Raw genomic sequence first — 103,825 nt, 5'->3', positions numbered from 1 at the left:
GAGTAATGGGAGCAGAGAAAATGAGGGGGTTGATGGAGATGGCAGTGGTGAAGGGGAAGAAGAAGGAGTAAATGGTGGAGAAGCAGGTTTTGGTTAGTTTTGTTTAATATTTGTTTTCAGGAACTATATCAGGTTTGTAAACTAACAAATGTAGTGAGAATATACAGCTGAAATTTAAAAAACTGCATAAATGATTCATCATTTAAATAATTACATGGGCACCCTTCTTATCATCTGTCTTTTTCTCATTATCACAGTTTTCTTTAGCAGTATTCGCATGTCTGAACTAGCCTTGCCAACATGGTGGAGTTTTTTCTGCAGCCTGTACCAAATGTATAAAGATTGTACAATCAAACCTGTCTACGAAGACCATCCTTGGCAGAGCCAAAATATGGTCTTTATTGGAAGTTTGTTTTTATTAACAGGTTAAAATACAGTCACTTTAATGTTAAAAAGATAAACAAAATATGTTGTCCCTGAAAGGTAGTCTCTGTTCAGAGGTGGACTTTAACACAGGTTTAACTGTATGTAATCATGACATTTAGGATGAATTTGATATTTGGCAAACATGCTTTTGTCAGCAGATGATGATGGGGTAGATGATAGGAGAAAAGATGAGATGGCAGGAGAAGAGAGTAATGGAAGCAGAGAAAATGAGGGGGTTGATGGAGATGGCAGTGGTGAAGGGGAAGAAGAAGGAGTAAATGGTGGAGAAGCAGGTTTTGGTTAGTTTTGTTTAATGTTTGTTTTCAGGAACTATATCAGGTTTGTAAACTAACAAATGTAGTGAGAATATATGGCTGAAATTTAAAAAACTGCATACATGATTCATCATTTAAATAATTACATGGGCATCCTTCTTATCATCTGTCTTTTTCTCATTATCACAGTTTTCTTTAGCAGTATTCACATGTCTGAACTAGCCTTGCCAACATGGTGGAGTTTTTTCTTCAGCCTGTACCAAATGTCTAAAGATTGTACAATCAAACCTGTCTACGAAGACCATCCTTGGGAGAGCCAAAATATGGTCTTTATTGGAAGTTTGTTTTTATTAACAGGTTAAAATACAGTCACTTTAATGTTAAAAAGATAAACAAAATATGTTGTCCCTGAAAGGTAGTCTCTGTTCAGAGGTGGACTTTAACACAAGTTTAACTGTATGTAATCATGACATTTAGGATGAATTTGATATTTGGCAAACATGCTTTTGTCAGTAGATGATGATGGGGTAGATGATAGGAGAAAAGATGAGATGGCAGGAGAAGAGAGTTATGGGAGCAGAGAAAATGAGGGGGTTGATGGAGATGGCAGTGGTGAAGGGGAAGAAGAAGGAGTAAATGGTGGAGAAGCAGGTTTTGGTTAGTTTTGTTTAATTTTTGTTTTCAGGAACTGCATCAGGTTTGTAAACTAACAAATGTAGTGAGAATATACAGCTGAAATTTAAAAAACTGCATACATGATTCATCATTTAAATAATTACATGGGCATCCTTCTTATCATCTGTCTTTTTCTCATTATCACAGTTTTCTTTAGCAGTATTCACATGTCTGAACTAGCCTTGCCAACATGGAGGGTTTTTTTCTTCAGCCTGTACCAAATGTATAAAGATTGTACAATCAAACCTGTCTACGAAGACCACCCTTGGGAGAGCCAAAATATGGTCTTTATTGGGAGTCGGTTTTTATTCACAGGTTAAAATACAGTCACATTAATGATAAAATGGTAAACAAAATATGTGGTCTCTGAAAGGTGGTCTCTGTTCAGAGGTGGTCTTAAACACAGGTTTAACTGTATGTAATCATGAATTTAGGATGAATTTGATATTTGGCAAATATGCTTTTGTCAGTAGATGATGATGGGGTAGATGATGGGAGGAAAGATGAGACGGCAGGAGAAGAGGGTAATCGGGGCAGAGGAAATGGAAGCAAGGGAGAAAAAAGAAAACGTAATGAATTTGGTAAGTTTTGTGAAAAGTGTTGATGAGGGTGTAGCAGAAGCCAGTGAGGGGGAAAGTGCAGAAAATGGTGCCGATACTGGAGATTAAGTTTTGTTAAAAGGTTTTGCATCATTACATAATTACGTATACTTTTTCTTTTCATCTGTCTGTCAAGCAGTATTAGTGTATCTTAACTAACCTTGCCAACATGATTGAGATTTTTATGCAGCCTTTACCAAATGCAAATAGTGTATGTATCCACAAAATTAAGTATGAATTTGAATTTTTGCATACTTACTTTTTGTCCTGTTAAAAGCTATTTCTGCGATTGTTCTTTACTATAATTGGATTGTAAACACCCATATATCAAGTTTGATATTAAATATTGTTTTACCAAATTCTGCTTTTCAGAACCTGCTTCATTGTTTGAAGATTTGCAAGATCAACCACCTAAGCGCAAAAAACTCATAAAAGGTCAAAGGCTGAATGTTGGAAGTGAATCCCTGACGAAAGAAGAGTTTTAAAGTTTAGACGGAGAGAGATGGATATGTGATTCCGTAACATTTACACATTTACATTTTGAAGAATATCATTGTCTTATTGATAATAACTCTCATATTACATAAATGATTTTCCTGATTACACTACCCACCCCACACGAAATATTTTTTTCTTTTTTTTTAACCTTAAATCTTCCATAAATATTTATCAACATGCAAAATTATACCCTCCACACACCTCACCCCTCCACCCAGTCAATCCCTACATTATCAACATGTGAAGTTCTATATCTTCACCTGATTATACACACTGCCCTACTGCCCCTATCCCACCCTTCCCCTTTAAAAGAATTTTTTATGTTCCTTTTTCAAAACTATTTCTAAACCTTCCATGAAGATGCACTCCCCCCACCACTACCACCAACATTTCAGATTTCTTACTTGATTGTTCTTTCATAAGGACATCTGTTCAGTTTAGTTCAAATGTATTGAAATTATTTGCTTAAGAAATAATACATCTCATTCAGTGATTTGTTGTTGAATAAATCATTGTTTGGAGTTCAGATGCGAAGGAATTATGTCACGAGGGCGCTGCCCAAGTTATATAATAATACACATCTGAATGACAAACAATGATTTATTCAAGTGCAAATCACTAAATGAGATATTTTATTTCAATTCTAACACATTAGGCCACACCAAATTGATAAGTTGTTCATCGGATTTTTTTCTGAAAAATTTGAGGCGGCGAGCGAAAAAGTAATTTAAATATTTTTTTTGGTTTTTGAGAAAATCAGAAGCGAGCGAAGAGCGAAGAAATATATTTGTCTTCATTTGGCTCTCGACTGACTAATAAAAACCTTAAAATAGAATGTATAGCCCTTTTAAATTAAAAAGTAAGTCCCCAGGGATTGAGAAAATCTAACCCGAAGATGCACAACAACGCGAACTCGTGAAAAAAGGTAATAACATTGTCATACAGTACACTGTAATCAAATATTGAATCGAATATTTACTGAGCTATGAAAATGTAGCATTCTTAGCTGCCTTTACAAAGTTTTTGATACATCAAATATCTATATGAGTGTTGCTAGATTTATTAAAGCTTCTGATTTGAAACTTAGAACAGTTATTTAGTGTCAAAGTCTACACCAGTAGAAACACTACTCTTAAGTCTGAATCTAGACAGAGTTACGCCCCTTTTTAACATAGAATATTTTTAATTAAGTTTTATATAATGACCAACAGCTCTGTACTTTAATAGCTTCTGACTGTTATGCCCTTTTTACTGGCAAAGCTCTGATTTAGAAAAGTCGAGCATGATGTCTTATGTACAGCTCTTTTTTAAAACTTCAAACTTTCATAACATATTAATTTTGTTGAAACAAAGTCTCAAGTAAAGTCTGAAATGGAGATTAACGTGCATTAACATTAGTCTACTAAATGATTGGAAAATTTGAAAATCAAAACTGTCCTGAAAACAACTCGTAATGTAAATTCCTAACCCCACCAACATTCGTATGCAAATGCTGATCATTTGGCGAGAAAAAAAAACAGAAAACAGTTAAGTGACATGCATCAATAAGTATTTACCCTTATTAAAATAATGCAGATTGATGTTATCAAACAAATTAGTATGTTTTTCTTCATCTAGTTTCAATGAAATAAATCGATTTTTTGTAGAACATTTGAAGAAAATGGCGTAACTGCATAAAGGGGAAATAACTTTAATGCAACTAAATATAAGTATTAGGATTTATTATAGACGATGTGTGCGTAGTATGTATTTATTTTGATTAAAATCCATTTGAGAACAATCTGGGACTGGAAGTATAAGCATTTATACACTTTTACGTCCGTAAAAAGTAGCGCACCAAAAAATTTTGGATTGATTTTTTTTCAATGGGGCGAGCGCAAACCAAAAACAAAAAAAAATATTTTTTTTGTGTGTTTCTGAAAATATACGAGCGGCAAATCCTATGAACAACTTTTTAATTTGGTGAGGCCTTACCAAGGATTTTTAAGTACATCCTTGATGACATTCATTGAAAATTTTCCCGTTTTCAATCGGTTTCTTTTCCAGCGTACTGTTATGCCATTTGATGCCATAACATAATAATTGTGATGTCAGAACAGTGATCTGTTGTATAATAATTCACTGTTTTCTGCCTTTTTGCTTAATATGAAAATGAATCGGATTGTGTTAGAATTTTTAGTAACATCCTTAACTTTTGGCCAGATATATATTTCTTTGCCATTCCTTTCCACAAACGCAGTTTAAGTCATTATTTAAGACTTTGTTAAAGTTTCGTAAAGTTATGATCTTGATAAGACGGCCCCATATTTGCTGTCATTGCTTTTGTTTTACAAGCAAAAATAAAATTGTCTTGCACTGTAAACAGGGCTATTTCACATGATAACAGTTGATCATTACAGAGCAAAGTGTGTTTTGTCACACATTGCATGTAGTAAATTTAGTGATCAAATATTTTGGCAGTTCACTTAGAGAACAAAATTACAACATTTGTACCCTATTCTAGCCTGCCAACATTATTCATCCTTGTAGCATAATGGTGAATGCGGTCTTGATTATCAAGACAGATGTCAGTTCAAATCTGACCAAGGATTACCTTTTCGAAGTAGTTTGGCTTTTTTTATCTCACTTGAACAATGCTCAGGGTGTGCTATTATGGTCACGCTGTGGCCCTAAACAGATTATGAAATGATTCTTGTGTGACCTTCTACAAATGTTTTTCAGTTTTCAGCTATCATACTTAAAAAATCCTTTTCTCTAGAGATTTGATATTTGGCATGACATTTAAAGGTTTGATTGTCTACCAAACTATTGCCTGTGTGTGTGATATGTACTCACTATAGACTTTTGTATGAGAAACTTTGGAAATCAATAATACCTAGAACCTTGACATTTTGGATGTGATATCTGATTTGTAGTTTCTACTGTAATTGATTGTTCAAGTTATTGCACTATGTTCAAAAGTGTGTGTGACTTGTATACAATTTAGGCTAACCTAGAAAAAAAACCTAACTCTGTACTTATACATACACACTTGAAGCCTTGTACACAGGTGAGCGCTTTAGGCTTAATGACCGTCTTGTTTGAGTTAATGCCTTTTTACTCAATGAACACACATGAAGCTTTGTTTTAGATGTTGTATATAATCAAACATTGTGTGATTATAAGCCAATAAATGCACAAAATTATGAAACTGCAAATACAGTTTTTGTGACATGAATGATTATGCCTTCAGTCTGAATACATGTTATTACCAAGATTAAAACCTGAAAAAGACCTGTCTCAGTTAGCCTTGTTCTTGTAATAAAGTTTTTGTCTTGCCTTCTATGTCAAAGATGTAATTATTCTGATGAAAGTATTTGAATATGTGCGGCTAATGGGCAGGAAATTTACTTTCATTGAAACATGTCTTTATTCAGACTGGCTTCATGATGTTGTCAATGAATTTTTTTTTCACAAAATTTAATGTGCTCTTTATCTATCATAAGGGTGTACAATAGTTATGAAATTGTTCCTTTTAGGTTATCAATGCCTATCTCCATATACTAATGCAGCAAACAAACATGAAGGAGAACACAGAAAAAATCTTTGTTATGAGTTCATATATTCCAGTGTTGTGGGAAAGAGGTGACTTTTCCTGTATTTTCAAACAGGTAACTGTTTCAGATTCTAACATTCTGTTACTGTTTTAAGGTACAAAATAGGAATACCTGAGCTGATGGTACCTGCTTGGGCAATAATGAAGCTCTGACTTGTTAATGTGTAAACTGTTACCAGAGAACCAGATAATCCTATCTGCACATACAACCAGTGATACAATCCTTTATTGTTGCATTCTGTATTCAAAATATGCTAGTAAAATTAAATTAGAATAATTCTTCTCCTTATTTTCACAATGTTGTAAGCCCAGAGATTTAGTATCCTTAGGTATGTCTCTATGACCTCTGCATGGTGGTAAATTTATGACCTTGTAGAACTAAGTTAACATAAGATATATTATCAAAATAATGAAGTTTTATTCTTCTCTCTCACCTGCTTTTATTTCAGTTTAGTTTTAGAAAGTGTTCTGGGCTAATTATATCTAAATAAATTTTGTCTCCACATAACTTGATAATTTAACATTATATAAGGAACTCTGAAAAATTTGAAATTCATTTTGCCTTTTTTTCTGAAGTTACCAGTTTGCAAGTTAAAAAGTGCAAACATCAATTTTATTGCTTCCTAAGATCTTAAGTTTACCTGCATATGTTAATGTTCACATTAGGATATTGTGTAATTGGAAGTGTTTTACCTACTATATTTCTGAAAATATATTTTTGTTTTAATTTGTCCCCTTCTTAGTAACATTAAAAAGTATGTATGAACTTTACTATTCCATTTTACCATGCAAGACATTTTTTTCATTTTTATACTTTGAATAAGCAGTTCATGTAAACTAAGTGATTTCATTGTGTTAGTTATTTTTAATGTCACTTATTTTACATTTGAAGCATTACATGCTGTTGAACAAATTATTATTGGAGTTGGTATACCAACTTGAATGTAGATTTCTTAATTTTGATTAAATCTTCAACAATAGAAATATCAGTCTGCAATAGTATTTGAATAATGAATGTGTGTCACTAAATTTCTACATAAACCTGTATGCGTTTTTATCTTCAGATTAAGTTGTCCGACTTTAAATACGTGCTCATTCCATGGAATGTTAATAATAACCATTGGATATTAGTAGCAGCAGACATTAAAGGAAGGACGTTAAGTGTGTTGGACTCGTTGGGAAATGGGAATCTCAGAAGATACATGGAATTTTGGAAGTATGAGCTCTTATAATTTATACATACATTTTATCCAGTGACTAATATATAGGATAATATAGAAGAACTCTTTACTTCTACCATTACATTATAGCACGCTTAAAGCCTTCTACACAGGTGAGCACTTAAGGGTCAATTACCTTCTTGTTTTATTAAAATAAGAAAGTTATTTGTTTTCACTGAATTTTCGTAAGGATGATCATGTTCCTTTCCTTTATAGTGTACACTTTTTAACCAGTCATAATGAATCTTGGAAGTAAGGTTTATTTGATTAATTTCTTCCTATTAATTTTTGGAAAGAATGTAGTGATAGTTGATTTACAGGTAATTGAGCTGATGCTATATCTGAAATATATTTATATAATCTACTAAAACTACATGTTACATTATTTTTCTTATAGTGATTTCCTGAGAGAGAGGAATGATCTTGAGCTTTCTTTTGGTTGGGGACCTGGTGATCTAACATCTACATTGCAGGAAGGCAAGGTATCATGTACTGGCTTGTTCTCATGATCCAACAACGTATTATTTTAATAAAATCGGAATAAGGTAATAAAGACATATTCCACCCTCATTGACTAATTTTAAGGGAAGAACAAATCGTAACTAATAAAGAAATAGGCAGGTGAGTTCGAAAAAAAATCAAATCGCAAACTTCTTTAAAAAGTCGTGATTTCGTTGTATCACTATTACGAGTATAAATAAAAAGATTGAAATTCTCGCCAACCGCTGTTTAAAACATAACATCCTTTCTTTTTTGGAAGCTGATCACATCATTTATATACTTAGAACTTGAATGAAATATATTTAACCTCAACCATTTTAGAGACGGTCACTGGTCTACAGTATGAATAAATTTCAAGCTCGAAGCATGTATTTTCATTTGGTTTAAACATTTTGCTTACAATTCCCTGAAAATTTAACATAGCTACTGACACGAAAATAAAATGCATGTAAAAACGCGGTCAGTAGCAAAGAAGCATCATTGAAGGCACGTGCAATTTCCCCCCAAAATAATTGAAAAACGTAGAAGATGGCCCGATATTACGAAATATAACACAAAAAACAACGTACTGAATTTGCTGTTAACAGTCATGGATTACACGATATTTTAGTACATTTAATCGCGTTTTCGTTAAGGCTGGCTTTTACAACTTACTCAACGTGCAACCAAAAATTTGGACAATTTTGTCGGGTCAGTGTAGGAAAATGTATAGAAGATCTATGTCGAGCTAGCTATTTTCTACGGAAATACGGTTTGGAAAAAAAAATCATATTGAGCCCAAAGGGGATTTTATTCTAAAACTTGCACGTATATGTCCCGACGCCGACAAGGCTTTCATTGCTATCTAACTTTACTGTTTGGGGATTTAAATGAGTGGAGTGATCCTGCTCCCTTGCATTTTCATTTTATTGTACATTCACAGATGTTTGATAAAATGGGACAGTACACAAAGAGATGAATTTTGTTACGGATTATTTCAAAACTTCCTATTTTTGATAACATCGTTGAAAATATTGACTGGATAAATTCGAGGGATCAGAGCGAAACTAGTCTAAGTGTATTAGAAATAGAAGCAAACAGACTAGTTCGCTCTAAACCCTCGAAAAAAGAATGTCAGCAAACTTTGGCCCAAAATTTATAGCCGTTACTCAAACTCACACTTGACTCAAACTTGGGTAAGTACCATACACGTAGACTCAAGCGAATGGAGTTCGAAAGTTTATATTCATAAATTCCACTTAATTTAAACTTTCGGAAGGACAGCTCGGGAATTTGCTGTTTTTACTACTTTTTATGATGAAAAACGAAAAGCGTTTGTCACGCTTTTACTCAAGGTAAACTGTCTCGTTATAAATATCTATATTTTGAAGTCATTATTCACTACTTCAGCTATAGCACTATTGGTTACGACGATGGAAAATGTCTTTATTGTCGCGGAAGTTCCGAGTTTGATTCCCGACGCGGTCGTCTTTTCTTGATTTGGAATTTTTTAAATATTTTAGAAACAAAAATTCTTATTTAATGTTTATGATATGACCAAAACTTTATTTGAAAGAAGATTTTTTTAGCCCAAATTGGAGGCATGCTGCTTAAAAGCATTGTAAACGCCCGTGCATGGCGGGAAATGAAAAAATCAGTTTTTTTAGACATCTACTCAAGTGCGAAATACAGAAAATAACGGTGGCATGATGACATCTAGATTGACATCATTCTTTCGGTGACCATCAACGCTCTCAATGAAATTTAAAGCATGATCAAGACAGCAATTCCTGTTTTTTCATCTGAGGATACTTAGATAAATTTGAAAAGAGATTGCTTGTGCAGTTTGTGAAAACAATTCGTTGTGGACACGTTATTAGCATTTTGGCGGGAAAGAATCACGTGCATTCCATGACGGATATTGGTCTGCGGAAGGGATTCCAGTCTCTTTTGGGGTCCAAAAACATCAAAAGCGGGAACTAACATTTCCCGTCCCTTTCTGATACGAGAATAAAATTGTTATTCATTCAAAAACTCTCCAATTAAATTCGCAGGCGCTGCCACCGAAAACGTGATGGATGCCGCCATTATTCGATGTCACCGCACAAAATTCATCAATATATGTATGTTGATATAAAAATAGCCCAGATCTCATGTTTTACAACATGAATTACAGAAAAAATTAAAATCCTTAAAATGAATGTTATCTCCGTTGTGCTTATCATCCCAAACAGTGCTAAAAGTAAAGCGTTTAATAAATTTATCAATAGGTGTCACCCCCGGGATAGAAGTACTCCGGGTCGTTGTATCCTAGAAGTAGTTCTTTGAAATTTTGAAGTTCCCAATTTAACGCTATCCTACTTTGACATGTTATATTCCCAAAAGTATTTATTGATACTGTGTACATTTTTTGTCATTCTGATGTCTTTAACAGTTGTTTTTGTGTGTTTTTAGGATACATTTCTGTGCGGAAGGATTAAAAAACTACCCAGAGGTGGCCCCTGACGATGTCAGTGGAAATTTTTTAAAAACTTCATAAAAATTGGTGAAAGCACCCTTGTAATCTAGGCAATTTAAAATGGGGCGTCCCCTTTTAAAAACATCTTTGGCAAATAATAGAAAAACCGGTCCCCTTCGAGGGGATTTTTTCAAGGATCTTCTGAAAATTTCAGAATTTTTTTTTCTTGAGATTTAGTATTCTCAAAACTTAAATTAAATAAAGAAAAACGATGTCAATCTTTCCCCCCACTTCATTAGTAGTGGGATTAAATCGGTCCCTTTTTTCAAAATTTGTTTTTTTAAGAAATTTACTTATTTTTTGTTCTTTTCAAAATAATAACTAAATTAAAAACCTTTATCATTAAAATTTGTACCCAAATTTGTTTTAAAATTTTAAAATTTTTTCAAAAGGAACAAATTTTGTAATTTCCTTTTTTTCTTTTCAAAATTGGGTTTCACCAATTTTTTTTCCCCAAAGTAGGTCTAATTTTAATGTTTTTTTCAAAAAATTTTTCTTTTGGGGGGAAATTTTTTGTGTAACTTTTCTCCAAAAAAATGACCAATTTTTTGGGAAAAATTTGGAAAAAAATTTGTAACTTTATAGGCAAATTCAAAAGGGGGAAATTTCCCAGCAACCAAGGGTTTCAGAAAAATTCAAACATAGATAACAAAAAAACCCAGTGGAAAAAGGATTTTCCAATTTGTAAAAAAATTTTTAATTTTTTAAAATTTTAAAAAAATTCAGTATTTAATTTTCTTTAAAAATTTGAGTAAATTTGTCTCCTTTTTATTTTCAGTCTTCTATATAGTGCAAAAATGAAAAAGCGGGGAATTTAAAAAGGGAAAAAATAAAAGAAGAACATATTTTTCACTTTTTTTAAAAAAAAAAATAAAATTTAAATTCTTAATTTTTAAAAAAAAAATTTCTATTTCGCTAGCGTCTCTTTTCCGAAGAATTTAAAGTTATAAGGGAAACAGTTAAAAAGGGCCCGAAAAGAGTGGATAAATTTATTGTGGAAGCTTACTTTTTGGCCCGGAGGGTTTTATAAAGGGGCATAGTGGGTTTTCGAAACAAGTGGGAGAACTGATTGTTTGGGGCCGGGGATCTCAAACCGGCCCACGGGGTTTTTACACTGATTTAAACCCGCAGCGGGCTCTCATATAAAAAAGAAATTGCGTGAATGTTCGTTCCCTTGCTATAAACGCAAACTATTTTACACGAAATATTTTTTTCTCATTTCAGTCAACCCAAAAGTGCTCCGGGCATTTGGGGCATTAAAGGACTTGCAACCGGTGTCCCGATGCATTTTGGGCATTATTAGTTAAAATTTTTCTTTACACTGCCCAAATTTGGGTTGTATTACACGGGGAATTTACGGGGGGTGTTCAGTTGATAAAATAGTTTTTGTTGTTGTTTTTTGGTTTTATTTTATTTTTTCTTTTTTTTTTCATTTAAAAATTTTCCGACTTTCAGTTTTTCACCCCCCGATCGGGGCCGTTTCAATACTTCTGTTAATGGGATGTTTATTCTGTTTTGCTTTTCAGATTTACAACGAGGTCTGTTTTTTTAAAAATATTTTAAAGGGGCTGATTTCCTGGGTCGGCCTCGGCTTTCTTAATATGTATTTCCGGTACCGATGGGAAAAACAACTTTACGGGATTTGTATTTTAGTTTGCTCGATTCATTCACTTTATTCTTTAGATAGGACTTTTCCTGTTGGACTTTTATCATGTTTTTTCTGTAATGTTGTTTTTTCACATAGCATTTATGTGTTTCAACTTCTTTAAATGTGCATTTCAGATGACTTTGTTGTCTGTGCTGAAAGAGGTTGTCTGGTAAAGTTATTTTAATATTCTTTTCAACTGTTTCATTACTATTGTAGAAAATTATTCAGTTGGCAGTGTTTTAATGACGGACTTCCTGTAAAGATTCCTGAACCAGTTGATATCAGAAGTGATAAAGAATTATAATGGTACCAATCTGTGGAATATTAATGTCCACTTTTTTCTATAAGGTGTTCCTGATCACACTTAAAACTTACACACAGACACTCCATCTGTTTCTCAAAAAAGCCGACAAAAAACAAACCGGTTCACAATTCTTTCCTTTTTTGGTCATTTGCAGGCGATGAATTCCAGATGTTCATAAGGAAATTTTTAATCGTACAAACCAGTCAGCAGCTACCCATAAACCAGACCAACCTATTAAGGATCGAGCTGCAGAAGCCTGTTGATTCCCCGTGAACACCGCATATGACGGCTAGTTTTCGGTAAGCGATTTACATGTTTCCAAGTCCAACCGGTGTCATTGCCCTCTGGTCCTAATTCTTTAGTCAGAACTGAGCCTAAAATGTCCCCCCCCCCATTAACTGCTTGACAGTGTTCAGGGGTACCCTGAGCTGTGTCCTGGCGCCAGTTGGAGATTCTTGACCTTTCCGCACTTGCCTGCTTCCAAGATGGCGCTCTCGGCTTTGCATTTGGCGTTTCAAGGCTTGTTCGCTAGCGAAGAAATAATCATTTTTAGAATAGGCTGTGATGTATTGATCTGTTTTACTTATACTTGCCAGTATTGGTCATAAATATAATCACATATTGGTCTTTGCTTGTGGGTTTTGGTGCTTTCAAATCATTAAAATAAAATTTCTTTTTCCTTCGGCAATTGTAGTGGGTAAATTAATCATTTTTAGCTCACCTGTCACAAAGTGACAAGGTGACTTTTGTGATCGCGCGGTGTCCCGTCGTCCCGTCTCCGTTCCGTGGCGTCCTAAACTTTTTCTTGTTACCACTCCTAGAGGTCACATTTTTCATGGTCTTTTGAAAATTGGTCAGAATGTTCAGCCTTTGATGATATCTATGAGGGTCAGTTCGAAACTGGGTCACGTGCCACCAAAACAGGTCAGTATTCTAAAAATAGAAAACCCTTGTGACCCCTCCTCTAGAGGCCATATATTCACAAGATCTTCATGTACAATTGCTCAGAATGTTCACCTTGATGATATTTCTAGGTCAAGTTCGACGAAACTGGGTCAACGTGGGGTCAAAAACTAGGTCAGTAGGTCTAAAATAGAAAAACCAGTGTGACCTCTCTAGCAGGGCCATATTTTCATGAGATCTTCATGAGTATTGGTCCAGAATGTTTATTTGATGATCTCTAGTCAAGTTCGAAACTGGGTCACGTAGGGGTCAAAAACTAGGTCTTAGTCTACAATAGAAAAACCTGTGACCTCACAGAGGCCATATGTCTCAATGCATCTTTCATGAATTGGCAGAATTTTCATCTTGTAATATCTAGTCATGTTCGAAAACTGGGTCACGTGGGGTTAAAAACTAGGTCAGTAGGTCTAAAGAAAATAGAACACCTTGTGGACCTCTCTAGACCTATTTTTCATGAAGATCTTCATGATATTGGTCAGAATGTTTATATCTTATAATGAATTCTAGTCAAGTTCGAAACTGGGTGGGTCACGTAGGTCAAAAACTAGGTCATTAGGTCTAAACAATTATAAAAACCTTGTGACCACTCTCTAGAGGCCATATTTCTCATGCAGCTTCATGAACTTGGTGAAGAATGTTCAGCTTGATGAGATCTAGGTCAAGTTCGAACTGGGTCACGTGGGGTTACAACTAGGTCATAGATTCTTCAACAGGCACGACAGGTGCTATACAATACCCCACCCACAATGCAACCAATACAATCAAATTCAAGTATACAAAACATGACATATCCTCAACCATATACTTCTGCTATAATATCTCATTCGGGTAGGGTAACCAAGGAAACCGTATGGGACTTATTATTTTTTGCACAAATATTGTCGATACGGGCACCTGAAGCAATTGTAAGAATACATAAGAAACAGTATAGTACAAATGCTTTAAATTTATTGCTGAAGATCAGCCTTTGTAAATCAAATGTCCGTGTCAGTAACATCTACAGACGTTGTCAACGCAATGCCACTCATTGTTGCAGTTGAGAAAATTCGCACAATCACTTTTTGTGGTACATGTGTTTGCTGTGGAGTAAAATAATATTTTATATTACAGTAACATAGAGATAATAAATTTTACTTAAGGCAAAAAGCTACTAGTAGTATGCATGGTTACTCTTGACACGTGGGACGAAATGCTATTGAATTTTGGAACGTACAATTCTGCGTGGATGAACACTTTAACGTGCTTTTGTATAGAAAGAAGAAATAACAATTACAACAAATTTTCTTTTGCATTGAAACATTTCATTTTTTCTTCAAATGTAAGTGCCATGGCGTATATCGTTGGTTAAGTCGACAATTCTGTTATTACATGCGGAGGCTACTGATCGCCTGCAAATCTTGAAAAAAAAAATCATCACTGAAATTTACCATGTAGATTTAAAATGCAAATTTCTATTTCTGTATGACGCTATTAGCTATAAATTTAATCGCATTTAAATATTTCCTTTTTTCTTCTCAAAAATGCATGAATAAAATTTGAAGTGTATGGCACAATATCCATTTAAAGTACATGTACACCGCTCACGCATCACATTTTGACATAACCGCCGATATACGCAGAAATACATAATTGAAATTTATCATTTTACTGTTTGAAAGTGCATTTAAAATTCTTTATGACGTCATCTCATGTCGATTTTTACTACAAGACACTTTATACAGGGAAAAGTAAGCAAATAATTATCGTACCAGAAAAGATAAGCAATGTCGATCTCAATTTGCAGTTTCTAAAAATCTTTTAACTTGGCACTCTTGCATAAAATGCAGTTCTAGCATAAAACTGCGGTTTTTGTCACTTTTCGGGGGTGTTTTAACAGGAGAGAAAACGTGTGCTCGCGCTCGCGTGCTATTATAACACCTTTTTATATATGCACGTTCCTTGGCAAAGCGTAAACGTTATTTGGCCCAAAATGGATAATTCAAAACGAAATGACGTCAACGTAAAAGAATAACTTGGACATTCCCGCGCATTTCTTGGAAATTCGATGACGTTGAATGATATTGTATTCATTTATCAGTTTTTACGCGATTTATGCTAGAATAGCGTTAGCGCATGTTCATTTCGTGTTATAACATTTGCAGAATCATTCGGGATATTTCGGTGCCCTCGCCCAAACGCGCTCGGGCACCAACCAACCCCTCGGGATTCTGCAGATGTTAAAACAAGAAAAAACATGCGTTATCCCTACATTCGTAATTGCACGAGGAAATAAAAAAAATACTGATGTCTCTATGACACAACCAGTTAATTGGACGACCTGTAAAGGAACTAATTTGAATTAGAATATACTAAATATTGTGTTTCCTTAGATGACTGTGTGATCCAAAAGCAGAGCATTCGGAACTATTAATATTCGATTAGCTACGACTTTACGGTAGAACATGGAATGTTCAGGTAGATTGTTGATACATAGGCTGTTCGTGTATCAACTGCGTTTTAATTAAACAGACCAGAGTGCCACACTTTATTCTTTATCTTTGAAGTTTTTGCTTTTTTTGTCACACTGACTTATTGGATCAAACGTTCTAATATCCATGCTGGATTGCCAGTTAAACAAAGAAGAAGATCAAGCTCTGTATATTCTTCGAAAAACGTTTGACGCGCTGACTGGTAAGAGAGCATTATGACGTCTAATTGTCGCATGACATCCGGTTCATTACTATTCGGATAATTTAAGCCGTGCATAATTTCAAGTTATCAAAACATTTAAATGAGCATGTAAGAATGAAAACAATCAATGCCTTCTTGTGGTTTATCGACTTATTTACCACAGTTCGTAATTCTGGCTCCAATTCCACGAAAAAAGTAATTACTTAATTAAGTCTGTTATTTTAGAATATTTGCTTAAGTTATTGTTAGTAAGTGTTGTTTTTTCTATAACAATGAATCTATAGCTAAATTGTACTATGGTTAGCGGTATTTGTCTGGAGTACATGTACTTATTTCAGTCACGCAGATATGATATTTCTATTTAAGCACAAGATAAGGAGCTAAGTATATTTCTCATTTCTATATTTCGTATTCTGTAAAATTCAGAATTGCATTTTGATCTATGAAATAATCATATACAGTTCTGATATTAGATGAAAAAGCCACCATTGAAGACGCAAAAAGGGCAAACACATGCATCTGAAATAACAGGCATTGCTAAGCAATAACTTAAGTTTTGTTTTCGTGAAATTGGGGCCAGATATTTTAAATGGATCTGAACACTGTACCGTGATAAATCAGGCGATCAATCAGTCGAAGGCCTTGATTATGTGTTAAACAAACGGCAGCTGTTGGAATAGCAAACGTCCGACAAAAAGTTAAGGATGTTAATAAGAAGCAAATAATTTCATTAGTCAAAATCAAGTTAACAGAAAACAAATGTTTAATTAAAGAGTACATAATAAATGTATGATACGTTGATCCTGACTAAAGAATTTATTTTGAATGGGATATGCTTACTGTAATAAGCTTAGCTTTTAAAATTAAATGCAGTTAATTGAAATGTGAGCTTGAAGTTTAACTGGAACGAAATATTGTCTTTGAGTGGTTTGGCCTAGGTGTTGCTGTTTAACATGTACATTTGAACTTAAAAGAACAGATGTCCTTAAGAGAACACAGGTAAGATATCTTGAACATGGCTGGGGGCAAGGTTTGTGCAGTCACAACTTAACATGTTGAAGGTTTGAACATTTAAAAAAAAGGAATGGAAATATATATATGTATAATTATATAGATATATGTATATATTTATTTTTTTATGGGGTGGGGGTGCAGGGGAACGGGAGAGGAAACAAAATTTCACATGTTGATTATAAATATTGATTGAAAATTAAAAATGAAAAAAAAAAAAAAAAAAAGGGTAAAAGGGTGAAGTTGGGGTGGGGGGGCAGAGGATGCATGATCAGTGGTGGGCATGACTGGGTGGAGAAGTGAGGTGGGGGAATGGTACAACTTTGAAGGTTTGAAAAAAATCTAAAATAAGAAATGAAAAAAAAAAATTTTTTTTTTTTGGGGGGGGGGGGGGGGGGGGGGGTTAGGAGGGGGAGGGGGTGTGACCAAGGCAAGTGGGTGACCAGGTGTGGGTGCGCAACTTCACGTGTTTATAATGAATGTTCACAGAAAAGAATGAAAGAAATTTACTGAAATTCTGCCAAATGGTAAGTTTGTTATGTACAAATATATGGATTGTTAGACAATTAAGGGCAATAACTCTGAAGTTACAAAAGAAATCCGTACAAAATTGTCTGTGCACAATCACATTATAGTGCTCTAAATTCTGTTAAAGTTTCATAGTTCTAGGTCAAATATATCAAAAGTTATGATGCAGAAATTGCCATATCTATAGATCTATAGTATCCTATATAGTTAACACTAGAAACTACTAAGGGCCATAACTCTGGTGTTACTTGGACAATCTGTCTGAAACTTGATGGTCCCCATAACCTCATAGTGGTGAACATGTATATGAAGTTTGTTTGAAAAAATCTAATTTTTTTTTTTTTTTTTTTGGGACGGGGGGAGGGGATAGGGGGGAGGTGTGTGATCAAGGTAAGAGGGTGACCTGGTGTGGGTACACAACTTCACATGTTTACAATAAATGTTCATGGAAAAGAATGAAAGAAATTTAATGAAATTCTACCAAATGGTAATTTTGTTATGTACAAATATGTGGATTTTTTTACAATTAAAGGGCAATAACTCTGAATTTACAAATAAATCCAAATAAAATTGTGTGTACACAACCAAATTATGGTGATCTAAATTCTAATTAAGTTTCATAGTTGTAGATCAAATATATCAAAAGTTATGATGCAGAAATTGCCATATTTATAGTACCCTATATAGTTAACATTAAAAACTTCTAAGGGCCATAACTCTGGTGTTACTTGGGCAATCTGACTGAAACTCGACGGGCCGCAAGAACTCATAGTGGTGAACATGTATATGAAATTTTAAATAAATATTCCCAACCATTTCCTAGATATGGCTCCGGACGGACGGACGGACGGACGGAAAGACGGAAGGACGGACGGACGGAAAGACGGACGGAAGGACGGAAGTTCTAACGAAACGGTCTTTATGTGACTCCCCCATTGTTCTCTCTATTGTTCTAACAGTCACATAAAAAGAAAAATAGTCACATAAACAGAACGGAATGAATGACATCAAAGAGAAAGTACCGTTATGCAGTCACTTAACCATCATTTCGCGGGCACGGACGGACGGACGGACGGACAACGCCAAAACTATATCCCTCCGACTTTCGTCGGAGGATAATAAGGAGTGCTTATGGTGGCCGTGTATATTTATTTGGAATGAGTTTGTATACAGTGTTTCACGTACACACCTTTCAATAATAGGTTGTGCCTCATTATGTATTATAATACAAAGGTCAACCATCGGGGTCAAGTTGCGACTACTGTAGCACCTAATGTTTTCTTCGGCAAGATATTGTTGTTGTTTTTGTTTTTTAATCGAGAAATAAAACTTATCTGGAACTTTTTTGTGGCGCGTAATCCAAAAGTCATGACATCGTTTCTCTTTACGGGCGTTAATTTCCCGCGCTTTGTTTAAATACTCTTCTATTAGAAAGAAAGCTTTAATTTATCAAACACGATATGCATTTACCATTGGTTGTAGATGCAGATGGGAATTCCCGGCTCTCGGGTAAGGGACTCGTTACCGCCAAAACAGTTACCCTCGAACCGGATAGATTCTACTCCTATCTGAATCTACAACCAGTGACAGATTATTATAATCTGCATGAAGCTTTGTGGAAGGAAACGCTTCGGACAATAGATATAATTGAGCCGCGCCATGAGAAAACCAACATAGTGGCTTTGCGACCAGCATGGATCCAGACCAGCCTGCGCATCCGCGCAGTCTGGTCACGATCCATGCTTTTAGCTAACGGTTTCTCTAATTGCTATAGGCTTTGAAAGCAAACAGCATGGATCCTGACCGCGGATGCGCAGGCTTGTCTGGATCCATGCTGGTCGCAAAGCCATTATGTTGGTTTTCTCATGGCACGGCTCAATTATCTGGACGGTAACTACATAACGTTCCTCGGTCGGAACAAAGAAATATATTTGAATAAAACCATATAATACGAATATTTGGAAGTTTTAAAGTAGATCAGAAAAAAACTCATGATATTATTTGTGCTTACGACTGCACGTGCAAACATTGTTGGCACATTCCTTCAGATAACCTCGCGAACAGTTGGTACTTGTACACTGGTTCTGGGTGCTAGTGGTGGTGCAGTTCTCAGCATGGGTATAAGCAACTGAAAACAATGTCAATGCAATAAGTAAATTTTAACGATTTTAATACCGTTGTGGGATAAAAGATGAGAAAATAACTAATAGAAGCGGTATTTATGACACCTAGGGTTAGTTTTGTTGTAAAAAGTATAAAAAAAACGAAAGGAAAAGAAAAGAGATGTTAAGTTGATATTAGTTCTTCTAAATAAAACTTCTTTTTCAAGTTAGATAGATGTCAACAACATCTCCCATATGTCAATTATTACCAACAATAATTCACTTACCAAGTGCCGCTGCAAAGACAAGCAACGTAGATCTCATTTTCAATGTTTTATATACGACTGTCACGATGTAAATGATTTTTTTTTGGAACGTCTGGCCAATTATATAGATATATATCATATATTTTTGCATGTCAGTGCAACAAAGCAGCAAGTGCTACTTCATGTCAATTCAGTTACCCGCCTTTTGAGCTGAGGTATATTATTCTTATCTCAAACCGTATATTTCCTAAATGTGTCATAATCGTGAAACGCGATAGTAGTGCAAGACACACTTTTCATTAAAGGTTATCTCACATATCATATATATAGATGATTTTACAAAGCCATTGAAAATTCTATAGCAGTGCATATTTTTCTACATAAACTAACCATCTAAGTAGGCTTTTTTTCGGTTAGTCTCAAATTTTTTATCTTACAACAAAGTTTGATGCGCAGAGTGTTTGCTGGGCTCTTGAGTTAAGGCTTGTCTACATTATTCAATAAAACTTGCACAAGACATAAATCACACTGGCAGCAACTTGTATAGTGTAGACAGTACATTGTGTCCCCTATTAGTGTCTTTTTGAGTGGCAGCATCCAGATAATTTTCGGCTACAATTAAAATCCTGTAGCGTTTAGAACTCATCCTTTTTTTCTTGGATGGTAGTGCTGTCAAATGCTCTGATAAAGGGTTTTTGATGAGGAGCACCTGCCCAGTATGGTATTTTGCTTACATTTTTTTCATTATATGTGTATTGAGATCTAATAAAATCATCATTGTATACTGGGCTTTGATAATTTAAGAAATAAACATGGCAGTGTGGACAGCAGAAAAAAATGATGTTTTAATTGAATGACATGCTCAAAAGCCAAGTTTATACAATTCAATAATAAAATTATATCTAGTACTCCAATGGAAGAGTAACATCAGCAAGTTCGGTGTCCTCAAAAAGTATTTTCACATTATCAATGATGTTTCTCACAAGGTCACATATTAACAAAATATGACCGTTTTATCATATTTCCTAAAATAATATCTTTTAAGTAGCTTTGTTCTTCATCTGGATATGTATCACTTCAACTAGAGTTTTTCTCAATCAATGTTGTCACTATTGATTCATTTTTAAATGTCCAAATATTTGATCTTTATAAACACTCTGTATCATTTCGGTCATCTTTTTTATTTACCTGTCATGATTTCTCTCCATTTAATATTAATGTGTGTTCCAAGTTCAAGAAATATTGCAAAGCACTAATGGCTTGTAAAGAGAAAAAATATTTAGTGATTTATGGGCCCTACAAGATTTTCTTGCAGTATGTAGACGGGGCTTTACTTATTACCATATTGACAGCCAAGCCATATGCTTTTCCCTTGGCTCGTATTCATCAACACTATAAAGTTTAAAACTTTTAAGCGCAAGATTCTCCATCTGGTCTGTCTGTATTATACCTGTACATATTGTGATGAAAATTTGCATAAACGTGCATTAGGCAACTCCGAACTGTAAAGAAAGTCGGATATTTTCAAAATAAGCAAATTGAATATTTGGATTTCTTGAGTTAAGGTCAACTGAAAAAATGAGGAGTCATAGTACAATATCCAACAAACAACGCCTTTTAATGTAGACTTAGTAATATGCAAATCGCTCAAAGAAAATGTATGTTACTGAGATGGAATAGGCTCCAATTCACAGATACTGTTTCAGATATTTTGGACATTATTTTGTTTTTGAAAATACAAGTTTGAGTCCATTTGTTGTTGTATTCTCTAGCGAACTTGCAAGGTATCATAATTTGCAGAAGCAGCATGCTGTAATTTTAATGGGCCATAATTTTACACAGAGAATTTCCTTATAGGCAGTGGCTAGAGAACCGGAATCGGTTCCCTAGACTGCGAACTTATTCGTCCGGAACCGGTTCTCTAAGCAAAATACCGTGCATAGGCTAGGGAACCGGAATTTTATTTCTATGCATAATGCTGCCGAAATCCACTTTGTTTCATGGTAAGTGTCGTGCATATTATTATCTTAATTAATTTTACCATGTCCTTGCATTTAACTGCGTTTACTGTCTCCAAAAGTGCACTCGCCGCATACCGTGTCTGCCGTATTGAAACATATTTATAAACTAGTACGAATGAATGCGTGAAAACTACTTCGCAGTTTTTAAATGTTATTAAATTTTGCTTTAAACTTTATTTTAATTATTCAAGTATAAATATTTGTTTGTATTTGCGTCATTACATGTTTATAGATGAACAAATTAATTTAATTGCCCTTAAAATGTCATACAGATTCTTTGACCACTTTAAATACTGGTTTGTAACACCTCGGCATTTCACGTTCAAAGATATGTAATCAATACTAATTAACAGAAATTACTTAATTTGTTTTAATCGTTTCTTTTATTGTCTTACACATTTTAAGTTTGAATTTCAAGTTTATTTCGGCTCCAGTGTCGACGATTTCGCATTCATTCGTACTAGTTTATTTTATCATTCCAATATGGCGGACAGTATGCGGCGAGTACACTTCTGGAGACACAGTAAACACAAATAAATAAAAGGGCATAGCTTGCTGAAATAGTAAAATTAATTAACTTATTAAGATAAGAACATGCACAGTATGATACTTACCACAAGAAACAAAGTGAATTTCACCAGTTTTATATATAGAAATAAAATTCCGGTTCCCTAGCCTATGCACGGTACCTTGGCTAGAGAACCGGTTCCGGACGAATAAGTTCGCTGTCTAGGGAACCGATTCCGGTTCTCTAGCTACTGCCTTCCTTATAAATACATGTACATTTTAACCATATTGAAATGATGACGTTTTTTTTTTCACTCAGTATATTATCAAGATAGTGGACCCGTGAACATATTCACCAATTTCCGTGTGATTACCTATTTTTGTTACGCAATTCGACATTCTTCGGCAGAGAGAAGATAAAAGCGCACGTGACTTACCGTAAAACCGGGAAATGCCGAAATTACATACAGGGAATACGTAATTTGCGGACTTTGTTGTCATTACCGGCCCATTACATTAACCCTTATACTAAAATGAAAAGTCCTACTCTTTCATTGAGAAGGCTCAGCGCGTACATGGTAAAACCTGAAGACTGCCGAAACTGCGTACGGAGAATAGGAAATTTATCAATTGTCATTATATGTGACGCACCATGACATTTTGGGTCCAAATTCGGCGTTACGTCATTTGAGAAAACATCGATTAAAGTTACGTCACAAAAAATGATGGACGTTACCACGTGTTCGCGGCAATTAATGCATTTCTTGTTTTCAATAATACTCTACCTTGCCACAAGAAAAAAAATGAAGTGACATTTATAAACATTTCCGTGTTTTGCAATTGCGTTTCTTTAAAAAATTTAAATGATTGATAATTTATCGCCCTTTGAATCGACGCGCCATTTGTAAACATCGAAGGTCGCGGAGAAAATGAAACTACCGAAACAATTATTTGATGATTTATTTCGATTGTATAAAGGATGACAGTTAGCGAATCTCAAGGTAAGTAAGTATTTAAGCGATATGTAGTGTTAAAAATATTATTTGAGTTTATATCGACGTTTTGTCCAATATCTTTTCCAAAAATAGCCCAGATTTGACACTAATGACAGATTCGAGGTAGATTTCGCGCAGTTCACATTTTATTTACAAGTGTCAATATATTGTAGACTATATTTTATATACTAAATATGCCATGAATTCAACTTTTTTTAAATCGGGTTTGACTCTTATTCAGTAGAATCTGTATGCAAGACAATTACAAGAAGTATTCGGTAGAATCAGTATGCAAAACAGTTACATGAAGACCTTGTGATTCTGGTGCCAGACAAAATTACAACAGTCAGTCATAATGTTTAGTTACATATTAAAGTTAAAGCACTGACCATTTTATAAATATAGCCATGCCATGAAAGTGACTGATTAGGTATAGTTGAAACACATCTATTGTCAGCTTCAACCACTAATTTCTTACATGTATGTCAAATCAGGCCATACATAAAACTTCTACAAGGCATAAATATTGTTTTTACTTGGAAAGAGACAGTTTTTTCCAAAGCTTTTCATGATAAATTTGCATACTGTTCACTTGGCCATTATTGTACTGTTCTTGGCAAGTGACTAAAAAACACTTTGTAAAATAAATAAACATTAGATACATTGTGTTTTGAAAGCCTTACCAGGAATTCAAACCTATTACTCTTTTTATATAAGTCTTTGTGCTAAATATATACTGAGCTAACTGCCCAGGACATTTTTATAGATCTGCATTTCAGCCTTTTTGAGTATTTTTTTTTTCATTTTACAGATCAACCACTGAGGATTGTTTGGCTTGATGCAGTGACCTTAAACATGTTAAATGATTTTCCAGGAAGGTCTATACACAACAAGCTGAATTTTATGGGGGTTTGTAAATTTCTTCATACATTTTTACAGTTACTATACTGCTATTCTAAGAAAGATAAAGACATTAAAGTAGCATAAACATAAATGATCTATTTCATCCATAACATTTTAAGAGAAATGATTTTGATTATAGACCAATTCAAAAATATGTGTAATATATTAAGAAGTGAATAAGTAATGAAATACAATAATTGAATATATCATGTATGTATTTTTTCATATTTTCAAAACTATTTCTACAGTATTTGTGTTTACATTAAGTTTGATTGCATGAATTGTATGTCTAGTCTGTAGGAATCTTAGCTAGTTTATGTATTCTTGAAAAGCTACTTTTTCTGCATGAATACTGTAAGATTCTTGGATGAGTTTATACTTATCAAATCTGCTTTCATTCAGCTTTTAACAAAAAGACTCTCTTAAGCTTAAAAAAGTGCTTTACAGTCTTATATTGTAACATTATACTAATCCTATTAAAATGAAGTTCTAATGTTGATGAATTTTTGTTTTGCAGTGATGAAAGAACTATCAATATTTAAATGGGAATGAAACAGAAGGATTTAATATGTTCTACTGATCATCCAGCTGAAATCATGCCTGTGGAATAGAGTGCATGTCACAAAAACTGATATGAGCAAATAACTCCATATTGCACAAATAAGGTCATGTTTCCTGCCCTCATGGCCTGAAAAAGTTAAAGATTCTAGTTCAAATTACAAATGTGTTTCAAGAAAATGTAAAACTTAGTCAACTGTGAGAAATATTGGGTTAAAGTAGTGTTCTGATGTCATGACAGCTGTGAAGTTGTTTGAGAAGCACTATCCTAATTGTTCTAACAATACAGAATTTAACTTATAAATTTTCCAAAACTGCATGCATGAAATACTAAGACATGTCTATTGAATGAATCCTAGTTGTTTCAAAACTACAACATGTGTGACATTAAAGCACAACCTTTGGAGGAAACATTTTTACAATAAAAACTGCCTTGCCAGTGTGAGTGTAGGAAGGATTTTTCCAGAAACGGCAGAAAACTACCAGTATAGCAGAAAATATTTGTTACTGGCTGAATATAATATATTTTATTTCAAGAATTAATCATGTTAATCTATGGTTATAATTGTGTTAAAAGATATTTTTACATGACATGACCTTTGCAGAAATAGCTAATTTGTTTGCAAAACATTGTGAGTTGCCATGGTAACACAAATTTGACTTAAATTTAGATTTGTTTGATTATGTAAACATCATGTGTCTTGTTTATATTCTGCTAATCAGACTATGTTCTGCAAGAAAATATCTTTTATGTGTAACCATCAACAAAACATGTTATAACACAAATCTGCCATAAAATGGCAGAGCTGTAATGCAGGTAGGCATATCAGGAAAATATGTAGTTCTCAAAGACAAGTTATATTACATAAAATGATGTTTGTTTTTTATAAATGATAATAATTGACCATTTGTGGTGTAAAACAAATGTATACTGAACAGATGCTAAATGAATGTTCTGATTCTTTCTGGAAAATTTACAAAAAAATCTATTATTTTAAGAAAATAGTGCATTGTTGCCATGGTAACATTAATTTAACTTTTATCATCATATGTAAACAACATCTTTCTTGTTTATATGTTATATATGTTAAGCTGTATTATGTTAGTGAATATATTTTCATATGTAATAATTGCATCAACAAAGCACTATGTTATTACACAAGCCTGCCTTAAAATGGCAATAATTGTAACTGAGAGAGGTGTATCTGCAAATTATGTATTTCTCAAACCATATTACATTAATTTTCATGGAATGAGGTCTACTCTCTTACTTTTAAATAAGAAAACAGACAGCTTTTGATGTAAATATATGGAAAAACACTTCCAATATATATTCAATATATTACAAAGAAATTGCCAAAAATGTTAGTATTTTTGTAAGAAAATACCACATTGTTGCCATGGTAATGTTAGTATTTTTGTAAGAAAATACCACATCGTTGCCATGGTAATGATTCACTGATCAGTATATCTAAGTCTTTTAAAATTTTAGCAAACTCACAGTTGATAATAACAGTCTAATTATTATATTTTCTTGCCTGATTTTCTTTCTTACTGTTTAATAGATAAGGTGTCTATAATAATAAGATTAATGTCCTAGTTTTTTGGGATGTTGTCTAATTTGATATCAAATAAATAATTCTGTATCTTGTTCAAAAGAATGTCATAAAACAGTTGTCTGTAAACTGTTTGCACACTAGAAAAAGTAAATTGTGTATTTATTTCACATTCTATGTAATCTGTTGCTAGATTCACCAAGAGACTGTTTAACAAGAGGTTAACCAACAGTGTTGCTATAGAAACGATTTTTAGAACATAAATATTTTTATACTACATGAAAGAAAGAGACAAAAAGAAACACATTCCATTAATTGCATGTTGCTTTTGTTATTTTATCATGTATTTAATCTTGATATTATTTAAATATGGTGTCATTATTAAGATATACTGTCTCAATTTTGATACAGTTAGACAAAAACATGGTGTCCGAAAAGTGGTAATATCTTCATGACAACGACTGATTTTTGTTCTCAAATTGAAGATTTTTACTCAGAACGTGTCAGTCTGTCAGATTAGCCCAAAACCCCATTTTTGATCAAAATTGCATTTGGACCCAAAATCTCATGCTCTGTCACATTATGTCAGTTACCTTAAACTGTTGTTACCTACTGAACAGCTTTTGGCATTTGCATTTCTGATCTAAATACGAAAACGTACAGACTACATGATCTAAAATTATGGTATTTTGCAGTACAATACTATGGAGTCCCTAAGGTGACATCGAGATTTTAGGTATTATAATATTTTCTATTTCGTAATTGCGAAATACTATTTCTTTGTTATGAATTACGAAATCTTATTTCATAAAAAAGGACCGTTTGCTAAAGGTGAAATACCAGGCCTTTTTTCATCATTTTGAGAATGCCGTGCCATCACCAGTGGAGTTGGGAAAATGCACTCGGAAAATTGTCAGAATTGGGAAAATTTGCAAATAACCAAAATCTATGTAAAAATATTTTTGTGTAAAATATTAATGGATTGAAATTCAGTACTTGCTAAACTGTTGTTTTTATAACTAAAATATACATACAAATTAGCAAAACTATTTCAAAACAGCTAACACCCTAGAAGGTAACACTCATTTGGAAATTTTAAATTCAGAATAGGGAAAAAACATACTTTTTTGCTTTGGGATTACCTCCTTTTACGGGAGGTAGATTTATAGGAGAAGAAAACCGTGAGTAGTTTCAATGAACTTAAAAAGACGACTTGCTTTAATGAGATGTGTCACAATACGAATAATAAAGTATATCGTGTAACGTAGCACTTGGTCTGTGTACCTGAAGTTTGTCGCGAACACAACACATTACGACAGTTCTAACATTTTTATTTACTACGAAGAGCAATGCACAGTTAGTTATAAATGTTCAGTCTAATTTCACAAATATAATCAATTTCTGATAGATTTTTAAAACAGTTCTGTTAACAACTCTATTAACACAAGTTCTTAATTATCAATGTACTTCAGACTAGCTTTTAACATTCAGCTCATGAGAGCGGGACGACATGTCCCTTAGCCCGCCACTTGGGCAGCCTCTCCCTGATCACAGAGTATATTGAGTTTATAAAGTGTTATACAGGAAAACACAACAGACACATTATTTCACATCCTGTCTACCTGGTAATTAAACTTGGATATTAACGAATGTTTTTTAACCCGAAGCTACTGCAAAGTTTACAAGTTTCGTCTGACTTTTGAAATGTACAGTTAAAATCTTAATTATCCGAAAGAAATACCAAAATATAAAATTATAAACCTAGGTATTACATTACAATCGTAACATCTTTTTATTATTTTTATTTTCCTTTGTTACAGGTTATAGAGACAGTCTGTTTTAGAGATTTCGAGACTGGACAAACTTAAAATGGAAAACAAAAATTACCATAGTCTAGGGGCTAGTGAAGCCTTCGATATGCAGACACTTGTTAAAGTGTTATGAATCTCACAGCAAACATGCAATTTATCGCACTGTTTATAAAGTATGATGTTACTAACACTTAAACGTATACGCGGGTTTGCACGTGCATATTCGATAGCAGACAAAACTCCTTTGATAGCCTTCCAGTTCCGGAGCTACAGTTTACTTAGACCGTAACATACAAGCTGTAATCATTATGGCAACTACAACTTGCTACCTTTACACTATGAGTACAATATGAGAAAGCTATTTTACCACGAACACGTGTACTTTTGAACGTTATAAATGAAGGCATCAAAAAGAGGTACATGTAATATCAATTGATTCAACAACAAGCAATAAAATAATGGAAAACATATTACAGGCAACATCGTTAAATTTGAAAATGATATAATTTACAAAACACAAAAGAAGAGATGAAAGAGAAAATCCACTTTACAAGCCAAATTTGTAGATAATCAAAGGGAGGGAACTTATAAAGGCAACAGTAGTGATTTTGAGTCGAGAGCTAGATCCTCCGTTACACAGATCGGAGACACATGAACAAGTCACATCGCCATCATTGTCTTTCTCACACCCGGAATGATATGTATCGGAGCAGTACCTTTCAAAATATAAATCTCCATCTGTAAAATAAAAGATACGTAGCATTTTAGAGGAGGGCAATCACATTTAAGAAACACGTTATGAACATTTTTTCATTGTAATATATTCTGTATGGGATTTATTTAATAAACAACAAGACCAATAACATAAAATAAGATCCTTGTTAGAAATACAAGTTTAATTATTTTTATGTTGGGGTTCTCAAAAACAGGATTTTCTTTCGATTTCAATATAATTTAAAGTCTTACACTTTCATTTGATGTATATTGGGATATTTCAACAATCTTAACCAAAAGGCAAGTTTTAAAACAGTCTGTATCTTCAAAATTTATTGAATATACCGATCAATGATGTTAGATAAAGGGAGGTATGTATAATTTTAATTTTAAACACTTGTATTTCTAGTGAAATAGCTGTTAACGTAACTTTTTACATGTATAATAAATTAATTCTTGTGATTCCCTAGACAACGTGTATCTATAAAATTTATGCATAATATTGGGCAACCGCCAAAACAATACCTCGTGTATTAAGCAGTCGGTGAACACAAATAAGTGTAAACGATCATTTGTTAAACTTTCGAACAAATCCACCACTTTTAAATGTATTTATTTTCGGCCGTATTACACTATTATAAAGAAAGGTTTCTCGTGTTCTATTTTAAGTAACGTATATTATATAGGGCCTAACGGTTCTTTGTGGTCATTCGAGGTTTTGATGGACTACGTACATGACATTTCAACCTACCCACCGGCCCTTCGTGCATTTGCTTAGACTAGCACCCAGACTATGATACATCTTTTTACATTTTTATGATTGAATGTAGTGAACTGAGCTAGTCTATATCCTATGTCCAGTATCATAATTTTAACATCATTCCTCTGTGGAAATCTCTAAAATAGACTGGCTTTTGTCTCTATGGAATTGAATTCGACAAAAGGGAAAAAATTTAGAAATATATTTATTATCTGTCCAGTGGCTAGTCTAGCATTTGCTTTATCAGTTGTGTACATATTTTAACCGTACTTTTTCTTTTGCAGACTGGCGATTTTTGTTTTTCCTGTTTCATGTTTAAAAGCGAGAGGTGTGCTTTGCGCAGAATTTTTTTCAAAGTGATTGTATAACACAAACCATTGACTAGAGAGCGTGGAATAGTTCCGGACTGTTTAATTAATTCGAATATCATTAATTCCAAATATGTTTTTCCAGTGTATAATGTGAGTAACTGGGAAGTCACAGGTTTTTAAAGGGGCTTTTTTGTGTGGAACTATTCTTATGTGATAGATTTTTATTGAAATAATGTATCCTGAAATGAGCCGTGCCATGACAAAACCAACATAGTGGGTTTGCGACCAGCATGGATCCAAACATGCTGTTCGCTTTTAAAGCCTAATGCAATTAGAGAAACCGTTAGCGAACAGCATGGATCCTGGTCTGAATCCATGCTGGTCGCAAACCCACTATGTTGATTTTCTCATGGCGCGGCTCAAATGTTTATAAAATACAGAGCATAGTCCGTCATACCACTCCTATATTGTGTTCAGTTGTTTTTGATTTTTTCTGCTAGAATCTGGTAGTAAAGATGTTTGGCTGAACGCAGTGAAAGAAAATATAAAGCTAGTCATTCCAGAAATGATAACACGAAAAATAACTAGCTTTTATTGCATTGATGTATAATCCTATAAAAATGACGTATAAAGTATGACAGTCGCAGTAAATGTTATATAAAACATTTCCAAATTACCAAGGTACAAAAGTTTTTGACGTTTTGTGTGAAAGAAAAAACACACTTAAAAAGAAAGCCTTTCATCTTCATTTTTTTGAAGAAGCTTCCGTCACAAATTTCTTTTGCTTTAAAAAAATGTCAAGTTCTCAATGACGGTAAATTACTTTATGCCGATAGGCACCTTTAAAACTTCTATGTGTTTTTTATACACAAAATGGCTTAAATGCCAGTACATGTTGTAATTCGAAAAAAAAAAGATTCAATATGTAACTTCCTGTAAATTATGGGTTTTATTTTCTGACGCTTTTTAAGGTAAAACATCAGTATTATTGCCAAGTTAAAGTGCATGTACACAAACTGATTTTTTTTTTGTTGGGTTTAGAGTTATACCGTCACAATTCAGTAGGTCATATGGCGTTTTCCCCAAACTTTTTATGATAGAGCAAGACCCTCGTTGTCTCTCCAAACATTACTTCAGACATGGACGGGCACATGGATAAAACCACCGGCCTTCTGTAAGCCAGACGGACAGCTTCCTCACATGAAGAATTCTCTACAGTTCTAGCGAATGTTGGAACCCACATCGATGAGTATCATAAACTACTTACATCTGTGTATGAAAAAATATAAATTAGACACAGTTACCGACAGTCTACAGTTATCAACAGTTCTGTTGATCTTAATTGATTTTTAAGTAAAAATAACGTCATGGAAACCCAATAATATCAAAATGTACCAGAAAAATATTTTATGCGTTCGTTTCATCGTTTTTGAAAGCTGTGCGCCATATTTTTGACTGACCAGAGACAATTTCGTCAGGCACTGTTTGGTGTCGTTTCTAAAAATAGAAGTGCTTACGTCATGCGGTAAGAGTACGGTGTCCTAAATCTTGCTTCTGGAAATTTTCGCTGTAGTTTTGGCGGGTTATTAATGTTAATTTGACCTAATGACGTATATTTGTAGGTTGCGTACCACAAAATATTACATGCATCTATTGCGGGTGTCAAATTGGGGGTGTCGATAACTATCTCCGAATTTCAGTGATGTCTACAGTTATCAACATGGTCCCTAATAATATTTAAAAATGTTACAAAATGAATATTTGGGTCGTCAAACCTCTTTTCTTATCTAAACTGAGTATAGCAAAATGGTTCATATCTAGCATTTAGATGCTTACAAACCACCTTTTCCCTGAATTTAAATGTTTTCTCAACATAACAGAAGGTTTAAATATTCTCCCTCATAAATGAGCACTGCAATCAACATATTGAGGGATGGCTTCGCTGTCTTTGCTTTGGCGAAGTTGTATGCTGTGCCCTGCACAACTTTACAAGTAAAATGGCAGGCCGGGTACCAGAAGAGCCGAAACGACATGGCAACCATCATTCTTGACACCCCCGGAGGAAAATCTGCTGTTCCGATACGCAGACTTAATGGTGAAAATTGGTACATAGACAAATTCATCTATATGAATAAAAGCTATGTTTCCCTTTTTTACGAGTTTTAAGGAAATGATACGTCATAATTGGTAATTTTCCATTCCAAGACGCGCAACCTATTTCACTTTCGGAAAAACACCATATAGACCTTACACTGATATTATTTCTGTGTAATACTCTCGGCAATCCGATAACATTTATTTCTTTAGTGTCATTAATTGAATCAATTAAACAATTAGTGGCCAATTAATTTGCATATGTTGATGTCGTAACCATGTGATTTGAAGGAGAGGCTAGCTCGCGTGTCGTCTGCACATTTTTTTTATTCAGTAAACAGTTTTACGCGAATAAGTTGAAATTTACTATATTTATTTATAAAATACTGCATAAAATTTCCAGAAAATTAAATGTCATATATAGCTGTCGATAACTGTATCCGCATGTCGATAACTATGTCAGCAAGGGAGATCGATTTTTTGATCGTCATAACGTGGACATATCACAGTAACCGGGACATACCTTTCCAAAGGGCCAATCAAAAACCGTTTTACATAATAGGATAGATATTGCAACAAGTAAACAAGGAACGTAATTTGTGTATTTATATTTAGATTAAACTGTCGATACCTGTGTCTTCTGGTCTTTGCCTTATCTTTTTAATGCATGCCTTGCAGTCGGTTGATCCTGATTCAAAGTAAGCGGCGATTGAGGAAGTTCTTTTAACAAACGGATCAACGCAGGCGTCAAATCTATCAGAATCGCACTCATAGCACTGTATTGCTGCCGACCAGCCGAGAGCTGAAACAAGAAAAATATTTTTTTTAATATGATATGAACTGAGATATTAAATCTGGCATTGAAAAGTAAAGAATCGACGGGTATATGTTCAATTTGACATGATCGGGTTAAAAAATAAAAGCCATTTTATTTGGCAGAAATAGGTTTCAGCCTGAGATTTAAGACGTGTTTAAGCTTGATAGAGTAAGTTACAAAATAAAAGCCGTCCGGTTTGACACGAAAAGAGTTCTCTCATTTGGAACAAACGGGTTTAAAGAATACGCTGCCCTACCTAACTGAACACAGGTAGCGCGAATTATGGAAATGGGGAACATGTTGGAGTTAGGGGTTACGGGGTTTCGTAAGAGATATGGACAAAGGGCTCCCTTAGAAATTTTGAAATCCTACAATTCAAATGATACATCAAAGTTTAGATGCGAGATCACAAGCAAAACTATTTGTGACTCCACATCATCCTAGTATAAATATTGGTATTTCCACTGAAAAGAACTTGAATTTTTTCACAAATAATTTATTGTTACTGCATGACACTTACTTATGAATGTAGCTCAGTTTAAACATAAATTTAGATCTGTATGAAGATTTTCTACAGTTTGAAGTAAATATCTGAAGATAATCGGATATCTTTTTATTGCGTGGCTAACGCTTTAGAGATCTTATCTGTATACTGTACACACTGCACAGATTTTTTTGTTTAGAAATAATGTTTTAAACTCACTCAATCGCTTTAACTTTACTTTGTATTTATTATAATAACAAACCAACGAAGACAATTTCTGATTTTCGAAACTGGCGGCAAGCCCTTTAATGGCATACGATATATTGAAGACAATTATAGTTATGACTCTGAATATATAATTATATTGTAATTAGGAACAAAAGCTCCATTACAGTCATTGTCAACATAATATTATATATAACATTCTTAACTAAATGAAAAAAAAACATATCAACAACAGTAGTACTTTCAATAAACTTAGAACTAAAATAAAACTATTTTAATGACTTTATGCAATGCTATTTTTCAGAAGAGATCTAATTACATATGGTGTAATAAAACTATGTTGATGTTTTATGGCTGTATCGATATTTTTTCACCAGCATTTAAGTTATTTACGGTGTTGTTTTTTTTACCAGTACTCCCCTGATCTTTAGCCGATCTCCCTGCGGAGACGTGATACGTCTCACTCACGATCCGAGCTCCTGAATATGAATATAGAACTTCCCGGGCGAGCATAATATAAATACTTTCCATTGTTCTCGTCTTAAAAAGCGGTTATGGTATTATTTCTTTTTAATGTGTTTTATTACGATTTCTTTAAAAAAAACCTGAAAAAGAAGAGCTTAAACACTGTCATGTTACAATAAATGATATTCTAGCATAAAACTGCTGTTCTTGTCACTTTTCGGGGGTGTTTTAACAGGAGAGAAAACGTGTGTTAACAGAGAGACTCTCGCGCTCGCGTGCTGTTATAACACCTTTTTATATATGCACGTTCCGTAGCAAAGCGTAAACGTATTACGGCCCCCAACGGATAATTCAAAATTAAATGATGTCAACGTGAAAAAACAATGTAGACTTTACCGCGCATTTCAAGGAAATTTAATGACGTTGAGGGACAATATATAGAGAATATTAGGTTACTGTCGGATAATTTTAAATTTATTAGGCGAGTTGAAGAAAATATATTAGGCGAGGCTGTTGCCGAGCCTTATATATTTTCGTAGACGAGCCTAATAAATTTAAATTTTTCAGACAGTAATCTTATACATGATTGTATTCTATTTATCCTACGTGCTCAGAATATTGGGGAAAATGTCGTTGGAAAGAGCAACAGAGTGCAGACTTGACGTCATATATAACTTTTGCAAGTGCAATAAAATTTGCGGATAAAATTGAAAAATTGCTATAACTTTTTTGTTTCTGGAAAAAAACTTTTGATATTATAACTTATTTTCTTAGTAAGAACATTTCCAATACAATGATAACGGTTTCAATGAAAAATTCGGAAAAAATATGTTTTCAAAATTTCCGGCTGAAGTGCCGTAAAAGTGAAAAATAGCAACAACTTTTTTGTTTCTTGATAAAAACCTATAATTTGACCACTCATTTTCTAAATTCAAACATTTCCAATACAATGGCATCGGTTTCAATTAAAAATTTTGATAAAATATACGATTTCAAAATTTCCCACAAAAGTGATATTTTGACACTGACTGAATAAAGCAAAGTTTATTAGGCAGGCCGATTTTGTGCTATATCTTGTATAAGGGTAGGATAAATTCATTTACTTGGTTTTTACGCGTTTTATTACGGAATCCTGTTCGTGCCACTTAAATTGTCGCCTCGCCAACACGCGACAACGCGATAATTATAGCGTTGTCGCCCTGTCCAAAAACATATGTACATGCGACATTTAACAATCCTCACGAGGTTAAGAGGGCGATAATTATCGTCTTAATTGTCGCTTGTCTTTCTTAATTCTCGCGTCGTGAAATTGAAATCCAACAGACATAGTTGCGAGAATTAGTAAAACCTCGCATTGTCGCACTGTCGCTTGGGATTAAATTTCCGGACAAACTGATCGATGTAATTCTTCCTGGATATTATTTATTAATACACCGAAACAAATTTCTAAGGTATGAAGGTATTAAATGCCTCCGCTACTATTTTCTATATAAAATTAACAACTTGTAACATATTTTTATCAAGATTTCTAGCCTTTCACTTCCTGCGAGACTACCCTTGTCTTGAAGGTCTGTCTTTAGGCAATCAAAATATACCCAAAAAATATGGGGTTGGCCATAATGCAGTGAAACCATGGTCACGTGACTGAGACACGTGATGAAAACGCTAATATTGCGTAGGTAGACATCAGGAAATACCTACTTTCACTTTCATTTTACAAGGCAGCTTCAAATCAACTTTTGAAGCATATAACGTAGCTTAAAATCATCTGCGGACATTCCTTTTTACAATCAAGCATCAATAAAGCTTATATCTGGCATGAAAATGGCCTTTACTAGGCGGGAAAATTGCACTATATATTGATATGGACTACATTCGAGTGGACCACGGAGGCATATCCGGCTAATTGCCCCCTTCATGCCTCTAATGACAGTCTCTGCTGGCTGAACACCGCTAAATCCGACTGTTCTTTATTTCATATGATTTTAAAAATACACTTAATTTAAAACGGTTTTTCGACATTTTTAGCATATATATTTTCAGAGACTTATTTTTCCCGTAACAAACTATATCGCTACTATGATATCTGAAAGTTTGTGACAAAAGAGACAACATCTGTTCGTCCGCATGTACGTAATTTAGGATAAAAGCTGCATTTCCGTACTTTTCCGTATGGAAAGTTCGCGGTTTTCATTAACTTCAAATAATTGTATAATGTTCCAAACATAAGACATTTTAATGAATTATATTTTATGAATTAAATCTTAACATTGTCTAAACAGATATGTGATTTGTACATTTTCATCGAGGACGGTTTCGTCGGAGGACCGTCTAAAATTGTACCATTTTTCGTGCAAATATGCATACTCCATATACTAAATAGAGGGTAGGGCCTTGTCAGAGAAGCTATATCTTCATAACTTGATGTCTGATTTTAATAAATGATATCTTTTTGCAAAGAACATGGCAGTACCTCGAAAAAAACAGGTCAAGTCGGGTTCGAGCCCGGTCAGCTGGGGTCAAGGTCATAGGTCAAAGTTCAGTAATATTCTCAAAATATGAACTTTTCAGAGCAGTAAAGGCAGTCCTGAAAACGAAAATAAAATTTCCATTGAGTCAAACGACAGCATTGGAGCAATTCTCTCGTCCGTAGGTATAGGTCCTAGCTACAGATTGAGACCCAGTTCAGGTACCTAGTTTAGCCCGAGGGGTCAGGGCAAGTTGTAGAAGGTCACCAGGTAGTGTTCGAGCTTTGAAAATCTGCTTATTTTGACCACGTTGGAAAGGTTTTCGAAAAAGTCCTGGCTATCAATTGATGCCATGTTTGAGTATCTCGGATAGCCGTAGGGGTTGGGGCGGGTTCGAGTCTGTACATCCCGGGTACCTACCTATTCCATACGTAAATATGTTGGTTTGTATCTAAGCTACTTACAAGTCCATATGATGCCATCAGCGCTCAAAACAGGTTCTAGAAAATGACTAAACGTGATATATGCGGTAGTGTGCAGACCAAGCCTAAGCTGGCCCGACCGGGGGAGACGAGAGAATTGCTTATGGGTATGTCAAATACTCAAACTTGACATCATTCGATAACAAGGACATATACCTATCTTATGGTATAACAAAGTGGTATATGCCGGGTCACAGGACACCCAACCGGGATGAAAACCGTCCAATATTGATAAAAATATTGCTGTTTTGACTCCAACATTCCTCCATAATATTATATTGCATGTCCTGACCCCAGATGGTATCCAATATACCCGAATGTGTTTTTGAACAATAGCCAGGACCCGTACAAGCCAGACCATATGTATTAAGGGTATATGTGATGACACAGAGGCTCGAACCAGGGTCTTAACTTGTTAAATTAGGTCTAAAGCTGATGTTTTATTGTTTATGCTGTACTTGATTTCCATATTTCATCTCCTGTGACCTCAAGGGTTTATCCTTCCACCTTTAACCTAAAAATGTATGTTATTTAGCTATAATATTAAGTACATTTATGTGTAAAGGGGGCTGTTTGCCTTCTCGTCAGATGAAATATTAATCAAAATAAGCCCATTTTTTTCGAATATTTCCTTTACCAGACATCGATTCTTTATTTCCTGTCACCAATGTGTGTGACCTAGCAGCATGAAGTTAGCATCCTAGCAGCCTAGCAGCTAGCAGCCTAGCAGCCTTAAATGAGTAATCGTTCGCATCAAGACATCATTCCATTTTAAATCCTAGCACTCTAGCAATTTTGCAACCGAGAAAACTAGCAGCCTAGCAGCCTATATATTATCTTGTCCACTTATTGAAGTCACTGCCGCTTCAGAGAGATGTATAAGCAAACTCATGTATTAATATCAGACTGCACGGCTGTTTTTCGCATAGCTTTGCACAAGCCAACCTGTCCTTAAATGAGTAATCATATCCGATTTTAATGCAGAATAAACGTTCATCAAGTCACAAATCCATTTTAGATCCTAACACACTGGCAATTTTGCTAGCGAGAGACATAGCAGCCTAGCAGGCTAGCGGCCTAGCAGACTATACATTATCTTGTCTACTTATTGAAGTCACTGGCACATCAGAGATGTATAAAAAACTTTTTGATTTAGATCAGACTGCATGGCTGTTATCTATGTTTCAAATCATAATTATTTAGAATATGTATAGGTTAGCTTTGTGAAACCGACAACCATAAGAACGTTTTAGTTCTTTTTTTTATATTTGATATTTTTCAATGTCAAAATACCACATATACCGTATCTCGTACTAATAATTCGATAATTCAAGGAAAATCGTGTAATTAAAAGAGTTTAAGTTATGAATTTCTTTATTTCACTTTACTTTATTGTACTATGTTTATTCAATGAAGTGTTTTTAGGTACTGTTGCAAATTTCTGCAGGAGAGGGTTTGGGCAGTTGGAGAGCGGGGGGAGTGGGCGCTGCAGGGCTGAATATTGTGAATTCTAGATTATTTCAACACTGATAATATGGTTGTCGGTTACTCTGTTTTCTTGTTTGCAAGCTTATTTATAGATTTATAGTCGCCACTAGATATCCCTCCATAAGACTTTCAAAATGTTACTGGGGAGGGAGTGGGGGATAATGCAAGACACAAGAGACGCTTCCATTCTAGAATTATATAAGGCAAATTGCGTGTATACTGTTCTGTTTGCCCCGCTATACATACGTTATTGATTGGATATTTACAGGTTTGAGCCTCGACACGGTATGCGCGACAGAACTTGAATTATTCAAGGTCTTAATCACGGAGTCCTGTTCAGGTAATAGGACATTAATGTCTCGTGTCTTGCAACATCTCGTATGTAGATGAAGATGGGTTCTGAACGAAAACGAAACCCTCAGTATAAGTTGAAAAATACATTGCATGTCTTTTTTATATGGTAGTATGTTTAGGACACATATTTTTAGATTACGTTATCTCGAGAACTCTACAAATTGTCATGCGATCGAAATAAGATGTGCACTGAGGGCCAGAAATAACACACTGGATAACCGGCTATCCTGACGCCCGCTGGACAAAAAAACCCACTGGAAATGTAACCCGGCTGTAAATTGGTAGGTAAAGTTTTTCATTTATTTCTAATAAGACGAAGCCAATTCTTGAAATCAACTTGTCAGTTTTGTCAAGGAATGAACATGGCTTACATTTACAATATCTTGGCCCAAAACGATCGTTATGTTTTTAGACATTCACTAATAATTTCTTCGGTTTGAAAAATCGAGCAAAAATCCAAAGTTTTGCGCAATTTGTTTTGTTTATGAACATGTGAAAACTTTTATCGTCTAGTTTAACGGATGTGTCCTTCCGGAACACATGTGTGAAGTCTCCGGGTTCTACGTATTCCTGAAAAAATATATAAGCCGTTAAATAAGCATGGTCGAAAAAAAGGTATGTCGAAAACGGCCGCTAGTGCTGTCGCTGAACTCGGATGCTAACATTTATAGGATATCCATTAATTAACTCCGATGATTCTGAATACTTTTGTATGTAAAAAGTATTACTGGCAGTGATTTGACGGAAACGTAATTATTTTATAAAACGGTACTTTCATTTCAAGAGGCTTTATGACTATATTCCTTCAGTCCCGGGCTTAATTTTAACCTAGTAAACGCGTTCATGCCATTTTTCAGCCATGCGAAAGCCAACCATATAGTTTTTTTTGCAGTTACACCGAAACAATACAGTACATATTGCCACTTTGCCAGCTTTTGATGGTGGAGGAAAACTATTACAGGTGCCTCCGGGCTACTACAGAAAGTAATTTCACCTCGGGTTTTACAAGAGCAAATGTTTGCTTCTGTTCGTCAGTCCTTTGAATTTCGTTTGAAGAATTCAGTATCTTTAATGAATCTCAAATGCCTGTTCTTTTTTTTTTTTAAATTGTGGAGAGTGGGGTCGGAGAGCCATCCACCACTTCCCCTTACAGAATCACGTATGGCAACTACACATATAATTTTTCTTAACTAATAATAAAGATATAGTTAAACTTCGTTTAAAAATGGGGTTTTCGTATTTTTTTTCCATTTACGATGTGTTTGTGCTATTCTAGCCAAGAAAACTGCCCTATATTGTATAGCGTTTTAATTCTTCGTTTCAAAATGTTTGATATGATCACTTGATGCATGCATTTGACCGTAGTACTATATAGGAAAGACTTTTATAGTATGTTTCAGACACGTTACTGAAATTTCGTTATTTTAAATCACAGTTGTAACTATGCTATAGTGATCCAAGAAGTTTTTTCTTTTTTTTACACTGTAGCAATATCTAACATTTTGTTTCAGTGTTCAAAATGGATTGGTAATGCCTGTTCTTGTTTTGAAAAGTGTTCTTAGTGCAGTGCTAGATACGTGTATAATCTTATTTGCTCATACATAATTATTTAATTGCTCCTGATGTTAATCTGCTATTTTGTTTTATTCATAGATACCTTTTCAACAAATACCAGTTTATTCATGGTCTAAAACTGCAAGTTGTTGATATATACAGGCAAACGGTTGTAAACGATCGTTTCAAATCTAAATAAGCAGAACTTTGCAAAATCTCACATGACTGTTTTAAAGAATAGTATTCATTTATCAACTCAGTTATTTCTTAACATGCCAGCCACATGTAGCTTTAATCAACATATAACAAGGTAGATCGGAACTCTTCCTTGCTTGTTTACGATCCCGGATCCCAGAATTTATGTCACAAGAGTTACTCCCCTTTTGTGCAGTTTACGCATTTGCTCTTTCTGCCAACAACATCTTACACTGTTATTTTGTACAACGCTTTGTGTGCATTGTTTCACATACATAACGTCTTTTTTGTATAAAAAATAAACACTTTAGAGGCCGGACCTGAAAGTGCGACCTTAATGTTCAAGCAAGGGTGATGACTCTTGCATGTCTAAGATCATTTGGCTGTAGTAAACATTTGTGTAACATACATGTATTTCAAAATCTCTCGAGGAATAATAAAGTCATACGCCGGAAAAGATATAAACCAATGGAAAAGCATGAATATATTTGAAATTTGGTCTATGCATGTAGAAATTGCCAGTCCGACACAAAATACTTAAATATAGTTCTGTGTAAAAGATTTTTGTGATACTGACATTTGAGGTGGTCATTCGTGATTGGGCCTCACAAATACTTGTATCATTGGTAACACATACACAAACAAAACAATTTGCGCAAAACTTCGGATTTTTGCTCGATTTTTCAAACTGAAGAAATTGTTAGCGAATATCTAAAAACATAACTATCGTTTTTGGCCCAGAAATTGTAAACGTAAGTCATGTTCATTCCCTGACAAAACTGTCAAGTTGATTTGCAGGAATTGACTTCGTTTCAATAAAAATAAATGAAAAACTTTGCCTACGATTTACAGCTGGGTTAAATTTCCAGCGAGGTTTTTTGTCCAGCGGGCTTCAGGATAGCCGGTTATCCAATGTGAATAAGATGCAATGTCGAGCGTTCGAGATAATTATTTTCTGAAAACAAAAAGGTCATGATGGTTCTAGATCGAACACTTGAGTTTCACCGTTCAGACAAATATTACTACACACAAATGTTCTAGCAAGTCACGACATCTGCGGCCATCACTTTTCACAAATCATAGCGTCCACAGTTTCCCTGAAATATCGTTTGCGTTTAATTGTTTTGACAAGGCATTTAGAGAAAATAAGTCATGGCGACCACGTTTTTACCGTATCAGCGTGCCATATATAATTTGAGCGGTCGAATTACGTTTTCCCTTCACTGTAGAGAAACTAATTCCTCGCCGCTAAAGACGCAGTGCTAACTTCCGGCGAATGTTCTCAAATTCATCACTGTGTAGAAATACATTCACGTTACCGAAAAGTTGGCTTCTGAAGCTGGTCATTCGGGCTAACTCTTTCTTCTTCCTAATAAACCTGGCTCCGCTTTGATGCTATGTGGTTAAATTATGATAAAACAATGATGTTATTGCGTTACATACGTCACAGAACGAAATGATATGTTATTTCTTTATATGTTTTGTTAAAGGAGCGGGTGGCAGAGTGTGTTATATGTCGGTTGGTTGGGGTTGGGATGTTTTGTACGACGGCGGTGATGGAAGACTAAGGCACCCTGAAGAAATGAAGTAACTGTTCAGGGTGGGGAGGTTAAGTTTTATGTTGAGGGTTTCGTGAATTGTTGCAATGTTTAATTCTTCGTCTAATCAAAACCCACCTACACTATAAGTTTTTCTCTGGGCGCAAAATACAAAGGACATACTTTTTGAAGTTTAAAGTCGATACATTGAATAGTTTTGAAGTTGTGATCTGGAAACAAAATACGAAGGACAGCTTTGCCATTTGAACTAAGTTTGTGACATTGAACTTTGACCTACAAATCATTTTCATGGGTTCAATACATCATCTTATCGCCTGCTATTCATATGCCGAGTTTGAAGTCGATATTTTGATCGGTTTTGAATTTATGCTCTAAACACAAAATATAACAGATCTGACCTTTTTTATGACATTTGTCTTACCGACCTGGTGCATGCGCTCTGCACATATATAGTCTTATCGCTTCCTACCTATATGCCAAGATTGCAGTCAATCAATTCGATGTTTATTAAGCTATGCTCCATATACGAATTATGATTGACAGACAGACGCACTCGTCATAGAAGTTTTGCTTGTACCTTCAGAATATAAATTCACAACATGACTGACTTCTAATGATGATGGTGTGATAAGGTAAACTGATCTTAAGTCGGACGTGATCGAGAGTCGGACGATTTTGACGGTCATTTTCATCTTAATATCGCTGTAAGACCGCAAATAGCTTTTCAACAGCCAAAAAATAAACATCTCATTTGTTATGAGTTGCCTTTCTTTGTTACATGGCACACTTCTGCTCTTTGCCTCAATGCAGAATGTAAACAGTACAAATCGCGGGATTTTTAAAAATCAATTCAGATGAAAATCAAGTTTCATTTTACTTTAACCTCGTTTATTTTCTGCCAGGAAGCATAACAGACACCTAACATGCAACAAATAGACAGATATGGCATCAATACAAAGGAATAAATAATTCTTTCATCATACTACTTTGTTTTTCACAGGCTGTAAGCCCTAAAATGAAAGCTAGCAAATCGATTTAGACTCGGACAGATGAATTTCATTATTTATTCGAATGCGATCAGTTCTCCGATGCCAGAAGACAATTTATCAAACCATATTTTTATCGACGTCCGAATATGTTTAAATTAGAAAAATTAATGTGTACTAGCAACAAATCAGAATTTTTGAAGCTTTGTAAGTTTGTAAAGGTTATCCTACGAATTGCTAGAAATTAGAATGTAATCTTTCCTCCATATTTACAGATTATTATTTCTATTAATATGAATTGTGCATATATCATGTGTTTAATATTAATTGTTTATAACTGATATACTGTACTTTGATGTGTTTATATGTGGTAGCCTCGTAATAGATCATATTGTCTATTGTAAATTCCTCATATTTGCATGTATGTACATGTATTGAGAGAATAAACGAGATGTTCTGTTCTGTTCTGTTCTGAGAAAATATGCAATTTGATATAGAGACGGACAGTGTCCGACTCATTATCAACATCATATTCAAATCACATCTTTCTTTTGTAGTTATTTTATGTAGATAACTTTCATAATTAGCACTAATTTTCTAATTTGCAAACACGAATAGAAGAATAAAAAATAATTACAGATCTACGTATATGTTACCATTTCCTTGAGTTTAGATATTTATATGTCTGTTTGTATTTAAACGTGGCATTGCTTTAACAAAAGGGTGCATAGAGTTTAAATCAAACTGTTGCTTAATTAGACACATTATTAACGCTTTAATGTTCATATTGTTTTGATAAAGTGTTAAGCTGTTAATGTTAATTGCAGTTTATTACAACTTTTCAAACAGTTTTGTTTGTTTGCAGCAACTACCCTGAAAATTATCATTGCGCATCATGATATTTTCAAAACTTTTCATTTTCTATGGACGAATTAATTAAACTTTTATATGCAAATAATACAAAGACCTATGGTAAATGAAATGACCTGCGTATCAGGCGTCAGACCGAAATAAAAATTAGGTCCGTTTGCTACTGTCTCCCGACCTACGTACCCGCTCAAAAAGCGCGCGCCGATTTTTTATTCCACTCAGCGGATTTTTTATAAGTTCTGATCAGTGGGTGAACATTAACCCAAACTGCATTCACGTGACACAGCAGCTCTTTCAATTAAGCCCCGAGTTTCTATCACAGGCCGACAATTACATTATTCTTTGTTTGCATCACAATGTGTGAAAAATATTGCTGCCTAGACAAGCTTACAAAAGAAGGTTCATGTTGCCGACGAGTGCAAAAATTTTCAAAGCACAAAAATCATACTTACGTCAAACCATTTTTATATGTTCCTAGATGTAAATGTTATTTTTGCTCGTAAGTTTCAATAATTATGTTGCAAATACATGTGTAAGAACCAATATTTGATAGAAAGTGTCGTAAATAAAAACAACAAAAAAATCATCTGCTGCAATATTGCTTCCGTTCTAAAGAAAGGAAAGAAAAAAGAAGAAAAACAACACGTATTGAATCTCACAAACACACACAAAAGCACTATAAGCAAAACGTTAAGAACCTCAAGTTTAACATCTGAGAAAACTGTATTGAGATCGATTGTGCCACTTGCTAAAAAAATACGCTGTGGACACATTAACATTTTGGCGGGAAAGAATCACGTGCGTTTTGTGACGGATATTGTGTTTGCGGAAGGGCTACTCCCTATTCAGATCAATATGGATCAAAAGAGAAATTACAGCAGGAACTAATATTTTTTTGTCCATTTCTGGCCCTGAGAAGGATAACCTTTCTTATTCGTTCAATATACCTCCCCAATTGTATTCGTACGTGTAGGCGCTGCCACCGAAGAAATCGTTACGGATGCCGCCATTTAAATTTTTTTTTTATGTGATGTCGCCAAGTTATCTGATGTTAATATGAAAACAGCTCAGAATCTCAAGTTTCACGACTTGAAATACAGAAACAATAAACAAAATCCTGAACTCTGAGCACAAAAAGAATTTATTGCTGATGCGCTGCATTATATTTTGGCAGGAAATCAATACACATGTGTTTCATGCCCCTAGAAAGCAATATGGACTGGGCTAATACATATTATTCAAATTAATGATAAAAGGATTATAAACAACTGTTGCACATGTTTCTGTAGGTTTACTTTAATTCAAAACTCTCTGAAATTAGGCTACAATTCGAAACAAATTGTGTCCTTAGTGTATTGATCCCCTTAGAAAGACAAGATGTTGTGCATGTTGTCGATTACTATTGTCGATAATTGTCGACAATGGAGTTTGATTGAGTTAATTTCAGAAACAAAGTTTGTTGGGTTTTTTTTCTTCTTTTTTTTGTAGCCCACCAACGGATATTTAGATTGAATTACCTTTGTCCGTTCACGTGTGTTCGTTCGCCCATCCGAAACTATACTTGCATGTAGCTTACAAATAAACCTGAGGTCTTGAAACTGTATAGGATTGTTACTCAGCATGAAGAATTGTGCACCTGGGTTATAAGTTACCATTGATCCTAATATTAATAAAGTAATGAGAAATTCTGACCCTTTATTGAGACAAATAACACGATCTTAACCATTAAATAACGGAGGCGAATAAGTAGCTTTTTTCCAGATTGTTTCAATGCGCTGGATCGACTTGATGATATAACACAACGTCAAAGTCAAGTAAAGGTACACTTAAATAATATTATAAGTCTTTTATCTGTTTAAAGTAGATAATATAATGCTCTGAAGCAGTTTTTACAAGTTTGTTGCATCTGTCCGAGTCAAGATCACTTTCGTCCGACTCACGATCGAATTTGACCTATTGTCTTCTAGACGCTTTTTCTGTTAGTTATAACGTAGTTACCAATAGCAAAATGCCAGAAAAGCGTCTGAGAGATATTATAAAGGGTACCAACAATAAGCGCGGGAGCATGGCTTCAGCAGGTAACACAGGAACGAGCCGAGACTCAATCATGTGTCCGACTCACGATCAGTTTACCCTATATCTACCATTTATAGGTAATATAAAGAATGTGTTCAAAAAACAATGTGCATCCTTGAAAACATAATAATTCAAATAATAGCAAAAGTTGATTATCTTTCGATATACAGTTATTGAAAAGATCAAATGCACACTTTTTTACGCAAATGGCGTCGAAAATCATGTTTTAGCCAAGCTCTAAATAGTTGTGATGTTGCTCTTTTTACGGCGATTAATTTAGTTTCCTGGTGTCCATTTAATTCATTTTTCTTTTCTGTTTTTTTTTCTTCATTTAATATAATAGACACCTCTAACCTCTACGGTGATGCAATTTTCAAATATGTACTTTGACTATTCACTGAAGGTATGCTTGCTTTATGCAAAAATCAGAATGCCAGAATCGTGCTCTCTTGAATCTCTCTGTTAACATATGTTGACCACCCCAGAAACGTGTCAAGATCGCATTTTATTTTGCGGTTCAAGAAATATATACAACGATTAGCTTTCCGAGAAAATGATTCCAGGCCTTAAAATTTAACATGACACTCATTTCTGCGCTTGTAATTTGAATTAAAACCACGAGATATTTCCATTTTGCATTTTGCAGTTCGAATTTTAAAGAAGTTAAGATTCTATAGGGTGTCTTTTTGGCGATGCTAGGAAAAGTTTATGAACTGGGTACACTGACCTCAGATCACAAATAAGGTAACTAGGTAAGGTTAGCTTAGTTTACCCAGAAAAGAAAAGTATGAACAGAAACGTTGTGAGAAATATATTTCTTCACTGAGACATATCTGCAGAAACACGGCCATCAAGATTTTTTAATTACAATTTACCCCGATACGCTGGAAACCGTATACAGTGGAACCTGTCTAATCCGAACATGCTCGGACCCAAAAAAAGTTCGGATTAGAGGGGTTTTCGGATTAGAAAGGTTTATATTTTAGAACGTAAAATAGGCTATTTGTTATACATGATGTATAGATTCATCGTTTTGTGAAAAGACAAATAAAAATAGTCAAATCGTAAGCATTATGTAGACAACTTTAGTTTTATGTAAATTTCTTGTTAATTTAACTTCACAATATCACTTGTAAACAATTTTTTTTCACCACTCCTACATTCCTAGAAGGTAGCTATTAGAAGAATATTTTTACTTGTCTGGTTATTGTAATTGTCCGATTTACGAGCTACGACCCAGGTCAACCAATTCTAAACACTTTTCTAATGGTTGATCTACGATCTACGACCTAGGTCAACCAAATCTGAACTCATTTCTAATGGTTGATCTACGTGCTACGACCCAGGTCAACCAATTCTAAACACGTTTCTAATGGTTGATCTACGAGCTACGACCCAGGTCAACCAATACTGGACCCTTTTCTAATGGTTAATTCTGAACTCATTTTTAATGGTTGATCTACGATCTACGACCAAGGTCGACCAATTCTAAACTCATTTTTAATGGTTGATCTACCAGCTACGACCCAGATCAACCAATTCTAAACACTTTTCTAATGGTTGATCTACGAGCTACGACCCAGGTCAACCAATTCGGAACGCATTTCTAATAGTTGATCTACGATCTACGACCCAGGTCAACCAATTCTGAACGCATTTCTAATGGTTTATCTACGATCTACGACCCAGGACAACCAATTCTAAACACTTTTCTAATAGTTGACCTACGATCTACGACCCAGGTCAACCAATCCTGAACACTTTTCTAATGGTTGATCTACGAGCTACGACCCAGGTCGACCAATTCTAAACACTGTCCTAATGGTTGATTTACGATCTACGACCCAGGTCAACCAATTCTAAACGCTTTTCTAATGGTTGATCTACGATCTAAGACCCAGGTCGACCAATTCTAAACACTTTTCTAATGGTTGATCTACGATCTACGATCTAGGTCGACCAATTCTGAACTCTTTTTTAATGGTTGATCTACAATCTACGACCAAGGTCGACCAATTCTAAACTCATTTTTAATGGTTGATCTACCAGCTATGACCCAGGTCAACCAATTCTAAACACTTTTCTAATGGTTGATCTACGAGCTACGACCAAGGACAACCAATTCTGAACGCATTTCTAATGGTTTATCTACGATCTACGACCCAGGTCAACCAATTCTGAACGCATTTCTAATGGTTTATCTACGATCTACGACCCAGGACAACCAATTCTAAACACTTTTGTAATGGTTGAACTACGAGCTACGACCCAGGTCAACCAATCTTGAACACTTTTCTAATGGTTGATCTAGGGGCTACGACCTAGGTCGACCAATTCTGAACTCATTTCTAATGGTTGATCAACGATATACGTCCCAGTTCAACCAATTCTAAACACTTTTCTAATGGTTGATCTACGATCTACGACCCAGGTCGACCAATTCTAAACACTTTTCTAATGGTTGATCTACGCGCTACGACCTAGGTCGACCAATTCTAAACACTTTTCTAATGGTTGATCTACGATCTACGACCCAGGTCAACCAATTCTAAACGCATTTCTAATAGCTGATCTACGATCTACGACCCATGTCAACCAATTCTGAACTGATTTTTAATGGTTGATCTACCAGCTACGACCCAGGTCAACCAATCCTAAACAATTGTTTAATGGTTGACCTACGAGCTACGACCCAGGTCAACCAATTTTGAACGGATTTCTAATGGTTGATCTACGATCTACGACCCAGGTCAACCAATTCTAAACACTTTTGTAATGGTTGAACTACGAGCTACGACCATGGTCAACCAATCTTGAACACTTTTCTAATGGTTGATCTACGGGCTACGACCTAGGTCGACCAATTCTGAACTCATTTCTAATGGTTGATCAACGATATACGTCCCAGTTCAACCAATTCTAAACACTTTTCTAATGGTTGATCTACGATCTACGACCCAGGTCGACCAATTCTAAACACTTTTCTAATGGTTGATCTACGCGCTACGACCTAGGTCGACCAATTCTAAACACTTTTCTAATGGTTGATCTACGATCTACGACCCAGGTCAACCAATTCTGAACGCATTTCTAATAGTTGATCTACGATCTACGACCCATGTCAACCAATTCTGAACTGATTTTTAATGGTTGATCTACCAGCTACGACCCAGGTCAACCAATCCTAAATAATTTTTCAATGGTTGACCTACGAGCTACGACCCAGGTCAACCAATTTTGAACGGATTTCTAATGGTTGATCTACGATCTACGACCCAGGTCAACCAATTCTGAACGCATTTCTGATGGTTGATCTTCGAGCTACGACCCAAGTCAACCAATTCTGAACTCATTTTTAATGGTTGATCTACGAGCTACGACCCAGGTCAACCAATTCTAAACACTTTTCTAATGGTTGATCTACGAGTTACGAACAAGGTCAACCAATTCTGAATGCATTTCTAATGGTTGATCTACGATCTACGACCCAGGTCAACCAATCCTGAACACTTTTCAGGAAGATATGACTCCTCTGACAAGGCCAACCTCTATATTTAATATATGAAGAAGTACCCATAGTTTCACGAAAAATGGTACAGTTTGAGACTGTCCCACGACGAAACCGTAGTTTGTAAAAATATTCAAATTACATGTCTGTTTAGATAATATTTACATTTTATTTATAGAAGTTATTTCATAAAAATATCTTGTGTTTGGACATTCTAGAATTAATTGAAGTTATTGAAAAACACGGATTTTTCCGTACGGAAATACAGCTTATATCCTTAATTACGTACAGACGGACGAACAGATATTTTCTTTTTTAACACATCCTCCGTGGCCGAGTGGTTAAGGTCGCTGACTTCCAATCGCTTGCCCCTCATCGATGTGGGTCCGAGCCTCACTCGGGGCGTTGAATTCTTCATGTAAGGAAGCCATCCAGCTGGCTTACGGAAGGTCGGTGGTTCTACCCAGGTGCCCGCTCGTGATGAAATAATGCACGGAGGGGCACCTGGGGTCTTCCTCCACCATTAAAGCTGGAAAGTCGCCATATGACCTATCATGTGTCGGTGCTACGTTAAATCCAACAACTTTCAAATAGTGTCATTTTCTACAAAAAGTTTTAGTTGCAGTTATTTACGTAAAATAAATATTTCATAAGCATTTTTCCTTATTTTACGGCTAATATTTTAAGCAAAAAATGCAAAGTTAATTTTTCCGACGGCGTTTAGAAAATTGTTTTCATGCTCGTTTTTTGACAATATTTCGTCGGCATTCAATGGAACACTAATCGGATTCCGTAGTTTCCCTTTGCCAACGGTGTAGCAAAAACAATCACCAACAGTGCTATAGTAAGAAATTATCCCTATCACCGGGCGACAATGCGAGGTTTTACTTTACAAATTCTCGTAACTATGTATATTGAATTTCAATTTCACGATGCGAGGTTTAAAAAAGACAAGCGACAATTAAGACGATAATTGTCGCGCTCTTAACCTCGCGAGGATTGTTAAATCTCGCATGTAAGTATGTTTTCGGACAAGGCGACAACGCGATAATTATCGCGTTGTCGCGTGTTGGCGAGGCGACAATTTAAGTGGCACGAACAGGATTCCGTATTTTATGCTAGAATAGCGTTAGCACATGTTCTTTTCGTGTTATAACATCTTCAGAATCCCTCGGGAATCGTTGGTACGCTCGGGTACCAACCAATCCCTCGGGATTCTGCAGATGTTATAACGCGAAAAAACATGCGTTATCAGTAGTCAGGAAAGTAGAGTGCACAGTATGTCCCAGGACGTAAAATGCATCAGGTCATAAAGTACATTGAGAGGAAGCAGAGTGCAGAATACGTCCCAGGACGTAACATGCATCAGGCCATAAAGTACACTGGGAGGTAAAACAGTCCAACTCGTAAAGTGCACTGGTGTTTAAAAAGTAGATAGTGAGGTGAAGCATATCCGTGACAAACTTTATTTTTTAAATTACAGCCACCTGGAGAATAATGTTTAAATAATTGTTTTATAATGTTACATACATCATTACGCTCTGAATGATTTTTTAGCTAGTTTGTTTTATTTTTAGATTTGATAAGAAATAAATTTTATAGATTATATAAATAAATAACCAGTTTAGAAACCTCATTAAATCATTTTAAATAGTCATAATGGAAGGATCTAAAGAGGATACTATTTTAAATAAAAAAATGCGGCTGCTTTCGCAGGTCCTAGTAAAGTTTTTCAGGTATTGAATAAGAAATAGAAGAATGCATCAAAAACGTGTATGCCCCTCCAGCGAGCACCTTTTTAAAAGCATATATGCATCCATGAACAAGTCTAATGCTATCGAGTTTAATAATTATCATTAAGTTAGACTAAAGCATTGCAAACACACAAAGAAAAATACTATTTTATGAGCTGGACATATTTTTGTTTAACTGTAACAGGACAAGATATGTACTTGGTAAGTAACTACATAATATGATCTTTTGAATATCTATAATAAAAATGGGTAGTAAAATAATAAGTGTGCTCTCACAATATACCTCCATATTTTATATCTATTTCAAATGTTGAACAATTTAACATCTTAGAAAAACTAGAGCTATCACTGAAAGTGATTAATACCCCCACCAGGTACTGGATACAGGAAGGCAAAGTCAATACGGATCTGCCAATACGAAATTCTAGAACTTTTCAAGCCCTTTTCCAGGACTTATGAGATTCATATCTTTATCAGATTTACAAACATGTTCATCATGATATACTTAACTCTACACACCTTAAAATGAAGTGGAATAGCTTTTTGAAGTCAATGTTCTATTTCTATAGCAGTGCCACCCCTCATGATACTTCTAGTATAGTGAAACCTAACGCTAACTTAAAGGTTGAATAGTACTAAATAGGTAAACAAAACAGCACTTCCGGATTAGTAAGATAATTGCGGGAAGAAAGAATGCTTATTTCCTGCCCAGTTTAAGTGGCTTTTCATGTTTTATGTATGTCAATTTCTGTTTTTATGTCATTTTGTACCTTATTTTGACATTTTGGTAGCATTTCCAGAAGATTTTTTTTGCATATATACAAATGTAAACAAACCTCATTGCTCATGTGGTCATACTCACATTTGAGCTACCAGTTGAGAACATATTCCATAGTGTTGACCTGTCAAACAAAAATCTCTCTTTGAAGATACATGAACCCTATTTTTTGAGGTGTGTTGGTGGTTTATAGGCCATTCAAGAACAAAATGCTTGTAATTCTGTTTTAAAATGGGTCTGGCTATTTGCTACAGCTCTCAGAAGTTTGTTTATGTAATATAGAACATATAGAATTTTTTTACTACCGTACATCCATAATTAGGCTATTGAAGTAATTTAATGATGCATTGTTTCTTTTTGAACACAGGACAGAAGTGGTGCGTGTAAAATGGAGGCGTTGAACAACCTGATTTGTTTCATTTTCATAACCTATTTCCTAAGGTATGTTCAGAGTCATTGAACTGATTATATGCATGCACACATATCTCAACGGAGATATATTGTACTTATGAAAAACCAGGATTTTACAGTGTAAATTATCCAAAATATACAAATGTGAAAAAGATTGCCTTTGACAGACTGACGAATAGCGCCATCTACTGCACGCATTTACCAAATCTTGAACATTTATCAATTATACAAAGGGACATATATGATGGTTATAAGCCATGCCAACATCTAGTAAATGCAAATAAAGGAAGCTGTAAATGTGACTTTTGCTGCGTAGTTGGTTAAAAAAAAGTTCTGAGCGCAATAATTTAATATATTCATTAAAGCAAATACACTTTTAAACTTTACGTTGCCATTTACCAATTGTATGCAGATATCAGTCAATGGTATCGATCTGGTACCCTCAGCCCTTAGAATTTCGTGTTTCAACCGAAAGAAAAAGTTGTAACGCCATTTGTTAGTTAAAAATGTTGAGATATGGTTTCAGCCCAAAAATAGCTAGCAGAGATTTGTTAGAATTAACTAAATATACGTACAATGATATGACAAAGGATTTTAGATTTCTGTTAACTCCCTGTTGGTCGGGGAGGCTTTCTTGAGAAATTAAGTATTGTCTTATCAAATGATCACTATTAGTATATTTATGGTACATTTATTCATGGTTCTTTTTTTTTTGACTTTTTATTCTTTTAAAATTGTATAAAGATTTTGAAGGACAAGTTGGTGGTATATATAAAGGACACTTGGATAGTTGGCAAAACATGGAAGGGAAAAGTGTACAAAATATTGTCTTTCAATGTACCAAATGTGGTTATTTTTTTTTTGTATTGGAGGAATCTTTTACACCGCTTGAGAGTGTGGCATACGAATGCGTATTATTCAAATGAATGTGTTTGATGTTTGGAAACGTTCACGAACCGGACATTATTTTTAAATCATTTGAAATGTACTCTAGCAACAAAACTGTGAGAACGTTTTTGTTTACACACGATAAACGATAAAAGTGACTACAAAAAGATATCTTACTTCAGTGTTTATTGGAATAGCAGTAAGTTAAGATCATTGTGTCTTTGGAAAAAATGAAGCTTTTAGAAAACCCGAAAAATGGAGTGAGGAGGAAGATTAAAACAAAAGTACCACGATCAAGTAAAAAGACACCTCATTCAGAAATGTCTATACGAATGGTCGTGACGGCGGAACAGGCTACAGCTATCGCTAAGAGTATTCTAGAACGACAAGCGAAACCTGAAGTGTCTCTCATCGAACTTGAATTGCAACGAATGAAAGAAGCCAGTAAAACTCGAAACCGCAAAATTTCCAGAGTAGATTCGAAAGACAGTGAAAACAAGAACAAGAGACAAAAACCAGAGGCGTCATCAACAGAGAAAAAACGAAAACGGGCTATAAAACAGCTAAGAAGAAAAACTGCTTTTGGTGAGGTATTATAGCGACATTTACCTCGACTCCTCCTCATTACCTGCCGAGAAGTTGACCGTGATGTATGAGTGCTACATTTGTTTTAAAGGATTTGGAAGACGGGATAATATGCTGCGACATAAAAGATCTGTGCATTCAGACATAGACACGGAAGAGGACACGATGTCAGACATTTCTGAGCAAGACGACAGTTTGGGTTCTAATGATGACGCTGACTTTTCTGAAACTGACCAATCAAACCACGACTCCACGGATGATTTGAATATCGATCCGTGGCAAGAAATTATAGATGAAGCATTTTTGAAGTGCCAGTCGCAATATGATGCCATTGTGCATGAGCTTTTGGAGGACAATTCTAATATCAGTGAACGTAATGCTAGAAAAACTGTTTTTAAAGACATGAAAAGCACATACAGAAAAGTCATGATGAACATTTTTGCTAATAGACTTGTGTGGTTCGACGCTATGAGGAAAGATCCAACCTATAAAGCTATTAAGGAAACTATAAACCTGCTTATGGAAACCGAAAACTATGATACAGAGGAAGCCTTAAAATATGCCATTCGTAAGCGGAGATTTCTGTTTGATAAAGTACTGAGTGAGTACGAAATTCCGGAGTTAAGTGACGATGACGAGGAAGATATGGAACAGAATGCAGGACTCAGAGTGAAAGGGTTACATTACGAAACCATTTATAGCTACGCGGAAAGTTAAAACAAAAGCAAAACATTTGAGAACTCGTGGTTGTAGCCATAAACGATATTGGGTATAGTTATGAATCGATCAAAGGAGTCTGTGTGCTTGAATGATAAATGGCTGTATAAAAATATTAGAAAGATGTAACCAAATCATACTTTAATTGTTTGACAATCAAATTCGTTTGCCACATACAAAGATTGTGTAATTACAATCAGTCTCATATTTTATAATTTTCGTTTTGTTCACATGCCATCTTTAATTTTAAAGTTTAAAATTAGTTAAAGAAAGATAAACGTTTTCGATGAATTCTAGAGAAAGCTTTGTAATGATGCGGTTCATGGTTGTGAACACATTTAATCTCTTCATTCCTATGATTCGTTTTGTGAAAATATAGTGTTGGATACTATTCTCTGTCACAGATATTGTCAAAATGTTATTTATTATTCACCATTTGTATGAATGAGTTCAAATAAAATGAAAATTGAACATGCAAAAGTGTTACTTTTTGTGGATTTCCATTCTCGTTTAGTCTTTAGAGTCATCGTAAATCTACCAGCTTGTGTGTATTCATTAAAACATGCTTGCTATTCTTTGCATGAAGGTCTACGGAAATCCGTGGCCTTGATCGAAAGACAGTGGTTGTGCAATTTGTGCAATTTGCCCAATATACTTTACAGTTTCCTTCTCTTTCCTTAAACTAAAACGTTTGAAGGTGTCGCTAACCGGCGCAAATGGAACCGGGACGCAAGAAACGACTTGATGAGCAGAATAATCGGTTCCCGAAAGTGTCCTTATCCAAGTGTCCTCTTAAGCTTGGAGGAGACCCTCGGAGTCATTCAGGAAGCCCACAGAGGCATAAAAAGAATCCACAGAGGCACTGAGGAGGCGCTAGGAGGTGCTATTCCAATGCCTCTGGATTCCCTCCGTGGTCCTCCTCAATGCCTCCGCGGCGTCTGAGGAGACCCTCGGAGTCATTCAGGAGGCCCACAGAGGCATAAAAAGAATCCACAGATGCACTGAGGAGGCGCTCGGGGGTGCTTTCCCAATGCCTCTGTAGGTCTCATAAATGACTCAGAGGGTCTCCTCCATGCCTTAGAGGACATTTGGATTAGGACACTTTCGGGAACCGATTATTCTGCGCATCAAGTCGTTTCTTGCGTCCCGGTTCCATTTGCGCCGGTTAGCGACACCTTCAAACGGTTTAGTTTAAGGAAAGAGAAGGAAACTGTAAAGTATATTGGGCAAATTGCACAAATTGCACAACCACTGTCTTTCGATCAAGGCCACGGATTTCCGTAGACCTTCATGCAAAGAATAGCAAGCATGTTTTAATGAATACACACAAGCTGGTAGATTTACGATGACTCCTAAAGACTAAACGAGAATGGAAATCCACAAAAAGTAACACTTTTGCATGTTCAATTTTCATTTTATTTGAACTCATTCATACAAATGGTGAATAATAAATAACATTTTGACACTATCTGTGACAGAGAATAGTATCCAACACTATATTTTCACAAAACGAATCATAGGAATGAAGAGATTAAATGTGTTCACAACCATGAACCGCATCATTACAAAGCTTTCTCTAGAATTCATCGAAAACGTTTTACTAAACGTTTTTTTAACTAATTTTAAACTTTAAAATTAAAGATGGCATGTGAACAAAACGAAAATTATAAAATATGAGACTGATTGTAATTACACAATCTTTGTGGCAAACGAATTTGATTGTCAAACAATTAGAGTATGATTTGGTTACATCTTTCTAATATTTTTATACAGCCATTTATCATTCAAGCACACAGACACCTTTGGTCGATTCATAACTATACCCAATATCGTTTATGGCTACAACCACGAGTTCTCAAATGTTTTGCTTTTGTTTTAACTTTCCGCGTAGCTATAAATGGTTTCGTAATGTAACCCTTTCACTCTGAGTCTGCATTCTGTTCCATATCTTCCTCGTCATCGTCACTTAACTCCGGAATTTCGTACTCACTCAGTACTTTATCAAACAGAAATCTCCGCTTAAGAATGGCATATTTTAAGGCTTCCTCTGTATCATAGTTTTCGGTTTCCATAAGCAGATTTATAGTTTCCTTAATAGCTTTATAGGTTGGATCTTTCCTCATAGCGTCGAACCACACAAGTCTATTAGCAAAAATGTTCATCATGACTTTTCTGTATGTGCTTTTCATGTCTTTAAAAACAGTTTTTCTAGCATTACGTTCACTGATATTAGAATTGTCCTCCAAAAGCTCATGCACATTGGCATCATATTGCGACTGGCACTTCAAAAATGCTTCTTCTATAATTTCTTGCCACGGATCGATATTCAAATCATCCGTGGAGTCGTGGTTTGATTGGTCAGTTTCAGAAAAGTCAGCGTCATCATTAGAACCCAAACTGTCGTCTTGCTCAGAAATGTCTGACATCGTGTCCTCTTCCGTGTCTCTGTCTGAATGCACAGATCTTTTATGTCGCAGCATATTATCCCGTCTTCCAAATCCTTTAAAACAAAATGTCGCACTCATACATCACGGTCAACTTCTCGGCAGGTAATGAGGATGAATCGAGGTAAATGTCGCTATAATACCTCACCAAAAGCAGTTTTTCTTTTTAGCTGTTTTATAGCCCGTTTTCGTTTTTTCTCTGTTGATGACGCCTCTGGTTTTTGTCTCTTGTTCTTGTTTTCACTGTCTATCTACTCTGGAAATTTTGCGTTTTCGAATTTTACTGGCTTCTTTCATTCGTTGCAATTCAAGTTCGATGAGAGACACTTCAGGTTTCGCTTGTCGTTCTAGAATACTCTTAGCGATAGCTGTAGCCTGTTCCGCCGTCACGACCATTCGTATAGACATTTCTGAATGAGGTGTCTTTTTACTTGATCGTGGTACTTTTGATTTAATCTTCCTCCTCACTCCATTTTTCGGTTTTTCTAAAAGCTTCATTTTTTCCAAAGACACAATGATCTTAACTTACTGCTATTCCAATAAACACTGAATTAAGATATCTTTTTGTAGTCACTTTTATCGTTTATCGTGTGTAAACAAAAACGTTTTCACAGTTTTGTTGCTAGAGTACATTTTAAATGATTTAAAAATAATGTCCGGTTCGTGAACGTTTCCAAACATCAAACACATTCATTTGAATAATACGCATTCGTATGCTACACTATCAAGCGGTGTAAAAGATTCCTCCAATACAAAAAAAAAAACACATTTGGAACATTGAAAGACAATATTTTGTACACTTTTCCCTTCCATGTTTTGCCAACTATCCAAGTGTCCTTTATATATACCACCAACTTGTCCTTCAAAATCTTTATACAATTTTAAAAGAATAAAAAGTCAAAAGAAATGAACCATGAATAAATGTACCATAATTATATTAATAGTGATCATTTGATAAGACAATACTTAATTTCTCAAGAAAGCCTCCCCGACCAACAGGGAGTTAACAGAAATCTAAAATCCTTTGTCATATCATTGTACGTATATCTTTAGTTAATTTTAACAGATCTCTGCTAGCTATTTTTGGGCTGAAACCATATCTCAACATTTTTAACTAACAAATGGCGTTACAACTTTTTCTTTCGGTTGAAACACGAAATTCTAAGGGCTGAGGGTACCAGATCGATACCATTGACTGATATCTGCATACAATTGGTAAATGGCAACGTAAAGTTTAAAAGTGTATTTACTTTAATGAATATATTAAATTATTGCGCTCAGAACTTTTTTTTTAACCAACTACGCAGCAAAAGTCACATTTACAGATTCCTTTATTTGCATTTAATAGATGTTGGCATGGCTTATAACCATCATATATGTCCCTTTGTATAATTGATAAATGTTCAAGATTTGGTAAATGCGTGCAATAGATGGCGCTATTCGTCAGTCTGTCAAAGACAATCTTTTTCACATTTGTATATTTTGGATAATTTACACTGTAAAATCCTGGTTTTTCATAAGTACAATATATCTCCGTTGAGATATGTGTGCATGCATATAATCAGTTCAATGACTCTGAACACACCTTAGGAAATAGGTTATGAAAATGAAACAAATCAGGTTGTTCAACGCCTCCATTTTACACGCACCACTTCTGTCCTGTGTTCAAAAAGAAACAATGCATCATTAAATTACTTCAATAGCCTAATTATGGATGTACGGTAGTAAAAAAATTCTATATGTTCTACATTACATAAACAAACTTCTGAGAGCTGTAGCAAATAGCCAGACCCATTTTAAAACAGAATTACAAGCATTTTGTTCTTGAATGGCCTAAAAACCACCAACACACCTAAAAAAAGTAGGGTTCATGTATCTTCAAAGAGAGATTTTTGTTTGACAGGTCAACACTATGGAATATGTTCTCAACTGGTAGCTCAAATGTGAGTATGACCACATGAGTAATGAGGTTTGTTTACATTTGTATATATGCAAAAAAAATCTCCTGGAAATGCTACCAAAATGTCAAAATAAGGTACACAATGACATAAAAACAGAAATTGACATACATAAAACATGAAAAGCCACTTAAACTGGGCAGGAAATAAGCATTCTTTCTTCTCGCAATTATCTAACTAATCCGGAAGTGCTGTTTTGTTTACCTATTTAGTACTATTCAACCTTTAAGTCAGCGTTAGGTTTCACTCTAGAAGTATCATGAGGGGTGGCACTGCTATAGAAATAGAACATTGACTTCAAAACGCTATTCCACTTCATTTTAAGGTGTGTAGAGTTAAGTATATCATGATGAACATGTTTATAAATCTTATAAAGATATGAATCTCATAAGTCCTGGAAAAGGGCTTGAAAAGTTCTAGAATTTCGTATTGGCAGATCCGTATTGACTTTGCCTTCCTGTATCCAGTACCTGGTGGGGGTATTAATCACTTTCAGTGATAGCTCTAGTTTTTCTAAGATGTTAAATTGTTCAACATTTGAAATAGATATAAAATATGGAGGTATATTGTGAGAGCACACTATTATTTTACTACCCATTTTTATTATAGATAATCAAAAGATCATATTATGTAGTTACTTACCAAGTACATATCTTTATTATAGATAATCAAAAGATCATATTATGTAGTTACTTACCAAGTACATATCTTGTCCTGTTACAGTTAAACAAAAATAAGTCCAGCTCATAAAGTAGTATTTTTCTTTGTGTGTTTGCAATGCTTTAGTCTAACTTAATGATAATTATTAAACTCGATAGCATTAGACTTGTTCATGGATGCATATATGCTTTTAAAAAGGTGCTCGCTGGAGGGGCATACACGTTTTTGATGCATTCTTCTATTTCTTATTCAATACCTGAAAAACTTTACTAGGACCTGCGAAAGCAGCCGCATTTTTTTTTATTTAAAATAGTATCCTCTTCAGATCCTTCCATTATGACTATTTAAAATGATTTAATGAGGTTTCTAAACTGGTTATTTATTTATATAATCTATAAAATTTATTTCTTATCAAATCTAAAAATAAAACAATTAAACTAGCTAAAAAATCATTCAGAGCGTAATGATGTATGTAACATTATAAAACAATTATTTAAACATTATTCTCCAGGTGGCTGTAATTTAAAAAATAAAGTTTGTCACGGATATGCTTCACCTCACTATCTACTTTTTAAACACCAGTGCACTTTACGAGTTGGACTGTTTTACCTCCCAGTGTACTTTATGGCCTAGCTGATGCATTTTACGTCCTGGGACGTATTCTGCACTCTGCTTCCTCTCAATGTACTTTATGACCTGATGCATTTTACGTCCTGGGACGTACTGTGCACTCTACTTTCCTGACTACTGTTATCCCTACAATGGAGATAATTTTAGCCATGCTTAATACTTGGTGGTATAAACAAACCAACTCCTCGAAAAGGTAACATCATAATTGTTAAGATTTATTAAAAAAAAATCCGAGAATCATTCCGGTAAGAAACAGTGACGAGCTTGAATGCATTTCAGAAACGTTGTCGTATCCTTTCGGAAGTTGTTGCATACCTACACGAAGTATTTCTCAATAATCAATCGAGCATTTTTATTATCATAATCTTTCACTGGTTGAAGGTGCGGATGGAAATATGAAGCTCCAGGGTAACTGTTTTGCGGTAATGAGTCCGAGATAAAGATCGATCTGATGCGAATGAAAGTATCTGGCTGTCAGGAAACTGTTTTGTGGTAATGAGGCCCGGTTGAAGATGCGAATGGAAATATCTGGCTCTCGGGGGAACTGTTTTGTGGTAATGAGGCCCGGTTGAAGATGCGAATGGAAATATCTGGCTCTCGGAAAACTGTTTTGTGGTAATGAGGCCCAGATGAAGATGCGAATGGAAATATCTGGCTCTCGGCAAAGAGCTATAAAATAAATAGATTGGCAACTTGAAAGGCATATAGAGCAAATCTCGCCAACCTCCCGTGACAAAAAAACGAGATCTCGTTACCGGAAGTGGCGCTTTCTCCACGCGCCATTTTGTACGAAAGCAATTATTCATTGGTAAAATAATTATCACCGTATGACCACGCTTCTTTCGATGGCAAAACAAACCCTGTACTTTGTGTCTTAAGACCATTTCTCATTAAACTAATTTTGTTTTAGAAGCTAACATGTATTTCAAATGTAGTTTTAAAGGTACAAATTGTAACTGCATGCTCGCCGATGTTTGTTTTTAGTAAGATAACGCCGAATCACGCTCTGACACGAGCTCACGCGAGATTACAGCCAGTTGCCATTCTGTGTATTTTATACTTCTTTGCTCTCGGGAAACTGTTTTGTGGTAATGAGGCCCGACTGAAGATGCGAATGGAAATATCTGGCTCTCGAAAAACAGTTTTGTGGTAATGAGGCCCGGTTGAAGATGCGAATGGATATATCTGGCTATCGTAAAACTGTTTTGTGGTAATCAGGCCCGGTTGAAGATGCGAATGGATATATCTGGCTCTCGGATAACTGTTTTGAGGTAATGAGGCCCGGTTGAAGATGCGAATGGATATATCTGGCTCCCCTTACAGAAGAAAAAGGCCTGCTGCGTACTCTTGCTGTGTACATACAGCGTATATGATGCGTACATGATGTGTACTGAAGTCAAGGGCTTTAAATAGTACGCAGGATATACACCGCACATACACCGATGTAGTACACTTTTGACATGCAAATGAGCTCTGCCGCGTACTACTTGCTGCGTACATGCTGTGGACTACATAGTACACAGGATGTACGCTGGAGGAATTTAGTATGCGGGAAATAGTACGCAGCATGTACGCGGCACATACACTTTTCACATGCAAATGAGCCTGCAGTGTACTACCCCTGCGGCGTACATGCTGTGTACTCCTGTGGTGTACATGCTGTGTACTCCAGCGGCGTACATGCTGTGTACTCCTGGCCCGAGTCCTGCGGCGTACATGCTGTGTACTCCTGCTGCATACATGCTGTGTACTCTTGTGATAATGTAAATTCCTTACCCCACCAACTTTCGTATGCAAATGCTGATCATTTGGACAGAAAGAAACAGAAAAAAGATAAGTGACATGCATCAATAAGTATTTACCCTTACCAAAATAATGTAGACTGATGTTATCAAATAAATTAGTATGCTTTTCTTCATCCAGTTTTCAATGAAATAAATCAATTTTTGTAGCATGTAATTTGGTAAACATTTGAAGAAAATGGCGTAACTGCATCAAGGGGAAACAACTTTAATGCAACTAAATATAAGTGTTATGATTTATTATAGATGATGTGTGCGTAGTGTGTATTTATTTTGATTAAAATCCATCTGAGAACAATCTAGGACTGGAATTATATAAGCATTTATACACTTTTATGTCCGTAAAAAGTAGCGCACCAAAAAATTTTGGATTGATTTTTTCCAATGGGGCGGGCGCAATTAGCCAAAAACATTCTGAAAATATACGAGCGGCATATCCGATGAACAACTTTTTAATCTGGTGAGGCCTTAATGAGTTAACATAATGAGCATTAAAGCCTTTATAAAACATTATAGAATGGTGTTTTGCTTAAGAGTATTCAAATAACAGTGAGAGCTATTAATTCTTCTCATTCGGGCGCTGTTGAGGCATTATCTTGGTAATTATTTCATGTATTACAAAATGTAATGCAACGAAGTTCAAATAAGGCTTTTCAGTTATCCAAGTTAGAAAGCTCCAGGATTAATTCAAAATGAAAAAGAATATATTTTTACACTGCATGCAAGGTGCAGCGCAGAAATCACTAAGATGTAAGCTTCACAAATGAACATTGCAAATAGTAAATGGCAAATTTTCATTGTTCAGAATACCAGTAATCTGAACTATTCTATGCTATTAAGATAAAAGTTACTCGGAAATCAAGTTCTTGCTTCCAAAAAAAAATAAAATGTACAAATCCTTCCTGCATGAAGTGTATTTCAGACTTTTACCTAAAAAAATTCAAAGTATAAACACCAAAAGAAAATGAACAAGTCCCTCCCGCATATATGAAGTTTACTTCAGACTTTAACTTATAAAAAAAAAAACTGAGTATAAATGCCAAAAGAAATTGTACAAGTCTTTCCCCAGTATATGAAGTGTACTGCACAAATTTCAAAGTATCTGCGGTGTACATGCAGTGTACTATTTTCTTGTACAAGTCCCTCCTGCGTACATGCAGTGTACTCCTTAAATTTTCAGAGTCTGTGCTGCGTACTTGAAGTGTACTAGTGACCTCCTGCGTACATGCTGTGTACTCGTCGAAATAGTACGCGGCATGTATGCGGCATGTGGTGTATGTAAAATGTACTCCTCTGGCGTACTGCTGTGTTCGCGGCATATACACAGCAAATACGCAGCATGTACGCCACAGAGGCTTGCTTCTGTAAGGGTCTTGGGAAACTGTTTTGTGGTAATGAGGCCCGGTTGAAGATGCGAATGGATACATCTGGCTCTCGGGAAACTGTTTTGTGGTAATGAGGCCCGGTTGAAGATGCGGATGGAAATATCTGGCTCTCGGGGAAACTGTTTTGTGGTAATGAGGCCCGGTTGAAGATGCGAATGGAAATATCTGGCTATCGGTGAACAGTTTAGGCGGAAACGAGGCTTTGAGAGCCATATGTTTAAATCCACACCTTCAACTAGTGAGAAAGTCTTCTTCCTGAATAAAGTATTCTTAAATTAGCAGCAAAAAATTAAAAAAACGAAGGCTTTTTTTTTAAAGCCTTTTTCCCTTTTAGTAGAGTATAAATTTTACGCATTCATTCAAAAATTTGGGCGCACTTTGAGTAAATTTTAAAAAACCGAGGATTTAAGGCGATTTTAATTTAAACCCTTTGGTAGGGCAAAAAGGGGTTTCCAGCCCGAGAAAAAAAAGGAAAACCCTGCCCAGCATACAAAAATTTTGGCACTGCGTTGCGAAACTTTTTTGGCCCTCTTTTTTTTTTGAAAAACCTAAATGGGGTTTCTAAAGAAATTATTTAAAATTTCTCTAACCGGCAAAGTGAGTAAAAAGTTTCTTCTACTTTTGGAAATTTTTTGGGAAAGCATAAAATAAAGGGGAGCAAATGGGGTTTAAAAATTTGGGTCTAAAAATTTTATATTTCAAAAGGAGCCATAAAAGGGGGAAGTAAAATTAAAAAAAATAAATCCCGATTAAAAATAATTGAAAGATATTGGGTTCCGTTATGATGTATTTTTCTTTTTTGAAAATAAAAGTTGGAAAATATATCCATTTTCCTCAGTTTCAGTACCTAAAAAAAAATTGTATTTTAAAAAGGATGGGGTTTTTTTTTTTTTCTTTTAAAAAAATTTTTAAAATTTTAATTTTTGGTTTCCTATATTGGAAAAAACTTTTGTATTTGGGGATTTTTTTTTTTTCCATTGTTTGTTTGTCGGGCGCTTTAGTGCGCGTTGTTTTTGCTTGTTTAAATTTCTTTTTCAAAAAAAATGCAATGATAATAAAAATTTAATCTACAAAATTAAAACACAAAAATTTATAAACATTTCATTTTCTTTGGGAAGTCTTTTTTAGTTATTTAGTGTATTTTTTCGCGTGGTCTTTTTGGGGAAAAGGCCCCAAACATTCGAAACCCTTTTTTTTAAATTACCTGACGGGCCGATTCTCCGCTTTTTTATGGTTGAAAAAAAAACAAAGTATCCTTTTTATTCGTTTTTGTGGGACACGGGCGGTCATCGGGGTTTTAAAACTTTTTGGGACCTTCCGTTAGCCCCCCTGGAGGCTTCCCTAAACCTTAAAAATAATTAAAGCCCCCAAGGGTGAGGTTTCGAACTAGCAAACTGTGAAGGGCCAAAGCTTTTCCCGAACGTCGGGCGGCCCAAAAATTTTGCCCCCTTTTTTTAAAAATTGTTAAAAAGAGTCTAACGGTAAAAAAAAATTCAAAAATTTTAAAATGAAAAACCAAAGGGAAAATTCCATAACAAACAAAATCTTTAAAGGAAAGGTAAAAACTTTATTTCATTTTGAAAATTTTATTTTTTTATCAAAAAAGATTCATCAATTTTTTTAAAAAGGATATGGGTTTTTAAAGTTTTTTTAAAAAAAGGGTTAAAACTGAGCATTTTAAAAAGGGTTTAGTGCACGCCCATTTTGGGAAATTTCTAACAAGAGCTTTTTTTTAAAAGGCATTTTGGGGGTAAAATTATTAATGTTCTAGTTTTTTTTTTTTAAAAACTTTCCTTTTTCTGAAATTTTTTCACGAGCCCGGGGCCCCCAAGGTTGTTTTATCTTATACTTTTTATTTAAAAGATTTTTGTTGCCTTTTTTTTTTTTTTAATATCTTTTTTTTAAATGGTATGAAAGGACGGTTATTTTTTAAAATTTTTATAAACATGACTTTTGGGTTTTTTTTGCTTAGTATTTGATTTAAGGGAAAGTAAAAAAATATTTTAAATTTAAAATTTTTTTCTTTTTCTTGTTTCGTCGTTTTAACTACGTTTAGTTTTTTATAAACTTTTTCTTCGGTCCCCAAAAACCCCGGACGTATGAATATAAAATTTTCGGCGGGAATCGTTGTTACTTTTTAAACGTTTTTAAAAGTGACGTCAACTGAAAAGGGACGTCATGATTTCCCAGTCAGATTGTTTTTTTTTCCCATTTCCATAGAAAAAATTTAGTTGTCTTTCTGTTGGGAAAAAAATTATTAAACCTACATCAAGGGGAAACGGGCGTAAATTTTCCAGTTCGACCCGGCCCAAATGGGCCCCTTGGCACTCGCTTAGTAAAAAAACTTGGGCCCCAAAAATTCGGCCCTTGGACTCAGCTTTGTAAACAACATCGGCCCAAAATGGGCCCCTTGGCACAAAAAGGGGGTTAAAAAAAATCAAATTAATAAAATTTTTTTTTTATGGGAAATTTAATTTTAAAAGGTGGAATAGCTTTTTTGTATTTTTTTTAAAACCCCGCTTTTAAAATTTTTGATATTTTAAAAGTGGGAAGTTATCCCGGCATGGGGGTTTTTAAATTTTTTTCTTGTTTTTTAGTGAAATTTTTTAACTATGACGTCCAAACTTACCATGCAGGGGTCTGTTGTGGCGCCACGTTAAAAACGTTTAAAAATCGGTTTATTTTTCTCATTTGTTATTTTTCAATTTAAGGCAAAGGGAAACTTACTTTTTTATTTTTGGGTCATACAAAGGGCTCCGGAGCGGGGACGGGTTTTTGTTTTTTGGTTTTCAAAAACGACGGAAAAAAAAAAATTAAAAAAAAACGACTTCCCTCAAAATTTTGTTTTTTTAAAAAAAAATCGCAAAACTTCTTTTTAAAATTGGGGAAAAACGGCGAACCTTTATGCAAAAAAAAAAAATAAAAAATGAAAAAGAAAAAAAAATTTTTTTTTTGTATGATAATTTTTTTTTAAAAAGTGAGAATTTTTAAACCCATCAAATTTTTTTTTTTTAATAAATGCCCACTGTCCCCCTCCGACAAAAAAAGGGGGACTTAAAAGTGGTTCTTAGTTTACAACGGGGTTTAGGGTTTTCCCGTAAAAATATTCTATATTTTTTTTAAAAAAGGGCATGTATGCACTGAATATTGCCGATAAATGTATTTTTTTTCTCAATTTTTAACGGGGTTTTTATGAAAAGGAATTTATTAAAGGGAAGGGAATTTTATAAAAATTTGTTTCTAGATTTTTTTTTAATTTGGGAAAAAAATGTGCCGTCTGTAGGCAACAAAAAATCTTTTAAAAATATATATACCTTTTTTCTTTTTTTATGAAAAGGACTTTTTTAAAAATTTTTAAATTTTGTTAAAAAGAAAGAAAAAGTAAAAAAGGTTAAAGAAGGATCTCGGGGCCCGCCAGCTTCGTTTCATAGGGAGAACGCAAAATCTTCGGATAAAGGGGTTTTGGGATTTCGTTTCCCTGAGCGAGGCGTAGTTCTCCGTGAGGGAATATTTGATAAAAGACAGTGTCTGATATCATTGCCCTCCCCTTTTTTTCAGGGGGGGGAAAGTTGGCTTTTTATTGGGGGGGGGAAACATGTTTTTTAACTGTTGCAGATCCGGGAAAGATTGTTTTTGGGTCAATGTCCGCCGTTTTACAAAAACAAAAATTACTGTTAAAAAACCCCAAGACAAACAAACAAAAGAAAAAATTTCCCAAAATACGTGAGGTCACCCGAAAAAGTGACAAAACAGTTAAAATAAAAGTGTAGTGCAAAAGGGACAATGTCTTACGGGAAAACCCTTTTCGGGGGTTTTTTTTTTTTTTTTTAATGTAGTTGTGTTTGACAATACCTTTTTTTCCCCTTTAAAAATTTAAACCCACTTTGCGTGTAGGTGTTAGTATAGGGAAAGTTAAGATTTTATACATGTACTTTTACCTTTGTGTAACTAAAGTAAGAGTGTTTTAATTTTTTTTTGTCATCAGAGATGTGCAGTTTTGAGGTTTTTTCTTTTTCAATTTACGCATATTATTCATTGTTTAAAATAAAATTCAGCCCGTAGGCGTCCCATTGGTGAAAAAAAAATTTTTTTAAAGCGGATGTTAAAAATAGGTGGTTTGTTTAGGACATGCTCTGGTTTTTTTGTTTGTTTTGTTTTATTTATTTATTTTTTTTTTTTTTTTTATTTTTGTGCGCGCACGACATCTTATCTCTTGCTCTGGAAAATTTTATGTCTTGTGCAAGAAAAATTATTTTGGAGCCCCAAAAAAAATTTGGCATTTTAAAATTAGCATGGGCAACGCCCTTCCACATTTCTCTTTACTTTTTACAAATTTAAAAAAAAAACCCGCTTCCAAAATGAAAAAAATTGAATTAAAAAAGAATAAATTATGATATTTTTAAAAATTAGCCAGGGTCCCAAATTCAGTTATTTTGCCTATCTGAACATCCCCAAACCTCTCTTCCATCTCTCTCTCTCCCCGTGGTCCCAAAAAAACGGGATTTTCCAGGGGAAATGGCAAAAAGTTTCACTTAAAACCAAGAAAACATTTTCTTTTTCATCCCGGGGAAAAACCTTCTTTTTTAAATTTTTGATATCAAAATCTTTTATGCGGGTTGTAAGAAAATTAAAAGTGCTATTCCATTTTTAACTTCGGTTTTAAAAAATCAAAACTAAGGGCCGGGTTATAAAGTTTAAAAAAAAATTGCCATGTGTCTTTAAGTTTTCCCAAAAATTTCAGCAATTATAATACGGGAAAAAAAACATTTATTAGAGAGAGCGAGAAAGAAATAGTTTAAATTGGGACGGCCCAATTTTACTTTCCCTGAAAGGAACAAGTTTAAAGCCGAAAAAAAACCCACGTTGTGTTCGGTTTTCCATTTATTTTCTCGCTTTTTCTGATCCCAAAAGGGGGGAATTTTCTTTTAAGAAACAGAAAAAATTTTCAGCCCGCCAGCCGTCCTATTTATTGGGGAAACTGATCTTTAATTGTTTAAACGCCCAAATCCATTCATCAAGTTTTTTTTTTTGGTTTTTTTTGTTTCCCTCAGGGGAAAATACGGGGGGCGTTCAAAAAATCCCCGGAAAAGGGTGGCTCTCAATTTTTTAAAGTATTTTTAAAAAAATAAATGAAAATGCTACAAAAATGGGAAAAGGGAAAAATGGGGTTTGATATGCCCAAAATTGGGATTGTTTTTGGGGGAAAATAAAAAGTAAAGGGCGAGCCCCCAGGGGCAACGTCATGTGACGTAATCCGGCCCAATTTTGCCCTTTTTTTTCAAATTTTATTTGGGCCCCTTAAAAAACCTTACTTGCCACTTGCCAAATTTTTAATTTTACCTTTTTTTAAATTGGGTAAAATATTGATAGGGAAAAGAAAGCTTTTCGCCAATAAGAAAATTTTTAAAAATTTTGCATCATTAAAAAAATTTGACGGGGCTTTCTGATTTGGGTCGTCGCTTGAAATCAGTGTTGAACGGAGATGGGGAGATAAATTTTGTTTTCCCCCCCCCCCGAATCAAAAAATAAGGGAAAAGGGGAAAAAAATTGCTATGTAAAAAAAGGTTTAAGGGAAAATTTCCCCGGGAAGGAAAACAAAATTTTATTAGGGGGCCCTTGACTTTTAAAATGTGGTCAGGAAAATATTGTTTGACGGACTTGTTTTAAACGACATAAAAAAAGGGCGCTCAGTCACATTTAAAAAATTTAAAAGGGGTCCTTGTTTAAGGTATCAGTTCGTGTCCGTTTCTTCATACAACGGGGAACTTTTTTAAACATTTTTTAAATTTTTTTTTTGGAAGGTTTTACAAATGCATTTAATGGTGATAAACTTTAAAATCAATGGAATCAGGGATTTTGTTTTGATTAATTGAGTGTGATATGCGCATTCATAAAAAGGTTGGGGCCCGCTTGTGAAGGTAAGGCGTTGTAGGAGACGCCCAAAAAAATTTATTTTTGCTTGTTCTGAAATCTGTAATTTGGGTATTTGCATTAGAAAGTTTATCCGTCATATTTTAAAATTTTTTGGGCCAAAATGAGACCAGAAAAAAAGAAAGGGAAAAGCACTTTTCCCGGGGGTTATTTATTAAAACACCCCCCCGTACACAACGATATTAAACGATGAAGGGGAATTTTTTCTTTTGGGGAAACAATTTTATCAAATCCACGGTTGGTCTAAAGGCCTTATTAGGCTGTCCATTTTACAGTGTTTTTTTACTGCTAGTCTTTACAAAAGTAAAAAAAATTTCACCGGTTTTTCTTTCGTTTTCGACTTAAGATTGTCGGTAAATAAAGTGATTTGTAGGGGATAATTTGCCTTTTTTTTTTTTAAATTTGCGGGTTTTTCCCTGTTAGTTCCCAAATGTTTTTTCCCCCTGTATTTGTTTTTAATGATTGTACATGCTTTTTTTGTTTTCCCTGTTTTTTGGGTTTTTTTAAATGTCTTTTTTTGTTTCAACAAAAGGGAGTGTGGGTTTAAATGGTGAGTTGTAGCGAAAATTTGCTTTTCTCTTAATTAATTTTTTTTTTTTTTTTCCTTGGGTTTTCAATGTTTTCCTTCATGTGCGGGATTTAGTGTATTTTTTCTTTGTATGTTTCGTTTTTCTTTTTTAAATTGTTTTTATTTTTGTTATGCTCTTCAAAATTGGGAGGAAAAAAAAGTTATTTTTTATTATTATCAAATCCGGGCTGCCTGACGCGGGGGTTTTTTTCTTTTGCAGGAAACCCTTATCAAATCTGCGGTTGTCTGAGGCGGGGTTTTTCTTTTGAAGAAAATTTTTTCCCAAACCCGGTTCCCTTGAAGGCGGGGGTTTTTCTTTGGCGGGGGGAATGTTGTCAAATCCGCGGTTTACTGAGGCGGGGGTTTTCTTTTGCAGACAATGTTATCAAACCACGGTTGTCTGAGGCGGGGTTTTCTTTTGCGACAATGTTTTTAAAAATCCGCGATTGCCTGAGGTAGGGGTTTTCTTTTGCAGAAAAGGGGGGACTTACAGAGCGAACACAGCATGATATATCCCATTAGGGGGCCCCGTCACAAAATTTTAAAAAAAATAAAAAAACGATATTTTAAAAAAACAAAAAACTAAAAAATGGGCCATATATGATATTTTCTCACAATATATAGGCTCCTGGAAAACTGGACTGAAAAGGGCTAAAGATGTAACCCTTTTCCCCAAAAAAAAATGTTTAAAAATTATTACCCGGGAATTTTTGGTTTCTTACTTGTTAATGAGACGGTGAAAGAAATTTTCATTGGGAATTTCCTGTTTTAATGGGGTTTTTTTTTTTTCCAAGTTGTTAGTCGTTCCCAAAAAGCAAGAAAAAAAAAAGAGTATTGTTCTTTACCCTTAAAAGGTCATAAACCCACAAATCTTTGACCGAAGATAAACTCTCAAAAAACCAAAAATTAGGGGGAAATTTTTTTTTTAAACTTTTTACTTTTTTTTAAACCCAAACTCAAAAGAGTGGCATTTATAACGAAAATTTTCATTCGAAATTTAAAGGTATTACTGATAGTATTTATGTAAAATTTTTTAATTTCGTTAAGAAAGGTAACTATTACTTTTTCAAACGTTATTTTAAGGTGACTTTTTTTTTGTTCGTTTTCAAAAATTTTTTTACAGCGAAAATATAACCAATTTTTAATTAGTGGTGTCGTTTTTTCCCAATTCTAAAAAAATTTATTTTAAAAAGGAAAAAATTTAGACTAAAGTCTTTTTCCCCATTAAAAAAGGTTTACCCCCAAAACTTCGGTTGTCAAAATGACAAAATTTACAAATCGTAATTTTTTTTGCCCCCTAAGGTTTTTTTATTTTTGTAATTTTGTTATTAAGAAAAAAATGTGTAATGCCTTTTTTTTTCTATATAAAAAAATCGACCCAAAATCGATTATTTGGCCGGGGTTTTATTTTCGGTAAAAATTATCGGCAATTTAAACATGGTTTCAAAAAAACTAAAAAAAAAAAAATTCAGAGAGAGTTTTGACCCCCCTTGCATTTAAAATAATTAAATATTGCACAGTTTGCCCATGCCTTTTTTATGTCTACTTATATATATTCCCCAAATATCATGAGTTTTTTCTTGTAAAAGTGTTTTCGTACGTTTTTTGTGCGTGCGAAAGTTTTTTTGTTTATCTAAGCTTCTTTAGTGGGCCCAACCGGTTTTCCCTTAGGGGCGTCTCCTCCGAATTTTTCTTGAAGATACAGAAAAAGCCCCAAAAACCCCAAAAGGTTTGTCTTTTCTTTAGCAAGGAAGGTTTTAAAGACCTTTTTCTTGAGACTGTATGGGGGAAATTTAAAAATTTTTAAGATGGCAGAGTGGGGGGCTCAAACCCCCAGGACCTAAAAGCTTTGTAGCCCCGCTTTGTTACAACTAGTTTTACTGCTTTCCGTTCTCTTAAAAAAAGTGTAGTTTATTTGACTACAATATCTCGCAGCGAAAGTGGCATGGTATCCTGCTCCTTTCCCCATTATTTTTCCCCCGGGGGTTGATCATTCCTAGGGAAATCTTCTGTTTGGTCGTACTCCAAGCGAAAAAGGGGCTGTTGGGAAACTTTTTAATGTAGGCTCGGGTGGGATAGAAGGAAAATTTTTAAATTGAAAACCCAAATTTGGTATCCTATACATTTTTGTCTATTTTGGTTTTTTTTATATTTCATTTTGGAACAAATATTTACATTTTTTCTTTATTTCGGCGAACGCCGTTTTTAAAAAAACGAATTGCCATGATGAAAGTTTGAAAATAAAACTACTTGATAATGCTTAAAGATAATTTATCAAAAAGGAGATTTATACGCTACACTCTGCCTGATTGGGCGAGGGTTGTCTTTTCTTTTTTACTCTGCTGAAAATTTTTTTAACGCTAGTGAAATTTACAGAAAAAAAACTTTTTTAAATTCCTGAGGGAAAGGGCCCAACGCCGGGAAAAGTTGGAAGTTAATTTTAAGTAGAACAAAAAATGTTGGTTTTTTGATTTTTCCCGTTTAAATTTTAAATGGGCAGACCCAAGCGTTTTTACGCTTTTTTTTAGTTTTTAAAACTACGTTTCGGGTCAGGGGATAAATTTTGAAAAATATTGATATATCTTAAAAAAGATTAAATAAGTTTTTAAAAAATGTTCAAAATTTCCAACATATCTCAATTTACACCAAAAAAAAATGAATACGGTCTGCTAGGATAAACCGATCGATTTTGGTCTTCAAAAAGGAAATGCCTTCCAAACCACTGCCCCAAAAAACCCTTTTCCCCGAAACCATTATGAAAAATTAAAAAAGAGAAATTTAAAAATTTTTTAAAGTGTGGGGTTTAGTTTTTTCCATATTTGAAAAATGGTAGTTTGATGATAGGGGTTAAAAACCCAAAAGATATGGGAAAAACCCCAAAAATTGTTGTCTTTTACAAATTTGGGCCCACCATCGTTTTTTTAAAAATATTTCTTGTTTATTATTTATTTTATAATTGAAAAGAAAAAAGGGAAAAAATATTTTGGGTCTTTTCAAAAGCGGTCTCAAATATTTTAAAAAATAATTTCTTTATTATGAAAAATTTTCGAGGGGGGGAAATTGAACCGTCGTAATAAAACCCCTATCTGAGTGCTAAGTACTGTTTAAAAAACTAAAAAACTGGGCCGGTGCCAAATTTTTTGCGCGTGTGCAAATATATAAGAAGTTTGTTTTAAAAAGAATTATTTTGGCTCGAGCACATTTTAGAAAATGGGCTTGCAAAATTTATTGGGGTACTGAAGTTCTTGAAAAGATCAAGGAAAAGAAAATTAGTTTTAAAATCACTTAGTGGGAAATTTTTTTTTATTTTAAATAAAGGGGGTTTTTTTTATGAGATTTTTTTTTTTCTTCGTACTATTGCCTTTCCGTAAATAATTTCGCCACTAATGTTACCGTTTTTTTTACCAAAAAGACCAAACAAATTGTATCGCCGGGAAAGGGCAGTTTTAAAGGGATTAGGCCCCCAAAAGAAAAGTTTAAAATGGCTTTGGGGTTTGGGTTTTTTCTTTCGCTGACCCTGCTTCGCAAATTTTTTGCAAATTTTTAAAAACTTTTACCGTGCCGGGTTTTTTTTTAAATTTTTTTTGGAATTTATTTGGGATTTCCTCAAGTCAAGTGAGAAAATTTCAAAGTGGCGACCTTTTTCCAAAACGTTTTCAGAGAATTCTTTTTTACCATTTTTTTTTATGGGAAAAAATCATAAATTGGTTTTAAAAAATTATAAAAACTAAAAAATTTAAAAGGGGGTCAGTATTTTTTTCTAGGGTGCCCCAAGTAAACGGAAATTTTTTTGAGACAGAATTCTGTTTTCCCAAAATTGAAAATTTAAAGGGAGAATTTTTTTTCGGGGTCTGTTTTGAATTTTGCTACTTCATTCAAAAAAAAACTTTTGGGGAAAAAAGTAAAACCTACCCCAATTTCTTCCACAAAATGTTAAACTAAAAAAATGCAGGCAAAAAAAGGAACTTTTTCCGCAATAAAATCAGTTTTTTTTAAAGATGTTAACTCTTTCCCCTTCATTTCGAGGTAAATTCACTTTTTGAAAAAACAAGAAAATGTTTTTCAAAAGAAATTTTCCGCTTTGTACAATTAAAACAAAAAAAAGTCTTGAAAGAAGTAAAAAATTACTAGAAAAAAAAAAAAAAAAATAAGGAAAAAAAAGTTTTGGGTCCCCAAAGGGGCTTTAAACCCACGGCCCCCCTCCCCCAAAATTGCAGTCAAAGTAGGTTTTATGGTAGGTATTAGGCCCCTAAAAGAGTATCTCCTTTTTGAAGATATTCAGTTTCTACCATAAACCTACCCTTTTACTGCAATTTTTTAGGGGGGGGGGGGGGGGGGGGGGTAGGTTAAGCCCATTGGGCCAAATCTTTCTTTTTTGGCCCAAAATTTTTTTTTTGGATTGTTTTTTTTTTTTTGTTTTATTTGTGTTTTATCCCAATATCTAAGGTTTTTGATTCTTTTTTTATATCAAAATGGAAATGTGGCCAATTACATAAAGCAAAACATTTTTTTGAAATCAAAGTGTGGGAAATCTTTTAAAGGGTTGGGACCCGGGTCTTGCCCTTTGCTAAAACATTCTTTTTTGGTTATGGTTACATTTTTTGCAAGGTAGTTTTTTGAATGTTTTTACCTTTTCCCCCCCGGGGTTTTAAATTTAAAACCCTTTAAAAAATGGGTCTGCCCCGTTTAAGCAATTTTTTTTGACAATTTTTTAAATTATTTTGTGTATTCTGTTAGGACCTTATTAAAGGGTAGAATGAGCCACGACAAAGTTAGATACCCATTAGAAATATTTTTACAGAAAATTTCGTAACTGTCCTTTTTAAAATGAAGATACTTAAATAGTGGAAATTTTCTTTTGATTTCAACGAAATTTAGTTTTACATTTGCAAATTTTTTAGATTTGGGATAAATTTTAACAAAAACTGAACCTAGACAAGTTCATAATTTATTTCCAACCCCAAAAAAGGCAAGGGATGTAATTAAAAGTTTCTTAAAAAATTTTTTGGCCATGTTAATAATTTTCAATGCAAATATTTGGAAATATTAAATACAATAATTCTTATATTATTATCATTCCTTAGGCAAAATATGTTTATCAAATCTGAGCACATGCTTACATGTTGTTGTTTTTTTGAGGCCCCACTGAAGGGTAACCCCGTTTATTTTCGAAACTGAAAAGAAAAAAATATGCATTAATGTACATTATATATAAAATATAGTGAGTGAAGTATAACTCGCAATTTTTAAATGTGAGAAATTATCAGTTTAAATTTCTCAGATCGTATAATTATATGAAATTTGGGGTTTTGTGTTTAAACAGAAAAAAAAAGTTTTTGTTAATCCTATACAAATAATTTTTAGCTTTTATTTATTTTTTTAAAACAAAAAAACGAGGGCAAAAAAATTTGTAGGAAGAGAAGTTGGGTTAAAAGGGGAAGTAACTCTTAATCCCTTTTTTGTCTTTGCTTTACCAGGGTTTTTCTTACAATGTAATGTACTTAATCTTAAAAACCCATAAAAATAGCTCATAGGTCAATATGTACATGCATTTTACACAAAATGAAAAAAAAAATATAAAAAAGGAGGCTGGAGTTCAGTATTGGGCATATCAGGCTTTAAGAAAAACTAGCAACTTAATTGTAATTAATGCTAAATATTCACTCATTTCTTTGTCAAACTTAGATGCATTTTCTTTTCTTGCATTGTACGACTTTGTATGTAAAAGTGTAGAAACTTGAATTCGAAAAAAAGTTGGGGGGAGCTTCCCAGAGCTTGGGAGAAATTATTTTTGCAAGATTTAGTTTAAATTGGCCAAAAAGAATTTAATTCATTGTTTGCTTTATTGTAGTTTTACCTAAAAATTAAAACTGTTTAAAGGGCCAATTTACATTCTATATATTCTGGTTTTTGTAAAAAAGTTGTATTTATGTTTTTTTCCCTTTTTTGAAATTCTTATTTTATAGTAAATTTCCTAACCCCCTCAAAAATTTTAAAAACTTAAAAAAACATCCTATTTACAAACCTTGGGGTAGAAGAAGCTAGGCCTCAAAATGTTGAACATAGAATTATATATTAAAAATAGAGCGCAGAAAATAACCCTTTTTTGGGGTTGCTTATTTAAAAATAATTTTTTACACACTTCTTTTTCCCAAAAATTTTTTCTTAATTGTTTTTGGGTTTTTTTTTTCAAAAAAAGTCTTTTTCTAAAATTTAAAAAAAAAATGGATACCAAAAACCCTTTTAAAAAAAAAAAAAGTATTTAGTTTTATAAGTAACAACCTTCTAAACATTTTCAGTTTTAAGTTTATCATCGTTTAAATCCCCCTTTAAACATTGTAAGTCATCCATAAATTTTTAAAATTGAGAGGCAATATTTTTTTTTATTATCTGGTCCAGAATTCCAAAGGAATTCATAGAAAGAATTTTGTATTGATTTAATCATGTCTGCCCTTTGGGTTAGCTAAACTCAAAAGATGATTTATTTTTTGTAAGCTAAGGTTTTTTTCTCAACATTTTTTCCAGTTGGTTTTAATTGATTTTCTTTTACCCCTAATTTTTCAATTTTTTTAAATTTTTTTCAATTTTTTTAAAACAGTCCCCTTTTTTTTTTAAAAAATAGGGGGGATTCTATTTCCAAAAGGGTTAGGGACAGTTTCACTTTTTACCGCTACAACCTATTTAATTTTAAACCCCGAAATTAAAAAGGGAAATTTAAACCACTTCGAGGGAGCCCTTTTTTTTTGAAGTAAAAACTTCAAGCAGACGTAAGAAGGGGATCGGGTTAACCCCTAGGTAGATATCTTTTTTGTCAAACAGAGGACAAATAAAATCAATAAAACGGAACAATGGAGGGTAGGTTAGGGGCATTTTACCCTTTAAACATGGGTTTGTGAAGGACCCCGGTGTCAGTTACACCGTGTGCGGGAAGGTAATATTGAGGAAAATTTAATTTAAAATACCCCAAAAAGTCAACCCAAAAATTGTAGATTTAAAATCATTTAATGATTTAAATTTTTTTTTTTCAAATTTTTCATATAGGGTTTGGAGCAGGGGGGGGGCCCGCGGGGGCCAGGGGCCCCCCCAAAATAGGGGGGAGGGGGGGCCCAACTATTTGTTTTGGCCCCCCCCCAAAATTTTTGGGGAAAAAAAAATTTTAACTTGCAGTTTTTAAAATAACATTTACTTACTTAGTTAGCATCTATAAATTTTTTTCAAACCTTTATTTTTGATTTTCATTTGGCCCTTCCCCTTTTATTTTGACGGGCTCTTTCCCTAAATGTGAGTATGAAACGTACGCGCCTGCCAAGGGTTGTTTGATTTTTTTTATAAAAATAAATTTTATATTCGCGCAATCACTACAAATTCCCGGTTTGAGCGTTTTGCAAAAACTATGTAACTATTTTTGCCCGTTTACGATGTAAAAGTTATGTATTTTTTTTTTTTTTTCATTTTCCATTCTAGGGAAATTTATTTTTTCCACAACTTTATTTCACCCAAATTTGACAAATGCAGCGTAAAAAGATTGTAAAGTCCGGGGTTCAACAGAAACCCTTTTAAAAAAATAGCACCCCTTAATTAGAAACAATACATAATTAGATTAAGACATTCAGGGCCCAGTAAAATGTGTTTCATCAGAATAAAAATTTAATGATTTCTTTAAAAAAAAAGGCCCTTTAGAGGGGGCCCATGGCCCATTTTGCCCTGTACAAGGGTTTGTCATGAATTAAAGCACCCGGGGGTTTCCTTTTCCCCCCAACCCCCCCCCCCGTGCCCGGGGTTTGAAAAAAGGTTTTGGCCCCCCCCCCCCAAAATTAAAAATCACTCCTACGCCCATTTTACATAAACATTGGGTTTTTTAAATTTTTTTACTAACCATTTTAAAAGTTTCCCTTACAACACCAATGGTGTTTAAAAAAAACAAAATTTTTGGGAAATATTTTTTTATAAATTTAAAAGGGGCTTTCATTTATCTGTTTTAAAAAATATTTATCCCAAAATTTTTCTTGGGAAAAGGGTGGTTTTTTTTTCGCATGTTACTGTCGGCCCCAAAGAAGGCCCGGACATTGGGTCACTTTTCATTACTTGATCGGAAAGGCGTTGCAGTTTTTTTTTTGGTTTAAATTTCAAATTTTAAAAATCAAAAAAAATTTTGTAAATGACCAAAAATGGTCGAAAATTTTTATCTGTTTTAAACCCTTCGTTCAGGGCCCCCTTTTACAAAAACCCCCTTTTTGGGGCCCCACTTCGGGGTGAGTTTGCTAAAATAAATATAAATTTGAATTGTGTTAAAATTTTCAGCAAATGTTTTGTTTATTTTGTACCGACCATTTGGTTTCAAATAAACAGGGAAATTAAAAAAGTTTTCAGGGAAAAAAACTCATTTTTCTGTTCGGGGTTTTTCATCAGTACCCGTACATATTTTTAAAAAACAAAAAAAAAAAAAACAACAACTTTTTAAAGTTTAAGTATTATATTTATAAAAAAGAATTTCCCAAAACTAAAAAAGGCTTTTATCTGGTGTTGGTCAAAAAAATTCATCGTTCGGGTTGTTTTTTATCTGTGACGGGCAATCTTATTGTAAACTTTCCCAAAACTTTTAAAGACCAAATAAGGGGGGATAAAACATAGTACGTGTCCTGTTTGTTATCAGGTTTTGTTGAATTTCTTTGCAAATTGTAAATTTTTAATTTTTATGCAGTTCATGGAACTACTTTCATAGGGTAAAAAACAATAGAAAATTCGTTAATTTATTATTTAAAAAATAATATATCTCATCGGTGATTTGTCGTGAAATTTAAAACCCTGTTTGGGAGTTCAGATGCGAAGAAAAATTTTATTCCCAAAATGGGGGGCAGCCCGAGTGATATAATGTTTCGCTTTTTGGAAAGCCCAAAAATTTATTTATTCAAGAGGGAAATCACTAAATGGGATTTATTATTTCGATTCCCAACCCGTTTTCATGGACGTAGGAGCGAAGGGGTTTTTCTTTGGGGGGAGGGGGGGGGGGCAAAACCTTTTTTGCCGGCCCTTTTTTTTTTTTTTTTTTTTGGGGGGGGGGGGGGGTTTGCGGAAGGTATCCGCAGTCATTTTTCGTGACAAAGCCTCAAAGCCTTGTACAGGGGGTTAATTTGGGGCCCTAGGCCCCTCAAAACCTTTTTTGTTTTAGCAATCATTGAGTTATTCTGATTAAACCAAAACGAATGGTAATGAACTGTCTTAATTTAGTCTATTTTTGTTTGTTCTAATTAAGTGTGCCTTTTTTTTTCTTCTTTTTGTTGAAGGCCCCGGAAAAACAATTTAATTAGTACTGCATTTTTCTTTTAAATTTTTGGTTTTAAAGTTGTGGGAAAAATTTTTTTTTTTCTTGAATTGGACAATGAAAAACAAAAAAAATAACATAACGTTTTTCATGCCGTTTAAAAAAAGGGTTAATAGTTTGGCCTTTATTGATTTTGGGAGACGCTCCCAAAACCCGGAAACGTAGGATTGCGCTCAATGAGATATTATTTTTATAAAATGTTTAAACGTTTTTTTGGCGTGGGCGTAAGATTTCAGTACTCACACTACCCGGGAAAAAGGGCATTTTTAGTTTAGAATTTCAAGGGAAGGCCAAATGCCCAAAACGAAAATTTTGGTTGAAAAGGGAAATTTTATGTTTCCTTTAAATAAAGGGTTTTAAATTTGGGCTGCAATTTTTTTTCTCCCTTTTTAAAAAAATTCGGGGGGCCAAAAATATTTCTTTGGGCCCCACCTCTCCCAGTTTGGGGGGGGGGGGGGGCTGGCCCCCGCTTTTCCCCCCCCCCCCGCTCTAAGCCTTGGGGTTTTTAAGGGCTTTTTAAAATACTTTCCCTTGGGGGCTTTAAATTTAAAAATTTGCCCTTTTCAATCGGGGGTTCCCCCCCCCCCCTTTCCCGCGCGCCGGGGTTTCGCCGCTTGACGTATGGACGTAAAAAATTGTGACGTTTAGAACGTGAATTGTTTAAGAAAAAAAAATATCTATCCATTTCTTTGTCGTTTTAATAATTTATTGCCTTTGGAAATTCAGATGCGAAGGAATTATTTCCGAGGGGGTAGGCCCCAGTGGGTATAATAATTTCGGGATCTGAACGACAAGCAATGATTTATTCAAGAGCAAATCACTAAATGAGATATATTATTTCGATTCTAATACGTTATAAAGGATTTTAAAGTACATCCTTGATGACATGCATTAAATATTTGCCCGTTTTCAATCGGTTTCTTTTCCAGCGCGCCGCTATGCCGCTTGACGCCGTGACGTAATAAATGTGACGTCAGAACAGTGATTTGTTGTATGATAATTCACTGCTTTCTTCCTTCTTCGTTTAATAGGAAAATGAATCGGATCGTGTTAGAATGTTTAATAATTCACTGTTTCCAGCCTTCTTTGTTTAATAGGAAAATGAATCGGATCGTGTTAGAATTGATATTTTACATAAATCAATGATGAATTGCTCTTTCGGTGCATGAAAGTTTTGCGGCCAGTCTGAGTTTGTGGCCAGTTCGAGAATAACCTATAGCATGTAAAGAGTCGGCAGCAAAAAAAAAAAAAAAAAAATCTCAATATAATTGGGATCATCTCGTCAAATTGGTTGGGCTAATCGTTGAACCAAATATGTTTAAGAAATAATATATCTCATCCAGTGATTTGTCGTTGAATAAATCACTGCTTGGAGTTCAGATGCGAAGGAATTATATCACGAGGGCGTAGCCCGAGTGATATAATAATACGCATCTGAACGACAAGCAGTGATTTATTCAAGAGCAAATCACTAAATGAGATATATTATTTCGATTCTAACACGTTATAAAGGATTTTAAAGTACATCCTTGATGACATGCATTAAATATTTGCCCGTTTTCAATCGGTTTCTTTTCCAGCGCGCCGCTATGCCGCTTGACGCCATGACGTAATAAATGTGACGTCAGAACAGTGATTTGTTGTATGATAATTCATTGCTTTCTTCCTTCTTTGTTTAATAGGAAAATGAATCGGATCGTGTTAGAATTATATCTGATATACATCTATATGACATACTTCTGATTATTACATTGGTCATTATCGTTCGATCATCTGTTTTGACGCTCATAAAGTTTGACGCCCATTTCTAATTTGGCTGTCAAGTAGTTATAAAAGTGAGCTAGGCTTTTTAATATGCCAAATTACACTGGTTTGCAAAACAGGCAATATTTTACTTTTGCATTCATCATATTTACAGTTAGATTATATTAATATCTTACTTTGGTGTATTTTATGTATTTTTGATAATACAAAAATCTCCAATACTTTAAAGCTGCTTGCCATGAAATTGCAAGCAATTTTATCATTTTATTAATCCCCCGCCGTGGCGGAGGGATTATAGGAATGGTCTGCGTCCGTCCTTCCGTCCGTCTGTCCGTCCGTCCGTCTTTCCGTCCGTCCTTCCGTCCGTAACAAAATCGTGTCCGGTCCATATCTTCTAAACCCCTTGAAGGATTTTCATGAAACTTGGATCAAATGATCATCTCATCAAGACGATGTGCAGAACCCATGAGACAGCCTTGTCGGTTCAAGGTCAAGGTCACAACTCAAGGTCAAAGGTTTGAGCCTGCCATTTTGTGTCCGCTCTATATCTCCTAAACCCCTTGAAGGAATTTTATAAAACTTGGGTCAAATGATCACCTCATCAAGACGATGTGCAGAACCCATGAGTCAGCCATGCCGGCTCAAGGTCAAGGTCACAACTCAAGGTCAAAGGTTTGAGCCTTCCATTTTGTGTCCGCTCTATATCTCTTAAACCCCTTGAAGGAATTTTATAAAACTTTGGTCAAATGATCACTTCATCAAGATGATGTGCAGAACCCATGAGTCAGTCATGCCAGCTCAAGGTCAAGGTCACAACTTAGGGTCAAAGGTTGAACCTTCAATTTTGTGTCCGATCTATATCTCCTAAACCCCTTGAAGGATTTTCATCAAACTTGGGTCAAACGATCACCTCATCAAGGCGATGTGCAGAACTTAGAAGTCAGCCATGTCGGCTCAAGGTCAAGGTCACAACTGAAGGTCAAAGGTTTGAGCCTTCCATTTCGTGTCCGCTCTATATCTCCTAAACCCCTTGAAGGAATTTTATAAAACTTGGGTCAAATGATTACCTCATCAGAACGATGTGCAGAAATTATGAGTCAACCATGCCAGCTCAAGGTCAAGGTCACAACTAAGGGTCGAAGGTTTGAGCCTTCCATTTGGTGTCCACTCTGTATCTCCTTAACCCCTTGAAGGATTTTCATCAAACTTGGGTCAAATGATCACCTCATCAAGAACTCACGAGTCAGCCATGTCAACTGAAGGTCAAGGTCACAACTGAAGGTCAAAGGTTTCAGCTCTGTATCTCCTAAACCCCTTGAAGGATTTTCATGAAATTTTGGTCAAATGATCACCTCATCAAGACGTTGTGCAGAATTCATGAGTCAGCCATGTCAGTTCAAGGTCAAGGTCACAGCTAAAATCAAAGGTTTTACCCTTTCACTATCCATAGCAGTGGCGGGGGATTTAGCTGTCTTTCAGACTGCCTTGTTAAAATTTCTTTATGGTTTCAGACTATGCTTATAGCAATTATTTTAACTTAATTCCATTTGGTTACTTCGCAGGGATATAAATAAGCGGGGGCCCAGTAGCCCACGGCCTCTAGATTTTCGGCTGGCCCCCAAATTGTTTAAGAAAATGCCCATATACCTAATGTTAAACATTTATTTTTGACAGTCTGAGCCCCTAAATAAAAATAGCTAGCTTGTATCCCTGCTTTGTAATCGCTTATTTTCCTCGAAATACCGAAACCTATGTTTAGAACGTGAAATTGAAAGTACACTCATTTTTCCGGAATTTCCATTACGTCAAAAATGTAAACAATCGACAACTTCGAGCAGTAGTTCGGAGATTTCGGTAAGATAAATTGACCGTAACGTGTATGTTCTGTTTTAAGTAGCATAAGTTATATTTCCATATTGTGTGCAAAGTCTGTAATATGATACTGACGCTGCTGAATGGTGAATTATGTAAGTGCATCCGCCGAAGCCAACAGTGTTATAATTTTTTTTTATAATTGCTTTACCATTTTTATCATTGCTAAGAGCTGAAACAAGATTTTTTTTTAATACGATATCGAAGTGAGATATTAAATCAGAAATAGGTTGCAGATTTAAGAAGTGTTTAAGCTTGTTACTGTAAATTAAAAAAAATAAAAGCCGTCTGGTTTGACATGAATAGGTTGAAGAGAAAGAGTTATCTAATTTGGAACAAACGGGTTAAAGAATACGTTCTTGAGCAAAAAGAACCTTAACTAATTGGTCTAAACACACGTAGCGTGAATTATGGGGGTAGGGTACGTGGTTACGTAAGGGATACGGACATAGGGCTTCCGTTAGAAATTTTGATATCATACAATTCAAATGATACATTTTAGATACGAGATCGCAAGCAAAACTATTTGTGACTTCACATCAGCCTCTGAAAAATCCACTGAAAACAAAATGGAAGTTTCACAAATGATCATTACTGCATGACACCTACTTATGAATGGAGCTCAACATACACAAAAATATAGATATAACTGAGCCGCACCATGAGAAAACCATAGTGCATTTGCGACCAGCAAGGATAGTATGGATCCATGCTGGTCGCAAAATGCACTGTGTTGGTTTTCTGATGGTGCGACTCAATTTTATTTTGTACGAGGATATTCTACATTTGAAGTAAATATCTGACGATAATCGGATGTCTTTAAAGTAATCGAATAATCAACTTATTTTTATAGAATTAATCTTAACTATAGCTTAAAAATCAAAACTGATGCCGTTATTAAGTTTGAAAAATTGTACATGTGTCTAAATTATAAATCATGTTTATTTTGAACCCTGAAGAAGGTAAATGTAGCCGAAACGTTGGTTAAAAATAAAATGACTCGTTTTTTAAATAGTTTTGTAGTTTTGACTACTTTCAATACTTACATCTTAAATTATACCAAACTTAAACAATCTTTAAATACAGAAAAGAGAGAAACAGTTTGCATAGATAGTCAATTTAGATACCTGAAAGGAACAAGATAAAGCCGGACAAAATCATGTTTTTGCTTCTGAAATCCATTTTATGTTTCTTTGCCTTTTCCCTTGCAAAATACTTTATCAGACGACAGTCGTCCTATTTATACAATTGATGATCATATTTCCTTGACGACCATCCATTCATCAAGTTTTTGTCTCTTGCTTGCTCACCTGGACATACACACACAATACTTATACGAATTCGTCGTCTAATATATTGCAACACGGAATTAATTCCCAGTGAAAAGGTGAAAAGGTCGTTTTGAAATATCCGGAACGAATTGGAGGCACGGCTTCCAACACCTCACGTGCTGGCCTGTTTAGGAGTACTCAGTGTTGCAGGCAATGTTATCAAATCCGTGGTTGCCAGAAGCAGCGGTTTTCTTTTGTGTCCAATTATATTTTGTGGCACATATGTATGATCATACATTAATACATTTATACGAAAACTAACAACTGGTTTGTCTTTGTTGGAGTAATGAAACAGAAACTACAAATCTTTGAACTCCAAGTGTGCTCTCCTTGAAACTACAGGACTGGGTCTTACGTTTGCCAAAACATCTCTTTGTGACATGGTTACATTAGTGCAAGGAAGTTTATTAGAATCTCTTGACATTTGTCCTCCAAGTTTTACATTAACCTTTAAGTTGGGTCTGTCAAGTTGATGCAACAGTTAATGACATTTAAGTTATTTCGTTTATTCTGTTAGAACCTTATTAAATGGTAGAATTGGCCGTGACAAAGTTACATACCCATTAGAAATATTTTTACATAAAATTTTGTAAATTTCCTTTTTAAAATGAAAATACTTAAATAGCGGAGTATGTCTTTGATTTCAACATAAATTGTCTAGTTTTACTTTTGTATTTGATAGATACTGGGATATTTCAACGACCACGCGTAGTTTCCTTGTTTATTTCCAACCAAAATAGGAAAAGGGAGGTAATAAAAGTTTTACAAGCTTGCATTTCTAATAAATTTAGGCTAAGTTGATAATTTTCAGTGCAAATATTTGGCATATTTTAAAATACAATAGATCTTATATTCATACCATTCAAAGTATGTTTATCAAATTTATGCACATACTAAAAAAGCAAGCAGGATAGGAAAAACAAATTTTATTCCCAGTAAATCTAACATATACTATATGTAGGTAACTAACCTGTGTTTGCGCATCGTTTGTTCTTTTTTCTTTTCTTTTTTTTATAACATTTCTATATAAACGAATGGGGTGAATGGTGGACTTACAGAGCGAACACGTAAAAGACATTGTAATACGTGTATATATGTCTCTAGCTCCTGGCAAACTATTCTATTTTAATTTTGTTGCATTTAACGTCGCACCGGCACAATTATAGATCATACGGCGACTTTCCAGCTTTGATGGTGGAGGAAGACCCCAGGTGTGTCTCCGTGCATTATGTCATCACGAGCGGGCACCTGGATAGAACCACCGACCTTCCGTAACCAGCTGGATGGCTTCCTCACATGAAGAATTCAACGCCCCGAGTGAGGCTTGGACCCACATCGGTGAGGTGACAGTGATTGCAGCCAGCGACATTAACCACTCGACCACGGAGGCCCCTACTGGCAAACTAGCCAGAAAATGGGCCAAATATATAAACTAAATGTTTATAAATCATTATCACGAATTTTATGTTTCATACCTTGTATAACTGAGACGAGCGCAAGAAATTAACATGGAACTTCCTGTCTCTATGTTGTTTGCCGATACCAACTTGAGCGAGAAAAAAATAGCATTAAAAAGAGTATTGTGGGTTTATATCGCAGTTCATTTATCAAAATGCAGATCGTTCGAGTGTAATACAATAAATGAATAAATATTTCATTTTAAATTAACTATTTATTCTGCTGCGTTGCACACAAAATTTATGATGAGTAATGGGAAATATTATAGACCAAAATTCACATTTACAATACAGGAATTGCCAAAAAGTACAGACATGGAACGCGCTTTCAAGTGAACATGAAAAAGATTAACAGATTCTATACCCTAAATATTTGATTAAGTTTTAGATTGGGAGACATGTCTTATTATAAAATTTCAGTAATTTATTATCATTACAATATTCAAAATACAAGGACAGATTATGTATTTATCCCGCTAAAGTGTCAAACAAGTATGGACGTTCATTAGCATATTTATAGCATAACACTTTCATATAATATTACCTTAACGGTTAACCTTACAGTTTGAAAAAAATAAAATAAAATAACACAAAAGCGTAGAAAGAAAATAATAACACCAAAGCGTAGAAAGAAAATAATAACACCAAAGCGTAGAAAGAAATGGTTATTTCACGTTAAAATTGAACAGCATATAAAACATGTTCATTACTCTAAAAACAATTGTCAGTATAATGATATATAACATAACAGGGAATCAATCTGTATAATTCTTCCAGCTAAAATATTGCGGAAAAATGTAAAAATCGGGCCAGTACTCGCTTTTACCAGTCGGCAGATCAACGGTATTAGATACGGTTGAACGGTGTGATAACCCTTACAGAAGCAAGCCTCTGTGGCGTACATGCTGCGTATTTGCTGTGTATATGCCGCGAACACAGTAGTACGCCAGAGGAGTACATTTTACATACACTGCATGCCGCGTACATGCCGCGTACTATTTCGACGAGTACACAGCATGTACGCAGGAGGTCACTAGTACACTTCAAGTACGCAGCACAGACTCTGAAAATTTAAGGAGTACACTGCATGTACGCAGGAGGGACTTGTACAAGAAAATAGTACACTGCATGTACACCGCAGATACTTCGAAATTTATAACACTTGTATTTAGTTGCATTAAAGTTGTTTCCCCTTGATGCAGTTACGCCATTTTCTTCAGATGTTTACCAAATTACATGCTACAAAAATTGATTTATTTCATTGAAAAGTGGATGAAGAAAAGCATACTAATTTATTTGATAACATTACATTATTTTGGTAAGGGTAAATACTTATTGATGCATGTCACTTATCTTTTTTCTGTTTTTTTCTGTCCAAATGATCTGCATTTGCATAAGAAAGTTGGTGGGGTAAGGAATTTACATTATCACAGCAGTTTCGCCACAAGAGTACACAGCATGTATGCAGCAGGAGTACACAGCATGTACGCCGCAGGACTCGGGCCAGGAGTACACAGAATGTACGCCGCAGGAGTACACAGCATGTACGCCACAGGAGTACACAGCATGTACGCCGCAGGGGTAGTACACCGCAGGCTCATTTGCATGTGAAAAGTGTATGTGCCGCGTACATGCTGCGTACTATTTTTCGCATACTAAATTCCTCCAGCGTATATCCTGTGTACTATGTAGTCCACAGCATGTACGCCGCAAGTAGTACGCGGCAGAGCTCATTTGCATGTCAAAAGTGTACTACAAACGTACTATCGGTGTATGTGCGGTGTATATCCTGCGTACTATTTAAAGCCCTTGATTTCAGTACACATCATGTACGCATCATATACGCTGTATGTACACAGCAAGAGTACGCAGCAGGCCTTTTTCTTCTGTAAGGGAAATATTAAAAGCATTTTTTTTTCTCTATTTTTGGCGGGGGTGGAGGTAGGGTGATGAATAAAAAGAATAAATTTAGTGTTTTATTTAGTATTTAAGGCATGAATTGTTAAATTCGTTTTACTGCTGGAGTAAATAAATAACAGCGACTATCGGAAAATCAAATTCAATATTATATACACCGAACCTGAGGAGTATGGGGTGCCGTTTTACTATTTCATAGGCATTTTGTTTAAATAAACAAAAATCGATTTCTTGATACCAGAAAATCATTGTTTGATATATAAAAATCTGTCACAATTTTTAATATCAGATAATCGATTTCTTGATATCAAGAATTCATTTTTATATCAATAATTAGATTTCCTGATATAAAAAAAAAACTATTTTTTTTTATATCAAGAAATGATTATCTGGTATCAACAAATCAGATTCTTGATATCAAAAAATAATTGTCGATATCAGAAATTTTTGATATCAAGAAATGATTTTTTGATATAACAGGAGCTGTGCGTAAGACAGCGCGCTCCACTATTCGGCGATTTGACAGTAAAATGAATTTATATCTCAATAAGAGACCTCTACTTTAACTTATGCTATTTTGACAATTCAAAATTCCTATGTAAAACAACGAATGTCGTAACAACGCGAGAAATGCACGGGGATCAAAAAGAAACTAATAATAATAAAAAAGTGTATCTCCGAATAAATTATAAAGTATCAATGACACTCAAAAACATGTCCCAACAGTGCACAAGAAGAAAATGCATAGACATTTTCGGGGTTAGTATTTGGTACCGTAAGTCTCTCATATATATACAATATATATATTCTTCAATCAAGGACATGTCAGTGTAAATGAGCCTAGCGTTAGTTTTCTAAGAAAACGTCGTTAAACTGTGTTACACGAATCACACGTGCACCGCTCTTTTACAAAAATGTGTCCACCACGTTTTCTTCAGTGAACGAAATAAAAGGAATATTTTACCTTAGATTTCCTTATTGTAAAGTATGATTCACTTTCTAATCTAAATAAAGCATCACTTTTTTATAACATCCCACTGTCCGATCTTTCTGATCACTTAACGATCATTCACAACTACAAAATAAAACCACCGTGTCATCAAAATTATCACTTTACACGGCTTCATGGACATCACGGACTACTAACATTAAATTTGTAATCATGCGCCAACCAAACAAATGATGAAAGATCGGGGCTTTTTCAAAAATATGTTTTATTTCCTGTAATTTTCTGATATTCTAACCTTTAAACAACCGAATTGTATGCACAGAAATAACGAAAAATTTATGCAATATAGCTGTTAGTTTAAATTTTGGACCTATCTTTTTCCAGGGTGCACGACATCTCGTCGAAACATGTTTGGTCGAACAGACAAATGGACGAAAAGACATTATGCCTAATGGACATTATGCAGAATGCGACAATTAGTCGATAAAATTAACAGACCACGACACTTGGTCGAAAATGAATTATTATTATTGATAATTACTCAGATTAAACGATCAGTAAACGCCCAATCTGACTAAAGTACATATCCTATTACGCTACGCATAGGATCTGAAAACGACCTATTCATGGCTTCGTTCTGACGACCCTTCCGCTAGCCAATCAGAGCTTGGCTTACAACATTTTGCAAATCTACCTGTAGCCTTGATTTTTGATATTTACAATTATTATGTCGTATTGTGTCAGATGGCCGGTTAGCTCAGTCGGTAGGCCACTTGCTTTGTAAGCGAGGGGTCCCGGGTTTGAGCCCTGAAATATCAGCATATTTATCTTACTCTTTGGCATTCGAACAAGTCGTCTGATTGGTTAAAATAAAAATAGCGATACTGGAAATCCAAAATATACAGAAGACGTATGTGAATGGGTCGTTCTCAGATCTTCGTTTAGAAGATCAAGTACTTTAGTCAGATTGAGTAAACGCCTAAAGGTGTTGCTTGTTGTTGATTCCCTAAAGTCCTTTTGATTAGAAAGAATATTAGACGAATTATGTTCACAAACGAGAAATCATAATCCGGCCTACCGACAACAATAGTTATAGACTAACTGAACAATCTCTTTTCATGATTTATATCATATATCATTATGTATTTCATTATTATATTATATAAGAGCGATAAATATAGAAATATCAGTGAGTGAACTACAATTTACGGTTAAATAAAGAAGAATCTTGTACGTTGTCAAAGTATATCATGGAAAAAAAAACCAACGTTTTTTATCAGTTCTAGAGGTGGAAGGAAACTTTCCTTCGAAGGATTTTCCTACAATAAGGATAAGAGCGATCCCAAGAGTGGGAAAATCTATTGGAGGTGCGAGAATCGTTCCTGTAAAGGTAAATGATTTAGTTATATTCTTAGAAAAGTTAAATTGTAGCCTTGACATGAAATCGCGAGAATCGTTCATGTAAAGGAAAATGATTTAGTTATATTCTTAGAAAAGTTAAATTGTAGCTATATTTTCGGCTTTGAATATTTTTCAGGACGATTAGTCACTGGCGCCGACGATCGGATTTTGAAAGAGAAACCGCATGATGTCCACGGTCCTGATGTGCCAGCCACCGAGGTCGCTCGAAGCCTTGCTCGGGTCCGAGAAGCAGCAACTAACAGCCGAGATTCACCGTCAGAAATTGTTAACGTTGAGTTAAATGACCAGCTGCCTGAGGCGTTTAGAGGTTATTGGGCCAACGAACCATCTGTCAAGAGAACTATACAACGTATACGTCGGAAACACTTGCCGGAGATTCCAAATACTCTCGATGAAGTCCACTTACCAGAGCAGTGACAGCGGAACAGTCGGGGTGAACAGTGGCTTCTGTCCGATTTATCCGACGATGAGGGACGAGGCAGGCTAATCATCTTTTGTACCGAAAGAAACCTGCAATATCTATGCTTCAGTGAAGTCTGGTATGGGGATGGAACTTTTAGTGTTTGCCCGAATTTCTTTTACCAACTTTATACTATTCACGGCATCGTCATGGGACAGCTTCTTCCACTTGCTTATTGTCTACTTACCCGAAAAACGAGAGCTATATACACCCAGATGTTCCTTTCTTTAAAAGATCAGGCAGAGAAAAGAGGTAAATCCTTAAAAATTGAAATTACAATAACTTAAAATTAGTTACGTATTCTTTACTTTCTACAAAAAAAAGACATTGAGTCAGTAAACATGCAATAAAAACGATTTTTTTACAATTGATTTCAGGGTTCAGCGTTTGTGTTACACGTCTTAGAGTGGATTTTGAAGATGCTTGCATCAAAGCTTTTACCGACGTGTTTCCCGAGGCTCGCGTGGAGTGCTGTTTCTTCCATCTCTGTCAAGCACACTGGCGGAAAATAGTCGACCTTGGGCTCCGGACTCAGTACATCGCTGACGAACACTTGGCGCTTTCACTTAGAATGTTCACTGCTTTGGCTTTTGTGCCCGTGGAGCACGTATACCACGTGTTTGCGGAGCTTTGTGAGACCGTCCCTGACGCAGCCCACGCCATAATTCCTTACATGGAGGAGACGTATGTAGGAGGATACCGTTCCGAAAGTTCCACCAAACCAGATGGGTCTTTAGTGAGTATTATCAAAGTATTTTCAAGAATATATTTATGAACATTAATCTTCTTTAAGTGTCACAATTACTTAGTGTAATTACTCCTGTATTGGACTTTAAATAAATTACTCAGTTATGTATTACCTCTGATGTCTTACTACGCTTTTTACTCATTTAATCACTTTATATCTGGCCCAATTACTCAGTCTTATTACTCGGTTGTATCATATCAGGTACTCAAACGTCAATGGCGAGAGCCAACCTATCCTGTTGGACTTTGGAACGTGCATGAGCGTACACTGGCAGGTGAACCGAGGACAAACAACCAGCACGAAGGCTGGCACCGGAGGTTTAAGACCATTGTGGACAAGCACCACCCCAACATTTTCTTGTTTATAGACAAGCTGAGGTCGGAGCAATCAAGAACAGAGACACAGGTGGAGAAGTTGATCGGTGGACAAAAACCAGTGAAACTTTTTCCAGCCCAACAACAGACATGTATATGTCACAAACCCGGCCTGTCCTCGAAATCAGTGTCAAAGGTTACTAGAACATAAATACAATAAATAAACAACCGCTTACTATGTTCTTGTAAGTCCTGTAAGATAAAACGGCTCGTTTTATTCATTCATATATATTCCGTATCGGGAACATTGACAATCACAAGTCGATCCTTACCACGAACATGAAAACAGTTACTTTTATGCCTTTGTTTACATTTCAAACATGACGATTCACATATACGTTCAAGAACGTAAATTTCGGGCTTTCCGACCCACATGGTGTGTAAACTTTTGTAATTAAAAGTATGGTGTATTCGGCAAACCATTTGTAATTTCCGACGTAGTAAATGTCATTGAGAGTATCAGTTATGTTCACGAAATTTAATTGAATATTTATGTTTTATACTTGCAAAAGAAAAACTTGATGGTCATGGTCGATGGCTTCGAATTCCTCGCCCATCACCGACGTGGGATCAAAAACTCACTTGAGGTGTAAAACTTTTCACGTAAGGAAGCCATCCAACTGAGGTTAGTGTCTCGATCTAGGTACTAGTCTGAGCCCCAAAAATGCCTGAAGAAGCACCTGGAGCCTTTCCCCACCAACAAACCATGGGAAAAGTTCATTGTGTCGTTTCGGTGTTACTCTCAATCAAACAAAATAAATATTGTTCCCGTTTTTGTTTGTTTGTTTGTTTGTTTATATTTTTATATAAATGAATATGCAAAAAGGGTTTGTTTGTTTCAGTGTAACCTCAAAATATAATATTACAATTATATATCAACAGTGAACGCCACATGCATTATATTTTCACGAGAGGTTAATGGTTTAATCTTACATGTAAAACAAACATATTCCTAATGTATAAAAGGTAATGGTAAATATATATATATATAATTATATGTGTGTACTCGTGGAATTAGATGTTAAGTGTAAAAAGTATATATTCGCAGTGCAAATCATCCTTGCTAAATAATACGTACGATATGTTTGCTTTCTCACTGTCTAACATGTCCGAACTGATCTATTCGATTTTTATCATAGAGTTCTAGTTTATTTTTCACCTTAAATTAAAGCAAACATGTTCAATATAATTTTAAACTTAAACTTTGAAGTTTAGTAGGTTGTAGCATTCTCTAGGTCAAGGGTATTTTTATTACCTTCTGTAGTCAGTCATTATCTATTGTAAAAAAATCTTTTTTAACCAAAGTGGAAAATTTCAGGTACTTGAAAATGCAGCTTTCTAAAAGGTCAGTTAGAATTCCCGATGTCATTTGTCAAACATACCTTGTAAATAAATAATATTATTACAAAATTAATACTGCTATTTCTTTTGTTGCACTTTGCGGACTTATGATAAAGTTATATATATATATATATATATTTATCTGAGTAGTACAATCCCTGTAAATGAGCACTACGTAAGCGCTCAGGCCCTTCTCGCACACCATACCTATAGTTCGGACTTCTTTCATGTGTAAAGGCATGTGCACAAAAATGACAATTTTTGCCAACACCTGGTAAATTGTAATGTGTTTTTTAGAAAAGTAACAAACGGAAATAGAAAAATAGCTCTCAGCTCATTTACACGGATAGTTCAGCTTTATTATGTATGTTATAGTTTTTCGCAGTTATGCACGATGACATAGAATACTTACCCCGAAAATTGTGTCACGAACATACTGGTAACTTTTCCCACTTTACTTTTTTAATTAAAGTAATAGTTCAGTACTTCATGGTTTTGATGTACTGTCACATTGGAATAACGTTTGTTTTACAGTAACTTCGAAATTCCTCAGAAATAATATCATGTACCCCACCCACCTAATTCATAATTTCAAAATAGCATAGGCCTTAAAAGGAACACCGAGATATAAAAAGACCCTACTACTCAGAGGGGTTAAAGGTCAAATATGGAAGGGGTAATGATGATGATGGTAAAGATATATTTTGAGTTTCAAGTCATTATCTTGTACAGTACCAAGTTATGTCCAGAAAACTAAATTTGTCAGAAAATTTAAGTATGAAAGGGGCATAATTTGGTCAAAAATACAAATTAGAGTTATGGGGATTGTTACTACACATGCAAATGATGATGATGATAAAGATACATTTTAAGTGTCAAGTCATTATCTTATATTGTACTAAAGTTATATCCAGAAAGCAAAGATTGCCAAAACACTTTAAGTATGAAAGGGGCATAATTCTGTCAAAAATACAATTAGAGTTATGGGGATTGTAACCACAGATGCAGATGATGATTATAAAGAAATACTTTTAATTTCAAGTCATTATCTTTTAAAGTGCCAAAGATATATCTATAAACAAAGCTTTCGAAAAAATGAACATGAAAATAATTCCAAGTATAACACCTTGGTGACCTTGAGCTTGGGCATAGTGGGCCCAGCCCCTGCACATACTTTGCTTGTATGCTGGACAATGTTTATGTAAAGTTACAGTAAGATATAAGTAATAGTAACAAAGATATAACAGAAAAACAAAGTTTGCCGAGAAACTTTAACCTTAAAAATAACACAAGTATAACACCTTGGTGACCTTGACCTTGGGTATAACGGGCACAGCCCCTGCACATACTTTATTTGTATGCTAGACAATGTTTATGTGAAGTTACAGTAAGATATAAGCAATAGTTACAAAGAAAACAAAGGTTGCCGAAAAACTTTAACCAAGAAAGTTAATGCTGACGCTGATGCAGACGCTGGGGCGAGTAGAATAGCCCCCCCCCCCCTAATCTTCGAATAGTGGAGCTACAAATATGTCTAGAAAATAGTAAAACGGCGCCCCATAGAGGAGTGTCCCGAGTGAAAGCTAATTATAAATTAAATATTTACACACAAAAAAATGTAATAACGGCAACTTTATGACAACTACTGAGTACTGAGTAATCATAACATTTACCTGCAATTAACTTATACATTTGTAATACAGTAGCATACTAGTGACTCCTGATCTAGAGGTCCGGTTACCGGACCCCTATCCACTTCCTTTGTGTATAAACTTCTAAACTGTAATCTAACAGCCACCTTTGTTTTACAATTTAGTATAGTTAATAAATTCAAAGTACACATTATTGGATACCCTTAAAAGCAAAGTATTAATTAGACAAAAAAAAAAAGATCACAATTTAAGAAATATGAAATACTTTTATTTTAAAGCTCTTTGTCACAATTAAAAGCATGTAACAGGGCCGTAGGAACAGGGGATGGGGCCGCCCCCACCCCAAATAATTTGACCAATTACCGGAAAGGTAATTATCTTGGCAATTTATTGACAGCGAGTCAATTTTAGCTGTGACCTGCAGTTTTCAGCTTAGAACAGTAGTGCTTAGCCCATCTCAAACCTGTTATAGGTCGGCTGATTTTCAAAATGTGTGCCCCCCAACCCCCCAATCTGAAAATGCTTCCTACGTGCCTGTGTAAGATGTTAAACAAATAGTATGGGAAATGGCAAGTGCCCGTGTAGAGGCCTCCAACCTCAAAATATGACGATGAATTTCATATTGCCCAAACTAAATTATGAAGCCACCAGATTATAAACCCAATGTTTGAATGTACCAAGTACTATTTGCCTCTCTGAAATAACTGTGTCTAACTTGTAAACATGGTGAAATTATATTACACTAAATGGCTATATTAAGTACAAAACAAGATCTGCTTGTAAACCCCCATGATGTTGGAGGAAACTGTATTATGTAATTTTATATGCGGTGACATTGATCTTTCACATAATCTTAAACAAGAGTGTCATTGACCCTAAAGCGCTCACCTGTACAAGGCTTCAAGTTTGTATAACATAATGGTACAAGTACATAGTTAGGTTTCTTTTATGTTTGCCTACATAAAAGCTCTAGAGAAAAAGATTTTTAAAGTCAGGCAGCTGAACACCTATTTCTAATCAAAAGACCCATATGGACAAGGAATCGGAGCCATCTGAACAACTTTGAAAGAGGGCTACCCAGAGATCATTTGTGTAAAGTTTCATCAAAATCCATTCAGTGGTTTTGGAGGAGATATTGTTTAAAGAAATTGTTGATGAAAAGAGACCACATCCTCTGGCAGCCATGTATTTTGACGAATCAGAAAAATCTGAACAATTTCTGTAGAAGGTCACACAAGCCAAGGACAATATGTGTGAAATTATTTTAAAATCGGGCTAATAGTTTTAAACAAAAAGATTTTTTAAGTTTCTACTATATACATACATGGAAAAGTGACCACGCCCCCTGGCAGCTATGTTTTTTGACGAATAGGAATAATTTGAATGATCTTGGTAGAGGGTAACACAATAACCATTTGTGTAAAATTATTTTAAAATCGGGATTACAGTTTGATTTTTAAAGTTTCCACAATATACATCTAGGGAAAAGTGAACAAGCTCTCTGGCGGCCATGTTTTTTGACGAATCAAAATACTTTGAACAATCTTGGTAGAGGGTCACACAAGGACCATTTGTGTAAAATTATTTTAAAATCAGGTCAGCAGTTTCACACAAGAAGATTATTTAAATTTCCATTATAAACATATAGGGAAAAGCCACCATGCCCCTGGCAGCCATGTTTTTTAATGAATCAAAATAATTTGAACAATCATGGTAGAGGGTCACACAAGGACCAATTGTGTAAAATTATTTTAAAATCAGGTTAGCAGTTTCACACAAGAAGATATTTTTAATTTCCACTATATACATATAGGGAAAAGTGACCACGCCCCCTAGCTGCCACGTTTTTTGACGAATTGGCATAAATTGAACAATCTTGGTAGAGGGTGACATAAGCACAATTTGTGTGAATTTTATTTCAAAATTGGACCATCGGTTTAGGAGGAGATGTCGTTTGAAGATTTTTCTATTTTTAGCTCTGGCGGCCCCTATGTGCAACCAAGCTGAACCGTTTGAATAATTATGGCAGAGGACCATCCAAGGAACATCCACACCAAGTTTCATCAAAATCCATTCAGTGGTACTTGAGGAGATGTCGTTTAAACACAACTGTTGACGGGCAGATGACAGACACAGCGTGATCACAATAGCTCACCATGAGCACTTTGTGCTCAAGTCAGCTAAAAAGAAAACGAAGTCTGCAGGCAATCATCATGTGAAATTTTAAAGGTGGCAGGTCCAAGTGTTTTCGAATTATTGTTCAGAAACCCCTTTCAATCTATAGGTCACTATGACCTTGATCTCAAAAAGAATAAATGTCATTTCCTGATCACATGCAATCATCCTAAGACGTCTTAAGACCAAAAGTAAACCAAATACTGTTTGAAACCGTTTCCAGTGTCAAGACCTTCACCTTTGACCTATTTACCAAAAATATTATGGAAAATCTGTGTTGACCACAGGCAATAATTCAATAAAATGAAGTTATAAAGCAATTGGAAAAAGCGTTCTTTAGTGATCGAGCAGTGTGACCTTGACCTTTGAAATACTGTGACACAAAAACAATTAGGGTCATCTATTGACTATAGACAATCATTCTAGTTCGAAGACTGTGCATTTAGTTATATAACGGAACCATTTTAAATTTCTAGGTTCTTGTGACATTGACTTTAACCTACTGACCCAACAGTCATTTGATCACCAAAGGCAATAATCCTATTAAGTTTAAATGGCCGTTGGCCAAAAGGTTCTTGAGTTATTGATCAGAAATGATTTTCAGTCTCAGTGTCACTGTAACCATGGCCTTCAATCTACTGATCACCAAAACAATAGGGGCCATCCACTGACCATAGGCAATCATTCTTTAAAGCGTACTGTGGACTTAATCGTTATTCAGTTATTGATTGGCAACCATCTTACCATTCTCATCCATCAGAGGTTGGTCAAAATCCCCGAGACGAGCACTAGGGAACCATGGTAGACCTCTGGTATACAGGAATGCTATCTTACTTATCAATGTCATTGAGACCTTAACCTCTGACCAATTAATCATTTACTGACCACAGGCAATCATCCTATGAAGTCTGACTCTTGTAGGTTCAAGCATTAACAATATATCCTCTTCCTGAAATCGGGGAGGCGTGTGTATGGGGTAGGGGTGGGAGGGAGGTTAATCTTTCAAAATCAAGTGCATTTTTCGCCATAGGGAGTTCATGTGTAATGGCTAAGATGCAAGTTTCATGTTGGTGATTTTAATTTTTGCAATGTGGTGTCTTAAAATGTATCCTGGCATTCAAACGCTTAAAAACCTAAATTAAATAAGGTAAAAATTCTGGTTGCCGGGCAATGCTTTCCCCAAAAACTCACTAAAATTTCTCTAAAAATGTTTATTTCATTACAAGCAGGGAATACATAAAAGTCATGTTAATATTTCTTATTATTGAACATCATCAAATATGTCAAAAGCTCTGGAAAAACACAGTCTATTGCATTATTGTAAGTTTTACCTATTGACTGAATAATTTTTACCCTCTGGGTATTTGAATTTTAGAAATACATGTACAGCAAAAAAATACTGATTACTATTAATTAGTTTTACACATCAGTAAGGCAGTTATATTAAAATGTATTATGATAACTTCCCTCCAGCATAAGGGAAACAATTAAATTTAAAGATAATGAACAATGTAAAAATGAATGTTACAATTACAATTTACAGGTTGTGTATTTATGTGTGTGTGTATGTGGAGGCTGTGATTTACTTGGAATTTAAACAAATGTTTTGTTGCTATAGAAATATTTTTCTTAACATAATCAAAATTTGTGACTATAATAATTCTATAATGAAACATTTTGAAACCTGCACATGGTTTTGAAAGAAACGTATCAGCAAAGGTTAATATCAACTGGAAAACAGAACATAAAAAAGTGACTCAATCGAATAATTATATTATTATTATTATTATCATCATCATCAATATTATCATATGAGAATCAATTCCATTTAGATGAGAAAGCAACACTGTGTCGTTTACAAATGGATGATTATTATTTCATTCTCATTCACGTTATGTTTTCAAAGTTTTCTTCAACCAAATTCACAAGACAGATTAAACTCTCAACATCAGACTCACTCTGAAATTGTCAGCAATTGGCCTTTGAATACAGCTTCAGTATATTGGAACTTGTCCAAAGAAAAACAAATGGCAGATGAACATAAGGAAAGATCAGTCTTGTACCAAAATAAAGTTACAACAATGAAGGAAAAAAACAGTTCCAGTGAAAGTGTACATGGCGCATTCTTCTCTAGAAATAAAGGCATGGATGAACATTCCAAAGGGGAAACATGGTTGACTGTATACCCTGGCAGAGGTCGCCTTGGTAACCAGATGTTTCAGATAGCTAGTTTAATTGGCATTGCAGATAAATTCGGGTACAGACCATTTATTTCTTCGACAAGTTTTGACATAGATTCTGTTTTTGATGTACCGCAGTCAAGTAATTTAAATGTTGATTTAACTAAATTTATCAAATACCAGGAGACAGATGCAGGCGTATTTGCAGAGTGTGACATCACAAGGTATACCGATATGTCAGTCCTAACGTTAAATTCCAATTGGACTTTGGATGGGTATTTACAAAGTTTTAAACACTTCGTGCATATTCAAAATGACATTAATGATTTGTTTACATTCAAAAGCAATATACTTGACGAGGCAAGACAATTCATTAACAACAGTACTACACAGTACACGGTTAAGATAGGCATACACATTAGAAGAGGGGACTTTCTCAGTGAATATCATAGGAATTTAGGGCGTGTTACACCCGAAGCAGGTATGACAACAGTTCTTTCTACTTAGTTCCATAGGGGCATAAACTGAAACATTAGGATGTCCCATTTTTTATGGTGTGCAAAAGAAGTTCTTTTATGCAAAATGTAGCAAGAATAGTTAAAGAATTTTACCTTTTATTTGCTTTTGCTAACAGGACATCATTGTAAACATGTAAGTTTAAGGACTGGTTAAGATACAAACTGAGTCCATTTAAATACAAAACATATACATAATTTATTCTGAATTCTTTGAGACCAGTTACCATTTTTGAAAAATATAAGCACAAGATACAGCATCACAATGATTGAGTATTTCATGCCAGAACGTTTTACTGGAAAACTTCGGATAAAATGACCTTTGTTTTATTTACAGATTATTATCAAAAAGCCATGGACTTATACAGCACAAAATACAGAAATATCACCTTTTTTGTATTTTCAAATGATATAGCCTGGTGTAAAGGCCATCTTCTGGATCTCGGGCATGAAGTTATTTTTAGCACATATAATCACCCTGGATACGACCTTGCCATTATGTCATTATGTGATCACATGATCATTTCTGTTGGAACATTTGGCTGGTGGGGTGGATGGCTGGCAGGAGGCTCAGTCGTTTATTTTAATGGATACCCAAAACCAGGCTCAGAAATCAGCAAATATTTTATAAAAGAGGACTTCTACCCGTCAGACTGGATTGGAATCACTTAAAATACTTCTCAATGCATTTCGATAAGGGAGCAGGCATTTCAGACACTGGACTAATGTGGAGATATATGGTGGCACATGTGTTATGTGCTTGACCCATGCCCTCATAACCAGTTTGTCTGTTAGTAAACTGTCAAGATGACTATTTTATCACACTGCTAATGTTTGTTATTGTTTTTAGTATTCATGTTTCATGAAAAAGAAGCAAAGTTAAACTGATAGTATTCATACTGTTTCTATTTGTACTTCAATGCCTAATAAAGGTGTAATATATTTTAATACTGGTCCACTGGCACCAGACCAGAAAGAAAATGCATCTGTACATGTTACACCCTACCCCTAGGTATTCTATAAGAACCATGATCATGAACGAGAAAATATACTAACCAGTTTCAGTTGTATATTTCTCACTTGAAAGCGCAGATCGGTGAATGAGTACCTAGTATACTTAACAAGCGATAATTTATCTTCCGTCGTGCACCAATAACATTGTCTCAATATTCCATATTGCAAAGATGCTCTATGTATTTTATGCTTTCGTCAACGTTAAAGAAAAAACTTGCGTGAACTCCCCTAATGAACATCTGGTCTAGAGGTCACAGCAGTGTGCACATGTTAGGCGAAATGTAAACAAACAAAAACAGAATGCAAAATATTCACACTTATACAATAAAACTCGAAATGATGAATGAAATTCAACTTGTATATGATTTTGAATTTGAAATCATACATTGGTAAACATCTGTTCTGTTTATTTAATTCATTTTGCACATTTATGCTGCATATACACATTTTAGCGTGCACGTGTAGAAAAATGACGACTGACATACATTTTCACGTCAGCCAATCGGATGGTTTTGTAATCTAGACCGGAACTTCACCAGGGAAGTTCAAGCAAGTTTTTTTGTGTAACTTTGAAAAACATTAAACTACGCATTGTTTTTCCAAGATAAGAAGTATTGAAGAAATGTGACCGGTACAAAATAGAAGATAAATTATCGCGTGTTTAATATCCATAGTACACATTTACCAAACTGCGTGATTTAGGTATGAAATGCGCGATTGAAATGGGTAAGTATATTTTCCCATTCATGACCATGGTTCTTATAGAATACCTAGGGGTAATGTATAACATGTACAGAGGCATTTTTTTTCTGGTCTGGTGCCAGTGTACTGGTCAAAAGATTTTTAAAATATTTTCCATGGATGTATGTATTACTTAAAAGAAGTCTTTTTTTAATTTACCTTATCCCTAGTTCACTGTATTTTTGTTTACCAGATATAACTTATACGAACATCTACATTTCAGGGGTAGTATGAACATTTTGTTTTTTAAGATATCTTAAATTTAATTTTATAGGCTTACTATACACGGGAAAATCCCTACATCTTGGGTAGGATGTGCAGAGTATCTATTAGAGGTTTAAGCAAGAACAAGAGCTATCTGTAACACAGCCAATGCTCGACTATTCGAATTGTTGTCCCAAAAGCAGGAAAATATTACCCTAAATGTTAAAATATCGATAGAGTTTCAATCAAGTATCTACATTAGTTTTGGAGATAGTAACTTGCATGCAAAACTCGACCAGTAGTTTTTAAGTGCAAAAGGCAACATAGTTTTGCAAAATACATGTCAGAGTTATGGGACTTGATGTTATGATCTAGTTTTATAAACTTGAAGAATCATCGAGTCAGTGGGCATGAGGGATGCTGCATAATTATCTCATTACCTTCTTATAATCAAGCAAGGCCTCTAATTATTTTGCTTGTTTGAGTTCTATGCTTCCAAAGGATCTTCTGAAATATGTATCATAGTAATGGTATAATCTACTATTTAAAGACAAGAGGGCCATGGTGAACCAAAGTCTCTGACCTAATCATTACTGTTTGACCTTTAATATATGTATCGCATACTGAATCATGAATGGTAGAACTGTGTTTAGTATAAACTAGTACCCTCTAAAAGAGGTTGTGCCCTCACAGGAACAAAACTGAGAGGACCTTATAATAATGATACAGACCAATTTAAATGAAGATTCATCAAGCAACCAGTGAGATGTCCTTTAAAGGTACTTCTATTTATAGTTCTAGCTGCCCCTAAGAGGTGCTAAGCACCCCAATTTAATAAAATTTTGGAGAGGACTTTATAACGATGCTACAGTACAGAACAAGCTTGACGAATATCCATCACGTGGTTGTTGAGAAGATGTTTAAAGGTTTTCTTATATTTAGCTATAGCAGCCCCTTGAAGGGACATAGCATCGCTATTGAAACTGAATTGAGAGAGGAACTTATAATGATACTACAGACCAAGTTTGATGAAGATCAATCAAGCCGTTCAAGAAAAGAAGTCTTTTACATTTTTCTATTTTTAGCTCTAGCTTCCCCTACAAGGGGTTAAGCAGAACCATTTGAATAAATTTTAAGAGACCTTGCTAAGATGCTACAAACCAAGTTTGGGATAATTGTGACCTGTAGTTTCTGAAAAAAAAAGATGTTTATGTAAATTGTTGATGAAGTACAACACATGCCTGACCATCCACGTATACTTAAAGCTAACCGTGAGCCTTTGCCTAAAAATCAAGAAAAAAAGTTCTAGAATAGATGATTCAAACAGTAACTAGAGATGCTTTCGAGAAAAGCAAATGTCTCCCACAACTGCCTAATCATCTAAATAGTAAGTCAGTCTTTTGCATGCGCTTTCTTGGACCCAAAATGTACCCTAAACTACTTTCACGTGCGCTTTCTCGCACCCGAAACGTACCCTTTACTACTAATAAAAGTAGTATAGGGTACATTTTGGGTGCAACAAAGCGCATGCGCTCTGAGGATTTTTCGGCAATTCAAGGGCCATAATTCCTAAGTGCCTGGGCCGATTTGGCTAGTTATCGAACTTGGCCGAGGTCTTACGGTCAGAAACATTTTGTTCAAGTTTGATGAAGATCGGGTGAGAAATGTTCGACTTAGAGTGCGGACAAGCTTTGTGACAGACACACAGACAGACACACAGACAGAAGTAAATCAATATGTCTCCCACACTACTGTGTGGTGGGAGATGTAATTAGTCTGGTAGAGCAAAACAGGTTGTATTTACACAGTACACCACACAATTCTCTGCAAGACAACAATATCAAACATGTAATTATGCCCAGACAAACTAATAACAATACAGCTGTTGTTCTAAAAATAAATTTTCAGATAAGAAAAAAAAACAAATACATGTATTATGTTGGACTTTTGCTACACATTGATAAATCTGTAGTGTAGCCATTTTACAGCACAACTAATACTACAAACACATCTTTAAACATTCATAGTTTTTACATAATTTTATTACTGGTATATGTTTTCAACCAGCGAGCCAACTTAAAGCATACCCATTGGTTCAGAAGATCTTAACAACAAAATGTAAGGATATTCAATGCCAATCTTTCATTTGAATATTTTATCTTCAGATATTTCCTTAAATTTTGAAAATCCTCATTAAAATTATTTAATTTTCATACTAAGGATATAAATTAATTGTGTCTGTATAACTACATTCATCAACAAATGTCATGCAGTAAGAGTCGTTTGTTAAAAAGACTCCCAGTTTTTTAGGGGGAAAAACACATTTATAATGTGTTT

At 34.8% G+C, this 103,825-nt stretch overlaps 3 protein-coding genes and 1 long non-coding RNA gene across 4 annotated transcripts; 3 read left to right on the top strand and 1 right to left on the bottom strand.

The window, feature by feature from the left end:
• The first annotated feature begins 23,037 nt into the window (after nt 1-23,037).
• LOC123545682 (uncharacterized) lies at nt 23,038-27,030 on the top strand. The gene is made up of 3 exons (XR_006685414.2): nt 23,038-23,307; nt 24,113-24,210; nt 24,722-27,030. It is a non-coding gene; the product is annotated as an uncharacterized LOC123545682 (long non-coding RNA).
• A 602-nt stretch (nt 27,031-27,632) lies between these two features.
• Nucleotides 27,633-84,292, bottom strand: LOC123541861 (uncharacterized). The gene is made up of 3 exons (XM_053544240.1): nt 84,136-84,292; nt 32,640-32,810; nt 27,633-28,867 (listed from the first exon to the last, which is right to left on the bottom strand). The coding sequence occupies exons 1-3, from the start codon at nt 84,188-84,190 to the stop codon at nt 28,677-28,679; spliced, it is 417 nt and encodes a 138-aa protein (XP_053400215.1). The 5' UTR covers nt 84,191-84,292; the 3' UTR covers nt 27,633-28,676.
• A 5,353-nt stretch (nt 84,293-89,645) lies between these two features.
• On the top strand, nt 89,646-92,595 carry LOC123539956 (uncharacterized). The gene is made up of 3 exons (XM_053544191.1): nt 89,646-90,796; nt 90,922-91,280; nt 91,494-92,595. Exons 1-3 carry the CDS (start codon nt 90,694-90,696, stop codon nt 91,815-91,817), a joined length of 786 nt encoding a protein of 261 aa, XP_053400166.1. The 5' UTR covers nt 89,646-90,693; the 3' UTR covers nt 91,818-92,595.
• A 6,266-nt stretch (nt 92,596-98,861) lies between these two features.
• On the top strand, nt 98,862-100,532 carry LOC123523565 (galactoside alpha-(1,2)-fucosyltransferase 2-like). Its single transcript, XM_053540340.1, has 3 exons — nt 98,862-99,520; nt 99,603-99,610; nt 99,804-100,532. The coding sequence occupies exons 1-3, from the start codon at nt 98,862-98,864 to the stop codon at nt 100,199-100,201; spliced, it is 1,065 nt and encodes a 354-aa protein (XP_053396315.1). The 3' UTR covers nt 100,202-100,532.
• Nucleotides 100,533-103,825: the final 3,293 nt, after the last annotated feature.

This window comes from Mercenaria mercenaria, chromosome 1 (genome assembly GCF_021730395.1).
Source record: "Mercenaria mercenaria strain notata chromosome 1, MADL_Memer_1, whole genome shotgun sequence".
Classification (NCBI taxonomy): Eukaryota; Metazoa; Mollusca; class Bivalvia; order Venerida; family Veneridae; genus Mercenaria; species Mercenaria mercenaria.
This window is presented reverse-complemented; position numbering and strand designations above follow the sequence as displayed.

Bases quoted from the DNA above. Each gene is read 5' to 3' on its own strand.
- LOC123541861 (XM_053544240.1), bottom strand. From the start codon at position 84,190: ATGGATTTCAGAAGCAAAAACATGATTTTGTCCGGCTTTATCTTGTTC. The intron at 32,811-84,135 runs GTATCTAAATTG...TTCTTGTTTCAG, and splicing joins CTTTATCTTGTTCCTTTCAG to CTCTCGGCTGGTCGGCAGCA. The intron at 28,868-32,639 runs GTATCGACAGTT...TTTATTTTACAG, and splicing joins GCAAAGACCAGAAGACACAG to ATGGAGATTTATATTTTGAA.
- LOC123523565 (XM_053540340.1), top strand. From the start codon at position 98,862: ATGGCAGATGAACATAAGGAAAGATCAGTCTTGTACCAAAATAAAGTT.
- LOC123539956 (XM_053544191.1), top strand. From the start codon at position 90,694: ATGGGACAGCTTCTTCCACTTGCTTATTGTCTACTTACCCGAAAAACG. The intron at 90,797-90,921 runs GTAAATCCTTAA...AATTGATTTCAG, and splicing joins AGATCAGGCAGAGAAAAGAG to GGTTCAGCGTTTGTGTTACA. The intron at 91,281-91,493 runs GTGAGTATTATC...GTATCATATCAG, and splicing joins CCAAACCAGATGGGTCTTTA to GTACTCAAACGTCAATGGCG.